General features: G+C 47.5%; 5 protein-coding genes and 1 non-coding gene across 8 annotated transcripts; 2 read left to right on the top strand and 4 right to left on the bottom strand.

Annotated features, from left to right (window-relative positions):
- Nucleotides 1-1,944: 1,944 nt before the first annotated feature.
- Nucleotides 1,945-15,822, bottom strand: RGR (retinal G protein coupled receptor). The gene is made up of 7 exons (XM_020893467.2): nt 15,712-15,822; nt 13,859-14,015; nt 12,736-12,857; nt 11,096-11,249; nt 9,401-9,518; nt 6,751-6,864; nt 1,945-6,279 (listed from the first exon to the last, which is right to left on the bottom strand). Exons 1-7 carry the CDS (start codon nt 15,788-15,790, stop codon nt 6,148-6,150), a joined length of 876 nt encoding a protein of 291 aa, XP_020749126.1. The 5' UTR covers nt 15,791-15,822; the 3' UTR covers nt 1,945-6,147.
- Nucleotides 15,823-19,488: 3,666 nt separating this feature from the next.
- Nucleotides 19,489-32,261, top strand: LRIT1 (leucine rich repeat, Ig-like and transmembrane domains 1). The gene is made up of 4 exons (XM_020893466.2): nt 19,489-19,610; nt 23,101-23,567; nt 26,753-27,058; nt 28,529-32,261. Exons 1-4 carry the CDS (start codon nt 19,489-19,491, stop codon nt 29,500-29,502), a joined length of 1,869 nt encoding a protein of 622 aa, XP_020749125.2. The 3' UTR covers nt 29,503-32,261.
- A 3,261-nt stretch (nt 32,262-35,522) lies between these two features.
- On the top strand, nt 35,523-39,718 carry LRIT2 (leucine rich repeat, Ig-like and transmembrane domains 2). The gene is made up of 3 exons (XM_020893453.2): nt 35,523-35,632; nt 35,930-36,711; nt 38,925-39,718. Exons 1-3 carry the CDS (start codon nt 35,523-35,525, stop codon nt 39,716-39,718), a joined length of 1,686 nt encoding a protein of 561 aa, XP_020749112.2.
- A 6,566-nt stretch (nt 39,719-46,284) lies between these two features.
- On the bottom strand, nt 46,285-69,522 carry CDHR1 (cadherin related family member 1). The gene is made up of 17 exons (XM_020893450.2): nt 69,292-69,522; nt 68,668-68,763; nt 67,737-67,882; nt 66,821-66,871; nt 65,584-65,673; nt 64,303-64,389; nt 62,640-62,756; nt 61,411-61,554; nt 59,635-59,713; nt 58,253-58,353; nt 55,236-55,439; nt 54,449-54,601; nt 52,601-52,765; nt 52,125-52,192; nt 51,362-51,590; nt 49,295-49,552; nt 46,285-48,699 (listed from the first exon to the last, which is right to left on the bottom strand). Exons 1-17 carry the CDS (start codon nt 69,344-69,346, stop codon nt 48,139-48,141), a joined length of 2,604 nt encoding a protein of 867 aa, XP_020749109.2. The 5' UTR covers nt 69,347-69,522; the 3' UTR covers nt 46,285-48,138.
- Nucleotides 69,523-77,570: 8,048 nt separating this feature from the next.
- On the bottom strand, nt 77,571-86,137 carry GPR15LG (G protein-coupled receptor 15 ligand). Its single transcript, XR_011488587.1, has 3 exons — nt 85,959-86,137; nt 84,094-84,183; nt 77,571-78,465 (listed from the first exon to the last, which is right to left on the bottom strand). It is a non-coding gene; the product is annotated as a G protein-coupled receptor 15 ligand (transcript).
- A 10,462-nt stretch (nt 86,138-96,599) lies between these two features.
- Nucleotides 96,600-109,182, bottom strand: GHITM (growth hormone inducible transmembrane protein). 3 transcript variants are annotated; one of them, XM_020905106.2, is made up of 9 exons: nt 109,096-109,182; nt 107,389-107,553; nt 106,297-106,396; nt 104,684-104,795; nt 104,124-104,265; nt 101,070-101,178; nt 99,384-99,572; nt 98,763-98,934; nt 96,600-96,883 (listed from the first exon to the last, which is right to left on the bottom strand). In XM_020905106.2, the coding sequence occupies exons 2-9, from the start codon at nt 107,515-107,517 to the stop codon at nt 96,799-96,801; spliced, it is 1,038 nt and encodes a 345-aa protein (XP_020760765.2). In that variant the 5' UTR covers nt 107,518-107,553; nt 109,096-109,182; the 3' UTR covers nt 96,600-96,798. The 3 variants fall into 3 exon arrangements, with proteins under 3 accessions (XP_020760765.2, XP_020760766.2, XP_020760767.2); XM_020905107.2 differs by having other exon boundaries at nt 109,073-109,172; XM_020905108.2 differs by lacking the exon at nt 109,096-109,182 and adding an exon at nt 108,950-109,056.
- Nucleotides 109,183-121,896: the final 12,714 nt, after the last annotated feature.

Here is a 121,896-nt window from a genome sequence, read left to right as displayed (position 1 = left end):
CCAGTACCACCCCACCACCATCAGCACCATTCCACATCAAGGCAAGAGTGCCTCCAGCCTGAACTACTGAAACAGCCCTATTTTAGTTTCCTACCCCCACCACCGGCCCCTCCATGGCAGCCTCTACACAGCAGTCAGCTTGATCAGTTAGAAATAGAAATCAGATCTTGTTATTTCCCTGATTAAAACCTTCCAAAGGCTTTCATTTGCCCTTAAAATAACCTCCCCTCCCCTTCTTCCCCATCCTGCAGCCCTGCTGAACATGGCCCCTGAAACTCCTCTTGCTTCTCCTGACTTCATCTGCTCCAGCATCATGAACTTTTATGTTCCTTGAACAGTCAAACCTATTCCCACTTGTTGTTCCCTCTGTCTGGACTGCTTTCCCCCGGCTCTCCACCTGGCTGCCTTATTCTCACCCTTTAAATCTCAGCTCAAATATCACCACCTCGGTGCTGTCTTTCCTCACCACCACTTCTAGTCACTTTCCTTCTTATCTCCTTGCTTAGCACAGTTCATAATGATCTATTTTATACACTTGTTTATTGTCTTAGAATGTAAACTGCTCATGAGGACCAGTCTTCTTTAAATGGTATCCTGATATAATTAGGCTAAATAAATATTTGCTGAACCAACAGGGAAGAGTTGCTCAACAACGTGAAATCCTGCAGGGAAGTGTTCCCAGAGAGTCACCCAGTGGTGGGCTGAGGTACAGAGATGTCCGTAGCCTGATGACACACACCTTGAAACTTTGGTGTGAACTGTCTGGCAGGCGAGGGAGGCTGAATGAACAGCCTGGTCAGCTACTGGCAAAGGAAAGCCAGGCATCGGGGCTAGGGATCATAGTGTGCTGCCCTGAGCAAACACACTACAGCTTCAACAGCATCGGCTTCACTCAGGAATTTGTTAGAAATGTAGAATTTTAGCCCCACCTCAGACTTACTGAATCAGAATGTGCACCTTATGGCTTGAGAAGTCCAGCTCTCTACCCAGCTGGCATCTGAACTGCCAGCTCTGATACCCCAGAATCTCTGGACTGGGACTCGGAAGCCAGGCTTCCCCACGTACTATATGGCCTTAATCAGTATGTTTAACCTCTTCATGACTGTCTCTCCATCGATTACAAGACCTGACCCTATTCTCTTGTAAATGATATCATGGTGATAAAACGAAAAGCCTTACTTAGGCTGAAACACTGCTGCTGGGTTCATGATCTTTGGGATTTGGGGAATTAATACAAGAAAGATGAGAGCAAGTCATAGGGTAAGATGGGCATGAGTAACAAAGAAATAAACTTCTAGAGAGAAAAGTATATGCATATGTGTGTGTGGAAATACATATATGTGTGTGTATACATATAACATATTCATATAAAACAGCAAAGAATGGCCTCAGAGCTGACTCAGAGTAAAGCTCAGCTAAATCACTCTTCATAAAGTGAGTGTCCATAACCCCCACCCCCACCTCTAATCAATGGTTCTTAATCCTGGCTGCACAAGAGAATCATCTGGGAGCTTTTAAAAGCCTCAAGCCCAGCCAGCCTTTCAGACCAATTACATCAGAGTCTCCACGGGAGGAAACCAGACATCACTGTCTGTAAAGCTCCACTGTGCTTCTCAAGCTTTAAGATGCACCCAGAGGTCCCGGGGGTTATCTCAAGCATATTTGGATTTGGGAGGTCTGGGGTGGGGCCTGGGAACCTGCATTTCTAACAAGCATTCAGATATTTCTGGTCCAGGGATCACTTTGAATGGCCAGGTCTCAAGATGGCTCAAATGTGCCAAGGAGTTTGAGGATATGATGGGGGAACTAAATAAAGTTGTGGAGGTGACACATGTTGCATATAACCATCACTCAATCATAATTCTCCTGTACACCTCTTTCTTTTCTCCGTATGCCCCCTTCTTGAGTAATAGTAAAACTCAGGGAGTCGTTGATAAGGTGGGACTCTAGTATTTATTGAATACTCACTATATACTATGTGCTTTAAAATATGCCACCCCAACAAGGTCATTTTGGTGGGAGCGGAACAAAGTCAGAGATAAGAAACTTGGTCAAACTCGGTCACACATTGAATAAAAGGCCCATCCTGGATTCACACCAGGTCTTTCTGATACCCACACCTAAGTGCTTTCTAAGCTGCCAGGCTGTCTCTCACCTAGACAGCTGCAAAAGGAAGGGCAGCTGGATGGAGGAGGCCTCGCAGGGACACAGTGGAGGCCACTGTGGCAGCAGCTGCAGGGAGCGGGGGAGGGAACAGGTGTGCGGTGTCCCGGCCAGTTCAGTTCAGTCGGTCAGTCGTGTCTGACTCTTTGTGACCCCATGGACTGCAGCACACCAGGCTTTCCTGTCCTTCGCCAGCTCCCAGAGCTTGCTCAAACTCATGTCCATCAAGTCGGTGATGCTATCCAACCATCTCATCCTCTGTCGTCCCCTTCTCCTCCCGCCTTCAATCTTTCCCAGCATCAGGGTCTTTTCCAATGAGTCTGTTCTTTGCATCAGGTGGCCAAAGTATTGGAGTTTCAGCTTCAGCATCAGTCCTTCCAGTGAATATTCAGGACTGATTTCCTTTAGACCCCCTCCAGGGAGCAGTACTAAGAGGGAAGCAGCAAGTTACCTCAACCAAGAGGACAGGGGAGACTTAAGGAGTGTGGTTTTGGCCTTCGCCCGGGGCTTTCCCAGAGCTCTTTCCTGTCACCCAACGCCGCTTATGGCACCTCGGCTGAGGCTCAAGCTGCTTCTGTGTACAGTCCTTGTAGTGACTGTAGTTTACAGCGTGTTTCCACAGGCAGTATCGGCATAAGGTGTATCACCTCCGCTTTCCAAGTAAGAAAAATTCAGGCACTGCCCCAGCTTCTCACAATTTAGAGGCAGAAGCCAGACCAGACCGCCTAACCTCATCCCATGCAAGGGAAGACCTGAGAGGCTGACATCCGGCTGCAGTGTCAACGACTGTGTAGGCAGAGAAAAGGGGAGCTGGCTAGGGCCCTCTGGAGTCCTGTGGACAGTGGGCGTGCAATTCTTTGCCCTTCAAGGAGAGATGTGGAATCATAACATTACTTGGAGGAGAAAGCAAGTAGACATCACGCTTCTATAACAAGAGCAGAAAAGAAAGCTTGCCGTATCCTGCAGAAATCTATGATTCACCCAAGAGGCCTTGTGAGACACCTCCCTGCTCTTCAAGAGACATCGCCTGGGCTGGAGGCCCAGGTGGAATTAATTGATCATTGAGTTAGCAGCGCCACCCTGTGGTAGCAACTAGGCACTTCATCATCCTTATCTTTGAGGTAAGGACTTCTGCCTATCACAGGGCACATGGCTCTCCCCCATCTTCACCACCACCTTCTCTCTTCATCTAAGCTTAGGACAGGGCAAATATTAATGATATTTACTGATGTGGGAAAAACAATTCAGGATACAGTGCGAGAGTGAGCTTGTATTTGAAATAATTGAACTAGGACAATCTCTAACAGGGAAAATGACAGAAATCCTTTCAATTTTGTGGCAAGGGGAAAGATGTAAATAAATGAGGCCAACTACCTAGCTGTTAAATTTTCCCATGTGGAAAATTTGCAAAAGCCCTTTAAGAGAAAATATAGACATAGTTTAGGCCATAAGTAATTTGTTTCTTTTTTTTTTTTTCTTTTGATAATCAATCAGGTATGAAGTCCTTCTCTCCCCAGGAAACTTGTTCCAATGGGGGATACTGGGGAGGAGGCCAGAGATCATACATTCTTTTAGCTCAGAAACAACTTGCTACTGTATTTGTAACTTTAATTCAAGTCCATCTTTCAATAGGCAGAGTCATCTTTCCCAGCAAGAAGATGGGGTGAGATGGGGGCATGTTATTCCACTGTATTTATATTTATTTAAAAAAAAATTTAGTGGAGTATAGTTGCTTTGCAATGCTGTATTCGTTTCTAACGCACAGCAAGGTGAATCAGCTATATGTACACGTATATTCCCTGTTTTTTAAAAAATTTCCTTCCCATTTCGATCACAGGAGAGCCCTGAGGAGAGGTCCCTTGACTATACAGGGGGTTCTCACTAGTTATCTGTTTTATGCCTAGTATCAATAGTGTTTATATGTCGATCCCATTCTCCTAATTTATATTTCTTTTAAAAAGAGCTTAAATAAACTCTGGAATCAATGGATCTTAGAGGGGTCACTGTTAGGACACAAATTTTGTGGCTTTTAAGTTGGGCTTTATATAATCCTAGGCATGGAACCTAAAGGTGACGAGGCTCCCTAAACCCAGCCCATGAGCGAGATGCAGGGGTGTGGGTGGGCTTGGGGCTTCTGAATTCATACTTTCAGGTGGGGCTCTGGTCGTTCCCCACCAGATGCTGACAGTCCCTCGCATCTCTGGCCAACCCAGCTCAGTGTGGAGATGCCCCAAGCCCACCATCCCAGCTCTGGACAGATACAACTTGGGGATACGGGCTCAAGGTAATGCCTTCCTTGGCCACGCCCATTTAGCCAGCCTCCCTGCCCTCCTCTCTGAGCACTGGCAGGGGTGCCATCTGCTTAGGGACATGGGGCACTCTTGCTGGAGCCTTCAGCCGCCCGTACCTTCCAGCCCTTCTCTCCTGGAGCCTGGGGCACATCTCCCCACTCTTCTCACTGTGCCCCCTCATCCTCCTTAGGGACTTAGTGCTTCTAAGGTCCATGGGCTGTGCGGGCAGGGTCAGCATCTCTGGGCCCCAGAACCCATTGCTTTCCTGCATTTTCAGTCTGTATGTGAGCCTGGCTCAAGCCCCAGGGTTTCCCCACCCTGGCCCCACTCCGGGGTGGGTGCTGGAGTGAGGCCAAGTGATATCTTGTCTCCACAGTGCCTGGAAACAGTGCTGTGAAAGACTTCGTCCTCTCCCCACCCCACAAGATTCTGCAAAATGACTGAACAAGCCTCTGTTTTGTGCAGACTTCTGGTCTGGTGTTTCTGTGGCCTGATTTTCTACATCTGCAAAACCAAGAGACAGATCCTGGTCTTTGAGGTCCTCAGATGCTGTTCTCATGACCTTCCCGCATGCCCACCCCAGCGACTTGGCAGCTCCTTCCCTCAGCTCCACGGGACTGGCTCTCAGACTTCCTGCCTAGGTGGTGCCTGGGGCAGCTGCCCCTCCATAGTCAGACCTTCTGCAGCGCCCTCAACCATCCTCCACCCATCTCCACGTCCCCCCAGAACCACGGGTGCCATCCAGGTCTGTGCACGTGCTATGCCCTGTCCCTGAGGGGCTGAGCCCATGGGAGATGCAGAGGTGCATCCAGGAGTAGGGACCCCAGCACGAGTGTCTCAGACTCAGATGCCGTGGGCTCCGAAGGGAACACACGAGCTGCAGCTGATGGGACAGCACATGCCCTGGGCAGTGGGCAGAGCCACTCTGCCTCAAACCGTCACCTTGGAGTCTCCTCCAGGCTGGTGGGGCCTCCCCTTCAGATGTCTGAAGTTCTAAACAAATTGTCCTGATTTTTTTTAATGTCGGCAACTAAGCAATGTGCAGCCAGCTGTCTTAACTGAAGGATGGTGATGGTGACTCTTGATGAACACTTCATATGTGCCTGGTAAGGTGTTGGGCCTTTCTGCATGGTCAAGTCACTATTCCTGTCATCATGCCTCACAAATTGGAAACACAAGCCCAGGAAGTGTAAGTCACCTGTATGAAATCATGATTTAATAAGAGGTGTTTGAATGCGGGCAGCCTGGGTTGAGCTCCCACAGACAAACCTGGACTTTCACCCCTTTCTATGTAAGTCTCTGAATCCTAAGAGCTGTACTAATGAGCAGCAGCATCTATGTGCATGTGAGTATACGCTATCACACTCAAGCTTCATGGCAGACCCAACGTCCATATTAACATCCTTCCGTTAGGGGCCAGGAAGCTGAGTTCAGAGAGTGTGACTTTTCCAAGGTCTTTCAGCTATGGCCAACACAGGTCCGTGTGGCTCCAAAGTCTGGGCTTGTTCCATGCAGTCTGGATTTTCTCTGAATCCCCTGTGTCCGGCCTTGGGCCAGGCTCAAAGGGCCATCAGGGATGAAGGGTGAGTGTCTGGAGCCTGGCTCCTGAGGCTGCTGGACAGGACTCCCCAGGCAGGGGCTCAGTCCAGGAAGGCCTGGGTGGGCCTGGGTCTGGGCAGCCCCCCAGCGAGGCTCACTGCTCCCGGTTGCGCTCTCTCCTCTGTGGCGAAAGGCACTGCCAGATCCCCCTGTGCACCATCTCGCTGCCCAGGGCATAGTTCACGGCGTTGACTGTGGGCATTGTCTTGGCAATGAGAGCGGGCACCTGTTGTGATGGAGAAATCCAGGAAAGAAGTCTCAGAGCCTCTGCTCCTCTCCCGGGTCCCAATGGGTGACCACCATCCCCCCTCCCCAGCCCATCCCGGCCCCCCACCCCGTCTCAGCTGCCAAGCATCTGCCCTTGGCTTGACTCTGCAGCCTCTAAGCCTTCTCGGACTAGTTGCCGGATGGTGCGTGGAACCTTGCTCCTCCCCAGACACCGCTCTCCGCCCCTGGTCCCAGAGTGCGTGCATCACCATCTGGCTGGCTGTCCCTGACATCTCACGTGAGGCCTGGGCAATGTCAAGCAGTGGCCCCATGTGACCAGGGGGACAAGCAAATACCCAGTGAGTTATGAGCTTTCAGAGGAAAAGAGGAAGAGCGAGTGATCATGGAAGCTATAAAGCCAGAGAGAGAGATGGGGAGAAATAGGCAAACAGATGGGGAGCAGGTACTGGAGTACTGGCGGCGTCTGTACCATCTGCAGCTTGGGGGAGAGGGAGGTTGCATCCGCGATGGTGGCGTACAGATACAGGAGCGCGTAGGGGCCCCAGCCGAGCAGCAGCATCCTGGCTGGCAGGACGGTGTTCACCTGGGGAGACACGGGTGAAGGAGGGAGGCATCACAGTTGGTGGGAATGTAAACTGATACAGCCACTGTGGAGGACAGGACGGAGAGTTCTTTAAAAACTAGGGCTAAAACTACCATGTGACCCAGCAATCCCACCACAGGGCATATACCCCAAGGAAACTACAATTCTGAGAGACACAGGTACCCCAGTGTTCGCTGAAGCACTGTTTACAATAGCCAGGGTGTGGAAGCAACCTAGATGCTCAATGACAGATGAATGGATAAAGAAGTTGTGGTGCGTATATACAATGAACTATTACTCAGCCATAAAAAGGAGCGGATTTGAGTCCGTTCCAGTGAAGTAGATGAACCTAAAGCCTGTTATGCAGAGTTAGGTAAGTCAGAAAATAAAAAGCAAATATCCTATATGAATGCATATATATGGAGTCTAGAAAAATAGTACTGATGAACCTGTCTGCAGGGCAGAGATAGAGACATAGACACAGGGAACAGACTTGTGGTCACGGCAGGGAAGGAAAGGGTGGGAAGAACTGAGAAAATAGCATTGAAACATACACAGTACCGTAGGTAAAACAGATAACTGGGGGAAGTTACTGTATAACACAGCTCAACCCGGAGCTCTGCGACAACTTAGAGGGGTGGGACGGGGTAGGGGGTGGGAGGGAAGTTCAAGAAGGTGGGAACATGTGTATACTTATGGCTGACTCACGTTGTTGTATGGCAGAAACCACACAACATCGTAAAGCAATTATTCTCTAATTTTTTTTTTTTTTTTTTTAAAGGAGGGAGGCATTGACTGGCTCAGGTGGCCGGCAGCCCCACGAGGTCCCAGGACCAGCTTGGCAGGGCTGTGGGAAGGTGCTGAGCCTGTGGAGGAAATTGGGACCAGTTGAATCTCTCTTCTGTTTAAGATGCTTGACCCGAGGCCTCGCATTCAAGCTTTCTTGACCTCAGTGACCTTGTCCATAAAGTGGCCTGATATGCCTGACTTGCCTGGAGGCAGCGACTGGGGTAGAGGATTCGCTTCCTTCTCGGTGTGTTCTCTGAGAAACCCGGGGCTGCGTGAGTGTGGCTGTGTGTATAAAGGTCCCCAGGCTGAGCTGCCCTCACAACTCTGTCCCAGAACTACATTGCAACCAGCTCCTGCATTCACTGGCGGCTCAACCTGTCCTGGGTTCAAAGCGGCCGCTTTCCTCCCTGCGAGATACTGAAACCACCAGGCGGCGGGCGACGTGGTACCACAAGTGGCCACAGGAGGGCGCACGATTTCCGTACTATTTTCAGAATGGAATTTGCGAAATTACGATTCTCCACATACACTCAGAGGTTAAAATTCTGACGCTAAAAATCAGTGCCTATTGTCTAACCGACCATGTCGCCCTTTAACAAAGACGGTGACTTAAGCTCGCATCTGAGGTCCCTGGGACAGTGCGTGGCGACCCCTGCTGATGCTAGTGAAACGGATGGTTTAAAGTCAACTGGGAAAAATGAGAAAATCCGTGTGGTAGCCTTGCCTGCTGGCCCATTGAACCTCCAATAAACGTGGCAACTTCGAGCACCCAGGCAGGGATACGGGCGGGCGCAACCTGGAGGCAGGCAACCGTGGGGCGGTGATGAACAGAACACCTGTACAGCCCTCGCCCTCCTTCTGTGACCAGGAAAACCTGGGTCCACAGCTACAATCAGCTGGTAAAGTGTTTTTCCAATTCACAAGGGGAAAAATGTGGCAGATGAAGTGTTTCAACAGAGAGTGCTTCTTTTATGCACTAGGATTGCCCACTTGAGTGATAGAGCCCCAGACCTGGGTTTGATCCAATGCTGCTACTACTAATGGCGCTGCTTTTGACCAGTTGCTTAGCTAATAGCCCTTTTCAGTCTCAATTTTCTAAACTGTGACATAGGGACAATAAAGCCTTCCTTCCTCAGAGCGTGGGTGCAAAATTGAAATGATATAATGCACATAAAGTTGCATTAGTACCTGAGGTTTTTTAAGCTTGTTTTTGTTTTTTGAATCTTTAGAGCTATGACTCATTTGTTAGAGACTGTTCAGGTAATTAAAAAACAATCTTGGCAAGAGGATATTAGTGCAGAAATTGAGCAATGGCCAGGAGGGCTTATTTTGAATCATTGTTTCTCTTGGACAAATGTGCTTGCAGGTGTGATTTTACTTTGTGGGTAACAGTCTGTGCCTGCGGTTAAATGAAACATCCTGAAGCCATTTAAAATGCATGAAATTTTGTGTCAATCTTCATATCCTTGGGAAGAAGCAAGGGTAACAGCAAGGATGATGTCCACTAGGACTCCCTGTCTCTCAGTATTATGGGGTCTGGGTAAATCTGAGCAGTTCTGCGTCTTCCTCCCTGGTCTTGGTGATCTCCAGCAATGGGAGGGGAGGGTGTGTTTCTGCCCTAACACCCCACACTCTACATACAAAGCTAGATTTCTCTCTTGATCATTGAAAACACAGAGAACCCCTGATTGCAGTCACATCGTTCACGTTCCCTGGTGTTTCTCCTCCTCGAGGAGCTGATCCTTACCGGGGGACGGCTGGTCTTCCCGAGTTTCTGCTCCATGAGCCGATAGGATACGACTGTGATGAAGAGGGGCAGGAGGAAGTTGAAAAAGGCCATGGTGAAGAGGAAGCTGGTGAAGTTTCTGCAGGCAGAGGGGACAGGGAAGTCAAGAATTGCCTCTCAGAGATGATCAGTTGCCCAAGAAGGCCCATCAGACTCGGGCTAGACAGTCAGATGCAGGGAACTCCTCCCATCAGGTGAGTATTCAGAGTGTGGGTGCTCCCGGGTCCCAGCTGAACTCTCCTGGGAACCAGGAGCTATGAGGTCCTCCTAGAACCTGCCTTTAGGCCAAGGAGCTGGGACAAAGGATAGTCCGGCTTCAGTTTGCTGCTGGGCAGTTCAGGGGCTCAGCCTTCTCTCTTATGTGCCCCAAACACGGAGACCGGGACAATTTGTTCGGGAAATGTGTTTAGCAAATGGAGATGTCAGTTGACCAGGAGGAAAGATCACTCAAGGAGCTTTCTGGCACGGGTTTGGAAGGTCCCTGTGGATGAGACTGGACACTGTATCACTGAAGAAATCATTGAAGGGACCAGGGAAGAACCAGGGGTCCCAGGTAGTGGTCATGGGGAGGCCCAAGGGCTGACCAGGAGCAGGTGGGAGTCACAGGGGGGCCGGCTGACGTTCTGTGCGGCGGAGACCACATCGCCTGACTGCCGTCCACTCAGGAGGGGTGGGAGGGAGTGCGGCCAGAAGAGCTGGGCACCAGCGGGGATACCTGCAGGGACTCCCTGGAGGACATCAGACCAGACCCTGCGTTCTCCAGTGGGTTTGACCTGAGAAGCCTGTCATAGGGCAGGTGCATTATGAATAAACACGAATAGGAACTTCCCTGGCAGTTCACTGGTTAAGAAGCCACCTTGTAATGCAGGGGATGTGGGTTCAATTCCTGGTCCAGGCACTAAGATCGCACATGCCACGGGGCAACTAAGCCTGTGTGCTACAATGAAAGATCCTGTTGCAACTAAAACATAACACAGCCAAATAGATAAATGAGTAAACATGAATAAACACGTCAAGCAGATGAATGCAGTGTGCCTCTAGCAGAAGCAAGATCGGGGCTGGAGCCCATGTGGTCCCTCCCCAAGGCAGCCCCTAGAGGGAGCCCTGGACTCCCCAGAGCCCAGTGGACCTGGCAGTACTAGATGAGCGCTCCTGATGCCATCATGCATTTACGGCTGTCTCTCCAGGGCCTGGCCCACAGCAAATGCTGAGAATCCAGAGAACTGTTCTCAATGCCAAAGAGGCCCCTCCCAATGCAAAAACCTTAACATTCTTTGACACTATAGAACCAAGGATATGGCTCCCTGTAGGAGTCAATAAATCAGAGCTGGGATCTGACTGTGCTGAAGGTGGCAAAGGGGTCACGGGGCTCAGCGACTGTTATAACCAACACAGCTCCCTGGACAGGACCCCTTCTGGGGCCCAACTCTGCACCCCAACTGGCACAACATTCCCATCCCTTGGCCAATCTTCAAAATAGGCTTTCCTTAGTCCCACTGTCACCTTATACATGGGGATCATGGCTAAGGAGCTGACACTGTCTGGCAGATGTTGGCACGTCCCCATTGGGATTTTCAGCTGACACCCTGTTGTCCTAGAGGCTCAAAGCCCAGATTCCCATGGAAAGAAGCCTCAGAGCTGCTGCCCACACCTCACCTGTCCCCCCTGGAGTAGTCCAGGGTGCAGCAGGTCCCCAGCGGCTCATAGTCATAGTGGCCCCAGCCCAGGAGGGGCAGCGCCGCCCAGAAGGCAGAGGACAGCCACACGAACAGCACCAGGGAGACGGTCGTGTTCCAGTCCAGTCGGCTGCCTGCGGGGACACCGGAGGAGGAGGATGGAGGGGAGGCGGTAGCTTGGCGGAGTGAAAAAATAATGGACTTGGTGGGCACGTGGACTGTCCTTAAATGCTGGCTCTGATGCTTAGCAGCACAGTGCTTCAGGCAAGTTAAGTTTCTCTGAGCCTCAGTTTTCTCCTTCATAAACTGCGAATGATAATCCTTGCCTCCGACGATTGTTATGAAGAATAAAAGAGACAATGGATGCGGAAGTCTCCTAGAGACACTCTGTACCATCTTCTTTAGAGAACAGAGAGAAAGAGGGAGATGGCAAAGAGACAGGTGTGCATGCACATGTGAGTGATGGTCTGCGGAAGGTTTGGGGACAGGGCTGGGATAGAAGCAGTGGAAGAGAAAAAAAAAAGAAAAAAAAGAAGTAGTGGAAGAGGAGCTCCAAGGTCAGATGAGGCAGATAGGAGTCAGCATTAGCAGAGAACAAAGGCTTTTGTGTTTTTGGCCCTGAAGAGAAGCATGTGACATTGTTGAGGGCAGTGAGCCGTGTGTCCATGCGGCAGATCTGCAATTCCAAAGGACTGATGCTCATGGCTCAAGGCCATGTTAGCTGTGAGCCCCAGAGTAACCTCTGTGCCAGGGAATTAGGACTCAGAGTCCAGGAGACAAAGGGGAAGCTCCCTCTGAGGCATCCAGGCCATGCACAATCCCAGCTTGGCTCCTGTAGCCGTGTGACTCAGGGCAAGCTACTTGACTTCTCTGAACCAGTGTTACCCAGTCTGCATGCTGGGGGTTTGCGTGAGGGGTGACTGAGCCACAGCCCCCAAAGAATGTTTATGTTTCTCCCATGGTGAGTGAGATTCTACATGGCTGAATGTGTTTCTTACCTTTATGTGTATTAAAATTATGACATTAACTTTGTGATTTCACAGATACTATTTAGAATGAGACTAAAGCAGTTGTTTCAATTTAAAAAAACGAGTCACTTAAGAAAAACATCAGGTAAATAATAAAGCAGGTGGTACACTTATCTGTCTAATTATGAAGAGGGAATTTGACAGTACAGCTTGGGAAATCTTGAACTAGACTCTTTTTCATGAAGCCTTCGCATGGCAGAATTTGCATGAAAGTGTGAGGTGCCAAGGCAGGTGCCCAGTCTCTCTCACACACACCACCTCTCTGCTGCCTCCCAACAGTGCCTGTCTTCAAGGGCATCTTCTGTATCCAGAATCTCATTGGATTTTCCAAATAAAACTGTGACGTTGGTTACAAAACTCACCCTTGCAGAGGAGGGGACCAAGGTTCACAGAGGACACCTGACTTGCCTGAGGCTGCAGTGAAGGCGCAGGGAACCTGCATCTCTCCTGCGCTCTCCCACCCTCCTCCCTTTCTTGGGGGCCCGCACCCCACACTCAGGCACACTTACACCCACCCACGCTTCCCTGGACTGGGAAATGCTGAGCAGACCTTCGCTCTGACCCCCCTCGGTATGCGGAACCAGAGACCTACGGGTGCAGTAGTGGTGATAGCGCCCCCAGGCGATGGCTGCGCAGCTGCAGATGCTGGCCAGTGCGGTGGCAAAGCCCTGGAAGCCGTGAGCCTGGCAGCCTTCTGAGCCATAGGGCCAGCGCCTGTGGGAGACACGGGGCACCAGTGACCCCTCCGCCTTGCCCCTGTCCTCCTCCCTCACCTGCTGGTCAGCAGCTTGGAGGGCACCTTTGGCTCCTTAGAAAAGGGCTTTAGTATCTGTTTTCCTATGAGGAAACTGAGGCCTTAGAGATTGAGCCACTGGGGTGAAGGGGCACCTGGGCTGGACCAAAGAGTCTCCCTGGTGATCAGGTGCCTGTATCACAGGATGCAACATGATGGGAGGAGTGCTCGTGCCTGAGGCTCAGAGAGGAAGAGGTACTGAGCCAATGTCACACAGCACATAAAGGCAAAGTCAGAGGGTAGACCCCAGGCCTCCCAACTTCTGACCCCACAGGTCAAGCAGGGCGGAAGCTTCAGTTGCCCATCCCCCACCCTGGGAAGGTGCGGGAGGACACAGGGCAGGGAATCCTCACTGATTCAGACCCTGCAGAGTCAGCCCTGAGACTCTGTACGCAGGGGTGGCTCTAGCTTCCACAGGAATGATCCATCTGCTTAAGAAAACAATCCTATAAACACCTTCTTAGACCACACTGGAAGACCCCGGTCACGTAAGGTCTTAGACACTTGTCAAAATCCTGTTTGCTTTCACAAATACTTGTTTAAGGCTTCCTAGGTGCCAAGCATTGCTTTAAATGATTTACAAATAATACCTCCAACAACCATACTAGTTAGCTAATAACACGTAATTTACAGAGAGATAGAAATAATGAAGTCAGGATTCCAACCCAGGCAGCCTGGTTGCAGGGCCCAGGCGCTTAGTCCCCACAGTCAGCCTGCTCTGATGGTCAGGTCCAAGGAACTCCTGTGTTTCAGAAATCAGCTGTGGTTCTGCAGGCATGGTCTGGAATTCAGATTTACCCTAGTTTGGTCTGCCCACCCTCTCCCCTATAGCTTTCTACAGGTAGGAAGCATGTCTCTGGCCTGCTGCCCAGGGCCCTGAGGTCAGGCCCCAGAGCCCAGGGACTAGGGTGGGGGCAGGTACCGGAGGAGGCTGGACGTGGCTGCAACGAGGGCGTTCAGGCTGATCCCAGTGTCGGCCAGCGCCAAGCTCAACACCAGCAGGTGGCTGGGGGTCCGCAGCTCTGGGGTCTTGCAGAAAGAGAGGATGGTCAGGATGTTTAGGCTGAGGCCAGAAAGAGCTGAAAAGAAGGGGAGAGCTGGCACTGGGGTTGCGAGGCCCTCCTGGGGTCAGAATGAGGGCCCATGGAATGGATGGGCCCTCTGCAACCCCCCATCCCCTCACACTCAGCACCCATCTCCTTGAAGCTCATCAAGTGCCCATGAGGCGGGCTGGCCCTCAGATACTGAAAGCCATGAAATGTACACCTTGCCCTCTACCAATGCACAGTCTGATAGAAAGATCGACGAGGAAGAAAATCAGCCAAGTGCAGCACAGTTTGTGCCAGCACAATCACTGTTATAGATAGCCACTGAGCACCTATCACGTGCCCGCCTGAGCACTTTGCATGGATCCTCCCAGTCAGTCTTCACCTGGACACTGTCCTCCCGACTTGCCATGGAGACGCCAAGGCTCAGAGATGTTGGCCTAAGTACACAGCTAGTAAGGGGCAGGGCTGGGACTTGAACTCAAATTTTTTCAAATTCCAAAATGCCCTTTCCAAGGACTCTGGAACAATGTTAGGGAGAACCTCAGAGAGGAGGAGGCAACATAGAACTGGGAGCTTCCCAGGACCCCAGGCAGTGAGGTGAGCTTCAAGCGGGTGGTGTCCAGTGGCAGACAGACCCAACCTTGAATTTCAGCTTTGTCACTCATTTGCTGCTCCTTTAGGCTCCCCGAACCTCAGCTTCTCCCATGTGAAGTGAGAAATGGGGTGGATCCTGCCTCCAAACTGTGAGCCTTCACAGGGAGGACAAGGACGAGGACAGGGTGTGGAAGAGCATTCTAGAAAGAGGGACCAGCACGTACAAAAACATAAAGCTGTAAACTTTTAAGGCACGTTTGAGGACCTAGAGGGATGCTAGATTGCAGGGTTCCCAGAGGAGGGGAAGGGGGTTGAGGCCACCAGACGATGGGGTCCGGGGTCCAGGGCTTCAGGGCCAGCCTGGTGGCTGCTGTTCCCTCTCTACTTTCAATTCTCAAATGTGTTGATTTTGTCTCTGAATCTGCTTTGAACAAAGGCTACATCCCCCACTGACCTAGACTTGGGCTCACCCAACTCTAGGGTCTATTGGTCCAGCCCTGGCCTCAGTGAGCATCTTAGGGATTTTGGGTTGAAGCTCACATCTCATGGACCCAGGTCGCCCCTAGGGTGGAAGTGCTTAGGGTTGAGGGCCAGAAGATGGTGAAAGTAATGTGGGGCTGGAAGGGAGTGAATGAACTTGAATACTTGGGTTTGTCTAGGCAAACTTAATACCTTGATCACATCTAACCTTCACCACCACCCATTTGGAATGTCAGGGTGCTGAGGCTCAGAGAGCTCAGGTGTCTTGGTTTCAGTTACTCAGACAGCAGGTGGCAGAGCTGACTGTCTTCACAGCCTACCAGGGGCTGATCTTATATGAGATTCTTAGCAGGATTTCCAGGGAGTGGATTCAACTTTCTCCTGACAGGAGGGACATGAAAAGGCCTGGCTCTTGGTCATGCCCTGGGCAGACATCGCCTTCTCAAAACCCCTCCCTCCCTGTCCCACGCCTGGCTCCTCTCTCCTGGCTCCCAGGCTGCAAGCTGCAGCCCGCGGGGGCAGCCATCCGAAGACCCTGTGGGTTTAAGCACAGAGGAGTATGGTTTGGGGACTTCTTGCCAGCTCTGCAGCTGTGCCCTGCATTCTGGGGGCCTGCTGAGCTCCACTCCACCCCAGCTCCTGCCTGGCTCACCTTCCACCAGCAGCACCGTCCCCACGGCCAGCACCTCCAGCTCCCCGAAGCCAGTGGGCAGGGTCCCGGACTCTGCCATTCTCTCTGCCTTTCTCCCAGCTGAGCCAGCTCTTCTCTGGCTCCCCCAACCCAGGCTCCTCTGTTATAAAGGGCCATTCCACGTGCTGGCACATGCAGGGTATTATGCTAGACATCGGGTTCCTTTTTTGCTGCCCCCTGGCCCTCCAAATCATCTTCTTGGCCTGGACAGAAGGAACCCATTCATCAGTTAGACAGTATAGCCTTTGTGAAGCCAGCACCGAGTCCGGCCTCATTCATTTCAGCTCCATCGGATTAAGGACCCAGAATCCAAATGGTGTATGGCCAAAAGCTGAATTAGAAAAGAGTTGCATAACAAGGGGTGGGATGGGGAGCAGAAGCGGGGATCTGAGCTGCAGCCAAGCCTGAGAGCGGGTCGGGAGCCAGGCCCTCCCATATTGCAGGCGCCGACAGGCTGAGCACCTGTGTGCACGTGTGTACACTTGTATGGTATCCACCGGGGCTCACGTGTATGCTCGCAAGCCATGGGGAAAGAGTGACAGTTGGAAGTCACTTGCTGTCATGCAGGAGCTCCAGCTGGGACTGGAGACTGCTTCTGGTTCTGAACTATCCATTAACTGCCTATGTCCCTGGGGCAGGCCCACTGGGGTCATCTCAGTTGTCTCTTTTGCAAAGTAAGCATCTCCCACCCCCCTCCCCACTCCTCTCCACCCACCCTGACCTGTGTAAGTCCTGATCAGAAGAATACATCATGGATATAGCCTTAGGCTTCATTTCCTGTGTCCCATAGAGCACTTAACCTATGCAAGCATAAACATCTCCCAAGGCACCGGCTTGAGACAGAGGAGCTGCTGCCCTAAGTGGCCCACGACCCACTAAGAACTTTGCCTTCTATAAATGAGGTCCTGGTACAAGTTACACACTGGCTTATAGTGACATTTACATTAAGAAACACTAACTCTGGGGAGTCCCTGGTGGTCCAGAGGTTAGGATTCTGTGCTTTCACTGCCAAGGCCCGGGTTCAATCCCCGGTTGAAAAACTAAGATCCTACAAGCTGTACAACACAGCCAAAAAAGAAAGAAAGAAAAAAACACTTATCCAGAACAACTGAACTCATTTTCATATAAAGAAACCAAGGCCCAGAGTGCTGCTATTAATATTACAAAGAATCCAACGCTGCGTTCACCCAATGCAGGAACCGAAACGTCAGAGTTTGGAGTAGGGAAAAGTTTAGTGTAGGGCCATGAAAGAAGAAGTGGCTCTTGCCCCAAACACCCCAAACTCCCCAAAGAGTTTCAGCAAAGCATTTTTAAAGACAAGGTAAAGAGGGGGTATGGTTGGTTGCTGCAAATTTCTTGGTGTCACAATTCTTTGTTCCTACAGCTGTTCCTTCAAAAGACAAATGTCAGTCTTTATACAACTTTTTATCTCTATACAAAAGGAAATGTGTTAAACCCTTAAAGGTCAGAGCCTTGAGAATGGGCTCCCCTGTGTATTTCAGGTTATAAGCAATAGTCTTTTTTTTTTTTTCCTGCACTGCATGGCTCAGCTCCCCCATCAGGGTTTGAACTGAGACTACAGCAGCGAAAGCCTGGAATCCTAACCACTAGGCTCCCAGGGATCCCCCTGTAGGCAACATTCTTAACTCAAAGCCAAAGCAAAAGAGTAACAAACGTTAAAGTAAAAGAAACAAAGAAATGGATCTATTACAAATAGGGAGTCAGGTTTGTTCTTCCCTATGACACTAGCAATATAGCTAATGTTTACTGAGTGCTCGCCAAGGGCCTGGTACTGTGCTAAATGATCTTATGATGATTCTTACATCTCCAAGAATTAGATACCATCATCCTTTTAGTTTCCCGTGAGGAAACTGAGGCTCAATGCAGTTAAGAATTAGCCTGAAGTCATACACCGATTCACAGATGCAGCTGGAACAGAAGCCCAATCTCCTACCCCTACAGCTCCCTGTCAAGCAGTTCATTTTATTCTGTAAGTGTTCATTCCCCATGTCCGTTCTCCTGTTGATCCTCACTTATATCCAAGCCTAACAACACTCAGGGCTGAGGTGACCCTCTACACCTTTCTGGAAGCCTTCCTTGATAACCCTGTTACCACAGAGTCCTCCCTGTCCTTCCTGATTTCTATCGTGCATTACTTTAACCAGAAACACAGATCAGATTTTTTTATTTTTCATGCTTGCAAGATCATAAAAGACTTCAGGGGAGAAGAGAAAGAAGGACAGGGCCAGGAATCAAGGGTACAGTTTGGGTAAGCAAAAGAGAGAAGGAAAGGTATCCCCAACAGAAGAAGGAAAAGCCAGAGACGTGGTAAAGGGCAGGGTTGGCTTTTTGGTTTGGGGAGGAGGAGTTACAGGTGGAAAGCACTGAGAAGATCATATTGGCTGAATTGGAAGAGAGGAAGGAATGGGAACCAATAGTTCCTGGAAGCCAATGTTGTCAAAACAGGCACAGACATTTTGTGTGTGTACTGGGGCCCCAGGTATCTGTCTTGGTCACACCTCACTGGTGGAGGTCTGTCTATGCCCAGGGGCAATGGGGCTGAGGAACCTTCTGGAAAAGCCATCAGATCCAGGTAGGGCATGCCTGGCCAGAGAGCAAAGCCTTGGAGTCAAATGTGAAGAATGGATGAGGGGAAGGCAGTGTTGATGGTGGGATGAGGTTGAGGGTAGGGCCAATCAGTAGAAATCGACAGTTTCTTCTCTAAAAGCTCTGGGGGGGGGGGGGGGGGTCCTGCTCTGGAGCCCTTCTCAGAGTGAGATAACTAGAGGTGAGGGGCGCTCGTTGCCCTCAGGCCAAGACACCTCGTGCCTTTGCCATTGGTGGTAATGCCCATAAGGCTCAGATGGCAGTGATCTGAGACTGTCTCCATGGGGTGTTCAGGGCAGTGGGCTGGGAGAATTCATGAGCCCATAGGAGACACCTCTGTGGTCACCCCCAAATATCTGAATCTACCCAGCTCGTCCTTGGACACACCAGTGGAGCAGGGTACTTACTACTTCCAAGAAGCCTCTGTTCCTGCAGGCTGTCAAGGTCTGAGAAACGTGGCTTGTTTAATTTTCGTAAGCACCCGGAGCAGAGTAACACTACTTCTCACGGATAGACGAGGACACAGAGGCCACGAGAGGCCATGTAACTTGTCTAAGATCACAGCCTGTGAACGGAAGAGCTGAGATTTGAACCTGGCTGACCTGGCCTGGAGCTTGGGCTCTTTCTAATGCCTTCACCGCCTTGTCTCATTGTCTTTTCACTATAAGATAGTGTCACTGAGAGAATTTCCAGGGGCCCTTTTTAGAGGCCGGGTTCTGTCTTCATTTCCTTTGAGCCCAGGCACCCTGCGGGGTCTGTGCAGTCATAGCTTGGCCGGCATGCAGTGGCTTTGCAGGTGGGCAGCCCTGCCAGTCAGCCCAGCAGCCACCTGCCCCTCTGGGTGACCGCCCACCTCTGGCCGTGCCCTGCATCTCTGGGCCTGTGGCTGCTGCCACGAGAGGGGATCCCCCACCCCCATCTTCAGGACTGGGTGATCCCAGGAAGCAATAAGCCGCTGAGTGCACGGCCAGGGCTCCCCTCCCTAATCCCCAGCCTGTCTGTGCTTATCCGATGGCTCCAAGTGGGGGTGTGGGCAGACGATGAGCAGTGGGCAGCTGCTGGGTTGGCTGGGCCGGCAGGACAGAGCAGTGAGGGACAGGCCCCTGCCTGGGCTAAGAGAAGCCAGGAGCCATGAGGCTGGCGGTGGGCGTGCTCTGGCTCCTGGCCCTCGGAGGGCCCCCACAGACCCAGGGTGCCTGCCCCTCTCAATGCAGCTGCAGCCTCCATGTCCTGAGCGATGGCAGCAAAGCCAGGTATGGCACCAGGTGCGGGGGGTGGGTTGCTCAGCCCCTGGGGCTCTCCCGGCTAGTCTGGGCTGGGAGGGGTTGCATGCAGGGTCCTAGGACCATGGCTGGGTGAACCCTCCATCTCCCTGGTCACCAAGATCCAAGGGTCTTACGGGCTGGTCTGTGCTGTATTTTCTTCCAGTCAGCAGGTGGTACCTCTACCCTGGGGATGGAGTGGGGATACTAGGTACCTATACACAGGGGACAGGGGTGGGGCACAGGGGTGCCAGCTCCAGGAAATCCTTCCTGAGTCTTCTGCCAGGATCCTGAGAGAGGAACCCTCCTTCAGGGCACAGGAAATCCCCCCGCCTTACTTGTTTCCTCTCCTTCCTTCCTGCCCCTGACTATCCCCTCGCTATCTCCCCAGCTCCTTCTTCCCCAGGACTCTTTCACTCTCTTTCCTCACTTCCTGGGGGTACCAAATCATATCCCAGGTATTTACCACCCCACCCATGATGGGACCACCTGCTTCCTCATGCTTTTCCCAATTAGGGTCCCCTCTGGTCCAGTCTCCAGGAATTTCAGCCTTGACCCCACTCTATGGGCTCTTGGAAAGGCCAGGAGTGCCCATTCCATTGCAAGCAAGGACCCTTCCACCCTCAGCCTCTTCTTTGACTTTCCCCGTCTTCCATCTGAGCCTGGAGAGCACTTCCATCCTCCCCTCCGCCCCCTCCTGGGATGTTCCCAAGGCCCCTGTGGTTTGTGGACCCTTGCTCTTCTCCCACGGCTCATTCCCTGTCTCTCTTCGGCAATCTTTAAACTAACTTTTCTCTGACCTCTTCAACACTCCATTAATGACTGCTGCATTTCCCAATTTGCTCAGAGATTTCATTCCTTGGCCTAGGGTCTTTCTTACCATCTTTCTAACCTGGAATTTCATCCTCCCTTTCCCCCTTGTCTTAGATGAGGGTTGGGGAGCCACTGATGGTTTCTGATCAGGGCAGCAATGTTATCAGTACAACTCTTTCAATGATCTTACCAGTGGGTGCCAGGTGATTGGGTGTGGTGGGAGGTAGAGAATGGAGAGGTACCCCCAAGAAAGGACACCCCATGTGGTCTGAAGAACAGGAAGAGCTCCATATTCAGCCCAAGTCTGTGATGCTCCAACTCAAATGGATCATCAGAGGTAAGGATCTTCTCCCCAAGGGAAGTCAGGGCTAAGCCCTGAGCAGGCCAAGAAATGCCCTATGGCCAAGGACAGGGGTTTCCCAGGTGGTGCTAGTGATAAAGAACCCACCTGCCAATGCAGGAGACATAAGAGATGCGGGTTCGATCTCTGGGTCAGGAAGATCCCCTGGAGGAGGGCATGGTAACCCACTCCAGTATTCTTGCCCAGAAAATCTCTAGGACAGAGGGGCCTGGCAGCTACAGTCCATGGGATTGCAAAGGGTCAGACATGACTGAAGCGACTTAGCACACAAGAACAGTGTGACCAGGGTGACAAAGAGCCTCCTTGCAGCCTAGAAAGCACAGGGCTGCAAGCAGCACAGCATCAGAGCTGGTCCTAGAACCCAGAGCTCCAGTTTTACTTCTAGAACTCTCCTTACTTGGTGATGCTGCCAGGGGCAGGGACCAAGGAAGACTTCTGATAGCAGGTTGGCTTTAGGATGGAAAATGAAATTCCAAGGGCAGTTCAGGGCCCCTAAAGTGAGCCAGTGGTCATCCTCCTCTAAAGCCAGAGCTCTCACCATCGACCCTTCCTGCCCAGAAGTCCCACATCTAATAGGCACCAAGGCCATCTGCATAGTGTCTTATGAGGGGACATGAGGCCACGGAAGGCCGCAGAGGATCCTGAGGCCCCCAGTGGCCACAGGCAGGGGGTACAGTCAGACCAAGCCTCCTCTGGCGTCTTGGATGCCTTCGGGCCTCTTGGAGGGCCCAGCTTTTACATCTGAGCCCCTGGCGGGCCTGCCTCTGCTCCATGCTCCCCAATCATGAAAAGCTTGTGTGCACTCATGGGTCCCTGTGGTTTCCTGTGGGGAGGGTGAGTCTGGGCACCTGGAAAGATGTGTCCCCACGTCCTTCATGCCTTTCTGCCCCACCAGGAGCCATGCTGTCGGCCTGTGTTGGGCTCTTACTGGTTTCTTTCATCCCTTCCTTACTGTTTTCTCCCCCTTCCAGCATGTGTTTTCCCATCAACTCCCTTCCTTCCACCTACATCCAGACCTACCTCCCTGCAACACCCAAGCTTCCATTATCCCTGAAGATATCATTGCCTCCAACGCTTTTTTTCTTTCTTTGCTAAATTATAAGCTGTACGGGGACAGGGGCTGTGAGGCTGATGTTCTTCTGAATTTCCACTATACTCATTGCTCAGAAGGAGTTCCATGGACATCTGAAGAATGAATATGAGTGGGTGGAAGTAACCAGGCCTTTTGTGGGCACACTAACAACTAGCCAAGCCCAACTGACTTTGAGGACTGTATGTGAGTTAAGCTGAAGGATGCTGGTGGAGCCTGTGTGTCTGTGTGGTGCCGGGAAGGCTGATGTGAGCAATGTGTTATGACATTACAAGAGTACAACCTCTCTTAGTAAAACTAACAATACCCCCCCCCCCCACCTCTTGCAGTGTGAGCAGAGACATCCTCCAGATGAAACAGAGGCTGCACAAGGGCTGAGTCCCTCAGACCCAGCCTCCAAGTTTTATTCTCTTAAGAATCTTTCCCTTTCACCATATGTGGGCATGCTGCTCTCACTGATAGTGTATAACAGAGTACTGAATTGGAGGCTCCTCCAGAGCAGGGACTGTGTCCTGCTATCTCTCTATCCTCTGCTTTTGTGTCAAACTTGATAGAATGAGGTTTAAGAAGTCACTGTCTCGGCAGAAGAAGCATGGCAAGGAGCTGGTAAGACTGACCTGATGGAATTGCAGTGCTAGATGCAGAAACTTACAACACTGGTCAATAGTAATTTGGTTTCTACAGGGGACAGATATTGCAGAGCTGGTACACATATGACCTCATTAAAACCCCCCAAACTACCCTCTGAGGAGTCTATTATTCTGGGGAAACTGAGGAAAAGAGAGGTTACATAACATACTCAGGGGCACACAGCCAGCAAGCAAAGAGCCCGGAGGTGAACCTACCCGTGTGACTGCAAAGTTCCAGCTTTTAAACACCTTGATCATCTCAAGGTCCCTCAGAGTCAGGAGGGGCTTGAGGCATCTCTTGTATGGCTTCCACAACTGATGCCATTGCTATATATATACATATATACACATATTTAATGAAAAGCCAATGCAAACTGAGCTATAATTTAACAAACCCTTTCAATTCATAGATGCAATGTGACAGTACACAAGACGGTCTCAGGATTTCTAAATACTATTCATTATTCGTGCGCTGCAGGAGGTATGGGCTGTAAGGGGACATAGCAATTCAAGCTTGATATCCTTCAGGCAGGGGACCGGGCCCACTCCACAGAACCTTTGCTCAAATACTCCCATTTCTGTGTCCAGGACAGTGGTGTGCAACGACCCTGACATGACTCTGCCCCCAGCATCTGTCCCTACGGACACCTCCAAACTGCGCCTGGAGCGGACGGCCATTCGCAGGGTGCCCGCGGAAGCCTTCAAGACGCTGGGCCGCCTGGAGCAGCTGTGGCTGCCCTACAACGCCCTCTGCGAGCTCAGCGCGCTGATGCTCAGGGGCCTGCGCCGCCTGCGCGAGCTGCGCATGCCCGGGAACCGCCTGGCCGTCTTCCCCTGGGCGGCGCTCAGGGACGCCCCCCAGCTGCGGCTGCTGGACCTACAGGCGAACCGCCTCTCCGCTGTGCCGCCGGAGGCCGCGCGCTTCCTGGGGAACCTCACTTTCCTGGACCTCTCCAGCAACCAGCTGCTGAGGCTCCCGCAGGAGCTGCTCGCCACGTGGGTTCACCTGCACACCGGGCCCTTCCGTCCCGGTCACCATGCCAGGTTGGTCCTAGGTAAGAAATGGCATCTCTTAAGAGGCACTCATTGATAGGTAGGGTTAGGAGCTCAAGCTCCCGGCCAGACTGTTTCAGTTCACACCCCAGCTCTGGACTTTCCCCTTGTCCCAGGAGGGTGGGGGAACCCTGGTGGAGTCTTGGAGAGTGGAGTGGTGGGGAGTGGATGAGGAGCATCATCAGAGAGACAGATGTCCCCTAAACATGCTTTGGCTTATGTGGGGTACAGCACTGGGGGCTGGAGCAATCTTAGAGTGGTTCAGAGCAGCTCTTGCCCTGGGGCAAGAGAATGTCTCTCAAACAGGGACAATTCAGACACCTCACTTCCCTGGAAGTGGGGCAGGGAACAGCAAACCCCATCCCAATGCTATGTACTTTACAGACTTTCTTACCTAGAAAAGAACACTGTATACGGTAGTACACGGAAAGACATTGTTTATTTGAAAATGAAATTTGAATGCCCTTTAAATATATAAAGAAAGCTGTGCACTGAAAAATTGATGCTTTTGAACTGTGGTGTTGGAGAAGACTCTTGAGAGTCCCGTGGACTGAAAGGAGATCCAACCAGTCCATTCTAAAGGAGATCAGTCCTGGGTGTTCACTGGAAGGACTGATGTTGAAGCTGAAACTCCAATACTTGGGCCACCTGATGTGAAGAGCTGACTCATCTGAAAAGACCCTGATGCTGGGAAAGATTGAGGGCAGGAGGAGAAGGGGACGATGGAGGATGAGATGGTTGGATGTCATCACCGACTCAATGGACATGAGTTTGCGTAGGCTCCGGGAATTGGTGATGGACAGGGAGGCCTGGCGTGCTGCAGTTCATGGGGTCTCAAAGAGTCAGACATGACTGAGCGACTGAACTGAACTGAACTAAATATATATGTGTGTGTGTATGTATATATGTGTGTGTGTGTGTGTGTATATGTAGTGCCCTCTTCTGATTATAATTCCTTCTCCCTCTCCTAAAAGGTAGACACTGTTTTGTTTATTTGCATGTTCCCTCTCTTCTACAATACATTTACATTCATGCATAAACATACATACATGCACATAGAAACTTTAGGAATATTTCATCATATTATACGTAAAAAACAGCACTTTTTCGCCCAGCAATAAGTCTTGGAGGTCTTTGTAAGTTACCACAAATGGATCAACTTCATTTTTTTAAAACTCTGGCATAATATTCCACACACAGTTATTACTGTTGTTGTTTAGTTGCTAGTTGTGTCCAACTCTCTGCAACCCCGTGGACTGTAGCCCGCCAGGCTCCTCTGTCCATGGAATTCTCCAGACAAGTTGCCATTTCCTTCTCCGGGGGATCTTCAACTCAGGGGTCAAACCCAAGGCTCCCGCTGAGTCTCCTGTATTGCAGGCGGATTCCTTACCACTGAGCCATGGAGGAAGCCCCATCAAACAGTTATACTACAGTTTATTTAGCCATTCCTCCTTTTATGGGCCTTTAGATTGTTTCCCTTATTTTGTTAACACCTGTGGTGCTGCAGAGAACATTCTTGACAATGCATCCTTATGCACGGAGGCAAATGTTTCTCTAGAATAGTTACAGAGAAGTGGAATTTCTGGGTCCATGGAGTGCACAAGTTAGATGTTTTAATATTAACCATGGTCTCTAAAGTGCCAGTTCTTACCTGCCCCACCCATGTGTGTGCTTACTCAGCAAGGTTATTTGAGTAACTCAGCCAGCCAATGTGTGGGCTCCATTCTAGGTGCTGAGGATACAGCAGTGAACAAGATGGATGAACATCTTTTCCTGCATGAGGCTAACAATCAAAGAGGACAGAATGTTTAACTTTTGCCAATCTGACTGGTGAAAGTTTCATTGTCCTTTCACTTTGCCATTTGTATTTATTCTTTGGGGATTCTGTTGTAACAAGTGAAGTCAGAGAGCTGACTACCAGATCTGGGCAGTGATGACTCTTGGGATGCAGATGTATCATAAAATGCATTTAACCAGTGACACAGGATAGCAGTCACCAGAATGGAATGGGGTTGGGGGGTGGGAAATAAACTAGTGGCTTCCATCCAGTGCTCTAAAGGACCCCAAAGTCATGGATATACAAGCAGGTCTGAATCCACTGTCCCCAACCCTTGACATTTTCCCCTCCAAATATATCAAATACATCTATGTAAATATATTATATGCTATTGATTAGACACTATCAAATTTAATAACAATCTTGGGAGGACAGAAGGATATCACATTATATGATTCATTTTGTATTTAAGAAATGTAAACATATGAAAAGGAATTGTGTTTTAGGATTGAGGACACATGATACCTCTCTATATATTGAGAGTTCTTTGATAGGGTGGGTGCAGTAACCTGCCTTCAGCGCTATAAAGATGTTAAATTTTAAAGTAAAGAGGGCTGAGGCTATAACATAGGATTTGATTTCCTGTCATCCTCACTCTTGTCTTTTTGAGCCTGTGTCAAAGAGAACATGGCTCAGAACATCCACCCTCTTTGCTGGAGTGATGCTGAAAGTACACTTATACTGGGGGGATAGGTGTCAAGGGTCGGGGTCATGAAGCATTTCTAGAAATAGATTTTGGCATATTTCAGGTTTTACAGAAATACCCACTGCCTGGCCAGTAGCCTGAGAGGATCAGTCCAACAGTGGCAGTGGTAACTGCCAATTTTGTCCATATGCTGTCCTGCTTATACATGCATGCTACGTCACTTCAGTTGTGTCTGACTCTTTGGGATGCTATGAACTGTAGCCGGCCGGGCTCCTGTGTCCATGCATGATGCTGTCCCACTCACCCAGTGCTTAATATGATTTACCGTTATTTATATTTATAGCTACGCAGAAAAGGGAGTAATGCTATCATTCTATTTTATTTATTTATTATAGAAAATTGTTGGCCACACCGTGTGGTATGTGGGACCTTAGTTCCCCGCCAGGGATTGAACCCATGTCCCCTGCATTGGAAGCATGGAGTCTTAACCACTGGACTGCCAGGGAATTCTCAATGCTGTCATTCTAGATGAAGAACCAGACTTAAGGTTGTATAGCTAGTGAAGCAAGGAGCTGGGCCTGGAGGCCAGTTCTGCTGACTCTGAGCTCATGACGTAGCTTGTCCTCCCTGGGGGGAAAGGGGCACTGGGCCTGGGGATCTGAATACCTTGGGCTTACCTCTCGCCTTCCTTCTCACCCCTGCAGGGCTGCAGGACAACCCCTGGGTGTGTGACTGCCGACTCTACGACCTGGTCCATTTCCTAGAAGGCTGGGCTCCAAACCTGGCTTTCATAGAGGCCAGGCTGAGGTGTGCCAGCCCACGTAGCCTGGCTGGAGTGGTCTTCAGCCAGCTGGAACTCAGGAAGTGCCAGAGTCCGGAGCTCCGTCCGGGGATGACCAGCATCAGGTCCCCTTTGGGCAGCACAGTATTGCTACGCTGTGGGGCCACTGGGGTCCCCGGGCCGGAGATGAGCTGGAGTAGGGCCAACGGGCACCCACTCAATGGCACAGGTGTGTGACCTCCAGGGACCACTGTGCTGAGATCCCAGACTAGGATGGGTGGGTCAACATCCCACACAGGTGGGGAGGGGGTCAGGTTTGCCAGGAGGAGGGCTAAGGAAGGCTCTTTACTCCCATCCTGTCTGAATGGAGTTGGAAGGCTCCAGCCAGAGGTGGGCATGGGGGCAGTGGCTTCAGTGATGATCGTGGCACTCAGACTGTTCTGTCATATCCCACCGGCCACAGACTGGTGGATTCTCGGGGCGCACCCGAGAGGAACGAAACACTAGCTTTGGGGTAGAAAGTGCTCTCTTAGTGTATTTAATATTTACAATAAGTTTCTAAGTGGTAAATATGAAACCAGTATCACTAGGAGTAATTAATGCTAGGAGTTACCATCTACTGAGTTCATCATGTGTGAAATGTATTATGTACATAATGTCACTGAACTTTAAAGAACAACCTGACTATCCTTCTGTTTTGTATATAAGTAAATTGAGGCCCTGAGGGGCTAAATGCTTGGTCTATACCACACAGCTCATAGCTCATAGGAGGAAGTGGGACTCCTTAGCCTGTGCCCTTTTGGCTGTGTAGACAGAGACAGTTCATCCCTGGCACTGAGTTGGGGGAGGGGGTTTGCAGGAGTCACAGCCCACCCACATGTAGAAAGAGGATGGAGGAGGCATCATTTTTTGGCCTCTGACCAGAACACCTCCCATCCCTCCCAGCTTTCTTCTCTGTTTCCCTCAACTAGGTTGGCAAGTGTTGCTCTAGGACTGTGGGTTTGAAATCAATGTACCAACAAAACTGCGGAGGAGTTCCACTCACCTAGAACAGAAAAGTTGGAGATGCATTGGTGGAAGTAGCAGTGGGCCCAGGCAGGGGTGTGCAGGGCACTTGCAGAGGTCCTCTGGCTCAGGTGCACCCAAACCCACATCCCCAAAGCATCAGCCCACTGCCTCGGAGGGGTCAGCTCTGCAGAACTCAGGCCCCTGAAAAACAGTCCTGGAACATCTCAGATCTAGATGGCTGATCATTCTCACACTCTGCCCCAGTCTGAAAAGTGAAAGTGAAGTCGCTCAGTCCTGTCCGACTCTTTGCGACCCATGGACTGTAGCCTATCAGGCTCCTCCGTCTGTCCATGGGATTTTCCAGGCAAGAGTACTGGAGTGGGGTGCCATTTCCTTCTCCAGGGGGATCTTCCCGACCCAGGGATCGAACCCGGGTCTCCTGCATTGTTGGCAGACGCTTTACCATCTGAGCCACCAGGGAAGTCCATGGCCCAGTCTGGGTGTCCCCAGATTTAATCCCAGCTGATCTCCATTCCCTTGGCCAATCTAAAAAAAGTTCAATAAAGCCCAGTCTTTTCTCGGGTGTTGGGCAGAATGTACACAATCCAGAGGCTGTGAACTTGGCTGGAAATAAGTTTGGGGCAGATGGGGCTGTTCATTCTCCCTCATCTGTCTCTTTTCCCCCTTGCAGTGCACCGGGAAGTCTCCAGTGACGGCACGAGCTGGACTCTACTGGGCCTGCCTGCCGTGTCCCACCTGGACTCAGGAGACTACATCTGTCAGGCGAAGAACTTCCTGGGAGCCTCTGAGACTCTTATCTCCCTGGTCGTCACGGAACCGCAGACATTCACGGAACGCAGTGGGGGCCCAGGGGCGCGGTGGGCAAGGACGGGCGAGGGGGCGGAAGCTGCCGCGTATAACAAGATGGTGGCCAGACACGTGCCCCACGTCCCTGAGCCTGCCGTCCCGGCCACCGGGCCCCCCGCGCCCAACACGAAGGAGCAGCTCTTCCTCCAGCACTTCCAGATGAGGGCCCCAGAAGAGCCCTCGGACGTGCCGGCCGGCCCCCAGGAGGCCCACACGGTGAGCTCCCTGAAGGTGGTGGGGGACACTTACCAGAGCGTGACCTTGGTGTGGAAGGCCCCCCAGGCTGGGAACACAACTGCCTTCAGCGTCCTCTACGCGGTCTTTGGGCAGCGCGACATGCGGCGTGTGGTGGTGCCGCCCGGGAAGACCAGCGTCACCATCCGTGGGCTGGTGCCCAAGGTCAAGTACGTGGCGTGCGTCTGCGTGCGGGGCTTCGTGCCCCGGAAGGAGCAGTGCGTCATCTTCTCCACCGACGAGGTGGTGGACGCCGAGGCCACTCAGCGACTCATCAACGTGGTGGTGATCAGCGTGGCCGCCGTCATCGCCCTGCCGCTCACGCTGCTCGTCTGCTGCGGTGCCGTCCGGAGGCGCTGGCACAAGTGCCGCGCCAGGGGCTCCGCCGAGGCCACAGGTGCCTACGTCAACCTGGAGAGGCTGGGCCACAGCGAGGACGGCTCAGAGGATCTGTCCCAGCACAGCCTCAGTGAGGCCGACAGACTCCTCTCTGCTCGCTCCAGCCTGGACTCTCAGGCCGTGGGCATCAGGGCCAGCAGACGGATCAACGAGTACTTCTGCTGAGGGCCGTGCGTCCCCCTCTCTGCACACAGCTGCCTACACACCTGCCCCCACTCTCCTTCTCCTCCTCCCACACGCTCACTCTGACACCTGAGTCCATGCTCATCCACTCTTACCTACCCGGGTACCTGCTTCCTCTTACATTTACACACAACTACAACAGTTAACACTTATAAAAGCACTTACTATGTGCCAGGAAGTGTTCTAAGTGCTTTATACATATTAACGCATTTAATTCTTATGACAGTCCTTTGCAGCAGGCACCGCCCTTCTCCTAGCTTACCTGGAGAAGGAACAGGGGGAGTAAGTAACTTGCCTGTATCACTTTTTGCTGCATAACAAACAAAGGCAAAATCGCAGTGGTACAAGGCAACAAGCGCTGATTTTCACACAGTCTACAGGCTGGTGGGTTGATTGGGGTGGCTCTGCTACATGTGTCCTACTTGGGGCCCAGGATGGAGAGTCAGTGGCTCCCTGGGGGAGGCTTCTTTCATGGAGATGTCAGATGATAGAGAAATGAGCAAAAACATACAATACCTCTTAAGCTCCTGAACACTGCCATTTCTGCCCATATTCTATCTGCCAAAATGAGTCTCATGGCCAAAACTAAGCTTTTAACAGGGCAGAAAGGGACAGTTCTCCCACAGAGGTAATGGTGGGGCAGGACAAACTTTGCTGAGCAGTGATCTAACCTATGTTGCTCACAAGCACACAGCTAGGAAGTGGCCGCTCTAGCATTCAGACCACACACTTGCTTCCAGAGTTGCTAGTCCTTACTACTTCCTATACTGCATCTTGATTACATTTATGCTAACTCGTAGGCACTCACATTTAATCTTTTTATCCATTTTCTACACTTGTACAGTCACACACATACACATACAGAGACAAACACCGTGCCCTCACTGTGGACACTCATGGATTCTAATCGTCTGATTTTTAGTAAATTCGAGAGGTTTGAATGATGCCCACGAGACTACTGCTCATGTACTTAGAATGTGAGACTGAAGGGATCTGAGAGATACTGAGGCGGGTGGCCTGGTACACCCAACACTGTTCGGGACACAGCTCGCTTCTGTCCCCGTGTAGCACTCTTTGTGATTCTAACTGAAACTTAACCTGAGTTCCTGAGGGTGTCTCAGAGCCTCCTGGGTCACTCCATAAGCCACCTCAAAGGAGGATTCTGGTTCAGTTTGCTTAAAGGTGGGAAACCTCTGAGATGTGGTCTCTGTGCACAGGAGAAGGCAGATGTTCCCAGCAGAAGGACCAGCATTCTGTGTTGTCTATAGGACTGTTTTCTAATGAAGAGAACATCCAAGGTGTTTGGTGCCAAGGCCTTTGGGTAACAACTGAGGAAAGCAAGTGATGGGACAGCTTTTTGAAACTGGAGACAGCAAGTGATGCAAGGAAGCTATTTTGTTAGTGTCATCTGAGACCCTGTATTGTCTTTAATATTTGCTGAATATAAAAACCAATGTGATGCAATCATTTCTAAACTACTTCCTGTGACATTTACAAAAGACCTTACGATGGATGACCTTACAACTTATTTTCTTGTTTTCTCTCATTTTGATCTTCAAAATGACCTGTTTTGAAGCCCGGGCTATTTGACTTAACAGACAAGAAAACTGAAGCCCTAAGAGCTGAATAATTTATAGCGGACAGTGATACATTTTTCTTGGAGGATCTGAATCTTTGATAATGTTCCAGCCAGGCTGAGAGCCTTTATTCAGTGTTGATCTCTGCAGTGTGACCCATAGCAGGTTTACTATGGAAGTGGGTTTTCTTCGAGTTAAGTGAAACCTGGGGTCAGAACCACCAGAGCACCAGTGCATATGAACATGGGATTTTCATATGTGTGTATTTCCTGCCCATCACCTGGAGGGTACAACTGACTATAATTTGAGAACCGTTGCTATTGGCTAGAGAAATTATTTGGTTATAACATGATGAAGCCACTGTCTATATCATAGGTCAGCAAACTTTTTTTTTCTGTAAAGAAAGCCAGATAAGAGATACTTTAAGCTCTGTTGCTGCTACTCATCTCTCGAGTGTGAAAGCAGTCTCAGACAATATGCAAGTTAATGAGCATGGATGAGTTCAAAGAAAATGTTATTTACAAAAACAGGTGGCAGGCTGAATTTGGCTCCCCATCAATCTAGATGTGTAAAGGCATTCTGCAATGCCTTATGAGACTCAAGACTCAACTCTAATTGTCTGATATATGAGACTGACAGGCACTCCCCAAATCAGAACAAATTTAAGTGTGGTAGATTAAAGCAGCCATCTGTTGAAATGATAAAGATGTTTTCTCTAAATGACTGACTGAGCCAATCAAGATTGAACAATTAGTGGCCCAACTAACATGTAGTCAGTTTTATTGAACCATGTTTGCAGAAAAATCAGGAACTTGAAAGCAAAAATGTGTTAGTATTTATCCAATATTATGTGTGTATTTGCCTGCACGCGTGCATGTGTGTGCATGCGCGCACGCGCATGTGTGTGTGTGTGTGTGAAAAAGAGCAAAAAAAGATTCGACTTCCCAATGATTCATGAAGACCTACCTTAGTGGTCTGAATGGAATGGCTCCCAAGGTGGTCAGCCTCCCAGTACCCCTTCTGTCAGTCTTTCTTTATGTGTTGTCTTCCTTGGTTTGCTCTTGTAGAGAAGAATCATCCTGGACTGTGCTCATGAATATTCAAGTCATTGGAAAAAACACATTCACATTGTAAAAAATAAAATGAGGTCCTGTTTATATATTAGTCTGTTGGTACATGAGTCTGCTTACTATAAGTCAGTCCCTGTAAACCTAATGTCTTCTTAGAGTCTTGGGAAAAGAATTTCTAATCTCCCAGATGTTGAAGACCAGCCTGTACTAACTATGGTGCTCCCACAGCATGTGGTCCTAGGAAGACTTGTTTGGAGCTTGGCGGAATCATGACATCTCTATGATGTCTTTTCTTTTTTTCTTTTTAATGCAACATGGTTATATTCCTGCTGATCTATATTCCTGCTGGTCACTTGATGTAGACTTGCAACCTTACAGGGTACCAAAGGGCAGGCAAGCGAAATTTAATCCTGGGAAGTGGATGTGGCTATTAAGCTATGCTATTAATCAAGAGACTCAGCAGTGTGTTTAGAAGACTAGAGTTGCAAACTTTCAACTGTCATATAATCCAAGAGAGACAGAAATCAGTTTACAAGCTTTGGAGCATATTTTATTTGATTATAAGGGCATTGTAGTCAGGATAGCTTAGGCTTATGCTGTGCTAACAGCTCCCAGATATCAGTGGCTTAACATAGAAACATTCCTGCTCTCATGGAGTCAACTTTGGTGAGTGGGAAATAAGGATGGAGAAAGGGTCCTACTCTCTTATTCACCCAGGGACACAAGCTGATGAAGGCTCCACCACCTGGAATGGCAACACTTGCTCCAACAAGAGAAAAGAGAACTTGGAGAATCATGGAGGGACTTTTGAAACATTATTTCCTCCAACATTTCATTAGTGTGAATATTGGTCATGTAGCCCACCCATTCCAAGAGGGCCTAGGGACACAGTCTTCTATGTGTCTATCACAGGCATGCCCCAGAACAAGGGGAGCCTAGAGGACCATCTCAGACATGGTTGGAGCAGGTGGAGGAATGAAGGAAAAACACCAGTTTGAGAAAACGGAAGGACAGCACATCTGCTCCCTAGTAGGTTGCCTAGTTCTCAGTCTGAGCTCTCCCAAAGTTCTGGTCATGAGACTTCCCTCGTGGTCCTGTGACTAAGACTTCATGTGCTCAATGAAGGGGGCCCAGGTTGGATCCCTGGTCAGGAAGCTAGATCCCATGTGCTGCAATTAAGAGTTCACATGCCAAAACTAAAGATTCTGCATGCCACAACTAAGATGCAGCACAGCCAAATAAATAAATAATAATAATAAAAGTTATGGTCATGGAGTGACATTTTTCCAGTTGAGTAGATAGGAAATCCGCTGCTGCCCAGAAGCCATTTTTATCTAATTATTTCACAAACATAGAGTAACTCCTCTCCCATGACTCTGTCTCTACTAAGAATCCTAAGAGCCAAGTTCCTAAGAGCATCCTGCCAGAGGGAGATGGAAGTGTAGTATCCTCAGATCCCTTCCCTTTGTCGTTCCGTCTCTTGAGTTTAGTCTTCTAGCCAACAGCACAGCTACTCCCTGTGACCAAACATCAGATAAGGAAACCAGAGGATGAGGGAGTCAGGAGAGAAGTAGCAGTGTAGAGGTGACCTGGCTGATTTCAGAGAGGACATGCCAGTGGGTGTTCTTCTCAAGCTTCCAGCAGACCACTGGAAGGCTGAGTTGAGCAGGATTCATTGAAGAAAGCCAGATGGGATAAACAGAGAAGAAATTGGAGGGGATGTAGGGCTCTTTTGGCATTTTTATTTTGGGATGAGAAAAGAACTCACTGGTCATTTGTGATACCCATAGATTGAATCACATTTTCCCACAAAGCAAGCCTGACAAAATCTTGGCCAGCCTGGTACGGAACTCTGGAATGAGAACCACCCATCGGAGTTGTCCCCCGTCATGCCAAATTGGCCAGGTCCTTGCGCCCTCACCACTGTCAGTCTCTGCATGGGGCTGCCTTGGGAAGGGCATGCAAGCACTGACTCATTCCTCAAAGGGTGTCTAGGCAGCACCTCTCCTTGTCGGCCACAGCTCTGTGCCCATGGCACTCTCCTTCCTTTCTAATTTTTTTTTTAACCTGGAGAGGAAGTCCAGATATCAAGCCATATTGTAGAGTTAGGTTGTCTGGAAACTCCAGCAAATATATTTGGCTTGGATGGAAAGCCTGGGGTGTAATCAGCTTAGTTGGTGACCCATTTCCCCATCACTGGTTAGCTACTAAGCGGATTTTCTTTCCTGAGGTCTTTTATAGGGTATAATGTATATCATGAATCTTAGGGGAACCCATGGAATTTCGATAGCCATCAGAAGTAATAGTACCCCAAGTAATAGAAAGTGACTGTCTTCAAGAGTCTGTTGGTGTGGGAGGTGAATTAGACTTTATTGGGTACCTACGATATGTTAGATACTTTATTTTGCATAATCTTAGTATTTCCTAGAAACACTAAAAAGTGTTCATTTTCTCACTTTGCACAGAGAAATTCACTTTTCAAAGATTTCAACATTAGGAAGCATAAGCTAGAAAGAAGGCCTCATGGGACCAGATTCATGGCAGTTTTGCTAGCCACAACATTCCTTGCATCTAGCAAGGGTGTGGTTTAGAGCAGATGACCAATTTATATTTGGTGAATGAATGAAGAATGGCAAAGTATCCACAGTCACATAGAATCTCACTTAAAAAAATTTAATATGTGAGATACACTGCATTCAGGATAAGTTATGTGATTCAGGATAAGAAATGTGCTTTGATTTAATCAGAAAGCACAGACCTGTGGTTTAACCTCTGTACCATGATGCTTCTCTGATTCTGGTCATTCAAGCAACAGGTGAAGCTGTCTTAACTCACAAGAAAAATGAATCCTCCACATGCTGGAGATACTTACTAATAAGAGTGGTTCTAAAATTACTTTGTCAACCATCACCTGCATTTGCATTTAAGAGACTGGTTGAAAGTTCTGGGTTTCAGGAGCCAATTGTGATTGATGAAGTATTAGATGGATTCTGGCCAAATTACCTGAACCATGGTGCTCAGAAAAGCATTACTTGCTTGTTTCTCTGATCTTTTCGTATGAGACTGAGGGGAGGCAGTATCAGGATTGAATTAGACATCTGCCTGACAGTTTGCTCTCTGGACTCAAGAGCCAGAAAAAGAGTGAATTTTTGATCTAGTTAGGAGAAATAGCTCCCTCTTCTGGGTTCTTACTGAGCGTGTGATCTGGGCCATAACAGACCTCAGGGCATCCAAGGGCTTTGCTGTTGCTGTGCTGACCTACATCATTATGGATTACCCATAATAGGATTTGCCACTTTGAGGCTTGGACTGTACTTATTTAAAAAACTCATAAAGTGGTTTCTTACAGAAGGCTATGGCTTCAGTTCCTCACTATTTCCTGCTAGTTCTGGTCCTTCTGGATTCACACGTGGCTCAGCCATCCTGTCTGCCAGGATGTGCCTGCTCAGAGGAGAGTTTTGGCAGGTGCGCTGGGCTAGCAAGATCCCAGAAGGGTGTAGGGGAGTGGGTTTTCTTTGGGGATGATGTGGCGTGCGAGCAGGCCAAGATTTGGCAGGAAATCGGCAAAATCTCTTTGACTCACTTTAGTTGGTTTGGTTGGTGCTAAAGTTTGATAAACTCTTCATTTTTACCAGAATGGGTCTAACTCAAGTGACTTGCATTTTTTTCCTTCTAATTCATACATCTGATACCAGGATGACCCTGATCCTACTTCCCAGTTTCTTGATGTTCATCTCAAAGCTGTTCTGTTTTTTTGTACAGGACTCTGAAGTGCATATCTATCTCTTTGGGAGAGATCCCAAGGAACCTTCCTGAAGAGTTCAAGCAAGTGAGAATTGAAAACTCACCCGTATTTGAACTGCCCCGAGGGTTTTTCATCAATATGAGCACTTTGGAGTACCTTTGGCTCAATTTTAACAATGTCACTGTGATCCACCTAGGAGCCCTGGAGCACCTATCAGAACTGAAAGAGCTGAGACTGGAGGGAAACAAACTCCGTTCAGTACCATGGACAGCGTTCCATGCCACCCCGCTCCTGAGGGTCTTGGACCTCAAACACAACAGGATTGATGCGCTCCCTGAACTGGCTCTTCAGTTCTTGGTCAACCTGACCTACCTTGACCTCTCTTCCAATAGACTGACAGTTGTATCCAATAATGTCTTCTTGAATTGGCCAGCCTACCAGAAACACCGGCAGTCTGGCCGTGAGGCTGAGCTTCTCTACAGCATGGTGCTGGCGCTTCACGACAACCCCTGGTTATGTGATTGTCGCCTAAGGGGACTTGTCCAGTTTATCAAGTCCATCAGCCTTCCAGTCATCCTGGTGAATCCCTATCTCATGTGCCGAGGTCCTCTCTTCAAGGCAGGGCAACTTTTCCACGAAATGGAGCTCAGTGTTTGCACGAAGCCTCAGATCTCAACCCCCAGTGCCAATGTCAGCGTCCAGGTGGGACAGAATGTGACACTGCGATGCTTGGCACAGGCTAGCCCCTCACCAACTATTTCCTGGACTTATCCTCTGAGCACATGGAGGGAATTTGATGGTAAGTACATGCACCCTCTCCATGTATCTGGGGGGCTGGGGAGTTCTGTAGCAACCCTGTACTCAGAAGAGAAGTTCTAAACTGGGTCAATCATGAAGGAGGGGTGCAAGTAAGATTGGGACAGGCCTGAATTATACTCACCACGACAGAAAACATGCCAAGATAGTGCCCCACTATTGGCGTTATTTTAAATGGTTGCATAGAGATCTCTATAGGACGTATGATGTAAATACTATATACTAATATGTTTATATATTTGTTGCAGTAGATCTATCAATATGATATTTATATTTGTTATACACAAGTGTATATAATAATTTATATATGTGTTGCATATAGAGATCTATAAATACATAGATCTATAAATTTATATAGATCTATAGATCTATAAATACATATGTATTTATTGCTTACATATATATGTTGCATACAGTATGTAAGACATAAATATATATTAGTTGACTTAACATACTGTATAAATATAATAGTATTGTATATGAACACATATATTCTTTGAAAGCCTTCTAGATGCAAAATAATACACTGAGTATTTTTAAATCATAGAATTTCTGACTAGAACTGAGTCTAGAGATAACTTTATTACTTAAACTTTTCTAAGCAAACTCACCTGAGGTCCTTGTTTAAAATAAAAATTTCAGACTTCTCCTTGGAGATTTGATTCAGTTAGACCAGGGGAGACCCTGAGAACATTTATTTTAACAAGTGTTTCCTCACTCTCCCATTCCCTAACCTCCAGCTAGCTCTTACCAGGCAAGGTTGGGAAGTCCTAGAAATTGAGTGAGTTTTACACGTCCTACCACTATGTTAATCAGAACTTATTGGTTTGAAGTTGCAATACTGGGACCCAGGGAGACACCTCCAGGGGTCCCATTGCTGGGATTCGAACCTATCTTTCATTTCCTGAAGTTTAGGCTCTGGTTTCATACCTCAGCAGAAATCATCTTTAATGTTGACCCTACAGGTTTGGAGCACATCACGAAGCCAGGGATGGCCTTTCTAGAAGCATCTTGACACTATCTAGAAGACAGCTGGGAATATCTAAGTAAAACCAGAGAAATACAGGCACTCAGATATTATACATGGTGGCAAAACTCTGGAAAAAATACCTAATTAACTGAAATTTTGACTTTGTCCTATCATTTTGATTACATCTTATTGGTTTGAGGTTAAATACCAGTGAAGGAGAAATACAGCATTTGTTGTTGTAGCTTCTTTGAGAATGGTGAGGTACATACAGATGTTGTCTTTGTGATGCTTTATTATCAGTCTCTTTGGTATCATGTTCAATCCATTCTCTCAATAATAGTAACAGCAAACACTTACTGAGCACTTACTGTCAAACTTATGGAGTGAGTACTATTATCATCCCATTTTATGGTGAGGAAATTGAAGCCAAGAGAATCTAAGCAACTCTGCTTACTTAGTACATGGATTTTACTAATTTACTAAGTAAATGCAAGACCATTTACTTAGTAAGGGATAGGTTCCAGGCATTTGGCTCCAGGCTCTGAGCCACTCTACCTCTGCATAGTAAAAAGGTAATTTCTGAAGCTCATGATATTGTACAATCACACTGTTGTTAGAGATCTCCTAGAAACCAGGGGATAGCTTGGCAAGGCTAAAGTCAGTTGGTAGGAGGAGCTAGTGAAGCTGAAAGAGTGTGTCTTCACAGACAGAAGAACAAGGTTCCAGATCAATCGATGACTCTGAACAATTCTAATTATGGACAAGTTGCTTAATCACTCTAGTCCTCAACTTCCCATGTGTAAAAATTGGATACTTACCTTACAGGGTTGCTGAGAGGCAAAAGAGTGAGTGAGTGAAAGTTGCTCAGTTGTGTCTGACTCTTTACGACCCCATGGACTACACAGTCCGTGGAATTCTCTAGGCTAGAATACTGGAGTGTATAACCTTTTCCTTCTCCAGGGGATCTTCCCAAAACAGGAGTTGAACCCAGGTCTCCTGCATTGCAGGCAGATTCTTTACCCGCTGAGCCACAAGGGAAGCCCAAGAGGCAAAAACCTGGCACCGAACACATGCTTAAAAAATGGTCACCACCACTTTAAAAACAACAACAAACACCCCCCTTCCCCCCAAAAAACCCACAAAAAACTAGCATTGCTGGACACTCTCCAGCTGACTGTTTAGCAGAGAAATGTCTACCGGAGTTGTTTTATTCTCTCTCCACCCAGTGTTGACCTCGTTTACTGGAGAAGATGCTACTCTGTCTGAGCTGGTCATACCTGCTGCCCACCTGGTGGACAGAGGCAATTATACCTGCCTGGCCTCCAACTCCCTTGGCATGAGTACCGTGGCCATCTCCCTCCACGTCCAGCCCGCCCAGGCCCTGCTCGCACCCCATTCTCTTTTCTCCGCTTCGGAGAGCAGTGCCTATGTTGACCTGCGGGTGGTCAAGCAGACCGTGCACGGGATCCTGCTGGAGTGGTTTGCGGCGGCGGACACTCCGCAGAAGTGGTTCACGCTCTATATTGCGTCGGACGAAGCTCTCAGGAAGGAGGTGGTCCACGTCGGCCCGGGAATCAACACGTACACCGTGGATGATCTCCTCCCTGGCACAAAATACGAGGTTTGCCTTAGCCTGGGGGGCCAGCCCCCACGCCAGGGCCGGTGTGTGGTCTTTGTGACCGGCCGAGACGACGGCGGGCTGGAGGGACGAGAGCGCCTGCTGCACACCTCGGTGGTCCTGTGCGCGGCGCTGCTGGCGGTGGCTGTGGGCGCCTACGCCTGGGCGGCCCAGGGCCCCTGCCGCTGCCGGGGGTGGGGCCGGCCCTGGTGTCTTCACCGCAGGAAAGCCCCCAGGGGCCCCCCGGCGGCCTCGGAGCACAGGGACGACTCCTCCAGAGACCACACCGCCGTCTGTGAGGACGGCCTGGGGCCCGGAGGTGCTGAGCGGGAGGGGGACGAGCAGAGACCCCGAGAGGGAGATGACTACCGGGGAGGACCGGTGTGGACCGCCAGCCCTTAAACTAATTCTCTGTGGCCGCTCAACTTGGCTCGACCCGTTTATTCAGCAAGTGTTTATTGAGCACCGACTCATTTCCAGGCTCTGAACTTCACACAACGGTCCTGGAGTCACAGTCTTTCTTACCTTCATGGAACTGATGCCAAAGGAGCTTCGTCCAATTAATCATTTTATCATCCATGGTGACTGGAGATTAACACATGTTATTTTCTTTGTAAATAACTGTATAACATTTATATGTTTACATGGAACATTAACATATAATGCATTTAACATATGTTATCCCACTGGAGAAAGGTAGGCTTCTACCCCTGATTACAGGTGAAAGAGCAGAAGTTCAGGAAGTTATAACCACCTGAGTCTGATGTTCTGAAAAAGCTGCCTTTTGGGGTGAAACGGGAGCTGGTGGGTGATGTAAGTCTCGTCCTGTGGGTGTCTGTGTCCTGCAGAGCAGTGCTTGGTGCTCCTGAGAGCCTGGCGTCGCCAGCAGGAAGGGACAGGGGACTGGCTGCAGCCCGGTGCTCATATCTAGTGATTGTTGGAAACCAGAGTTATAAGGCTTCCGGGAGCCATGTTCAGAAGGAAAAGAATCTCTATAAAATCATATGACTATTATTATTGTTGTTACTATTACACGATCCTGATTCCTACTTGTTTTCTTGAGACTGTGAGATTCAGGCTTATTTGTTCAGTCCTGTCTTCCTAGTATCTCAGTGCTGAGTATGACAAATGCTTTTCACATGAATAAGGATGTAATACCTACTCCTGTTTCAAGTTAATGTTTCAAGCCCTCCTATTAAACTCCTGAGAGGTGACTGTTTCCTCTTATCTACGCTCACATGGAGTGGGGGTCCCCATGAAACCTAGGGATGGCTCACTGTCCCTCCAGGCAGCCCTGTTGATGGAGGTCTTTCCCAGGGTTTAAACCCACATCTGTGTCTTCACAGTTTCTCCAACTTGCCACAGGAAAACCTTCTGAAGGTTCAAGGGTAAGCTGGCCTTCTTGTGACATCCCCAGAAATATTTTCTCCCTCCCTCCTTCCTACCTTTCTTCCCGGTTCCTTCCAGATCCATCTTAAGTATCATGTCCTTCCTCCAAGTAGCCTTCCTGGACTCTCCATGTCTATGGAAAAGAAATAAAGAATATAACAGGATGTGCTATGTTTTTGTTGCTTGCAAGCCCTTGGGGCAGAGACTGACCTTTCTTGCTGAAAATACTGGATTCATCCAACCCCTGGACTGTGTTGATAATCAATATTGGTTGTAATGAATTTTTAGAAATTGAAGACAACTCTCATATCAAATAAATTGTTCCATTAATTCTCATTGATCTTCTTCGAGCAAGAAGTTTTTTATGGAAAATTTCAGTCATACCAAAAGTAGAGACACTCTTGTTCCTCCCCTTCAGTCAACTTCAAAAAAATTTTTTTTTTAACATTTTCCAGTGTCCTCTAGTCCTTGCTCTCAACAGTTGTTGGTTTTTTTTTTTTTTTTTTGGATATGGACCATTTAAAAAATCTTTATTGAATTTGTTACAATATTGCTTCTGTTTTATGTTTTTGTTTTGTTTTTTTTTGGCCACAAAGCATGTGGGATTGTAGCTCCCTGACCAGGGATTGAACCCACACCCCTGCATTGGAAGGTAAAGTCTTAACCACTGGACCACCAGGGATACCCCTCAACAGTTTTTTTTTAACTGGAGTGTTTGTGGAAGATACAAAGCTTCATAGCTTACCTGTGAATATTTTAGTTTTATCTCTAACAGATAAAGAAGTTTCAAAAAGACACACTCACAATGCCATTATCACACCAAAGAACATCCATTTTTGAATGATACATATATAGTTTTATATAGATATATGTGTGTATATATATATATATGCACATATGTATACAGACAACACACATGTGTATGTTATATAACAGAGAATTTGTTTATGAGAAATTTCCCATGATAAAGTTGTTGGAGCAGGACAAGAATGTCCTGCTGGCCTCCAGGTACTTCATTCCGTAGGATCAAAGGCCATCCACAGTTCTTGGTGGGTGGGCATTGCAGCCTTCATGAAGGGGCCTGGGGCTAAAGTGAAGGCAGGAGTGGATGCTTGGCCTCCATTTCTGGCAATGAAAACTTCATGGTGGGTGTGGACAGAGGGGCAGGAGGAGGGAAAGGGGAGTAGAAGAGAAGTGTAGGAAGCAGGGAGAATCAGGAGCATGTCCTGAGCAGGGGTCACGTTCAGCTGAATCTGTGAACTTGGAAATTTAGGGCAAGGGAACACAATCCACAAAGGAATTCTGAGAATCTGTCCCTTAAACTTTCCCTTAAAAAATCCTAGAGTAAAGATGTGCATTACTCAGACTGATTAGGCAATATGGTTAGTCAATAGCATTGATGCTGCAGCCCAGTTACCTGGGCTTAAATTTTGGCTTTGCTTCTTACTGGCTTTGTGATTCTGTTTCTTTGTGCCTTAATTTCCTCAGCTGTAAAATGGAGATAATAATAGTAACTACTACATAGAGTTGTCCTGATGATTATATGAATTTTTACATGTGAAGTTCTCAGAACAATGTCTGGCACACAGTAAGCCATCAATAAATGTTATCACCATTTAAGGCATCCATGTCCATTTGTGTTTTCTTTGACTGACTTTGCAGACACTGGTCATTAGGAACATCAGCTCTTACTAGGTTTACATATGCATGTATATGTAAAAATACATATATAGATAGATATGTATATATACACACTATATATATTCAGTCCTGAATATTCATTGGAAGGACTGATGCTGAAGCTGAAACTCCAACACTTTGGCCACCTGATGCGAAGAACCAACTCTTTGGAAAAGACCCTGATGCTGGGAAAGATTGAAGGCGGGAGGAGAGGGGGATGGCAGAAGATGAGATGGTTGGATGGCATCACCAGCAATGATGGACATGAGTTTGAGTAGTCTCTGGGAGTTGGTGATGGACAGGGAAGCCTGGCGTGCTGCAGTCCATGGGGTCGCAAAGAGTCAAACATGACTGAGTGACTGAACTGAACTGACATACACACAATGACAGAATATCTATGCTAATATCCTTCACATTCTGTTGTTCAGTCGCTCAGTTATGAGTTCGACTATTTGCCACCCCATGGACTGCAGCACGCCGGGGTCCTCTGACCTCCAGTGTTTCACAAAATTTACTCAAATTCATGTCTATTGAGTTGGTGATGTTATCTAACCACCTCATCCTCTGTTGCCCCCTTCTCCTTTTGCCTTCCATCTTCCGCAACAACCAGGTGTTTTCCAAACAGTCAGCTCTTAGCATCAGCTAGCCAAAGTATTGGAGCTTCAGCTTCAGCAACAGTCTTCCCAATGAATATTCAGGACTGATTTCCCTTAGGATGGACTGGTTGGATCTCCTTGCAGTCCAAGGGACTCTCAAGAGTCTTCTCCAGCACCGCAATTCAAAAGCATCAATTCTTCAGCACTCAGCCTTCTTTATGGTCTAACTCTCACATCTGTACATGACTGCTGGAAAAACCATAACTTTGACAATATGGACCTCTGTTGGCAAAGTGACATCTATGCTTCTTAATATGCTGTCTAGGTTTGTCATAGCTTTCCTTCCAAGGAACAAGCATTTTTAATTTAATTCACATTCTGTTTAGTGAATGTTTAAGTAGTATTTTGTGTAAATAATGTTTCAAAGATGTAGTAGTTTTAGATTCAGTTGGCATGCTCTTGGGAATTTGTTTAGAGCTTAGACTGTCATTTTAAGGTAAGTGCCTTTGATTCAGGAGACATTTGTAAGCAGGTCTACTTGCTTTTAGAGTGAAGCCATTGCTAGTCTTAGGTATATGTAGTTAGCAACCTGATAGAAGTGTTTTGTCCTTTTCCTCTTTTATTTTTGCTTGTTAGAGCCTATATCTGTAACACCTAGAAGAGGGCCTGAGACAGGAATATGTATATTCAGACACTGTGTTACTAAAACAAGGATTCAGTAAATTATTGATTAATAAATGAATGACTGGACCTCACTAAGCCAAAGAGGTACATTTGTACAATTTTATAACATCACCAACATCACTAGACTATTGATATAAAGTAAGGTCACTTACTTTATTGTTCAAGTTATGGTTATTTAACCCATTGCCACTTCATTCTAGAAACTAAGACCTTCTGAGCACTGTTATTCTGTGAATAACAGTTATTTCTATGAATCTCCTAAGGGATCCTCCCTGTGTCGACATGGCAGTGATTAGCCTTAGTCTTCACATCCTCCCCGTCCTCCCTGTCCATCCTCCTGTGCTTGGGGCCTTTGAAGACTGTCGGGGAAGCATGACTGCCTGCCAACATCCATGCTGGGTGGGCTGACCTGGATTTTCTCAAAGCTTCTAGTCTTCATGGTGGGGGAGGGATAAATTGGGAAATTGGGATTGACATATACACAATACTATATATAAAGTGGGAGAAGGCAATGTCACCCCACTCCAGTACTCTTGCCTGGAAAATCCATGGATGGAGGAGCCTGGTAGGCTGCAACCATGCAGTCGCTGAGTCGGACACGACTGAGCAACTTCATTTGTCACTTTTTACTTTCATGCATTGGAGAAGGAAATGGCAACCCACTCCACTGTTCTTGCCTGGAGAATCCCAGGGACGGGGGAGCCTGATGGGTTGCCATCTATGGGGTCGCACAGAGTCGGACACGACTGAAGCGACTTAGCAGCAGCAGCAGCAGATATAAAGTAAGTAACTCATAAGGATCTCCCATATAGCATAAGGGAACTCTAATCAATACTCAGTAATGACCCATATGGGAAAAGAATCTTAAAAAACTTATACATATACATACATGCTTTTATATATATGTATAATTGATTCACTTGGTTGTATAGCAGAAGCTCACACAGAAGAATAAATCAAATATACTCCAATAAAACTTAATAATAATTTAAAAAAAGCTTCCAGTCCTCAGAGTAACAGAATTCCGACAGCCCCCAGGGAACTGGGAGACTGTAGCTCCTCCCCATACTTGACCAGCTGGACTCTGGGGGCAGCCATTGAGTACAGAGTCCCACAGGTCTTCTTAGGGGCATTCTCATCAATTCCTAACTCCCTGGGAAGGTAGATGCTCAAACGCAGGCTGCAGGGCTGAAAAGGTCACAGATGCTGTGGAGTCTGCCCCACCTTTCCCCACTTCCTACTGTCCACTCTCCTCTCTTCTCCTAGTACCCAGGAGAGGTTTCCAGGCCCATCAGAGGGTGGAAAACATCCTGGAAGTAAGGATGAGCAGAAGGAGCCCTCTCCTCCGGGTATGATGCTCCAGCATGGGGACCGTCAGCTGTCCTCAAATGCCCTTGTGTACAGCTAAGAATAGCACCTGCCTCCTGAGCTCGCATCAGCAGAAACAAAGCTGGTGGCAAGTGCTTTGCATAGATTAGCTCTTGTCATCCTCATAGCAGTGATTTTTTGGACCATGTATTGATGAGGAAAATGAGGTCCATGGAGGTTTTGGTGTCTGGCCCCAAGTCACACTTAGGTGGCAGAACCAGGATTCAGACTCAGGCCTTTCAGAGTGTAAAGCACAATGTTATTTCACATAATGAAAGTCTGAGCTCAACCACAGGAAAAAACACACACTGTTTTACAGACTCCTTGGAGACCCAGGAGTGGGACAGCCTGCCCCATCTGTCACCCCTGCCTCCCAGCTCTTTACCTTGAGGTGTAATGTTGTGCTTGTTGCAGGGTGACTGGTCAGGCGCTGCCTTGCCCCTGCCCCCACCCCATTCCCTGCAGTGGCACTTGGCCCACACTCACTCCCACTGGCCTGGGGTCTCCTCCAGTGCCTCTGCTGGTCCCTTAAGGGTCCACCGTATCTTCCTCCTCTTTCTCAACACGACTTGTGCTGGCAATGAGGCACTCTCCCCATACTTTCCAGCACAGGAGTTGCTCATGTGCCTAGTTTCCAAGATTGACTCTGCCTTGGTTCAAGTTCCTGGGCTTGTCCTGGAGCGCCAACTCTCCACCCTTGGGCCCTGATGCTCTCCTGAACTTCCAGCCCAGTGCTACTGTCCCAGAGACGACACTGATTCCATGTATGGGATTCTATGCCCATACCTGCCCTTTCTGGACTGGGCTGGGATAATTAGTTCTAGCTCCAGACCCTATTTCTCCCCAGGGAGCCCTGCTGCGGATTGTCCTGCTTGGGAGAAAAGCCCCATCCTGGCCATGATCTACTCAGGTAGACAAGCCCCACAAATGCGTTGTTGTTGGAGATGTACACATGGCAATTTGGGCAAACTTTTGCAGCCTCCCACAGTCGGATCTGGGGGTCGGGGGATGGACCCACTAAAAGATCCAGGCAGCAGGCCAGTCTTGGCTGTCAGGAAGATTGGCCTCTACAAGTCAGTTAACACTGATGTTGAGCAGGGATCCAGAGGGACTTCCCTGGTGGTCTAGTTTTTAAGACTCTGTGCTCTCATGCAGGGGCGCAGGTTTGATCTCTGGTTGGGAAACTAAGATCCTGCATGCTGCAGGAGTGGCAGAATTTTTCTTTTAAAAGGCAGGAAGCTGAAGGTCAGGTTGGCTTTTGGTTAACAGATTTTATTGATCGTTTACAAAAAAGGTTGACCACATGCAAGTTGTAAGGATGCTGCATTCCTTGTGAAGGACAAACATGATCCAACCTAGTCTTGAAACCCATACCCATTTGTTCAGCCTGGGCTCCTAGTTTGTTAGAGCCCAGCTGTTAATATACCGTGGGTTGTGGACTGCAGAAACCCCAGCAAGGAGCCTGCACATCAGCACATCTGAGTAACACCTCCAAACACCAACTCAGAAATCAAGAAAACTACATATGCATACAATCTGTGGTTAAATTCACAGACATATCCTAGAGGGGTTATTAGCTAGTGGGGTGAAATGCAAAGAACTGTTCCGTTTCTCTCTCTAGGCACATATCTGTATTTCCTCTTGGCAAGTGACCTTAAAGTCAGATGGAACTTCTTTGCATTAATAGAAGCTTGCACGTGATCTCTGCTGGGGGCGGTGGTCACAAGCAGAGGAGGTGTGGCCCAACTAGAGGGACACGCTAAGGAGCCCAGAGCCCTCAAATCGGGCTCCTGCCGCCAAACTTCTGTGACCTCTGGTGATCACCCTCCCTCTTGGGAACTCATTTTCATCATCTTGGCAAGATGGAGCTTCGGCTGGCTGTGTGGCCCAGCTCTGGTCCTTTCCGACAGTGGCTGGCCTGGGCTGCACGGGGAATGTAGTTGGGGGGAGGTGGGGGTGGGGAGGAGATGTGGAGGGGAAGCTATGCCATGGCCCAGCTCCAGCCGTCTTGGATCAGTGGCAGCACCCTACCCCTAGCACAGCGCCTCCTGGGGGTGCTTGGCAGAACAGCTGGGAGGCTCCTAATACTTTGTGGAAGAGCTGTACCCTGGAGAACTGGCCAGGGGAAAAATGCTTCCTATTCGTGCTGTTTTGCACTTGGTTAAAGCCCTCATCACTACTACTTGCTTTGATCCTCACCCCAGACCTGTGAATAAGGCTGATTCACTTTCTTCATTTTCCAGATGAGAAAGAGGATGAGCTTTCCCAAGGTTATCGCACGTGAGCAGAAGAGCTGGATAAAAACAGAAGTCTCCCCAGATCTCAGCCCTGCTCTGTCTCCTCAAGGACTTTGAGTGGGACAGCTCCTAAGGGTACCTGTTGCTCCTGAGGATGTCTCTGGGGCAACCAGCTTGGCTCCAGCCACCTCTGGGCCCAGGGCAGCCCTGGCTAGGGCAGCTGCCCTCACTCCCACAGAATCCCTCTCATACCTCCGTGTCCCTGGTCCCGAGTGGGCATAGCAGGGGCTCACAGTCTCTGCCCAGACCCCATCCTCCACCTGCCAATGGCTTTTAGGCACAGGCCCACAGTCGACAAGAGTTTTCAGTGCATCCTCACCCTCTCTAGCTGCATTTGGTTTCCTACAGCCTGCAAGGTTTGCTGACCCTCAGCCTTAGTCAGCCCCTGAAGCTTTTTCTGCTCCTGCTCTTAGCTGGAAGCTTGAGGATCCAGGCGCTAGTCAACCTTGTCACATGTGGCCAGGGCTCTGCTCCGGAACTAAGAAAGCTGGGGCCCCAGCAGGACCCAAGTGACACTGTGAGGTCTGGAGTTGGAGGGTAGAAGACATCAATCTGGCTCCTTGTTGCCGCCCAGTCTCTGTTGCGCAGAGTGTTGCACATGTGCCGAGGAGCTGTGTGATGGGGAAGTATTTTCCAATTGCAGTCGTAACCAGAGGAATAAATCCTTTGCCCAAGGCATTGTTCAGAGCCCTGGTTATGGGGGTTACACCATTGTACAAAACAGGGGTGACCGTAAGGAGCAGAGTTAAGGAGCGTGGCCCAGGCATCAGGGCAACTGGGGTGGGAGAGGGGGGCCACAGGACACAGTCTACAAGTAAGCTTTGCTCTGTACATTCTTCTTCTCGAACTTTTGCCTGAGCTCAGAGACCAGAGCTGACTGGACGGGGCTTCCCATGGCCTTGCGTTTTGCCACGGCCCTGGGTTTTGGTGATGGTTGTTGGGGTTGCTGAGGGGCGAGCGAGCCCGAGACGGTAGGCACCGTCCAGGGGGCCTGGCCCATGCTGGGGGCCGCGCTGGGCGGTGGAGGGGGAGCGGGGGCCTGGGGGGGCGGTGTGCTTCCGCGGCTGTTGTTGTTGCAGTTCTCGTTGGGAGGGGCCTCTTTGAGCACAAACTTGTCAGTGGCCTTGGTCCTTCGGAACTTAAGCCACTCGATGCGGATGCTGCGGGGTGCAGGGCTGGGCCGCTTGCGGAGAATTCGCCGCACCGGCTGGACCTTGTTGGACTTCTTGTTGCGCCAGAAGGTGGCAGTGGAGATGAGGACGGTTATAGCCACGATGACGGCCATGATGCCAGCCAGCACGCCCACGGCCTTCATGGGATTGTCTTTGGTCTGCATCAGGAAGGCGGCCATGGGGCTTCGGGACAGCATCTGGAAGAGAGGTGAGTTCAGCCGCTCCTGCCTGGTCCCCGGAGGACAGAGCAGGGGCCCTGAGCTCCCTTAGGCCAGATGGTTTTTAAGCTTTCTGGGCTCAGTCGTCCCCTAGAGAATCTGAGGAGAACTATGGGCTTCATTCCAGGAAAAGAAAAACGCAAAGAGAAAAAAATACAATGCAGGTTGGATTGGATAAAGAACTCCTGTTTTAAGTGGCATTACTTTCCTTTGATGGGGGAGGGGTCATATCTGCCCAAGTGTATCAGAAGCCTCTTAAGGGAGGACTTCCTGCCAGACCCTGAGCTGAGAACCACACATGATTTTACTTCTGCCTTTCAACTCGCAAGTGAAGGAGGCATCGTGAGTCCCATTTCACAAGAAGGGAAAGACTTGGCAAAGTCACACTGCTACAAAGTGTTGAAACTGGTATTTCGACCTGATGTCAAAGCCTGTGCGTTGGATGGCACTGGTAGTCTCTGTGAGCGGTGGGTGGGTGTCTTTGGAGGAAGGTGGTCTTTCTCTCTCTCTGGCCATGTTGCAGGGAGGCCTGAGCTGGCCTCTGATCAACCCCCGACATGGGCTTCATACTCACCTCAGTGTCTACGATGTCAATCTTGAGCAAGGCCGTGGTGCTGAAGGATGGGGAGCCACGGTCCTTGGCCTGCACCTCTAGGGACCACGTGCTGTCCCTGTTGGGAGTGATGTTGTGCAGGGCATCCAGGGATCGGATGGAGTTCTTGAGCCAGATCTCCCCTGTGTGTGCATTGATGTCGAAGACATTGGCCGGCTCCGCGTGGGTGATGGAATAGTCCACCAGGTTGTTGGGCTCCTCTGCGTCCTGGTCTGTGGCCTGTACTCAGGGAGGGATGGGCGGGGCTGGACTTTGAAGGTCACATTTGTGTCCCCTGGCTAAACCGACAGGTCATATGCAGTTTGCTGGGTTGATGGGAGATGGTCTTAATCCTATTTTGAGTGAATGGAGCTGGGAGACGAACTGAATGAGGCAGGGTCTGTGCTTGGCTATTTACGTGTACTGTCAATCTCAGAACAAGCCTAGTCAAGTCAGTACTGGTAAGAAACAAAAAGCCTGGAGGCTGAGTGTCTTGCCTAAGGATGGAGAGGTAGAAGGAGGGGAGCTGGGGTCCAGAGTCAAGCCTGTTGGGTTTCGGGGTTCATGCTCTCTCCATGTTGGGAAGGCAGAGCTGTGAAAGCAGGCAGACAGCTGTGTGAACTGAGGCCAACCCAACATGCAACCTGCCTGAGTCTCTATTTTTTAATCTGTAAAGTGGCAGTAATATCTTCTTTCTTAGAGTTTAATTCTGGGTGGAGGTGGGGATGGGGGTATATAGTGAAAGTGAAAAGTGAAAATGTTAGTCTCTAAGTCATGTCCAATTCTTCGTGACCCATATCCATTCTTTGCAGTCCCATGGACTGTAGCCTTCCAGGCTCCTCTGTCCATAGAATTCTCCAGGCAAGAATAGTGGAGTGGGGTGCCATTCCCTTCTCCAGGGGATCTTCTCAACCCAGGGATCAAACCCAGATCTCCTTCACTGCAAGCAAATTCTTTACTATCTGAGCCACTAGGAGTATATAAAAAGCACAAAGTTTAGTCGCTCAGTCGTGTCCGACTCTTTGCGACCCCATGGACTGTAGCCCACCAAGCTCCTCTGTCCATGGGATTTTCCAGGCAAGAATACTGGAGTGGGTTGCCATTTCCTCCTCCAGAGGATCTTCCCAAACCAGGGATTGAACCTGGGTCTCCCACATTGTAGGTAGACGCTTTACCGTCTGAGCCACCAGGGATGTTAGGGGTATATAAAGTACCTTAAAAACCATTGCCTATTTCAGGAGTCCAAGATATTTGAAAAGAAATTCTTAAGCCACAGCGCCACTTGCCACTGCAGGAACAAAGCTTTTTTTTTTTGTCTAAGAATGATGGACATTTAGACACGGGCGCCAGGCTCACACCTGGCCAGTGCCACACCGGGGGTGGGCAGAGCAAGGACAGAGAGGTAGGGAGTGGGCATTGCAGGGGCACAAGCCAGGCTGCTGGTGTGGGGGTTGCTGGTGGCTGCTGGGGGGAGCAGGGAGGAGTTAGCCACAGTGATTCCAGAAGTGCCAGATCCAGGACGGCCAGAGTCAGGGGCTCACGCAGAGCCTGGCATCGTCATGTGGCTGGTGCCCACAGAGGGATGAGGCCAGCCTTCACTCCGCAGTGAGAGGGTGGAGGGGCCCGGCAGGCAGCAGCATCTCCAGCCAGGTTCTGGGCCTCTGGCTAGCAGCTTCTGGATACAACAGCTGGATGCTGGGCCGCCTGCAGAGCTAAGTCATGGCTTCTAGCCTGTCGGATGCTCACATGGGGAAACGCCGTGAGACCCTGCTTCCCCAGGCCAGTCACTCCTGCAAAGCCTGAAGGCAGGGTCCCCAGGGGGCTCTAGCCAGAAGCACACACAAGCTGCCAGCACTGGGGCCACAGATCCTCTCAGACAGTACTGGACAGGTGGCTGGCTCCCGCAATGGGCCCGAGATACTAAGGCAGGAAGCTACTAAGCCCACTGGGGCAGGGCAGGAAGAGGACAGGCTCCGAGGGCCCTGGAGTTGGCCAAGTACACGGCCAAGTACAAGCCATGACGACAGCTCGGCTACCTTTGGAGCTCACCTCAATTTTCACCGGGGTCCCCAGCACCATTGTCTTCTCCTGGACGCTCTCTTCAAACTGGGGGTAGTGGTCATTGACATCCAACAGTGTGATGAACACCTCGGCCAGGCTGTACCTGCCCTCCATGTCCTCCGCCTTCACATAGAAGTTGTATCTGGCAGTGGCCTCAGCATCCAGGCTGGCCCAGGGCTGGGTGTAGATGATCCCAGAGGATGGGTGGATCAGGAAGCTGATGGGCACAGAGAGTGCAGGCAAGGGTGTGTAGAAGCACGCACATGTACACACATGTGCACACACGTGCCTTCAGCAAGGATCCGCCTCCAAGAAGGCGCCGCGATGCACTGGGCAGCTTCTCTGAGCATCTCGCCTGCTCCTCTCCACATCCTCACGGTTTGACGCAGGGAGGCAGGACCACTCATCTACTTAACTATCAATGCTGAACTTCACCCGAGTCACAGCCCTTCCCTCTCCCCGTGACCTTCTCTCCCTAGCCCAGCACTGCTTGCCTGGCCCCGGAGGCCAGAAGCCCCAGCTCCAGGTTGTGATGACCTTACTTCTCTCAGACTCACCTCATCAGGTGTGTCCCCACACCTCTGCCTTGGGCTCTCTACAGCTGCCCTTTATTCCCGGCCCCCAGGTTCACCTCCCCAGCCCAGGTCCTGTTCAGCCCAGGCTCCTCCTGCCTTCAGCACAGATCCTCCTCCACCCTCAGCCTCCCAAATCCCTTTCCCAAGGCCCTGACTGGGTTTCTGGATCTACTCACAGGTCTGCCCCAGATCCATAAATGGAGTATTTGACTTCACCCCAGGGACCTGTGTCTGGATCCACGGCCTGAAAGAGAGAAAGCTCCCAGTGGCCCCGGTCCCTTTGTCAGGGCACGTTGGCAGCTCTTGCTTTCAACAGCCACACAAGGGTTTGGGTGGGCTGGGAGGATTGTCCAGCTGGGGAGAACTGGAGGCCTGCTCTGGAGCCCTAGTTTCACCTCAGTTGGAGGAGCCAGATCTGGAAGGCCTTCTACTTCTCATTACATATCCTCATTATCATCCTGTGAGGTGCTGTTATGTCCATTGTACAGAAGGAAAAACTGAGGCTCAGAGAGGGCACATAGCTTGTCCAAGGACACAGCCAGTGAATGTGGGTTTATCGAACCAAACAAACAGGTTTGTCTGACTTCACAAGACCCTCCTTCAGTGGGGCTCCCAACCCCAACCCCAGTCCCTGGGGCAGCCCTCAACCCACTGTGACAGCCAACACATTGGAGCCCCCTGGGGCATTCTCGGGGATCCTGGCGACGTAGTAGTGGGAGGTGAACTTGGGGACGTTGTCATTGGTATCCAGGAGCTGGATAAGGACATCCGCCGTGGAGCTGAACTTCTCTGGGGTGTTCACTTCAATGGCCAGGAGCTGGGGAAGGAAGGAAAAGGAAGACTTGTCTGGATGGCAGTTGCTCTGCAGAGAACCTGTCACATCCTGTATCACCCCTGCACCCCCACCTGCCTTGTCTCCCAGTTTCTCTGCTGCCAGCCAGCTATTCCTGCCACTACCTGCAGGGGGCACCTCTAAGGCAAACATCATCCCCCCTGCAACTAACCCCAATGCCCGGTTCCTTATAGTGGCCATTTGCACTGGAACCAGTTTCTTTTGTTCCATTGGTTTGCATATTACTTTTTTTTTTTTTTTTGCTTCCAATTTAAAGCGACTTTGCTTCATAATATAATTTAATATCTGTTAGAGCAAATTCTTGCCTCATACTCTTTTTTTCCCCAAATTCCCTGACTATTCTTATCGGTTTGTTTCTCCAGATAAAAGCCAGTATAATTGTGTCAAGTCCCCTACGTCCTCCCCTAGGAAATTTTGGGTAAGACTTAATTGAAGTGGCATTGGATTCTTTATTAACCTGATGAGAATTTGCATTTTTGAACAGGATTTGTCTTTATATTTCTCGCCTTCTTTTATCTTTTTGTTAAATTTGTACATTTTTTTTGGTGTTATTTATATGCTCCAATCTTGTTATGTTAACTCTTAGGAATTTTATCCATTAGTTGTTCTTATAAAAGTGATCTATAATTCCATTATTCTCATTGCTATTTCTTTGGAATGCAGGAAAATTATTAGATTTTGTGTATTAATTTTATAACCCATCATGTTAACAATTTTGCAGTATCTAACAATGTTTTGGTTATTTCTTCTAGATTTTTCTAAGCAAGCAATCACATTATCTAAAAACAATGATAAGTTTATCTCTTCCTTTCTAATGATTGTACCTTTTATTTCCTTTCTTATTTAGGAATAACGTTTAATTCTAGGAACAGTGTTAAACAATATTGGTAAGAGCAGGTATCCACGTTTTGTTCATGACTTCAAAGAATGCTTTTAAAATTTCACTTTAATTGGTTGATTATTGAAGTATAGTTGATTAACAATGTTGTATAGAATTTCACTTTTAAGGATGATGCTAGCTGTCAGTATGTATGCATGTATAATTATAAATACTTATAACAATTTAAATTAATATCAGCAAAGTGCTTTTCCTTTTAATTACTATTGGGTTAATCAAAAGGTTTGTTTGCATTTTTCCACAACATCCAACATCTTATGGAAAATTCTCAATGAACTTTTGGGTCAACCCCCATATTTATTTACATATTTATGTAAATACACATTATTTTTATGTGTTTATTATTTTGAATAATTCCCAATACAAAGGAACTTTTCTCCTCCTTTGCTAAAGTTTTTAACAGAACAATTGACATGTCGAGTGCAAACAAGGAAACATGTCTCCTGATGATCAAACAGTTTTTTCTCTCAGTCTATTCATATGGCACATTACATGGGTGGTTTTTCTTTGAACCACCCTCCTCCTTGCATTCCTGGGGAGAGTTGTAGTTAGATGCTGGAGCTCAGTGAGGCTGTGGAATAGAGGAGAGCTCTCGTATCATACTCCTCCTCTCCTCGCTGCTCCCCAAGTCAGAAGGAGGAGCAGAGGAAAAGAGTGGGGCTAGGAGGGGTAGGGGTGACAAGAGACCTCTCAAGGATAAATCTAGGTACTATTGTGACACCCTTCCCCGCCGTTCAAGCATCACTTACCTTGAAGGTCAACACTTTGGACTTTTCAAAGTCAATGGCGGCGGAGTTCTCCACAATGATCGTGACTTGGGCTTCATTCAGGACTGTCTGCGGGACCACTCGGAAGATGCCCCCGGGTCCCACCAGCCTCAGGTTGAATTTGGCATTGGCTCCCTGGACAACCGTTTGGAGAGAAGAAACAGGGAAGATGAATGAGGATGAACCTCATTATAGAGTCGTGCTCTGCAAGGAGACTTTGCATGCCCTTGACCCTGGGAGGTAAGTATCTTAGTAAGTATTCTTAGGAGAGGTGATCAAGAATCAGAAAAGGTGAGTGAACTACAAGGACTAAGCGAGGACGCAGCCCAGAAAGCCCAGCCCTGCTTTGGGCACAGGAGGCAATGGGACACATTCACAGTGTCTGGAGGGTCAGACACAGAGGCGCTTTTCTTTTCCAGTTTTTAAGGCCTCATGCACAGCTTGCAGGATTTCATCACCCAGCCAGGGGTTGAACCCTGGGCGAGCACTGAAAGCCGGGAATCCTAACCACTAGGCTACCAGGAAACTTCCAAGAGGGGCTTTTCTTCCAACTGGCTTTTTCTTTTTAATTGATCATGGATGTCTTTAGGCCATGCAGCTAGTCTCTGATTGTCTCCCTCCTCTCCCTCTTGGTTACCCACTCTTGCCTCATTCATTTTGTGACCCTCCAGCTCCGGTGACATCAGCAGGAAAGGTTCAGGCAGACTCAGCTTTGGGCCTTGGTCCCCGGCGGTTTGTAGGAAGACAGGTGGAGGGCAGGACCACATACCTGGTCTGAGTCATTGACGGTGATCTTGAGGCCCCGAAGGATCTCCCCCTGGGGTGGGTGCTCATACATGGACAGCTCAAATCTGTTCTGGGGTCCACTCTCCCCATAGAAAGTCGGTGGATGGTTGTTGAGGTCCACGATCCGGATGGTGACAGGCACCATGGCCTGGGCATCTGGAGTCCCTGCGGAGCTGACCTCAGTCACCTGGGTGGGGACAGGGGGCTATGGCTGTGTGGCACGCTGACTCCAACATGGCCCCAGTGATCCCTGCTTCTTGGTATCTATGCCCTTATGTAATCTCCTCTTTTCTTAAAAAAAGAAAATTTATTTGGTGTACCAGGTCTTAGTCAAGGCATGTGGGATCTAGTTCCCTGACCAGCGATTGAACCCTGGGCCCCCTGCACTGGGAGCATGGAATCTTAGCCACTGGACTACCAGAGAAGTTCCTGTAATCTCCTCCTTTTGAGTGTGGCTTGGCCTAGGGACCTGCTTCAAACTGATAGAATATAGCAGAGGTGATGAAATGTCATTTTGTGATTAGATTAGACCATAACTTCTGTTTTCTAGCAAAGCAGACAGCTCTGTTGACAGTTTCTCTGATGTTTCAAGGAACTAATGGTGATCTCCAGTCAACAGCTGGAGAGGAACCATGGTTCTTACTTCCTCCCGAGAGGAAGTAAACATCACCAATAACCATGTGAGCCCAGAAGCTCATTCTTCCTTGCTGGGCCTTCAGATGAGGACTCGGTCTTGGCTGAATATCTGTTGGCAGCCATGTGAGAGACCTTGAAACTGAGGACCCAGCTAAGCTGACCCTAGACTCCTGCCCACAGCAACTGCGATGTTTAAATGTGTGTTGTTTTAAGACAATAAGTTTGTGGTAATACGTTACAACAGTCCTAGGAAACTAGTATAGTGCTATTACTAGTCCTGTTTTACAGATGAGGCGAGAGGGTTCAGGTGGTCGCTGGGGGAAGGAAGATGTGTCTGATTCTTTAGTCAGCGCTCTCTCCACTGCATCATAGAACAAGAACACCGCCCTGTTCTTGTAGCCAGACATAGGTTCAAACCCTAGCTTTGCCATATTCTGCCCTTGTGTTTGCTTGCCAGGGGGAGGCTGCAGGGAAGGCAGGTGTGGCGATGCAGCAGTGGATGACTGATACAGCCGGCAAGCCAGGGCTGAGTGTCCACAGGCACCTCACGGACATGTGGCAAATCTCACACGGAAGGGCTTCCTCCCCCTTTCCTATAAGCAAGCTCTGGTCTTCAAATTACTGTCCTCTACTTACCCTCCTGGACTCCACTCTGCCATACACCAGCTGCTTCATAACTCTTCTTTTTTATTTAGTGAAAATTTTATTTATTTATTTATTTTTGGCCACATCCCAAGGCATTCGGAACTTCCCTGACCAGGGATGGAACCCATGACCCCCACATGGGAAGGGTGGAGTCCCAACCACTGGACCACTAGGGAAGTCCCACTCTTCTTTTCTAGAACTTATATCCTCTGCTTCCTTTTCTTTCCTCCCACTCAATTGTCTCCCTGTCCCCAACTCAGATGCTTCACGCCGATCCCCACACTGCACGTGGCACGGCCACTCTCCCTCAGCCTCCAAAGTGCTCCATCCCCTCGGCTAATGTGGCTCCACATTGCAGGTTGGCCTTGACACCCTATCTCTCCTTCACCTGCTCCTCCCCCTTCCTCCCAGCTGGATGCTCCAGCAGCGGTGTTCCCAGCTAGTGGTTCCTCTCTCCCCCCAGCCCTCCTCTGAGTGGTCTCATTCCCTCCTAGCCTTTCACAGCTACCTGCATGTGGGTGTTGTCTCCCCTGAAGCTCAAACCTGTACACTCAGGTTTGGATTTTCAATTTGAATGTCCCCGAGGCACCAAAACGCAGCCTGCCTGTCCTGTTCAACTTGCCTCCCCCCGTGTGTTTCTGATGGTGTGGAACCACACTGGCTTCTTCCCCGCCTCTCCTCTCCCTGACCCCTCACAGCCACGTTCTGTGGCATCCGCCTCCTTCATAGTTGACAGCCTGTCCATTTTCCCCATCCCACCTCCCCTCACCCCCCGGGGCCCCCACCATCTATAACCTGGGCTGGTGGCTCTGCTGCCCTGCTCCTCATCTGATTCCCTTCAAACCCGAGTTGGAACCAGCGTTTTCAGATGCCAGGCTGGGTAGGACTAGTGCCAGAATCACCTGGGAGCTCGAAACATGCAGAGTCCTGGGTTTCCCCCAGACACGCTACATTCCTATCCCCCGTAGTGCGCCCTGGAAATCTTTGTTTGCCAAGCTCTCTGAATCTGAGAATCCCTCTAGTTTAGTCAGCAGTCAGAGTGAGCTTTTACAAGACTCCGATCCCGTTCAAAACCTTACCATGGCTCTTCACTGCTCTTGGGCAGGACTAGCTATATAATCTGCAGGCTCAGTGAAAAATGAAAATAGCTGGCCCCTTGTTAGAAAATTGCTAAGAATTTCAAGACAGCAAGAACAAAACATTAAGCCCAGCGCAGGATGCTTCTAACTGCGGTCCCTGAGTAATCACAGGTTGCATGGCCACAAAGCTGGCCCTTTGCAGGAAAAATCCATACCTCGTATTCAGAGCCTTTGCTCCTCTGTCCCCCACTTGGGGTCCAACTGTTTCTCCATTACAGGCTGATGTGGACCCTTGGCTAAAGTCCCACTTGTTCCTCATTGTGCCCCTGGTATATCCTGTGCTTTCACCCCCAGCCTTGGCTCACTAAGCTTCCCTCGCTTGCAATGCCTCCACCTGCCCCAACCAACCAATGTTCCCCACACCTCTCTGCTTCCCGGGCCCTGCCCACATTCAAGGCATTGCCGCTCCCATCCTACCTTCTCTGCCTTGTCTCAGCTCCCCACACCAGGTGCCACCTCTTGTAGGTGTTCCCTGAAACACTATCTAGATCCTCCCCCTGACTGCGGGCCCTGAAGGGTAAGGGGGGGCAGCCAGGATCTTATCACCTTTGGTGGAGAGGGCAAAGATCGAGGGAGGTACCTGAACATGCAGCTCATACACCTCTCTCCGGAGCTGGGAAGGGCTCTGCATCACGGAGATCGCTCCAGACGTCTCATTAATTTCAAAGGCTCCATCACTCCCTGTCACAGAGATGTGCCCTGCAGTTCTGAACAAGGCCACACGGTGGCACAGGGGAGTTGTGCCAGGCCTCACAGGGTATTTCATTCAAGTCTCCTGTATTATCATACGTGTCTTGCCAGTGAGGAAGCTGAGCTCAGAGGGGCTCAGTAACTTGTCTTAGGTTACACAGTGAGTGCAGAGCTAGGACTTCAAGTCACTACTTTCCGGCTCCCAGGTTCCCTAGTATTTTGCTTCTCTCATGCATGCATGCATGTGTGGTGTGTGGGTAGGTGTGATGGAAAGAGAAAGGAGAAATAGGTACAAAGGGAGGGAGATGAGAGACGGGGGAGGGAGGAAACAAAATAATGCAAAGAAGGAAGAAAAAGACTGGATGAGGAGAAGGAATAGCGGGAAGGGCAAGAAGATGGGAGAGGAGACGGGGTGGGCTGGGTGCTTGGGAGGTGTGTGAAGGCTTGCAGCTGTGGAGGGGAGGGAAGGCAGTCAGGGGTCTGCATGCCTGGCAGAGAAGCCTGTCTGTGACAGTGGGCACGTTTGCACGTGTGTGAGCTGCTGGAAGGGGAGTGTGCACCAGGCATGTCCCAGGGACAGGGTCAGAAGAAGTGATGGTGTCTGAGTGAGAGCATAGAGACGTGTACGTGTGTGTGGGACCAGGCGTGTGGGACCAGGCATCAGGTGTGGTGGCCCCTGGAGGGGACCAGCTGCTGAGGGCTGAAGAGCCCTCCCTGAGCTGGCTCCTCCTGCTCAGTTATAGCCCGATTGTGGAAGGAGGCAGCAGACTCAAACCCAGTGGGAACTTGGGGTGATTTAGCTTCTCTGGGCCTCAGTTTTCTCATCCATACACAGGGTGAGTATTCAGGATGCTCGGAATCATCACTGTATTTAACTCACTTAATTCAATAATATGCTCTAAGCCAAAACATTTAAAGGAATGAGGAAAAGCCATAGTAATTTAGAGTGTAAGAAAGCTCGCCACCCCTTCCTATCAACGAGCAGATGCCCATGAGCGTGTGGGAACATGAACTGGCCCCACCTGCGCTGCTCTCAGTAACACCACTGCCCCTGCCCACCCAGTGCGTCTCTCCCTGTTACTGGACATAACAACAAGCAGGGCCCAGAGCAGATGCCCAAAGAGACGTGCCGCCTCCTGGAGGGCCCCAGCCTCTCCTCTCCATGCACCTTGTACTTCTGGCCTATAGAACTGGGACCCAGAAAGACTGGGGATCTCACTCTGCTCACCCAGGGATTTGTACCTACAGCCCAGCAACGAGCCCCAGACTCACCATTCACCAGACTGTAGAGAACACGGTTGGGTTTGCCCCGATCTCCATCCATGGCAGCCACCGTCAAGACCTCTGAGCCCTGGGAGGAACAGGAGCAGCTGCCTGCAGCCAGTGTCGGGGTGGGGGGTGCTGGGGCTCTCGCTTCCCCAGATACTGCCCCCATCACAGAGGGAGGTGCCGCCCCACTCGAGAGTCAGGCCTCTGCGAGGCCCCATCCCTGCTCTACAGGGAGCTCATAGCCCCCGGCCTCCCAGGGCTGGAGGGACAGCCTGAGCCCCGCTGCCTGCCCCCCACGTGGGTTGGCACGCAGCTGCCCAGGGACACTCAGGGCTTCTGCCTGGGCCTCCTCCTCACACCTCTTACACGCCTCCTTCCCCACACACCACCCTCAAGCCTCGCCTCTCTCGGCCACCCTCCAGCCTCACACCTGCTGCCTCATCTGCCTTTGGCCTTCAGAGGCACCTGAAGGGAGAGGCGGAGAGGGGCCAGGCAGAGGGGGTCCAATGCAAAGTCCAGGAACTAGGATTTTGTCCTGTGGCTGCAGGAGCTGCTCACAGGGTTTGGGAAACTGCCCCAACTGGCAAGCCCTGTTCAAGCCCTGCCTGCCACCCTCTCCTGACCTCCCTACGCAGACCCTTCGCCCCAGAGGCCTCCCCATCCTCATGGCTGCTTCCTGACTGTCCTGTCCCCCCATTCCCGGCACCTCTCTCCCCTTAGCTCCGCAGCAGGACCGTCTGGGCCTCTCGCTGCTCTGCTCTACGGCCCCCACGAGGGAAGCCCTGCCTTTCTCTCTCCCTAACTCTGTGTCCCTCTCCACCACTCAACTGCCAACTTCCTGGAAAGGTGGTTTCTCTACTTGGGCCTAGCACATGAGTGGTGCTCAGCAACTGTTTTTATTGTTTTACGAAGTTGGTAATAATCAGAAATTGAGGAAGTGAGACTGGAGAATGCAATTCCATTTTTCCATTCCATGGAGAGTTCTGGAACTGCGGCCAACCATGTAAGGGTTGACTCCAGCCTGGCCCCTGCTGGCTGGGAGCTCATAGTCTGGTTGGGGGGTATTGTAACACATGGGTGCACCATCGAGGGGAAAGTGGCGCCTGGGCTGAGCTGAGAAAGACGAGGGGCACTATGCCCACGGGCACATGTCAGGCGAAGGGAAAAGGGTGGGGTAGGGAGATGGGCTGGGCTGAGTAAAGGATGGTGTCGGCTCCTGGGTGGAGGGTAGGCCGGCCCTCGGATGCGAGGCCCAGGACTGGGAATTGAGAGGCCAAAAGGGGCAGAGGCTGAAGATAGCCTTTGTGCTGGGCCCACATGTGATGTCTGACAAGGGTCAGGGTGATTCAGCAGCAAACTGTGGGAGAACTACTGGCCTGAGGGGCCTCAGGCTACAGGCCTGGAGGAAAGGAAGGAAAATTTTGGCACCTCACCTCTCATAAGGTGTAGGAAAGGTCCCCTCTAAACCAAACCGTCAGCTCTCCTCCCAGCTTCTCTTCTCAGCCCTTTGGAAGGGCTGACACTTGCAGCCAGGCTGGGGTAATGTGGATGAGTGAAGACACGCCTGGCACAGCCCTGGCACCCAATAGGTGCTCCACGCACGAGCAGCTGCTTCTTCCCCTTACACTTCCCAATGCAAGATGGCCTGTGTGTGGCCTGAGTCAGGCAAGCGAGCCTGGGCTGAGCCTAACCATCTCCACCAGGGGGACCCTCGGGCAGCGCAAAGGACAGGGCAGGAGGCATCTGGAGTGACATGGGTTGCGGGGTGCAGCTACCCACCGGAAGGGTGTCCTCATACACATAGCCATAGTAGGGCGTGCCCACGAAGACAGGGGCCATGTCCTGCACATCCTCCACATTGACCGTGACCATGGTGGTGGCCGAGAGCACCACGTCGGCCCCTCGCAGCTTTCCCCCGCCATCCTGTAGCAGGATCAGAGAGGGAAGAGAGGCTGGGCTCCAGAGTCGAGCAGACTTCCATGGAATCTGGCTCCTGCCACTGACTGGCCTCGAGGCCAGCTGCCCGCCCTGTTTCTGTTTGCTTCTATGCCACTTAGAGATAATTTTCCCCCTCCTACATGTGTTAGGAAAATTAAATGAGATAATGCATGAAGGTCTTCAGCCAGTGTGCAGTAGCTGCTCAAAAGCGTTCCTTTGGAAAGAGGGTTAGGTTTCTCTCCAGGGACATCATCTCTGAAGAGTAGCAGAGGAGGAGGGGGTCAGAGCCAAAATCTCTCCTCCCAGCCAGGAGCCCAGCCGCAAAGTCTCCTGAGAATCTTCAGAGAATGTGAGGTGGACCCATGCCTGAGGATACATCATGGAAGTGTGCGCCCAGCAAGCCAGCCCTCGTGGGGTAACTGGCAGGCAGAGTTGGCTCAGGCCTCCCGACACAGGCTGGGGCGGGGGTGGGGGGTGCCCTGTGGCCTATGTGACCAGCCTGGACTTTCCTGGAAAAGAAAACCTGGGGCTTAGAAAGAAGGCTGGGGTTTCCTGCCCTCGAGGGGATGAGCAGTCACATTTGAGCACTTGCTGAGTTGCAAACCCTACACCACACACTTTAGAAATATGAGGAATTTAGTCAAGTTTTGGGGTGGGCAGATGAGGAAATTGAGACTCAGAGTGGGTTACTGGTCATACAGAGAGGAAGAGGCGGGATGGGCAAGCCTGGATAAACGGACGTGCCCAGGGGCCAGGCTGTGTGGGATGTGAGGGTATGGACACTGAGCCTACAGAGGGGAGGCTGGCCTGTCAGTCCTGAGGGGGCAGACGCCCTCTCCCAGGAGGGAATATGCCCTCCCCGGCCCACAGACACCAGCATCCCTGAAGAATATGTCCGTGTCTGGCAGGGTCCGCTCAACACAGATCCCGAGCTGTGGCAGCTCCACTCGCGCCCCCATGGTACCGTCTGTACCCTCCATCATAGAACCTAACTGCTCCCATCTGAGGGCAGCTTCCCCCGACGGAGGCTGAGGACAGCCGGGATGCTCCCATTCCTCCCTCTCTGTTACCTTGGCAACCACAGTGATGAAGTGGGCCCGGGCCTTCTCGTAGTCCAGGGTGGCCCCGGCCTGGAGGCGCAGCACACCGCTGTGGCGGTCCACGGAGAACTTGGTGGAGTGCGGATTCTGTAAGAGTGAGCAGCAGGCTGGGCCTTGGGGTGGGACCCAGGCTGGCCCTAGGAACACCCGCTCTGCTTACTGAAAGGGAGTCTTCACCATCCTTTGTCACAGGAACTCCGACCTAGGGGCTGAGGTGCAACTTCAGGGCTCTCAGGCTTTCCTGTCTCCAGAGTCCCCCTTCCTGCAGCTCAGGGCTTCCTCTCCCCCGCCCTCAGTCCAACCAAGATGTTCCCTTCCAGCAGGGCCTCAGCTTTTCTCTAGGCCTCAGCTAGAAAACAACAGGGCCCAGCTCGGGACTAAACTCTGGCCCAGAGTTCCCAGGTGGAAACATCAGCAGCATGCTCTGACCTAGAGGAGGTGTGGACTGAAAGTCGTAGAGACAGACAGAACCTTCAGGATCGTCCAACCCCACCATTAAGTGACTGTGGGTCATCAGGCCGTATCTGGGTGGGGGTGGGGGAGGTCAGGTGGGGACAAGAGGTGATCTTTGATCTGAAGAGGGGTCACTGAAGGTCAAGAGCTGTTGCTGGAGCTTTTCATGGGTTTAATCCTCACAACAGGCTTCGCAGGTGGCACTAGTGCCAACAAATCCACCTGCCGATGCAGGAGATATGAGAGACACATGTTTGATCCCTGGCTCAGGCAGATGCCCTGGAGGATGGCGTGGCAACCCACTCCAGTATTCCTGTCTGGAGAATCCCATGGACAGAGGAGCCTGGCGGGCTACAGCCCACGGGGTTGCACAGAGTCAGACACGACTGAAGTGACTTAGCACGTACGCACACAATCCTCACAATCCAATGAGGATGTGGTTTCACCTTTCCCACTCACATGAGGAAAGGGAGCAGGCAAAGTCACATAACGCTTGAACCCCCGTGCAGGGGAAGTGGTGGGATCTCTCCAGAACCAGTGGAGCCCAGGATTGTTTCCAGGGTTTCTAACCACTGAGATATACTGCCTTGAAAATTGTGAAAGCAAGAGATTAAATGTGGAGAGAAGAGGAGGAGCTGTGGAAATAGCAGCTGTGGGAGGGAGGCAGTGGGTTCTGGAGGAGCTGGGGGAGAGGCGGGAGATACGGGGTGGGGTCTCTGCCTTTAACAGAGTGGATTGGATGGACAAGGGTGGGGAGGGGGTGTCACAGCTCTGCTCCTCCTGAGAGCTGCCTCCCCTTCCCTTTTTCCTCTTGACAATTCTAGGCCCAGACAGGTTTCTTTTACTCTGTGTGGGTACCAAGTGCCCGGGTCATCTTCTGGGGAAGGGGTTGACCGGTGGTGAGGTGAAGGTCCTGAAATCTGGGGAAAGGAAGGCAGGTCAACTTAGTGGGAGCCAGGATGTGCCAGTCAGGGGAAGAAGGCTTCTGCTCAGGCCAGTCTCGGGTCCCCACTTGTTGGTCCCACCTCTGAGTTTACTGAGACCTCGTTGGAATCGGACGCACCACCTGTGATAATCTTTGGGAATCGTTGAGGCACGGGCCTGACGGATGGAGGTGGAGGCCATCCAGGTGTCCCCACCAGCCCAGGCCTCTGGCTCTTTCCTGAGCGCCCCACCTTACCTTCAGGAAGTAGGTGACGCTCCCCGCAGAGCCTGTGTCCCTGTCCACTGCGCGGACCCTGGCAATACTGGTCCCAGAAGGTGTGTCCTGAGGGGTCACGGCCACAGAGGGTGAGCCCCAGGAGCAGAGACAGCTGCTCGGGGAGCTGGGGTGCGGGGGCGTGGAAAGGCGGGGTCAGGGGACTGAGGGCTAAAAAGAGGTGAAAGGCGGTCATTGACCCAGGGAGCATGAACAGGAGGAGGGGCCTCGATAGATGAGACACCGGAGTCAAAGTGGGGTCAGGAAAGGGGGAACAAACAGACGTCCTCCTTCTGAAAAGGAGGGAACGAGAAAGAAAAATCTAGGGCTCCCAATAGACAAAGGGCTTAAATATGAAATGACTGGAAACAGTTAATAAACAAGGGCATATTCAATATCACCAGGGATCACACACATGCAGCTTACAGCCAAAAAGAATAGCTTTCTCCTACGGAATTGGCAGACATTTAAAACTGCAAGAATCCCCAGTGTGGGTCAGGAACCAAGAGACATACCCTTTCCCACATTCCAGGGTAAAGGCAAATAGGTGCCATTCTGGAAAATCGATTTGACAACACCTCACAAGTACCCATGCTTCGACCTAGCAATTTCAAATCATTCCCATTAGAGAAAAGGAACTTTTAAGTTCAGAGTCTGATGTTTCTTACGATGGCAACAATTTAAAGCACCTTTAATATCCAGACATAAAGGAACAGTTCAGTAAATGCTGGAATGTGCTATTAAAGGAAAGCTATTAGAATGTTAGTTACCCCAACTTCACGATTACAACTTCACGCTTATGCTATAAATTCAGTGAAAAAGAGACTACAGAAAGCATATGTTTAGCAGTCACAACTATGTAAAACGAACAGAAAACAAGAACTATAATCACAGAACTGACGAGAAGGAAATCCCCTCAAATTTAACAACGCTGTCTCAAGCTGAAGGGATTAAGAGTGGTTTTTGAAACTCTTTCTTTTTCTAATTTTCTGTTTATTTCACACTTCCACAATAAGAGTACACTAAAATTCTAATGGAAAATGGTAAATAAACATCCCTTTGGAATAATAATGAATGTATAAGGGGATGGCAATGGGGGTGGGGGGACACAGAGGGGAGGTGTCTCCAGAGGTTAGTGAGTGATGGAGGGGGCTCGTCCCTCCAGAGCCCGGTTGCCCTTGGCCAGGCTACAGGTCAGCCCAGAGGACAGGTCACAGGTCTGGGTGGGCGTGCATCAACACTGCTTGGGGGCCCCTCGCTCACCTCAGGAACCTGGACAACATAGGGCTCCTGGATAAACCTGGGCGCCTCATCATTGGCATCAGTAACTAGGATCGTGACTTTTTCTGCCACCTGAAACGAGGCAAAAGGGACAGGAGTTGGGACAGTGAGACCTTCTGGGTGATGAAGCCTCTAACACCCCAGGTGTAGTCTCTGCCCCCTCTCCCCTTCCCTCCTCCCTTCCCCCCCCTTCTTCCTTCCCTCTTTTGATCATTCATGAAGCACATATTATTATTAAGCAACTACTTGATGCCACGCGCTGTGTTCTGTCTGACGGTGTGAAATTTGCAGGGTGGAGTGGTGGGCAAAGGTCAGCTTGTACAAGTGTGTTATCTTTCAGCCTGACAACAGCAACATGCTGGGCGCTGAGGGCAGGGGCCTGCACTGCACGACTCTGGGGGCACCGTGCACCCCAGCCTAGGTAAAGGCACTGGTCTAGGTGGCCACATCCAGAGGCTCGGAGAAGAGGCATCTGACCCAGCTAGTAGAGGACACCAGGAAGGCCTGGGAAGTAAGCCAGTCGTCGGGTGAGAGGGAGAAGCGGGTGGCAGGTATGTCAGGAAGAAGCAGCAGCATGGGCAAAGGCAAAGTGAAAGGCCTGGTGAGTTCAGAGAACAGAATGGAAGCAGATTTAGGGTTAATGTGTTAGGGTGAATGCGGGAGAGAAGGTGGTGAGGCTGAGGGTGTTCTGAATGCCAGTCTCTGAAACTAGGATTCCATCCTGAGTGTAGTGGGGAGCAGCTGGTAGCATCTTCTGAGCTGGGGGACTGTGGCCAGGCAGGACTCTTGCACAGTGGGGGCTCCAGACTGGGGTCTGGGAGCCTTGGAGGGAGGGGAGCCCCTGGGATTATCTGAGAAGCATTAAAGAGGGATTGGTGAAAGTGGAGGTTGTGTAGAAAGAGTTGAGGGAGGAGGGATGCCTGCCCAGGTATTCAGCTTGTGTGATGAGGATGGAGCCAAGTGCCAGATCGGAGGAGAGGGAGGGGAGGGCGGGATTGAGAAGATGCTGCTTGAGGAATGTGGGGGTGCTCCGTCAGAAGGGCAGAGGACAGGTCTTGTCTCTTTCCGCTCTCTCCCTTCCGTCCCCTCTCTCCTATGAGCTCACTGGGGCAGAACTTGTTGGACTTCAGCTGGGAGCCCCCATCCCCAGCCCCTGGGGGAGGGAATAGTGCTCAGACCCAGGGAGAGGCTGCAGGGGCTGGCTGCAGCATGCACTCACCAGGTTCAGCCCATCGGAAATGCTGATAATGGCTTCAATCTCATCTTCCCTCTGTGAAGCGCAAGCGCAGAGTGAGGGTCCAGGAGTCAGTTGGAGGTGCCCTGAGGACCCCTGGAGCTGGGCACATCAGAGGGGCCCTGGAGCAGTGCAGGGTGGCCAAAAGCTTCCTCCGCTACCTCTGGCCAGGCTCATGCTTGAGACCTGGTTTGGGGTTTAAGCCATCAGGAGTTCTCATAAACCCAGAGGGCTTGGGTGCAATCAGAATACGCACCCTCCTACTAGAATGAGGAGAGATGCTAACTGGTGTGCTGGGGGACGCAGGAAGGGGTGTTTCATCCTTTTAAAAAATTTCCTCTTTCTCCCCTCATCTCTGCTACACTGCTCTGTATTCTACGGTTCCTCAGAGATCCAGGTCTGTGGTGTCTCAAACCCTCCCCAGGACACGGTGGGACCTCAGTGAGGAGGGGTGTCAAGGTCCCCCTGTCCTCCCCTGGGTTGACAGGCAGGGGCAGCACAGTCATACCTCCTTTGCTGTGTCCCCAGAGCTGCATCTGAGACCCACCGTGTCCCTTCTCTGGGCTGGTGGGGTCTGCTGGCAGCACCCCACAGCTGGGGTCCAGGCAGCTGGTTCACCAGCCTGGTATGGGGTCTCACAAGGGAAACACAGCCTGTCACCCACAGGTTCAGAGTGCATAGAGGGATATAGTTTTATCCAAGTCAGACCTGCCCTTAAAACCAGTCCTTCCAAAAACAAAAACAAAAAACCAAAAACCAGTCTTTCCAGCCCTGATCTGCTGGCTGAATTTTCTGTGACTTATGAGACCTCTCCAAGGATGCTTTTGACGGAAGCTTCCAGCCCACCGAGGTCCGTCCGTCTGCACCCCTGGCAGGCAATGCTCCTCCCAGGTCCTCATACCTCCCTGTCCAGCTCTTCAATCAGGGTGATGTTTCCCAAGTTGGGGTCAACTGAAAAGACGCTTCTAGTGCTGGGGTTAAAGCTGATGTGGTAGGAGACAGGGTCTCCCTCGGGGTCCGTTCCGTTCAGGGTGTACACATGAGAGCCTGGAAGAAGACAGAGGGGCCATGCTGAGTACTGGCTGCTGACCTCACCTCCGCTGGCTGCTTCCTTCTCTTCCTCTTTATTCTTCCTGACTATCAGTTAGTGGTTAGTATCCCCTGCTTTACAGATTGTGATCTAGAATATAGGTTACAGAGGGCTTCAGGGCTACTGGGTTTAACTCTAGGGCCTCTGCCTGGAGCCAAGGCTGGAGATGGGGGAGGAGGGAAAAGGGAGGAGTCATTAAGGTGGAGCAGAGAGCCAAGGGCAGCACCGCTCTCCACGGACTAGTTCTTCAGAGAATTCTCAGCAGGTGCTCCTTTCACACGGCCCTCGCCCTTAATTCTGCCCATCCAGTGGAGGAGAGGAAGTGCGAATCCCCCTCCTCCTCCCCCATCTCTGCAGATCCCAGTGAATTCATTGTTCTTGGGCCCGTTTTAAAGCCTAGAGCCCTGGGACTCTGGGAGTAAGTGCTTTGTTCAAGGTCATAAATACAGAGGGTCAGGAGCCCCGGATCTGGGCACCTCCGCCTGCCTCTTGGGGCTGGTCATATCTCTGGGCTTGCGGCTGGATCTCTAGAACTGGAGATCTTTCCCAGATCTGCGTGGAGATCTTTCCCGCTACAGCCCTGGGGGATTCGGAGCGTAAACCGGGCGCCCCGGGAGCGCCTGCCGCCTGGCGCTCGGCCTCTCGATAGGTCCGGAGGCGTCACGGGTTCGGTCCCCGTGTCCAGGGGAACGTGGGTCCCTCCTCTGGGAGACTGTGCGGGGCGGGCGCCAGGGCTACTCACCCACCGGGGTGTCCTCCGGGAGGCTGAACAGGGCCATGTTTCCGTTGGTGCTGCCCGCCCCGTTGTCGAAGAAGTGGGGGGCGAAGTTGGCCTGAGCTAGGGAGAGAACACAGAACAGAGGACAGCCGGAAACGCGGGGGGACAGCTTCGCACCCGCGTGGTCGCGCTGTCTGGCCCCACAAGCGGGCAGGCTGGTACTCCCCTCCCCGACCCCAGGGCACCCACTAGGTCCCGCGGCGACCGCCTCCCGTGGGCTCGGACTGGGCTGGACTTGTCAGGGACGCGCACCATCTGGGCTGTTTGGGACCTAGGCAGCGGCCGATTTCAGCCTTATCGGTGGGCAGACTGGGAAACCGCGACCCCGAGAGGGACAGGTCCCTGGCCAAGGTCACACGGGGAGTGGGGACACCCTCCCACAGCCCCCATTGCAGCCGCCAAAGCTGCTCCTGAAGCAGTAAAGAGTCGCAGGGGTTCCCCGTACCCCCCGCCCAGTCTCTGTCCGCGTCCCCGTCCCCCGTCCCACTCGGGAAGCAAACGGTCTATCACTGTCCCTAGGTCACCCGGATGGAGCTGGCACCCATTTCTCCTCCCCATCGGGTCCCGCTGGACCCTGCGGCCACTCACCCAGGCTGAGGAACAGCATCCACACGGCCGGGACGGCCGGCGCGCCGCGCCCCATGTCTCTGCGGGCGGGTGGTGCGGCTCCCCGCAGCCGAGGCCGGGCTCCGGAGCGCGGAGCATGCCCTGGGCGCACGACCAGTGCGGAGTTGACGATGGGGGAGGCGGCGGCGGGAGGGGGCGCGGGCGGGGGTGCGAGGGCGCTAAGCGGATGACACAGCTCCGATCCGCGCCGCTGGAGCCGCCCGCCCGCCTCCTAATGAGACCAATTAGTGGGTGCAGAGCTGAGGGGAACCAGCTCCCAGCAGGGGGCGAGGGCAGGGGGGCGGGAGTGGGGGACGAGAGTGCCCCTGTCCCCAGGCCTGCTGCGCGGGAGCCGAGGGGACCACAGGACCGCAGGGCACTGGAAAACGGGGGCTTTTTGTGGGTCGCCAAGTCCTGGTAGGGCCGGGCTCCACTGGAGTTTTCCTTTTTAACGAACTTCCTCTGTGACTTTCAGGGAGTTTGTCATTTTCTTGGAGCCCGACTGTCAAACAATGGCAGGGAAATCGCCCATCCTCAGCATGGGAGGATGCTGCCTGCTAGACTCTAAAAGAAATGAGAGCAGGGGAGACCAAGGGGTGCATGGACTTTGGGAAGGGCATGGCCTTAAAAACCCAAATAGATTCCAAGGATGTGTCCCTGAAGGCTTGGGTGGGGAGGGGGAGGAGATTAAAAGACAAAGAGGAGGGTTGTGGTAGGAAAAGGGGGCAGATTGTGAGGGGTTATCAGGACCACCTCTCTGAGATCTCGACCCATTCCTATTCTGCCCACCAAGCCAGGCCAGCTCTCCCAGAGGGTCTGATTACTGGTCTGGTCACTAGCGGGGGTCCCCATGTGTGGTGGACAGCAAAGAGGGCCTTCAAATCTCTACTAAGCTGGGAGGTAGATATTGCCAGGCAACAGCCTAACCTCCCTCCCCATCCCCTGTGCCCAGTCGTAGCAGAAGCAGCAAAGCCACGAAAGCCTTGCAAGGAGGGGTGAACTATTTGAAGGCAGGTCGGAACCCCACTCTAGGACAGACTTGCTAACAGAGTTGGCCAACACAGGTGTGGACTGTCCCAGGAGGGGTGAGCTCTCTGTCCCTGGAAGATGTTTGGGCAAAGCAAGGCACTGCTGTGGGGGCCTTGGATGCTGACAACTGGGAGAAACACGCTCAGGAGCCTTCCTGGTTGCTGATAAGTTTCCCTGGGCTGGACCCTTTTTTCCTTGCTCTGACAGTATCCTCTGGTTGAAGAAGCAGCCTGTTTCCCTTACATTCACAGGGTATACAGGGTGGACACTTCAGTCCCAGGATTGGTCACTCTCCAGGATGCCCTTGGGAGGGTATATCCACAGACAGAAGAGACCTACTTTGTGTTCTCACTGGAGAGGCCTCCCTGACTGGGGTCCCAATAGTTCTTCCCTGAGGGTCTTGACAGGAGCAGACCACCCCTCCTCCATCCCCCTGTAGCAGCCCCCCTCCATCTACTGTTAGCAAGAGTCAGAGATTCAGGCCAAGGAGAAGGTTAATGAGCAGTCCTAGAACGTTGGGCAATTTTTAGGCCCCATTAACCAAAACCTTTCTTGTTCAATCCCCTCTGGCTTGGCCCTGTGGCTGGAAAGATGCATTTTATTTATTTATTTTTTGAAAAGTTATAACAGTAATTTTTATTTTATTGACATCGATGTGCAAAATTATATAAGGTATAGGTGTACTGATTACAAATAGGGAAAGGAGTACATCAAGGCTATATAATGTCACTCTGTTTATTTAACTTATATGCAGAGTACATCATGAGAAACACTGGGCTGGATGAAGCACAAGCTGGAATCAAGATTGCTGGGAGAAATACCAATAACCTCAGATATGAGATAATACCACCATTATGGCAGAAAGTGAAGAAGAACTAAAGAGCCTCTTGATGAAAGTGAAAGAGGAGAGTGAAAAAGTTGGCTTAAAACTCAACATTCAGAAAACTAAGATCATGGCATCTGGTCGCATCACTTCATGGCAAATAGATGGGGAAACTCTGGAAACAGTGAGAGACTATTTTTTTAGGCTCCAAAATCACTGCAGATGGTGACTGCAACCATGAAATTAAAAGATGCTTCCTCCTTGGAAGAAAAGTTATGACCAACCTAGATGGCATTTTAAAAAGCAGAGACATTACTTTGCCAACAAAGGTAGATCTAGTGAAAGCTATGGTTTTTCCAGTAGTCATGTATGGATGTAAGAGTTGGATTATAAAGAAAGCTGAGTGCTGAAGAATTGATGCTTTTGAACTGTGGTGTTGGAGAAGACTCTTGAGAGTCCCTTGGATTGCAAGGAGATCCAACCAGTCCATCCTAAAGAAAATTGGTCCTGAATATTCATTGGAAGGGTTGATGCTGAAGCTGAAACTCCAGTACTTTTGCCACCTGATGTGAAGAGCTGAATCATTTGAAGAGACCCTCTTGCTGGGAAAGATTGAGGGCAGGAGGACAAGGGGATGACAGAGGATGAGATGGTTGGATGGCATCACCGACTCAATGGACGTGAGTTTGAATAAACTCCGGGAGCTGGCAATGGACAGCGAAGCCTGGCGTGCTGCAGTTCATGGGGTTGCAAAGAGTCAGACAGGACTGAGTGACTGAACTGAACTGACAGGTGTACAATATAGTGAGTCACAATTTTTAAAGCTATTTATAGTTATTATAAGATATTGACTATATTCCTTGTGTTGTACAATATATCCTTGTAGCTTATTTTATATCTAATAGTTTGTACCTCTTAATTTCCTGCCGTTACATTGCCTACCCCCTCCTCTTTCCCCACTGGTAACTACTAGTTTATTCTGTATATCTGTGAGTCTGCTGAAAAGATGCACTTTAAATTGCGTAGACATTTCTGCAACTTTTGTTTTGCAAAATGATGGGACAATGCCAGTCAACAGACTTGTACTAGAGAGAGATAGAGGGATACTCCACACGCTGTGTGTGTGTGGTGTGAGTGTCCCTGCTTTCAAATGGAAGAAGTTAAGGCACAGGGAGGGTAAGTTACTTGTGCAGGCTCACACAGCCAGTGAGAGAGAGTGTGGATTCATGCCCGGTATAGCCTGGCTGCAAAAGTGTTGAACCTCTTTCCGTGGCAGAGGACAATCAGCATGAAGCTCCTGACGCTTCAGTTCTCGAGCCCCTTGCTCACACTTGGGCCTTCCATAGCCCAACTTTGTATTTGTAGTTTATATTCTTTTTCTCAAAAAGACTGTCCCCCTTCAGTTGTACCTGTTTAGATCTGCTAGAGTGACTAGCAGCCTGGTTTGCCTGGGACTGAAGGGATTTCCAGGGATATGGGATTTTCAGTGCTAGAACCAGTAAGATTTAAGGTTAACTGGAAGGAGTTGGTCACTCTGGGCTGGCCCCTGTCCTCAAACAAAGCGCCCGAGAACCAAGGAAAACAGCAGCTGTTGATGGAGATTCTCACCCTGGACTCTGATCTTGACCTGGTGGTTCCGAGGGTCTGGAAATGGCCTGGAGAGCTCAGTTTCTCATAGCTGGGAAGGAAGGTCCCACCTGCCCTGAGACAGGTGGCGTGGCCCTCACCCAAATACCCTGGGCAGTCTCAGCACTCCCATTGCCTTGTTCTTTACATGCCCATCACCCCTTGCAGGGTGGCATGCTCCCTCTCCTCTGGGTCTCCCCCCCCACCACCACGGCACCTGCTGTGAAATACCTCATCAGTCATCTCTAGGGCAGGTTCCAAGAGCTCTTCCTCAGGTAGATGTACAATAGCTGGTCCAACTCTTAGTTAGTGGGAATTTGAGTGCCAGCTGCCAGCCTGGGCATGCATATGTGTTCTAGCCCCATCTGCCAATATGCCAGGTTAGGCTCTTTTGACCTCTTTGCTCACATCTGATCTGAGTGCCTTCCCCAGTACTCACACACATTCACACAGCTGCCCCCAAACACATGTGAGTTCTAGTCCCTTTTGCGCACACATATGTGCATACCCACATGTGCACACCCATATACCAGTGTATTGCTCATGTCTCTTCATGTAAACATGCATGCCCAAGTTATATGTGCACACGTGCACCAGGAGATGTTAGGTAAAAAGTTCTCCCAGCTTCTGGTGTTGAGGCTGTGGTGAGAAGCAGATGCCTGCTTCCAGGCTCATCTTCCTAATGACCCTGCTCTAGAAGGGGGCAGGGTAGGTCTCCAGCACCCTGCTACTACCCCAGCTGTCTGGGATGAGACCATCTAGAGACAGACGTCTGCCCTTGGTACTCAGCATCCTGAGCTCTTCTTTCCAGTTGCTGAGTTCCAACAAAGTGACCGCTCATGACCGGGAAGCTATAGTCCAAAGTAGGATTTGGTCCTGAGGATGAAGATGTAGAATCGGGATGAACCCTCTTTGAACATGACTGTGAGGCTCCGCCTATCTCAGCTCAGGTGAGGTCCTGAGGACAGTCCTCCACAGGTCTGGACCAGGTGTACTCACCTGGCTGAACTGGGGAGTTGCTTCCCACAGCAGTGGGTTCTGCAGGGCTGGGGAGTTCTGGATATTATTTGCTGTGGCATGTGGCCACCCTCTGTCCCCTTGCTGTGTGCAGGCCAGGTATAGGGTGGCTGCCTCAGTTTCCTCTGACATGGAGACGGCATTCCTCCTCTTACCTGTCTAAAGCCTGACTTGTTCCCCTAACTGAGAGATTCTGCAGGAATCTGGAAAGAAAGTGAAAGTGAAAGTGAAGCCGCTCAGTCGTGTCCAGCTCTTTGTGACCCCATGGACTGTAGCCTGCACCAGGCTCCTCCATCCATGGGATTCTCCAGGCAAGAGTACTGGAGTGGGTTGCCATTTCCTTCTCTAGGGGGTGGGAATCTGGAGCTGCCCTCTATTTCCCTGGTCCCCATCTAGCTGGAACTAGTACCCACTGGCTGGGATCCTGTGTTGTAATGCTGGCTCTTGATCACTGTGGCATCCACACAGGTGGGCAGAAGCTCCAGCCCTGACGTCACCTATTTTCACCTTATAGCAGTCTCCGTTGTTCTTGCATCCTGCCACATGACTGAGCCTGGGTTAGGACACTCCCAAGAATGTCTTCTCCTCCAGGAAGCTTTTTTTTTCCCCTCTAGCATGCTTCTGCCCCCAGATAGAACTGGTCCCTCCTTAGGACCTTGACAAGGCCCTTAAAAGAATCCAGTGTGTAATCTGTTTGCTTAGATGTCTCCCCCAGGGTGCCATGAATCATTTAGGGGAGCGACCATGTTTCATGCATAGGTTGCTTTAGTATCCACACAGGACCTGTCCCTCAGTAGGTCCTCAGTGAGCAGTTGTTGACTGGGTGAATGATGACTGAGTACATGAATCAATGAACAGACACTTGAGGGTATTTTGAGTCTTGGATCCTGGTCCTAGTCAACAGCTGACACTCTGCAGGCCTTTGAAATGCTTTGCCTCCTCCATCCATCCATAAACTGGTAGAGTGGAGTAGCCAAAGGGGATACAATGAAATGCCTGCTGAGCCAGGCGGGACATGGAAAAGTGTGAAATAGTTGAGGGAAAGGCTGTAGGGGCCTGATGCACACATATAAGTGCCCATATCCAGAGCACATTTAAGCCCTGAGTTGAACAAGTGGAAGAGTTACATTTTAATGTGCGTAAGGAACTTTTCAGTTCTGACAGCTTGTAATTTGATAACTTCCATTCTCTGGCTCATACTTTGCAAATCTTGAGGGGTAGGGCAATTGGACAGATTAAACAGCAGATAAGCCAAGGATCTCATGTGGAGATGGCATTGTTGATAACAAGCCTGCCTCTGGAGCTCGCCACACATTACTAGAATGCTTGTAAACAGGCAAGGTCCAGCCACCACTTGGGAGACTAGACTATATACCTAGACACACCCAGATTCTAGAAGTTTTATGATGCTTGCATGACTGGGCAAGCGGCTGCACAGTCAGGGGAGTCACATGTGGGGTCCGGCGTGAACATTAACCAGCCGGGACTCCAGAAAGTGGTTCAGGCTGGACAGTCTGCCCAGAGATAAGCTCAGGTGAATCAGCAGAGTGAGTGGGCACACAGGGCTGTAAAGTGTGTGTGGTTTCCAACAGGAAGTTCTGCCATAGCTGGGGATGGAATTGCTCCCAGAGGACGTAGTCTTGAGCGGAGGTGGAGAGGTGGAGAGTCCTGGATGCGTTCAATTTAGTGGAAGAAAATGAGGCTACTATTTCAGAGCCAGACATTCTTTACTTCCTGATTTCCTCTCCCTTGTGGGCCTCTGTGATAGGCAGTCTTAGCCTCATTTCCAGATGGGAAACCTGAGACTCTGAGAGGTCGTCTGAACTTGCTGATGTCACATGACAGAGGACACACGACAGAGTCATCATTTGAACCCAAGTCTGTTTGAGAAACCTGTGCCTTGTCAGTTGCAGTGGGGCCCTACCCAGTCAGGGCAGCCCCTTCAGTTGCCATGGAGACTGCAGTCTTTCTCTAGTGACACTACTGTCACCTGCCAATATGTTAAGATTCTTCAAGGGGATCATTCAGGAGATGGAAGAATTCCAGTTCTGTAATGCAAAGTCACTTCCAGATGTCTGGTTTTCTTTGTATCCTCTTAGGTCCCCAACAGCCATTTTTCCCCCCACTTTTTTGGCCATGCCTGTGGCATGTGGGATCTTAGTTCCCTCTGGGAACTAAGGGATTGAACACACACCCTCTGCCTTAGAAGCACGGAATCTTAACCACTGGGCCACCAGGGAAGTCCCCCGAGAGCCTTGAATAGCGTTATTCATAAGACTCTCCCTGTCCACTCAATACCTCAAATCCCTCAGCTCTGTATCTCCCTCTGCCACCTGCCTTAGCTCTACCTCGTTCCATCTCCTAATGGTTCTTCCTGCCTGCGTTTTCTCCCACCCCATTGTCCTCAGGATAAGCTCTAAATACCTGATAACTTTTGGGTGCTCTTATGGTCCCAGACTGAAGCCTCCCCAGTGTTCCCCATTTTGCGGTCCAGTTGCTGGATTCCTCTCAAACACTCAACTCTTACCCCTGCTCACACACACACACACACACACACACACATTCTCTCAAACACTCAAGTCTTACCCCTGCTCACACACACACACACACACACACACACCCATTTCTTCTGCAGCTAGAATGCTCCCAGAACTCAGCGCGAGCATCAGCTCTTCCTCTTTGCATGTCCACTCCTGCTCCCAGTCCTCTGTTCTTACCTCACAACTGTGTGGAGCAGTGATAACTTCTCAGCCCGCAGGTACTGTATCTGCTCATCGCTGAGCCTTGGAACCAGCACATTCTGACCATTACCCACCCCAGGAATGTGTGACTGAGTGAATGAGTGGATGAGCTTGCAAATGAAGTTTCTGGGAGGAACAGAAAGGTCTGGCCTAGGACAAGGTGAGGACCTTGGGCTTTCCCTGGGACCACTGTCCCCATGGCTGGGTGCCAGGGAACCTCTGCTCATCAGCCTCACACCTGGTGGGTCTGGCCTTCTCAGACAGCTGTGGGATGGCGTAGGGAGGGGCTTCTCACCTTGCCGGGAGAAGCAGATTAGAAGGAAATTTATTGAGGGATAAGCCTCTTAGACATGGGCCATCTGTTCCCTCTGAGCCTCCTCTCCCCAGTTGTGTGTTCACTTGGACATAAACATTCCCTCCAGGATGGGGGCAGGGAAGGCAGGGGCTTTCCGGAACCAAGCGCCTCTGTTTGTGCCAGGCCCCTTGTGGGCACTTTACATCTGTCTACTTGTCGGGGCCTCATGTTAGCTTCTCTGAATAGGTCTTGGACTCTCCATTTTACAGAAACAGGAACTGACTTGACCAGATCACATGAAAATCCTGGGGAATGCTGGTGTGTCAGACCGAGACCCTTGCTCCCGTCACTGTTCCTCACTCCCCAGCCCCGTGCCCCCTTTGATGGTTAGATTGTGCTGTGATGAAGGTGTTGCCTGCAGGAGAGCCTCAGGGAGTGGGTTTCCTGTAGCAGACAGCTGTGTCTCAGGTCCCACCTTCTGTGCTGGTAGGAGGTCCGACTCTTTGTGACCCCATGGACAGTAGCCCGCCAGGCTCCTCTGTCCATGGAATTCTCCAGGCAAGAAGACTGGAGTGAGTTGCCATGCCCTCCTCCAGGGGATCTTCCCAAACCAGGGGTCGAACCCAAGTCTCCCACATTGCAGGCGGATTCTTTATCATCTGAGCTACCAGGGAAGCCCAAGGTCCTACCGAAGGTCCTACCTCCCGTTTTCTCAAACAACCATGTGCTATGTGTTTTGTTTATTTATTTACAATTTGTTTCATTGCATGCTCTTTACAGCAGACAAACATCAGAAAATCAGGCAGGGGTTCCTGCAGGGGCCGTGGGATGTTAGACAGCTAGGAGCTTAGGTGTGTCTCGGGTCAGCTGAGCCTCTGCATTGCTGGTTGGCCATTCTTGGGTCCCTGTTACCCTTCACCCTAGCAGGCTCAGAAGTCTTTGGATTTGTAGCTCTTCAGGTCACGATGGAGTCTTGACTATCCGTGCGCAAGGGGCCAGATGGAGACTGAGGCTGGGTGGGCTGAACCTGGCTCGCAATGACTCTGAAGGTTGGTAGCATGATTGATACCAGGATCTGGAGTTCTGGAACTATGCCGGGGCCTTTTCTACCTGAGATGAAGCCCTCCAGCACCCTGCCATGAGGCTTGAAAGGGGTAAGTGAAGCCCGTTGGTGCCTTCCTTGGATGTCTCCTTTCACTGGAGTTTGTATCTCTGAAGCCAGCCTGAGCCCAGAGGGACTAAGTTACTTGCTCAAGACCATACAGCAGGAAACAGGCATTCCAGAGCTTGGACTTCGGAATCCGTGTTGTGGTTTTCAGAAGATTCTGGTTCAGGCTTTTCTAAAAAAATTGTGAGCACAGTCCAACACAGTAGGCAAGAAATGTTGTGTCTTTAAGAAAGGAAGCTCAGGTTCATGGGCAGAGGCTTTGCCATCAGTTCCGACTTTGAGGGGAGCACCCTGGGGGAACCTAAGGCTTCTGGGTGCCTCAAGAATTGAGCATGAGGGTTTCAGTGGTATGGAGCCTGCTTGGGGGAGCACTACACCTGTGGGAGTGCCCCAGGCACCACCCAAAAGCGGGGCTTTGGCTTGAGTTTGCATGGTCTGCAGTTTCTCATATGGTGTCCTAGGAAGGAGCAGTGGGCAGACAAGAACAGACAAGATCAGACAAGAGGCAGAGAGGCAGACAGAGTCAAAATGGGGGAAAGGGAGAAATAAAATTAAGATTAATTTTTAGATATGAAGATATGTTTTAAAAAAATCAAAGCAAGTGTCAAATCTTACCCTCCTTCTGGGATGCCCAGAGGTGGCCTTTCATTGCAAACATGACCAGCCCAGGTTATTTCTATCCCATTGGGGAGAAATCTGATTGATTACCAGAAGATGGAGGGAAGGTAGTTTGTCTGTTCAACCGTCTCTGTCAAGAGCCGGGTCCACTAAAATTGAGGGGTCTGGAAGGTCTGTTTTTGATGGTGGTGGTGAGAGGGTTCACCCACACCTACTTGCAGACCCTTGAACCCTCAGCTGTCTCCTCTCTGTCTCAGGTAATATGTGTTTCAAAGCTTGGTTTGCATCTTTTGATGAACCAGTCCCATCTGTGGGAGGCATAATCCATAGGGAAAGAAAAACCTGCATGCATTAAGCTAGTCTTCATAGTTTTGTTTTTAGCAGCAGAAAAAAATTCTGGAAACAGTCTGAATATCCTGTGGTAGAGAAATGGTTAATTACTAAATGGTATGTTGTGATGAAAAAAATATTTAACAGTGATAAAGCCATGTGGCTATGAAGACTATACAGCACCTTGAAGAAAAATGCATACAAAGCAATGTTAATTTTTTAAAAATAAAAAAACAAGGTATAATAAAAATAAAGCTAGGTAAACATGTTTGCATGAAAAAAGGAAATATGAATGAGGATGGTTATTAAATTATGGTAATAAGGTTCTTTTTTCTGTTTTAGTTTCTGGATTATTAGTATATTCAACATGGAATCTGGAGCCAGATTACTTGGATTCACAGCCCAGCTCTACCCCTTACTTACTAGCTGGGTGACCTTCAACAGCTGACTAAACTTCTCTGTGCTTTGGTGCCTTGTCTGTAATAATAAGAATAGCAATAGTATCTAACTCTATGGATTATTGTGAGGGTTAAATGAGTTAGCAGATGTAAGTGCTGCATGGTAGTTGCTATATAATTACTAGCTATACAAAAAATAAATTTAATTATCATAATTCTTCCATAGCTTCATGTCTTAATCATAAATAAGTGCTAGTATTGGTGTAATTTTCTTTTTCTTCCTATCTGAAAGTGCTTTTGCCTTCCCATAGTGATAATCATAGTAATATACAGTGTTAACTACTCCTTTCTATTAATATCGTATTGTGAGAGTTTTCTACTAGCATTTCTGATGGAGAACCATGATTTCCTGACCACTGCTTCCCCTCTAGCCCCTGTCCCCACCCTCAGGCCCCAAGACTCTCTTCTCTGGTTCCTACAATAAATAATGTGGTTAACTGAGTGCAGATAAGGATAGAGTTCTCCACCCTTCCTTTGCAATGTGACTTTGCATCTTCTCCCATCACAACAAGGGGTCTATTTCGCTGCTCCTCGAATCTAATCTGGTGACTTGCTTTGGCCCAGAGAATGAAGTGGAAATGAAGGTGGACCAGTTCTGAGGCCTGAAGAGGCCTTAGGTACCTCTGCTCTGTCGGTGGAGCCCTGCAGGCCCCAGGTGAACAAGCCTGAGTTAGCCCGTCAGAGGATGGCTCTTGCACACCATGTGAAAGAGAGTTCAGTTGCTCAGCTGAGATCATCCTGGCTTCATCCCACTGACCCCCCAGACATGTGAGAGAGCCTGTCTAGGCTCAGCAGAAGTACCTATCCAAACCCTTGGAAAAATGAATGAGCCCATCCAAGACTGGAAGAATGGTTCAGCTGACCAGTAGACTCATAGCAAATGATAACTACGTATTGTTTTGGGCCACTGAGCTGGAGGTGTTTTATTATGCAGCCGTGGCTGACAGGTATAATTACAAGGAACGAAACCACTAATCTGAGCTCCTCTGATGGGTCCACTGGGCAGAATGGGTACCCTCTCCACCTCCTGCATCTGTGGCACTGAACACTGGTGTCCACCTTGCTACCTTCCAAAGTTGCCAAAACCCTCACGTCATCACACTCAAGGTCCTCAGTGGATACCCTTTGTCTCTGTAGTCTAGGCTCCTTTCTGAAGACAGGAGCAACCCCATGGTGGGGAGGAATATCTCTGTGTCCCTTTCAGCCCCTGTCTCCCACTATAGTTCAAGTCATTTTGTGGGGTTTCAAAGTGGAGAAGGTGGCATGGAGCTCTCAGGCCCTAGGAAAGCTGCAAGATGGACAGGCACTCTCTCAGACCCCAAGGACCCTCCCACACAAGGCCTCTCCAGCCCACCCCACCCCAGGAGTCCCGTCACTGACAGCCTCAGGACCCATGGAAGGAGGGCAGCCTGACAGAGGCTCAGTGTCACAGACTTTCCCAGCTGGTGAGGCCTAGACAGCTGTCTGTCTGACCACAGCCTAAACCTGAGACCCCTCAAGTCCCAACAGAACCAACAAATGGAACATTCCTTTAAAACAATGCTGCCATATAGATGGTTACCAACTTTTCAAATGCTTTAGAGAAAGCCTTTTTTTTTAGTAAATTGGTAAACAATTTACCAATTGTGTAAGTTCAGCAAACTGGCCACTCAACACGCTGATTTCTGATGATGGTTTGGTAGAATTAATCCAGAGTCCCATGCTTGCCACTTCATGTCACTGCCACGGGCCTAGCATAACACTTAGGCAAGGCCGTGCTCCGGAAAGACGTCTTAGATTGGACAGTAGGTGATATTGGCCTGTGTGTGTCACAGCTGGTGATGTCAGCTCAGGGGCATCCTCCAGGCAGCCCGAGGCCACTTTCTCTTTCAGCAGACAGTGCACAGGCCCTCCTGTGTCAGTGAACCAGGGTACAGAGGCCAAATTCCCAGAGCCTGGCACACCCGGCACCCCTGCTATTTATTCCACAGTGTGAGCTGCAGGGTCAGCCCCAGGAGACAGTGTAAGGGGGTGGAACCACTACACCTGGGCATGCTCAGACTTCCTCTGCAGTCACGGCAGAGCAAGTTGACCAGAGAGCTGGTGCCAGGCCAGTGCCTGGCTTTATAGTCACAACCTCACTGACTATGGGGTAATAGACTATGATCAGAGTCTATTGTTAAACCCATTCACAGGGGAGAAGACTGAGGCTTAGCAGAGCTGAAGGACCTGCTCAAGGATGCATATCTAGTCGGTGGTAGAGCTGAGATTCCAACCCATACAGAGCTTCCCTTCCAGGAAGTCTGCAATCTCCCTTGGGCACCTGTGTGTCTCCGTAAATGTGATGAGGAAACTCCTTTCTCTGCAGGAGGCAGTTGTTCCAATGGAAAGAGATGGACAGACCCAAGTTTCTGGCTCTGCCTCATAATCTTTCTGAGCCTCAGTTTCAAATCTGTAAAATGGACCGTGCTGCCCTGGGGTGGTTCCAAGGATTTAAATGAGACTGCATGATAGGGACCTAGTAAAAATGCTTGCTTTGCCCTTCTTATTCTAAGTTGCTTGCAGATCCCTGCAATGGAATTTAAAAGCTATGTACACTGACAGAAATCCAGACTCAGCATGGGAGTCACACACTTAGATTATTCTGAAGTATTGTGTGGCTTAAAAAAAAAAAAGAGCTGCTCTTGTATTGCGCACAAGGAGTTAACCCTGCTGTGTTTCCTATGAGTTGTGTGTGCGTGCGTGCACATGCATTTTCAACTTCTCTTTTCTTTGTTGTAATAAAAAACATTTTCACAGGGAATTCCCTGGTGGCTTAGTGGTTAGGATTTTGGGCTTTCAGTGTTGTGGGAAGTCATTCTGGCTTATACATGTGCTAACTTGAATTTTATGCTAAATAAAATAGTCTTTGTGTGCCTATCAAACATACATTGTACATCTGCTTTGAATATTTTTAAAAAAAGGGCACTCTGACCAGAAGTAAAGAATGTCCAAGTTTAAAGTGTAGATTAAATGCTCCCCTTCCTAGGACACCAATGCTAATCCTCTGATGATAAGACTCACTTCCCAGGTACCAAGGCCATATTGACTTGCTGTGTACAGGTTGGTCTGCTTTTTTTCCTCCTAAAAATATCCTTGAAGAAATGTGACCCTGACTTGTTTAATGGTCTTATTCTGACAAGATATGAAACTGGTGAAAACTCTGCTCCTCTTGGGCAGTTTCTCATGAGTCAACTGGGAAGCAGGCTTCTGGCTAGTGTTCAGTTTGGCCCAAGTACAACTCTTTTCTATTCTTACTCTTGATTGTTTATTGATTATTTTCATTGACAAGCGCTCCTCAGCAAGTCCATCCTGGGGAGGGCGTTGCAGGGTCTGAGCCCAGCTTGGCCTCCTCGTTGGGAGGGACTCAGGGAAAGAGCTCTCCTCTGCCAGGCTGGGGCCTCCAGGGAGAGTCGGGCTGCAGCCAGCCAGCCAGCCTGGGTGGAGGCCTTACACTTGGGTTCAGGGTGTGAGAACCGGTTATTTTTACCCAGCCCCAGTGGGATGTGATGCCACTCTGGAAACGGGGGCTGTCAGCTTCTCCAGAGAAGTGGCCCGAGGCTGAGCCGCGCAGCCTGCCCCCCCTCCCTCTGCTTCACACCCAGGCCTCCCCTTGGCACACAGAACTCTTGACATCCAGGAGCGGTGTGGAGGCTCCAGCTCTGGTCACAGGCTCCCTGAGCCATGGACCCAGAGGAGTCAGCAGAGCTGGGCCTTCTTAGACCCCTGAGATGGGGCCTTAGGCTGCAGAGACTAAGTGGGGGATGGGGTACAGGAACCCTGGGTTTGTGTCAGGCCTGGCTGGCTTTTCCCCGGGGGACTCTGACTGCCCTAGGCCCTAGAACCTTCTACCAAAGGCCAGCCAAGGTTCAGCCGTCCCAACCTTGCATCCTGGGGCAGGCATGCAACTCCCATGCATCAGCCTGCCCTGGCCTGGTGCCCCAGTACTGGGAGCTGGGTGCCTGTAGCCTCTGTTGGCCTGTCTCCCTCACCCCTCAATACCCCTGCCCACCCCCCCCCCCGCCCCCCCCCGCCAGGCCTTGTAGGAGAGGGCAGCCTTGCTCTTTGAGGCCCCACCCTGGCAGGGAGTCCAGCTCTGGACCCCTAGCCTGACGCCTGGGATGGGTGCTGCCTGCCTGCAGCTCGGGACTCCTTGGACCTGTGTGCCCCATCCCCTCTGGTCACCCCACCTCATGGGCCAACTCACTCATCAGGCCAGCCCTGCCTTGGTTCATAGCTTCTCTGAGCACCTCACGACTCCCCATCTGCTCTGTATTCATGCCTGCCATTTCCCCTCCTGCACTGTCCCTTCCACACTCCTCCTGCTAGTTCCTTGGTCTTCTTTCGGGTCTCACAAAGGTTGGCCTCTCTGATGCCTCTCACCCAGGGTAAGGACCTTCTCCATCCCATTTTCTAATTGCATCTTATTCTTTCTCTTGAGGGAATGTATTCAGTTCAAGGTGATTAATCTGTTGACTTTTTTTTGGGGGGTGGTGGGCAGGTCAGTTTCCCCCACTAGACTAGAAAGATTCACGAAGCCAAGATCACATCTGCTCATGGCTTCTCTACAAAAGGGCCTGATGCCAGGAATGGAGGGCGAGTGGGCAGGGGACGCCTCCCCAGGACCTTTGCTTACACCTGGGCAGTTGTGCGGTGCTTACCTTTCTGGGTCATCAGGTCAGGGCCCGGAATTCGGGGACAGCAGGGTTTGCCTTTTCCGGGCTTGGCATGATGTCTCGGGTGTCTTCTCCCTGAGAGGGGACATAGGAAAAGAGTCCCTCCCTTAGCACGCTTGGAGACACTGGGGACAGGGTCTGTGCAGGAGGGAACTTCAGCCCCCAAGGCCAAGGGCTTGGGAATATTTATTCAGGGAAACTCAGTGTGGGTCAGGCTACAGGAGGATCCAGGGAGAGTGGGCCTTGAGGCTCTTTCTTTTCCATATATAACGAAGTCAATGTGGGGAGATACTCTGCCCTCAGAATATGTCCTCCTCAACTTCCTGCCCAAGAAACAGTTCAGCACCATCACTCAGAAGTATCTATGCCCTTGGGACTTCCCTGGTGGTCCAGTGACTAAGATTCTGTGCTCCCAATGTAGGGGGCCCAGATTCCATCCCTGGTCAAAGAACGAGATCCCTCATGTTACAGCTAAGAGTTTGCAGGTGGCAACTAAGACTGGCGCAGCCAAACTAAACAAGTAAATGTTTTTTTTTAAGAAGAATTGTCTATGCCCTTTGACATAGTAATTCTTTCCCCTCGGCAATCTAGGAAAATTAGCCACAATATAGGAAATGTTTTATGTAGACCCATGTTTTTACTGTGTACTTAAAATAGCTCAAAGTTGTGAATCATTTAAATATCTAAACATGTAAATTCATCACAGTACATTCATGTAGTGGCATGAATTAGTTAAATAACACCATTTTGGGGAATCTGGTAGAGACACTCCTAGGATAGGAAACTTAATGAGGAAAGACATTGATCTTCACTGAATTGTCATTAAGGTAGCAGTGGTAATCTCTAACATGTCCAACAGAAGAGGTCTGATAAATCATGTTGCTATGGGCCGTGTTTATGAGGAACTCTAATCACTGTTTTCCATGTTGTATATGTGGCAATGTTCATTGCAGAAACTTTAGAAAGTGAATACTTTCTATAATCCTACCGCTCAGACAGAGATGGTTGCTGTTGACATTCTGGTATAAATGCTTCCAGGTTTCAATCGTAAACATTTTTGGTGACTGTAATAATACAGTGATAAAACAGACACAAGATCGAACATGCAGAGAGATATCCATTACAAAGATGCTTGTAAGCATACTGAAAAGAAATAAACAAAATGTTGAACATGGCCATTCCTGAGTAATGAAATTATGGGTGTTTTTCACCCTGGTATTTCTATATCCCCAAATTCAGATAAATGTTAAAATAACCATAACTGTTAAAAAAAAAACCCAGTTTTTAGAGGGTTAGGCAAGAGAAAAATTTCAAAATATTAGGCAATCTGAAGTGAGAAAGATAGGAGAGCTAAACACTTGTACCATAAAGGTGCAAGGGCCGTGTGCCCCAGTTCTAAATGAACATGCCTCCCCACCACGTTCTCATCCCATCTGCCACAGGTGTTGATTTGGGGGTGTTCAGACCCAGATGGTCTACTAATTAATGTATTCATTCATTCAACACAAATTGACTGCATAATGCATATCAGAGTGGCTCCAGAACTTCCAGCGAGGCAGGAATTAGGTGCAGTGCAAGCAGTGTGCTTACCACACAGACACAAAACCTTTTCCTTCTACTTATTGTGGGGGTGTTTGGGGAGCTGGGGCTGTGGACAGATTGTGGGGTGTAAGCCTCCTGAGTCTCCCTCTGGTGCTGCTACGGTGCATAGAGGTGCTATATGGGTTCAGGGGTGATGTCTTTCAGGGCCCAGGACTGCCTGCCCCCCATTTCCTGATTCCCACCACTCCAGACCACAGAATCCCTGCCCAGGGACCGGCGCCCTGGGCGGGGACAGGGGAGAGTCCTACCTTCTGCGGAGAAGACGGACAAGCAGAGAAGCAGGATGCAGAGCAGGCTGGTGAGGACTAGAAATCTCATGGTGGCGGGACAGGAACCTCACGGCCCGGGGAGGCTGCTGTGCTGCAGAAGTCTTCCCTTGGGGCCACCTGGGGACTTTATAGAGCAGCAGAGACAGAGGTGTTTCCCAGTGGGCAGGGCACCAGCAGCCTTGGAATTCTCATACAGGGTAGAGTCAGCCCCTCCCAAGAGGAAAAAACCCAAACCAGCTTTTCGAGAAGTTGAGAGCATTTCATGAACTGTAACACGCAAAGCTATAAATGCCCAGCCCCAGGAGGGAGCTCCCAGCCCTGGCTTCAGAAAGCTCCTGGGAGGGAAGAGTCATTTCCCAGGGTTGAACATTAACTTTTAGTGTCAGTAATCATTCTATCAAACACAGATTTTCCTGTTTCTTCCTTGGATGTGGCAGGGAGGATCATAAAATCCTTTGCAAAATCTCAGGGGAAAAGTCTTCAGCAGTGAGTGAAAAATAGGGAGCACAGGGCAAGGAATCAGACAGCCTGGGTTTGAGTCCTTGGTCTGCCATATATCCATGGTGTGTCCCTGAAGTGACAGTTGCTCAGTCGTGTCCGACTCTTTGGGACACCATGGGCTGTATAGTCCATGGAGTTCTCTAGGCCAGAATGCTGGAGTGGGTAGCCTTTCCCTTCTCCAGGGGATCTTCCCAACCCAGGGATAGAACCCAGGTCTCCCGCTTTGCAGGCGGATTCTTTACCAGCTGAGCCACCAGATCAGCCAAGGTGTGTCCTTGAACTTGCCATCAAATGTCTTTGAGTCTGCTTCATATCTGTGAAATGGGTACAGTGCTCTCTCTCCCACAAACCTGAACAAGGACATGTGTGAGGAGCCAGCTGAAACAGGGGAGATGCTTGTATAGCTGGAAAGGAGATGGATTGGTGGCTGCACCTTGACGGGTATTTAATACAGTAATGAAACAAAAGAACATGCAAATTAAGGAAAGACATGAAGAAAGAGCATCCTATGACAGCGAGCACGGGGGAAAGTTGGTCAATGGTACAGGTGGCTTGAGAGTCACCTGCTCATCTGATACACATCATGGGCTCGGCTTTGTACCTGGAGAGGGACAAGGAAGACACTGTGCCTGGTCTCTGGGAGCTTCTGTTGGAGGCAGTCATGCAGACACACAGAATTTGCATTTGCCCTTGTGATATCATGTCTATCTGTCCTTTGCCTTAATAAGTGTGCCCTTCTCACCAAAGAGCTGGCTCTGCTTCCCAGCATTGAAGGGCATGTGGAGAGATGGTAGTATCAGGTTCAACTCTGTAGGATTGCCTTGGTTTCAGGCAGTTAGTTCAGACAATACCCACGGCCTGGGACTGGCCCTCTTCTCTTGCTAGAGATTAGACATTCAATTTAGATCACATTCTCAGACAGCTTCTTGAGCAAATTGCCTGGCCAGGGGATTTCTGACAGTCAGCCTGTATACTTTGATGTGTTTTCAAAACCTTTAAAACCAGTTCACACAAGGAAACTAGTTGGAGCCACTGAGCTTAAGGACCAAATGTCATACTGTGTTCGTTACTTGCCTAGCCCCTGCCGGATTCCCTTTCCAGGCTGTGTTCTGAATCCTGCTGGCTGTGCTGAGTGGGCAGTGGCAGAGGGTGTGATCAGAAAGACCCAAGGGGTCTACCAAGGGTGGCTTCAGAGCTGGTGCCCAGGAGAGGCATTGTAGGAAGGAAAGGCTGAAAGAGGATGGGGCTGGTCTTGAGCCTGCATTTATCAGCCTGCACATTGTTCTTAGATTGCTTGTTATAGGTTCCTAAACTCAGCAAAATTTCCTGAAGATGCTTCCTAAGATTGAGATTACATCCATGACCCACATCAAGCACTTTACCACTATTTTATCTAATTTTTATCTGGGGTTACTTGGGGTGCCACCGAGTTCTCTGGGCAACAGCATACCGTTGGCTGCCACTCACCCGTTACCTGCTGAAACAGGCACTCTTTGCATTGGCATGGTTCCTTTTTCCTTTTGGCAAACCATCATCAGAGGTGAAAGGAACAAGCTACTTGTCAGAGGAAGTAGGGACTGGCCAAGCTGAACTCTCACTGCTTAGCAGTGGTGCAGAGGTTAGGAGAGAGTCAACCCTGAATAATCATTGGAAGGACTGATGCTGAAGCTGAAGCTCCAATACTTCGGAGCTCTTCCCTGATGGGAAGAGCCGACTCATTGGAAACAACCCTGATGTCGGGAAAGGTCGAAGGCAAAAGGAGAAGGGGGCAACAGAGGATGAGATGGTTGGATGGCATCACCAACTCAGTGGATATGAATCTGAGTCACTTTGGGAGATAGTGGAGGATAGGGAAGCCTAGCATGCTGCAATCCATGGGGTCGCAGAGAGTTAGACATGACTGAGAGACTGAACAACCACCACCCAGGCTAGGGAAGAGATTTGTTGAGATTCACACTCTAACTAAAGCCAGGACTTGGGTACTTTTCTCAGAACCCTCAGCCACTCAGCCAGAGAGTCAGAAATAGACATTAGGTTTTCAGGATGACTTTTTCGTCACCATAGGACAGAGCCATGGGGGCACTGAACAGTTAAGAGCAAGAAGAACTGGCAATCTCAGGAGACTGTTACTTACACACTCACACATACGAGTCACAGATTCTCAGGTGTTCCCAGGACCATATGTTTAAAGAGAAGAGCAGATTCAGATGTCAGAATTCCACCTCCTTTTTAAATGCTTCTAAAAAATTACTGAAGCAATCTCTGATGCATTCATTTGGATAACACAGGGTATTAAGTATAAATTCCATCTGAAATCCCACTCCCCAGAGACAATTCCTGTTCACAGATTTTTCACCTGCTTTTTTAACATTTCAAAGATAGCTGTCAACTTCTTTAAAAAAGGAAGAAACACCTCTGGCTCTTTAGAATATTTGAAATCTCATGTCGAACTGAGAGAGGTGAAAATGAGAAGCATTTTAGCAGGAACACCTGTTACTTTTTAAGCACATGAAGTTTGGGTACAAAAATAATCAAATTTGAGGCTTTGAATCCTTTCCAAAGATGAACTGGAACACTTGGCAGCCTTCCTGAGAAATAAATCTCCGGAGACACACCTAACACACAGGGGAATTTTCAAGGAAGAAAATATTTTCAAGTTAAGCCTGTGATTTCTGAGGTCAATTAGGAAAATGCCTGAAGCCCTTTATGGTAAGAACATTCTGGCTCGTGTCCCTCACTTCACTCTTGGTCATCACGCTTTTCTTCAAAGATGCTTTATGGACCCCATGATTGATCAGAAATGACTCTCCCTCTTTTATTTGCCCAGCAAATTACAGGTCAGTTTATAACACAGGGAGGGGGTCAGCATCTGGTGTGGTCCTTCAGATTTTTTCTAATTTAATTCTCCTCCCACCTTAGGGATGCAGGCATTTCATTTCCATCTTGCAACAAGGGAAAGGGAAGTTTTCTTTCACCTAAACATGTTATGGAACTTCTCACCTGGAACCACGTCTTGTGCCTCCAAACCTGAGGTTCTCTCCTGACTTGGTTCCACAAGCACTCGTTAGTTGGAAATAATCCACAATATTAATGTTAAGCTTGCATGCCATCCTCAAACCGCACCCAAACCTGATACTTTCTCTATTTTTTACAGCTAATCTGAACTTCCTTGTGAGCCTCCAACCCACTGGATCTTGCCTGCCTCTGGGCTGCACTGCGGCCAGGGTCGACTGGTGGATCCAGGGTCTGCGGCCTCCACCTTTGCCCTCACTGGTCCCCTCGTTCTCGATGATGCTGCGAATCCTCCCACTCCTCCTCTTGCCTCCCTCCCATTGCCTACCCACAGCCACGGCCGTGGGCTACCCTGTCTCACCATGGTGGCTGCTGGCAGACCCGTGGGCTCCTCCACGGGCACGTGCCAGAAAATGATCTCTTCTCCCACACCATGAAGCCACCTGAGGAGACTAGAAGGCAGTCTTTTCCATCCTGTGGCCACTCCGTGCGGGCGCTGTAGCCCCTGTGAAGACACCATCTCTGAGTCTCTAACGGGACTAGCCCCTTGGCTTTCTGCTTTCTCACTGGAGTTCCTGGCCTCTCGCCTCCACCCCTTTACATCCACATGGTTTTAGTCTGGAGTAGGGGACTCAGGACACTGGCCATCACTGTCTCCCTACCTTCCCCTACACTTGTGAAAAGCCCAGGCTCTAAGCAGAGCCCTGCCATAGTCTAAGCTGTGTGACTCTGGACAAGTTGCTCAACTCCTCTGTTCCTCAGTTTCTCTGCTCCTCTGTAATACAGTAGCTGGAGAACAAGAGATCCCTTTGATGAAAGTGGGATGGTAAAGCATCGTGTTATATGAAAAGGAGTTTTTGTTCCACTAGGCAGTCAGCTGCCAGCAGTGGAGTGCATAGCTTTCCCTTCCCTTTTCAATAGCAACCTGTCTCCAAGAAATACCAACCTCCCACTTGTGTTCAAGAATGTACTATGCTTCAACGTCAAACAATGACTGTCTTTTCTTGCCACGATTCAGGGCAAAGAAAAAATAAGCACACGGAAATTCAGGTCTAAATGACTGACAGCAGACCCACTGATGAATGAGGACCTTGACGGAGAAGGGTAAGAGGACCAGCGGAGCAGGTGCCATTAACTTGGGCGGTACGGAGGAGGAGGATGCTAAGATTTTCCACTTTTGCCAGCACTCAGAGCTGGAGAATTGCAGGTAGGATTGGGATGGATCCTGTTTGTCAGCATCTCTTCTGTGCTTAGCAAGTTTGGTAGCAGGCTTCCCAGAAGAGAGGTGTCACCTTCCCTTACTCTCGCCCCCACACCCAGCATCACCAGGACCAGGTGGATGCGTAAGGTGCGGCAAGAGCTCTGTGTCCTGGGCTAAACTTCAACCCTGACATCACTGCAGACACAGCACATCAGCACTTCAAGGGCCTTGAAGGCTCTGGGTTCAGTCCCACTCAGGCGAGATGGTGCCAAAGGCCACAGGGTGGAGAGAGGTTCTGCTCTCCCACTAAGTTTCTAAAATGGGAAAAGCTTCTTTTAAAGTGTTTCAATATATTTTCTCTCCCTATGGACTTTCTTTTCTAAAAACTACTTGTGTATCCGACTCTTGGTGACCCCATGGACTGTAGCCCTCCAGGCTCCTCTGTCCATGGGATTTCCCAGGCAAGAATACTGGAGTGGGTTGTCGCTTTCTTATCAAGGGGATCTTCCCGACCCAGGGATCAAACCCATGTCTCCTCCATTGGCGGCAGATTCTTTACCACTGAGCCACCAGAGAAGCTCCCCCCGCCCCCAAACTATTTATGGGCAGATATAATGTACCGAAAAAGATACTGAACACCCCATTTCCCTTCCAAATGCCCACTTTTCTGCCACTCAGAATTAACAAGTGAAAATCTCGTCATAATTTCTCCAACTTTTTTTTTGTCATGCCTCAGGGCACGCAGGATCTTAGTTTCCTAACCAGGATTGAACCCATGCCCCACACAGTGGAAGCTCAGGGTCCTAATCATTACACTGTCAGAGAAGACCCCAACTTCTTTTTTAAATGCTTCTACTTAAATGAGGTAGGTGATCACACTTCTGTCTTTTCTGAAGCACCCAGTACAATGGTGACATAACATGTGAGCATACAATTAGGCCGAGATGCATTTGGTTTGCAGGCAGAGGCTGGGTTCTCTGCAAAGTAGGTCAGGATACTTCCCATGATGCCTTCTGTGGAGGCCGCCTCAGACATGCCCCTTCCCATCAAAGCTGGGAGACCCCTCCAACTACCAACCCTCCTGCGGTACGCAGGACATCTGTGTTCCTGTGAGCACTTACCTAATTGCTCCTTCTCTGAACTCCTGGAGCCATTAGTCTGGATAATGCTTTTGTAGTTTCTGAATAATTACTTCACAATTACCTTGGTTTGTCTGTTGCCGTTTCTCCTATTTTAACAACTTGTTACCAAATACAGTGACTATCTCTTCACCTGACTTCTTAAAAAAGTGACGTGTAAAGATTAATGCTGTTGTGTGATAGCCCCGAAATTTCCCACCAATGGTAAAGGCTTGTCTCCAGCATTCCTTGCTCCAAAGGTCACCAGGGCCAGGGCCAGTGGCTGTCTCTCAGTTTGGGAGCTCTTCTGACCACCACCCATCACCTCTGCCCATCTGATGCTGTCTTCTAGCTGACAAGTTTCCAGCCAAGCTTTGACAGGAGGGCAAAAACGGGTCTCCTTCATTGTGGTTTATTTCCATAGTTGGTGCTAGTTCATTCCTTCAAGCAGTACCAAACTGAACCAACTTAATTCCCTACTCTCCTTATGAACATATCATACCAAAGCACAAAAGCTTTCTTTCTCAGCTACCACTGGCCTTTCTGTTCAGAAGTCATCCTGCATTGCTGGGAAATCAGTCCATTCAGCCTGTGTTAAGTACACGACTGGGTGGGGCCAGGTTGTTCATACTTTTCTTGTGGAAGATTCCCTCTGAATCATCAGATCCCTGTTCTTACAGGACAATGAACAATGAGAAATGCAAAACAGATCACTGAGAACTACCATTATTTCTTCAATTCTAAGATGCCACTGATTTAAAGATAAGCTATTTGGTTTTGTGGGGAAAAAAATTACAAAATCAAATACACGTTTCAGAAATGAAGTGTGAAAAATACTGCATCTGAGAACAGGCAGCATGACTAACACGCTAATATATCAGGATATGACACCCTTCCTAGGAGATCATCATTAGAACCTCAGGTTACCAAGCCCTGTGATGCTATGTAAAACTGCCCTGGGGTGCACAGGTGAGCAGACCACCTTTTCCAGGAACGTGGAAGGTTAGGCTGGAAGGATGGTCACCTGATACCACACTTACTGGTGATCAGGCAGATTTAAACAAGTCCTTAGCGGAAAGCATTTGTTTTAAATATTTAAAAACTGTCTGAATTTGCCCAGTTGTGCGATTGAATGTCACATTAGTCATGCCAGAAGAAAAACAATCCTGTATTTCTGGGTGTAGTCACAGAGACCCTCCCTTCCCTCACCCAAAGGCTTCCAACTGTAGCCAGTAAGGCTGCAACACAACTTCTCAGTTGAAGGCAGAGGGCTGAGAGGCCCCCTCGAGGGCTGATATTCCATTAGGTAAAGAAGCAACAAGCTGTGAGCAAAGTCGAGTGGAATGCTGAAGCTGAAGGGAACACACTCTGCTGGTCCTGCCATGGTGCTAACTGGGAGCAGCCCTGTGTAGTATCAGCTAAGAGTATAAACCTCCTTCTTCCATCAGACTTTTCACTTATTTCATCTTTGCTATAGACACAAAATGCTCCTTTTGCTATTTTCAAGTGTTAGTAATACTGAGAGAACGTCCTCCATCTTCCTGAACTATTTCAAAAAATACAAAGTCCTCAAGATCATAACTTTCATCTTTTCCTGAAAATGGCTTCCATTTTGAGTGCTAGCTAAACTGAGTTCATTTAAGGAGGATTTCATCTTACTGATTACATCAACCTTAACTAAATGGCTCGCTTTGAAGCTTCAAGTGGACTGGGCAATACAAAAGTGTTTCTGGTCCTCTATATAATAGGATCTAGGAAGTAAAACATCAATTACCATCCATTTACCCTTCAATGATATTAATGCCTTTTGAAAACACTAAAATTCTAACGTTCTAGGTATAAGTCTTTTCAGCTAAACCTCAACCTATTTAACTAGTACAGTTTTTGATTATCAAATAGGACTTCAGCTTTACGGCATTCATCACAAACTTACCAGTATAACTAGTTAACTCTACCACTTTATCTTTCCCAGCTATGACCTTGTGTTGTGCAAAGACTGAACCTGTGGGCTTTGGTTTACTCCTCTGCAAAATGGGGGAAGCAGTGCTCGGCTCGAAGGAATGTTATGATCATACAAAGTATAGCATACAACATGGAAAAATTTCAATTCAGTCATTAGCTATTAACAACATACCTGGATCCTCCTACCCTTTTTGAATGATACAGATCTTGGGTGTACTCAATTTCAGGGACTTTAATTGGGACACATCCTACACAGATGAACAATTTTAAGAAAAACATGTCTTTCTTCCCAGATCCTAACAATTAAAATGCACATAAAATACTCAAAAGTTCAGGGCTCTAGGCCCAGCAGACACCACCAGCTGGGAGCAGGAAATCGGGCTTCACATCTTGCCATCTTCCCCCCTGTCTCTGCCCTGACTTCATTGTATTGCTGCTGTGTAAAATGCCCTACCTTTTTTATGTGCTGTTAACTATGTTTACCCTTGAAGACTTCCTCCTTGGACATCTTAGAAACACTTTGTTCACTTCTCTTATGACACTCATCACAATAGACTGGTTGTGTTTACATGAGGTTGCTGTGTTTTAGAAGGCAATTTCTACTCATTATTGTCTCCCCTGGGTCCTGTTAGCATGGTGTCTGCTATACTCACACCTTCTGAATGTTCATTAGATACCATTCTAAGCAAACCAAACAGGCCTTTATTATTTTGTGTGATTTTTTGAAATCACATATCTCAGTTATCCTTTAACACTTCAGGTGTTTTAGAAAATGAGAAACAGATTTTTGCCCCCCTAAAGCCTATCAATCAGTAGGTCTCCACTCTTCCCTATGAGTCATATAAAGGGGAAAAAAACAAAAACCCAGTGGTATGTTAACAGGAACCAGGAACTAGAGATTTTCTGCTATTATCATTTTAGACGTACTATAATATTTTAATTTGTAAGTATTCATTATATTGAAAAGTCTTCATTGTCTTATCTATCAATAAAATAACCCCTCCACCCCCGATTTTCTAGATAAGCCTTTGCCTGATACCCAGTGTTGAGATTACATCATTTTGCACTGTGTATGATACCATGCAAACATAAGGATATAAACTGTGAATTCTAAAACATGACTGACAACAGGACCTGTAAGATTACACTTTAAGACCAAAACTAAGGTAGACAAGGGAAAACAAATAGATGTTTCACAGTTCTTAAAAAAAAGAAAAAAAAACCCTTCAAAACCAGCCAGCAACAGCAAGTAAAGCTTAGACAGTGTTTACCAAGTGCCTGTACATTTCACCTTAACCCTATGAGGTAGTTCTGTTGTCATCTTCATTTTACAGACGAGGAAATGAGGGAGAGGTGATATAATCTGCCTGCAGTCACAAAAGGAATAGAAGAGTTAGGGTTCAAATAAATGCAGTCAAGCTGGAAGTACCATGGTTATACTCATGACATACTGTAGCTCAGTGGTCAACAATCTGGCTGCCAATGTAGGAAGACGTGGGTTCAACACCTGGGTGAGGAAGATCCCTTGGAGAAGGGAATGGCAACCCACTCCAGTATTGTTGCCTGAATATCCCATGGACAGCTGAGCCTGGTGTCCTACAGTCCATCAGTTCACAAAGAGTTGGACACGATTTAGCGACTAAACAACAACTACTACTCTATATACTACGTCAGTAAGAGAGCCAGTTGCTTTCTTGAACAAAACCCCTATTCAATGGTATGCATATGGGTCAGCTAGAAAAATTATAGACCAATCACCATCTGACTAGAACCTTTATTATTTCAGAAATAAACATCCTGAAGTGAGGTGGTAAGAACAGTTTTTTCTGGATTACTGTAATAAATATTTGTTGAAACACCATCTCAATAATCATACACTTATTTCAATCCTAATAACTTCCAAAAATAACTCTTCTGTATCAAAAACCTTACAAACGGCACAAGATAACAGTCTATGGAGAAGGAAAATTCTGGCGGGGGAGAACTCTAATGAAGTCTTTTCTCCATTACATTTTTGATTGATACAGTTCATGAAAAAAGCCTCACTTTGCCTTCCTTTTTGAATGCAAGGAATCAAATCAAAGGGAAAAACTTTCATAATCTCAAGTATAAATCACAGACAGGTTTTTCTGATAGTTTTAAAGGTTGAATAAATAAGAACGGCAAGCACGCATTCCTTTAAGCATCTCAATAAATTTGCAAAAATTTCCAGCAATTATGCACATACTGTTTGTATACTTAAAATGCAATAACATTGATGCTTTGAGTATTTTTTTCCTGAGTGTTTTAAGGATATTTTGTTCCAGGTGATTCAAAAGTAAGACTTCAACATACATGTTATAATAGGAATTCTCCATGTGGTTAGCATTTTGAACTCTCCTAACAGTGTGAGACAACAGGAAGTCAAACATGATTCCGACTGTATTATAAGGAGAGCCTGGAGAATCATCTATGTCTTTGTTATCTGCTCAATGCGTCTGGTAGGTTCAGCAGAGATACAGTCATGACTTGTTTCCAAATGTCCAGACTCCCTCACTTACCTACCACCATTACCTAAGTGCTGAGTATTCAAAGAAAAACTGCAGGTGACCCTTTACTTCTCTCTGGTCCCTTTACCAAATCCTTTCATCACTTATGACATTACTTGTTAATAATCCACATTCCAAAAAGAAAACTGCAGGTACACAAGTTTGTGAACTTTCACTAAACCAAAAAAATTTTAAAATAGATAAAACACTCAAATTCCTGTGAAACAAACTTTGGTTTTCACAATCAGAACATTTTAGAATTACTCAAGACACGAGAATTGAAAATGCATATGCTATCTGGAAGAGAACTAATGAATTTATTCTCCAGGAGAAAAGCAACCTGAAGCATCACATTACTGGAACGTTTGAAACACGATGACAAGTTCTTATCTTCTAAACTTCAACGAAAGCTGCTTGTACAAACTATTTAATGAGTATCTGCCCCTATTAAACAAGCCAGATATCTGATGTATTAAGAAGTCAGAAGCTGAGTCACTTCACTTCTTCCTGTTGCCTCCAGTTGCTAGAATAGTGGCAACACGCATAAATATGTTTAATGTATCCATGTAGATTCCCAGCATCCTAGAAAAGAAATTATATCCATTAAATATGATGTAGTTCTTATAACAATGACAAAAACTATTCCTTAATGAAGTAGAAAAAAAGCAATACTGATTATATGTCCTAGATATATGAGATGGAAATTAAAAAAAAAGATGTCAACTAAGGAAGTCCTGGGATTTCCTGGTGGCTCAACGGTAAAGAATCTGTCTGCTAATTCAGGAGATGTGGGTTCGATCCTTGGGTCTGGAAGATTCCCTAGAGAAGGAAACGGCAACCCACTCCAGTATTCTTGCCTGGAGTATTCCAGGGAGAGAGGAGCCTGGCAGGCTATAGTTGGTGGGGCTGCAAAAGTGTCGGGACACTTAGCCACTGAACAACAAAAAAGGAAGTCTTAGACTAGAAAACTGTTAAGATTTTCTTTTGACAGGTTAACCTTTGTTGAAGGGCAGTTTAAAAAAAAAAATCTTTATATTCTCTGGTACTCTGAGTACAGTTATTTTGTTAAAAAAAAAGAAAAGAAAGGGTGATAGACAATGAACTAATCAAAACAAGACCAAAGAAACACCTTTACAAAAATGTGTTAGACATAAGTCTGGCATTTTAAAATATATTTCCTCATTGCCTCCCTGCATCACCTCCAAAGAAAATTGCTACAAATCTGTAAGCACTATAGGAACACTTAAAAAAAACCCATTAAGTTTTAAATAAAGAAAAATAAGTTACTTTTAGAAATGTCATAGACACTATGAGACTCACGGAAAATACTTACATAAAATAACTTACTTTGGTGGAGACACCAAGGAAAGGAAACACAATCATTATACAACACTTAATATCAGCTACACAGTTGAATATTTCCAAAATGGAATTTTCAATTTTTAATAAAAAATTGAAGTGTTCTTAATTTTTAATAGGTTTTTCTATCAAAAATTTAAGTCAATTATGTACACTTTCCAAAAACACTTGACTAAATTCATGGGGTTGCAAAGAGTCGGACACAACTGAGTGACTGAACTGAACTGAATACATCTTTTCTTCACTTTTAAAGTCTGTTAAATATAAACTACAAAAATAATTTACTGACAAGAGTTTTATAAGGCTAATTAACAAAAATAAGTACAATACTCTGAATCAACTGAATACACACCTAATTATCACACTTAGTTGCAATATAATCAAACGTTCCGTGTACATATAGCTTACTAAGGAGAGGGACCAGACCAAAAAATTAATAGCAATAAAATACTAAAATTCAACATGGTTGCAGGCTGAACTCAAAAGATATGTCAAGTCCTAATCTGTGTTATCTGTGAATGTGACCTTATTTTTGGGTCTTTCTGAATGTAATTAAGATGTGAATTAAGAAGAGGTAACACTGGAGAAGGGTGAACCTTAGTCCAATAAATATGGCATCATTATGAGAGACATAATATGCTGGGAAAGATTGAAGGCAGAAAGAGAAGGGGACGACAGAGGATGAGATGACTGGATGGCATCACCGACTCATGTTGCCGTCCATGGGGTTGCAAAGAGTTGGACACAACAGAGTGACTGAGCTGAACGGATGAGAGACAGAGACACAGGGAGCACATCATATGAACACAGGAGCAGAGGTCAGAGTGACGAACGCTAAGAACGCCAAGGATGACTGGTCACGACAAGAAGCTAGGAGAGAGGCATGGGCCAGATGCTCCCCTGGAACCCTCAGAAGGTACCAGCCCTGAGGATACCCTGATGTCACACTTCTGGACTCTCGAACAGAATAAACTGTTGTGAATCACCCAGTTTATATAATTTGTTACAGCAGCCCTTGGAAACTAACAGTCATAAAACAAAATAGGCCAAACCAACACAAACATCCTTATGCAACAAAGAAAAGACATTAAAGGCTACTTACGAATTGATGGGATCATATTTCTGAACTCCATACACTGGTACTACTTCTGCACGCTTGATTACTTTCTGTGTATCATACAGAAGAAACATGCTGAAAAGAGCTAATCCACCATAAACTGCCACTGAGTACAGAGTGGCACCAGCCACAGTGGTAGGTGGAAGAAACATCGATCCTGAAATCAAAATGGGAAAAAAATTCTTTTGAAAGGATTTTTCTGTAACTAGGATTTATAATCAACATTACTCACAGAACTTTTTCTTTGGTATACTGCACAGGTAAGGAAACATTTGAGTAAGTGCACTTGTCCAATTTTAAATACATTTAGTTCAAAACCCATTATACTCATTCCTGCATTGGGTCATTTGCCCACATAATAGGAAGGTTCCTGCATCAGAGAAATTTTCATGTTCTCCAGACCAACTTTCTCATTTAAGGTGTATTTGGTAAAACCAGTAATAATGGTTTGCCATTATGCCAAATGAGTAAATCCAGTCAAACTGGCATATATCTTTTAATCAACTTTAAAAAATGACACTTACTACATTCTCTCCATCAGAATACCAGGGTATGTTAGATGATTTTGGGACATGAAGAACCAAGTGTCAAAGCACAGTGGCTTACCTAGTGAGGACACAAGGACGACACCGAGGCCCACGCCCAGGGGCGCCCCCATGTTCAGAAACTTCTCACTGGGTGCACACATGGCCACAGTGGAGAGGCCTCCCACAACGCCAGCCGTGTACCATGCAGCTCTGACGAGAAGAGGCCCCCCTAGCATTGTCAGCGGAGCCACCACAGCACCCATCACACCTGGAGGAAGAGCACGTGGGCACTGAAGCATTTACTACGTAACAACCAAGAGGAAAATGCTTCTAACTAACCTGCCTTTTAACATATTAGAGCTTACTGTTCAACAACAGGACTGCAGAGTCTTCTCCTCATTTAGCTAACAGTAGCCCCAAAGCTCCTAAGCTAAAACTTATACCTATCCAAATTCTAAATCACAGAGGTAAGACCACTTCTAGCCAAAGAGTCAATACTCACAAGTATAAATACCAGTCTAGATTTTTAGTAACTTTGTCAAAGTCAATGTAGCTCATTATTTGGATCTGAGTCTACCAAGTTTTTATAATAACATCCACATTTAGAAGAAATGAGATGAAGAAAAGGCTTAAAATAACTTTTTAAAAAAGCAGCAAATGCATACTATGTTATAAATAATTTTCTTCTTAAAAGCAGGATACTGGTATTAAAAGAAAATACTGGGATCTCTGCCTTCCCATTCACTAAAGTTCTGTCCTGTAAAGCTCCATGGAAAATACCTATGGTTGAATTACCTAAGACCTACTGGGAGACAGACTTGAAAGCCAAGGTTGGGAAGTCATGCTGTCTCATATTCACCCAAACAAAGACAGCACATGAATATAAATGATGTATTTCACATTGGAAATTCATCATATTGGGTGCCCCAAACCTAATTTCCATGTACTAACCCATGTTAAAAACATTTCAGTCTCTTTCCCTGGAAGTTTCATGGTAATGCTTATAGAATCTGTCTTATTTTGTGGTAGGGAACATGCATCCAAGAAGCATTTTTGTTCTGCACCTGGCTGGCTCTTTAACTCAACCCAGAGGCAGATACTTGTCATGGAAAATACTTTATGTAAACAAGCATGTGCTGTTCCATAATTAAGGAGACTATTACAAATACCTCAAAGAATAATAAAACTGTTACAAAATACCAGGGTTGGACAGCCTCTGCCTTGCTGACAGTAACTTTGGGTCAAGAACTATCTAAATAAATATCGATCCAGCTAATGGTGTCACATGAGCTGTACAGAAGTACAGCTAATTAGAAGTACATTTCCAAAGATCTTTTTGATTGCTTTCTTCCCTATATTCCACTGCAAAAACCTCTGCTCTTATTTTTACCTCCTCTTTCCCTGGTGGAGACCTTCAGTTTTTTATTTTCTGAAAGATACACAATAAGAGCAATTTTTAAGTGATGTGTACCAGATCTGAAATCCTCCTGATATTAGACAAAATACATAAAAAGAAACCTCTGCCTATCTAGGCTATTACCTGAGAACTGTGTAACACCGGGGCTTTCCATGGTCTTAATATCAGAAATACTAACTTGCCAGAATGGAGCTCTGGCAATAATACAACCAGAAATAAGAGCAGGAAACTAAGTGTTTAGTAGACATGAGGCTTAATTCAATTGTGTGTGTATCATTTATGACCGTGAAGAGCCACCGAAAGAGGCAGTATTTGAGACTGTTTAGTAACAACTCTAAAACAACATACCAGAATGGAGTAACCAAGCAAGGTGCTTTGGGCCTGGGCTCTGCTCATATGATATTGACTGTACCAGCACTCCAGCTCCAATCATGGCTGCAAAGGTTGCACCAATGGTCTGAAAGACATGTATTACTAAGCAAAACTGATCCTTACACAACAACAAAGCAGAACCCACAAGTTCCAAGTTCAGTTAGTCCTTCCAATAGACTGTGCTTAAAAAGATGAAGAATAATAAACAGAATCCTTTATTTTTCTAGCACATTAAAAGGCCTTATGCTTACTTCAGTTTGATCAAATTAGCAAGAGCACCCCCTACTGTCATACATAAAGTTTTGCAGACAACTTCAAGTAAATGAATTTTTATTCTGGGCTTCCCTGGTGGTCCAGTGGTTAGGAATCCACCCTGCAATGCTAGGGGACACCTATTTGATCCCTGGTCCGGGAGTATCCCACATGCCACGAAGTAACTAGGCCTGTGCACCACAACTGCTGGGCCTGTGTTCTAGAGCCCAGGAGCCACAGCTACCGAGCCTACATGCCTAGAGCCTGAGCTTCACAACAAGAGAAGCCACAGCAGTGGGTGGTCACGCACCACAACTAGAGTGGGCCCTCGCATGCGGCAACTAGAAAGCCCCTGTGAAGCAACAAGGGCCCACCACAGTCAAATAAGTAAACACGTAAAAATAAATCTTTAAATAATCTTATTCCTGTTAGACAGAGGTGTAACAAAACCACTTTAAAAATCCCAGAACAATTATTTTAGATTACATTTATTTTGGCATAGCACCAACATTAAAATCAATGTCATGATATACCAATTAGAACATATATGGTACACTGCCTTAAACTCTATTCTCTAAATGAAAACTTGAAAAATAGGAGCACATAAAAAAGATGAGAAATAAAGAGTCTTCGTTTCTATCCTCCCAGTTTTTTGGCTCAACTGGCCCTCATCCCTCTTCTTTGCCTGTGTTAGATTTCCACTGTAATACATTTATATATTCTGTGTGCACAAGAAAGAAATGTTTGTAAAGCAAGAAAGATGATAATCTTCAGGAAATTTAAGGCAGAAATTGCATACTTGCAGCCCTTTGGCAAGATTTAGGTAGTAGACATTTTGTTTGGCCAACTATTCAAACAAACAAACAAAAGTGAATTCATTTAGTTGGGAAGGCTTTCTCTAGATGCCAATAATCCTGTGTAGCATACCAGGCCTGCCTCACTCATCTGCCTCATCTGTCTGAACCAAGGACATCTGAATGGTCAACCCCTGTGGTAAAGTACAGGTAAATGTAACAGCTATTTTTGCTGAGAATGGGAAAGCCTTCACTCATAATACAGAATAGCACACTGGATTCTACTCCAACATCTTCCAACGGAGAAACAATTCCTAAAAGCTACTTCATGGATCTCTGCATTTTCAGGGTATTTAACACAATTGTGTATTTTTCTTTTAAAATCCTTCATGACACACGTCCATTTTTTGCCTTTTACCTTCCCATACTCTACACTTCAGCCACAGTGAACTGATATACTGCAAACACATCCCAGTTTCATGCCTCTTTAATTCTGCTTATTGTGCCAAAAAATACCTCTCTTTCTATCTGGCTGACATATTCAAGGATTACTTCCTTGAGAAAGTTTTCTTAGTAGGTACCATGGCTGTTATAAGCAGCGTCAGATGTCTCTACTCTTTCAAAAGCACAAACTTTGTGTTTGGTACTTTGACATCATGCGTATGCCTGTCACCTTCCAAAGGCTTCTTCATCTCTGTAGCACCTGTCTGGCTTTCTAAACTATTTTACTTAAGCAGCCCTAACAGCAGGTGAGACTCATCTTATGCCTACAGGCACCTGAGAATATGGTTCAAGCACAAAACTTCCTTGAAGTCTTATTTTAGGGGTTAAACTCTTTTGTATATTTTAATCTTTCATGTTTGCTTTATTATAAAAGCACTGCTTTAAACTGTTTACCTCATTAAAAATGACATACCTGATAGAATGCAACAAGCTGATTCTGTGCCTCCAATAACCTTGAGGCTAGGAGATCCTTATACCCATCTGAGAAGCAAGACCCTAATACTCAAGCATCCAAATGGCTATATAACTGCAAATGGTTCTCCTTTTGGAAAGTACAGTATAGTGGAAATATTACAGATTTGGAAGTCATGGGGATCTGGATTGCCAAGAGAAGAATGGAAAGAATCAGTGGGAATTTGCCATGAGAAGTCTCTAAGTATATTAGATAACTTTCCCATCTCACCTTCCTTTCCAGTCTCTCACTACTGCTTTAGTTTGGGTCTTATCCCTCGTTTCAGACCTTGAAGAGACACAGCTGGTACACTTGCTTCTCGTCTCTTCCACATTAGCTCTTAAAGCTCAAATACACTTCATACTTTTGCTGTTCCAGTATCTGCAACGGCCTCTGTTAGGCACTCTCCTCAGCCTGGCAATCAAACACATCCTTTCTAATTGTGTCTTCTTTACGCTCCAGATCTCAAATGCTCAAACTTCACTTGAATGGGATTATAAAGTCACTTGTAGTGACTACCTTCTCTCCTCTTTCCAAACTGTTACAAAACTGGACTACTCTGTCCTCTGAAATGAAACTCTCATTGAATATAAAGCCTTACATAGGTTCAAGGAGAATTCAGAATAACAGTAGCAGTATTATTCTACTCTTAGAGTAGCTTGGGTTTTTGTGACAGCTATTTTCCTTGATCTCTAAGATGGGATTTTCATCTGCCTTATTTTTTAGTGAACTCCTATAAAATAGAGCTGTTTTAAATCTCCTACTAGATATGTAGGATGTTTCCTCTAAGTTTAAGTTCCAACACCTTTACTGATACTAAAATACATATTCAACATGGAATAATACCTGACTTGGCTACGAATGTATATCCCACTTTGTTTCAGCTGCACCAACAATTCATATATTACCTGAGCAAAAACATATTTAATATAGTAAGGTATTCTTTCCACTTAATACCCCTGCTCCAATAGTTTTCATCTAATCTTTTGATATTTAGTGGGAAAGGAAAACAAAAACAAGCTGACTTACTATCCAAGAGCCTCTCATCATGAAGTTCATGAGAGCAGGTGTTCTGCTCACTGCCACGGCAGACAAAGCTGTTAAGCCAATACTCCCTGCTAAGTACATGTAAGTGGAATGAATTCTATCCTTCACATACTGAGGCCAGATTCTGTAAAAAACACAACATGGTTAATTTACAGGATTATGAATGTGAATCTTGGTTGAATCATTTACTGGCTGGGAGACCTGGATAATTTACAGCATTTTATTGCTGCAAATTTTATTCCATTATCTAGGAAATAGTTATGTGTATGTTGGAGTTATGATAAAAAGTAACAAAATATATAGAAGCACTTGGCATATATACAAGACAACACATTTTTCCTTACTTAAACACATATAACTGTAGTAAAGATTTCTATTTACTTTCAATAAACAGATGCCAAGAAAATAGATTGTTTTTATTCATGTGTATATTCACACAGTTGGAACACTGGACATAAAAGATTCCAAAAGTGGCAAAAAATAAAGATGAGAAGAAAACTGGAAGCTTTAAGGCTAGAATTGTTTGGGAACAATTTACTTACACAGCTTTTTCAATAGCTCCGATCTCATTAGACATTCCCAATCCATAGTAGCACAAAGCTCCAAGACCAACTGCAGCCCCTCCAGCAATAAACCATCTTCCCATCTGATCAACTGCAGAACACAGGAGGAGATGCACATTAATAGTGTTGTTCTTGACTAACATGATCAGACTTAATTAACCTGTAATTTCACTCTAACAAAATATGAGGATGCACTGTTATCTGCAGATGCAGGGGTACTTCTGTGATACACACTATTTTATTCATAAGAGATGTATATTCTCATGGTACTCTTAGAAATTAAAGATAACATTTTCAGTCAAATGTTATACAGTGCTATTAACAAAGATGATCAAGAAAAAAAGAACCAAAGAAAAATGTAAATTAGTGTTTATGCAGCTAAATCAAGGGAGAGGGTGCTTTTGTTTTCAAGAGTACTGAGAAAGAAATAACTCATCAACTCTTAACTGTATGGAGATATTAACAAAGAGCCTCTTACTCCCTTTAGTGAAAGTCTATTCACTAAGAATGTTACTATGTGCTGAGATGACTCATATAATTTGATTTCTAGGGCCAACTGACCAATAGAAATGCCCTGAGGAATGCCAAGTAGGGCTCTCTCCCATATGCATACAGACGGTACCCAACTGAAGATTTTTCAACTTTACAAAGACGCAAAAACAATATGCATTCAAGTAAAAACTGCACTTTAAATTTTTAATTTTGATCTTTTCCTGGGTTACTGATAGGCAATATAATAGTTTCCTATGATGCAGGGCAGAGACAGTAAGCCACAGTGCCCAGTCAGCCAGTTGATTGTGCGGGTAGACAATCCATACACTTATAACCATTCTGTACTCACCCAACAAGTCTGTTTTTCACCTTCAGGATTCAACAAATCACAGGAAGGAGTCAACACTGTATAAAATAGTTTTGCCCAATTTTAGGCAAATGTTATGTATTCTCAACACATTTAAGGTAGGCTAGGCTAAGCTATGATATTTGGAAGGTTAGGTATATTAAGTGTATCCTGCACTTCAGAGCATCTTTAACTTATGATGGGTTTATCAAGATGTAACCCCATTTTAAGTCAGGGAAGATAGGTAGTAACCTTTTGCAAGGGTGTTAAGTAGTGTTCTTTGACTTTGGGTAGATGATCAGTCAAGATTCTGAGGTTGCAAAGCTGAAAGCCAAGCTGTGGACTAAGCTGATTTCATTAAGGTATTGCTTCCTGAAGAGCCCTAAATGGGCCCTTCTTTTTTTTTTTATTAACACCTATGTTTTGGTGATTTACTCCTGGCCTGAAATATATACAAATATTATGTCTGAGTAAGAGTCTACACAACTTCAAATGACTTCATTAACAGATTATAACTTTCAGATTATAGCATAATAACTAATAACCCTTTAAAAAAAATGGTGAAAGAAATTTTTTTCTGGGAGAAATCTGACTGGGAACCACTGAGCCCACAGCCAAGTAGCAATCTTTGCAGGGTCATCAGATCCCTGAGGATGACTGCCCTTCTCACGAGATGCACATATATACAAGTTTGCATACATTTTAAGGTTGTTCATGGGCCTCTTAAAAGAGTTTACTAAAGGTTGCCACCTACTTTTAAATATTTTTTCCACTGATGGTTCCAAAGCTGCCTCCTTGAGTTCTTGGGTTGTTTTTCCACGTCGAAACCCAATTCTTGTCCTGGTGGCATATTCCTGACATAAATGAAAACAAAGATACATACCACCCACATAAAAGAATGTTAACAATAAAACAGAGGATCTTGACACTCTAGATAACTCTGTAAAAAGTAACTTGATACTTTCTATGTGTGTAACTTCACTATGAATGAAGCTTAGCTAATCTTTAAAAAATTAAATGTAGATCCTACCTGTACTCTAGGCTTTGAAGTGATTCACTAATTCATTACAATCTAACTTCTGAGTTCAAGTCTCAGAATTACTTATTTCATGAACTATGAATTTTATTTATACTTCTAGACTTACCATTTTAAACACTAACTTTTAAAAGATATGCATTCAGTAAGTGTTAAAACTACATTTCTCTTCTGGGAAATGGGCTCAATTCTTCCCTCAACACAAAGTCAAAGGGAGAGAGGACTTCTACCTGTATTTCAGCTTTTTCAACAGTGAAACAGTTAATTTAAGAAGAAAAAAGTTGTTTCTCTTAGGTTCTGTACATTTCCATCTACCTCACATTTTAAAATTTATACTCCTAATCTGAATGCTAGAGCAGAAATCTAGTATGAAAGGAAATGGGTTTCTCTCTAACCTGACAGATTTTATTTTACCACTCTCTAAGCAAGAGCTGAAATGACATGGTTAGCAACTGGCCAGCTGGTAATATTCCCAGGGTCTTAAGCTTTTGACAACAGGATCCACCATTTCTTTGTTGAACCATATAGCTCTCAATCCTTCACAAATTACTCTAAATTCTCTGAATGAGAAACTCCAAGAGCTGTAAGTAAAGGAGAAGTCACAGGGGTTCTTTTTCATGTGTGATGAGGACGGAACAGAATGGTAAGAAACCTACAGGGAGAGAGTGCTGATTTGGGGCTTTTTCAGGGTTGTTTCAGTTAATCACTAATGATAAAGTAGGGAGCTTCATGCTTTGTCAAAAAAAAAAAAAAAAAAAAAGGTCCTAGGAGCATATAGACAGACAGACAATATAAAAATATTATCTTTACCCTGCTGGGTGTTAAAAGCCATTGATTCTTGGTGATGGAATTCTTCACAACAGGGGAGGCCTTGGTGAAAGCTGGGTGGAAAACCCTGGAAGGTAGTGCTCGGAGACACACAAGTCTTGCGGCCAGCATGGTGGTGTACCAGGTTTACCAAGCAGATCTGAAATGCTAGAGACAGACAAAAATAACCCATTAACCAACTGAAGGAAGGACGTAGAAGAGATTAAAGCCAGTCATTTCCTAGTGGAAAAGATCAAGTAAAGAGACATTTTAAAGCAATAATAATAAATACTCTGCTTGTTTCTTGTTAGTTCAAGAAATTCATCCCACAAAAAGTTTGAGATAGATCACCAAAATGGGCTTAAATCTCAACAGGAACAGTAACAAGAGAAATAACTTGTTTGAGTTACATGGCTAATAGAGAATTAAAAGGGTGTGTGATGGATTTTATAAACGTGGTTTTGGCTGAAGATTTATACCAGTATTCAGCGGGAAATTATAAAAGAGGGCTAATAATAACTTTGAGCAGAGGAAAAAATGCCATCCAATAAATGATTAACTCTTCAAGGTCATATTACTTTTCAAGGCTATAAAAAACATCAGTGGAAACCAAACATGCCAAATGTTGTTGTTTAATTAAGTCCAAGGGGCTCTTCTCAACCCCATGGACTGCAGCATGCCAGGCTCCTCTGTCCTGGATTTCCCAGGCAAGAATACTGGAGTAGGCTGCCATATCCTTCTCCAGAGGATCTTCCCCACCCAGAGACTGACCCTGAGGTTCCTGCATTGGTAGGCAGATATTTCATCACTGAGCCACCTGGGAAGCCCATGCTAAGTATTACTTCCCTTCGAAATAAAATATAAAAATATTCAAGGTACTGAAACCACCTGGGATATATCTTAAAAATGTAGATTTCTATGTCTTACTCCTGTTCTAATGATTTAACCCCTAGAAGAAAGACACAAGTTATATGTATCTCAAAAGCTAAGAATTCTTGCTTTTAAATATCTGAGTATATTTCCAGATCTGTCACGGGATCTGCGAGGTGCACAACACTGATAAATATCCTTCGGTAAAATACCATGTCATTCTAGCACTTTCACGCCATTACATCATCTCAGCCTAAAGCTGCTGTGCCTCTCAGTCCTCAACACACCTACAAAGGAACGCCAGTTCAGTGGCCTCTAAGGTGGCAATTCTGCTTCTACCGTAAGAAAAAAGTGGCCTCGTGCACAGGTTTGTTCTCTTAAACTCAGGGGCCTTAGCTACAGAATGCGTAATGTTACCGAGTCCTTACGCTTCCGTGCACATTCATGAGCTCAGGCGCTTGGTCCTCAGAGAAAGTTCACCCTCATCACAAGACTCGGATGAGAGCCGGGCAGCAAAACTCGCACCACTCTACAACACACCAGACTCGGGATCCCCTTATCTACTAGGGCGGCGGCTGGGCCGCCCGGCCGCGGAGATGAATCAGCACCTCGCTGCCCAAGAAGAGGACAGAGAGGACAAGCCCCTGCCCGCCTACCCCAGGTCCCGCAGCCGCAACCCCCTCCACAGGGTCACCTGCAGAAAACTGACGGGCCGCCAGGCAGTGACGCAGTCTGCAGCGCCGCAGCCTCCGACCTTCCCACACGTCGGCAGCGGCCCCAGAGGGCCGACAGTCAGTAGTATAGAGTATCGCGGTACCTTTCGGCCCGGGGGAGTCGTACCTCAGTCCCTGGACACCTCAAGCACGCAGTTCCCCCTCCGGGCCGGTGAAACTCAAGCACCCAAACCTCCCGCTCCCTCCGCCCCCCTCTTACTGACTGTGCGCGCAGTCTCCTTAGCTCACTGCGTGACGCAACATCCGGAGAAGCCGCAAACACTACGACGGACAGCCAATCATGAGCGGAGCCCTAACGGAAGGGTGGGCATAGTAGGAAGAGGGGTTCCGGGTTAGGGGGCGGGGCCAGCGGAGCCCCGGTTGAGAGCGTCACAGTCAACGTCCGTTGTGGGTGTGAGCAGAGAAGGCGTTTCAGCAGTCTTTGCTGAGGACAGTGGGACGTTCTTTCGTTCTGGTGTCAACGGCAGGAATTACAAAAATTATTTTAAAACTGAAAGAGGATAGTATGAGAACTAAAAATTATTCTTTCGCCGCGTTTCTTTCCACTTGTTGCCTTTTTACGCCTTCTCAAGAACTTATTGCGAGATAGTATGCCAAATTGGGAGTTTCAGACCGGAACCAACCGGTTTTCTGGGTACGATGTGAACTCTACAAAAGGGTGTGAGTCACACAAGGTCGGAGAGCGAACAGGCAGATTTTTAGAAGTTTATTTCATTGTTTTGTGACTTACCCACGACATAAGTTAAAGGTTCAGCGAATACTTGAATAATGGGTTAGTACAACAGGTTCTGCCTCTTATCCAGGGTTCTGAGAACTGCTCCTATTCAGATAATTTGTAAATTGAAAAACCTTTTTTTGGTACTCGAGGAAGACTTTTTTTCTCCGGTCTTATTTACTCATTAAATATTTACTGAGGCTAACTTTGTACCAAGCTCTGTACTAGGGACACGTACAAATAAAAGATAACATTGTACCGTTGTTTTGGCAAAACAAAGGTACTACGGCGTTTATTCTGGTGGAGACGAAAAATTGACAAAATATTTGTTAGTGATAAGTACTAAGAAGAAAAATAAAGCTGCGTGAAACACTAGATGGGCGGTATTTCGATAAAGGTCATTAACAACATGTAAAATTCATGAACCTTATCTAAGCTATTGTTAATTGTGATTTATGATACTCCTCTAACCATGTAAATCTTGACACAAAGATTTGTGTTTTATGTGGGTAATAAAACTGACAGCTCACACACAGTTGTTTCTTTACCCTGAAAATGGCAGGAAAATACTGTAGAGAAATCTGTCACTTGAGATTGTGAACAGATCATGAATAATCTTTAGGCTGGTATTGTTTCCACAGTTGTTAAGTGTTTTTCGGAAGGCGAGTTACCTAGTCACATCACTGGGAAGATATGCTTAGTGTCGGAGAGGTTTCATTGACTTAGAAACCAGTTAGGAATCTATTGCAATTGTTTAAGCAAAAAGTGACCAAAGTTGGAATTAAGGCAGTGGAGGGACAGAGAGGGGGTTTATGACAGAGGTAAAAGAGTGAGGAGGAATTTGCAGGTTTTAATGACTGATTGAATGTAGCTGATAAGGATGAGGGAGGTACTCAACATAATCCCTCTACTGAATGGAGTGAGATTGGCTGGATAACTGCACCATTAATTTCGAGGTAGGATACAGGAAGAGCTACAACTGTGGGGGAAGTAGATAAAACTCAGTATGAAGTATTCCATTGTAAGTTCTCTGATTCTAAGACCTTGGTGCTGTAGGACAGATAACAGAAAAAGTCATTAATCACTATTCCTAATGTAGGTACACTGTGCTCAGCGTGTCCTACTCTTTGCAGCCCCATGGACTGTAGCCTGCTAGGCTCTTCTGTCCATGGAATTTTCCAGGCAAGAATATTGGAGGGGATTGCTGTTCATCTGTTGATAGAGGCGTCCATACTTTGGCAGTTGTAAGTAATGCTACTATGAACACTGGGGTGTATGTGTCTTTTCAAATTAGTATTTCTGTTCCCTTCCCCACCCCCCAATATCTCCCAGGGAGTGGAAGCTCTGGGTCATATAGTAGTCATTTGTTCAGTTGTTTTGAGAAACCTCCATTCTTTTTTTTTTCCATTTATTTTTTATTAGTTGGAGGCTAATTACTTTATAGTATTGTAGTGGTTTTTGCCATACATTGACATGAATCAGTCACGGGTGTACATGTGGTCCCCATCCTGAACCTCCCTCCCACCTCCCTCCTCATCCGATACCTCTGGGTCATCCCAGTGCACCAGCCCCGAGCACTCGTCTCATGCATCCAACCTGAACTGGCGATCTGTTTCACACTTGATAATATACATGTTTCGATGCTGTTCTCTCAGATCATCCCACCCTTGCCTTCTCCCATAGAGTCCAAAAGTCTGTTCTATACATCTGTGTGTCTTTTTCTGTCTTGCACATAAGGTTATCGTTACCATCTTTCTAAATTCCATATATATGCATTAGTATACTGTATTGGTCTTTATCTTTCTGGCTTACTTCACTCTGTATAATGGGCTCCAGTTTCATCCATCTCATTAGAACTGATTCAAATGTATTCTTTTTAATGGCTGAGTAATATTCCATTGTGCATATGTACCACAGCTTTCTTATCCATTCATCTGCTGATGGGCATCTAGGTTGCTTCCATGTCCTGGCTATTATAAACAGTGCTGCGATGAACATTGGGGTACACGTGTCTCTGAAAGAGACACGTGTGTTTCCTCATTGTGTATGCTCAGGAGTGGGATTACTGAGTCATATGGCAGTTCTACTTCCAGTTTTTTAAGGAATCTCCACACTGTTCTCCATAGTGGCTGTACTAGTTTGCATTCCCACCAACAGTGTAAGAGGGCTCCCTTTTCTCCACACCCTCTCCAGCATTTATTGCTTGTAGGCTTTTGGATAGCAGCCATCCTGACTGGCGTGTAATGGTACCTCACTGAGGTTTTAATTTGCATTTCTCTGATAATGAGTGACATTGAGCATTTTTTCATGTGTTTGTTAGCCATCTGTATGTCTTCTTTGGAGAAATGCCTGTTTAGATCTTTGGCCCATTTTTTGATTGGGTCATTTATTTTTCTGGAATTGAGCTGCAGGTGTTGCTTGTATATTTTTGAGATTAATCCTTTGTTTCTTCATTTGCTGCTATTTTCTCCCATTCTGAAGGCTGTCTTTTCACCTTGCTTATAGTTTCCTTTGTTGTGCAAAAGGTTTTAAGTTTCATTAGGTCCCATTTGTTTATTTTTGCTTTTATTTCCAATATTTTGGGAGGTGGGTCATAGAGGATCTTGCTGTGATTTATGTTGGAGAGTGTTTTGTCTATGTTCTCCTCTAGGAGTTTTATAGTTTCTGGTCTTACATTTAGGTCTTTAATCCATTTTGAGTTTATTTTTGTGTATGGTGTTAGAACGTGTTCTAGTTTCATTCTTTTACAAGTGGTTTACCAGTTTTCCCAGCACCACTTGTTAAAGAGGTTGTCTTTTCCATTGTATATTCTTGCCTCCTTTGTTGAAGATAAAGTGTCCATAGGTTTGTGAATTTATCTCTGGGTTTTCTATTCTGTTCTATTGATCTATATTTCTGTCTTTGTTCCAGTACCATACTGTCTTGATGACTGTGGCTTTGTAGTAGAATCTGAAGTCAGGCAGGTTGACTCCTCCAGTTCCATTTTTCTGAGAAACCTCCATTCTGTTTTCCACAGTGGCTACACTAATTTCCATTCCCACCAACAGTATGAGAGTTCACTTTTTTCCCACATCCTTGCCAACATCTGTTGTTTGTGTTCTTTTTAATGATAGACAGTCTGATGGATGGGAGGTGACATCTCATTGTAGTTTTGATTTTGCATTTCTCTGATGATTAGCAATATTGAGCATCTCTTCAGGTGCCTATTGGCCATCTGCAGTTCCTCTGGAAAAATGGAAGAACTGGGCAGCTACATGTGAAAGAATGAAATCAGAACATTCTCTAACACCATACACAAAAATGAACTCAAAATGGATTAAAGACCTAAATAGAAGACTACTAGATACTAGAGTCATACTAGACTACAAGATGTCAAAGGCAGAACATCCTTTGACATAAATCACAGTAATATTTTTCGGATCCGTCTCCTAAAGTAAAAGGAACAAAGCAAAAATATTAAAGTGGGACCTAACTAAATTTAAAAGCTTTTGCATAGTAAAGGAAACTATGGACAAAACAGGTAACTTACTTAATGTATGTGTGTTGCGTGTTATTCGCTCAGTAGTGTCCAGCTCTTTATGACCCATGGACTGTAGCCACCAGGCCCTTCCTTTGTCAGTGGAATTCTCCAGGCAAGAATACTGGAGTGGATTGCCACTCGGGATCTTCCCGACCCAGGGATTGAACCTGGGTCTCCTGCATTGCAGGCAAATTCTTCACTGTCTGAGCCACCAGGGAAACCCTAACTTACTCAGTGGGAAAAAATATTTGTAAATGACATAAGGGGTTAATACTCAACATATATAAAGAGCTCATACAACTCAACATCAAAAACAAAACAAAAACGGAAACCCAATTAAAAAATGGGCAGAAGAACTGAATAATGTGGCTGTTCTAATCCATATGGGACCCAGGAGAGGAGAAAATGGTTTGAACTCCAAGATTGGTGTTGGGTTCTAAATCTGGGCTGGCAAATTATCAGACTGTCCTGAGCTTCCCAGAATGGAATAAACTAAGCTATCTGCTTTAGACTGACTGAGGACTCGAAAGCAACATTGATGCCAGATTAAGGGAAAGTGTAGCTCATTTTCATTCTCATTTTACTGGCAACTTTTCAGTGTCTACCTCACACAGAGATGCAACCAAATACTGTATATGGGTCAAAGGGGAAGACCATTAATGGAATAGTATCCATGGAGGTGCAGAACATTGGAGAAATCCTAAGAATTGTCTCATACTTCCTGATCAGATTGTAAGGAGTAAACTAAGATCCAGAGATGATCGTAAGCTTAAGAAAACCTAACAAGATAATGGTGGATCTGAGTCTAGAATGTACATTCCCAAATGAATGTAAAGACTGTTCACAAGGGGTGAAAAAAATCTTCATACACAGACAGACTTTAGAGGTATTGTGGGTTTGATTGTGGGCTACAACATTAAGTGACTGTCTCATTAAAGCAAGTTACACAAATATTTTTATTTCCCAGCACATGTAAAAGTTATGTTTACACTATGCTGTACTCTATTAAGTGTGCAATAATAGGATTATGTCTGAAAGAACAATGTACATATCTTAATTTAAAAATGTTTTATTGCTAAAAAATACAAACCATCATCTGAGCCTTCAGTCATACTAGAAACATCAAAGATCACTGATCACAGATAACCATAACAAATACAATAATACTGAAAAAATCGAAAATGTTCTGAGAATTACCAAAATGTGTCCTAAAGACACAAAGTAAACAAATGCCATATGAAAAATGGCACTGATAGACTTGCTCACTGCAAGGTTGCCACAGACCTTCAATTTGTAAAAGATGTAGTATATCTTCAAAGTGCAATAAAGTGCAATAAATGAGATATGCCTGGATATGTATAAAGAATCTGGTAAAGAATCTGCCTGCAATGTAGGAGATGCAGGAGATGCAGATTTGATCCCTGGGTTGGGAAGATCCCCTAGAGGAGGAAATGGTAACGCACTCCAGTATTTTTGTCTGGAGAATTCCATGGACAGAGGAGCTTGGTGGGCTACAGTCCATGGGGTCTAAAAGAGTCAGACATAACTGAAGGAACTGAGCATGCATGCACATGCGTGCTCACACACACACACACACATCACAGCTATACATTATATACAATACATGTGCCAGTTTATCTGTGACATTAAAATTTCATGGAGGAGGGCAATTAGGAAAAAAATGCCTGAAAAGACTCCTTAAAGAAGAAATCATGAAAAATTGGCTGAGGAAACTTTAGTATAGAATCTTGGATTCCTCTGACATGGTGGGCTGCTCTGGTGGCAGGCCTGCTCAGCAGAAAAGTTTTAGTTTTCCATCTAAGAGTCTATCAATGAGATGTTGTTTGAGGTAGTTTTATGATCTCTTGGTAAAAATTCCATAAATGTGTTCTCTGTTATTCCAGTATCTTATTTCTAGCTGCTTTAGGACATCTCTAACATGTCTAAAACCAAGTTATACTAAGAGGTGGTCCAGCAGATTGCATGTAAGAGGTGTACTCCAATATTCCTTTCTCCCTGAGCCTTCAAATTCTTTTATAGTAGTGCTCTTCAAGTGTAGGTCTTCCCTTGTGGCTCGGCTGGTAGAGGACCCACCTGCAATACGGGAGAGCTGGGTTTGATTGCTGGGTTGGGAAGATCCCCTGGAGAAGGGAAAGGCTACCCGCTCCAATATTCTGGCCTGGAGAATTCCATGGACTGTATAGTCTGTGGGGTTGACAAGAGTTGGACAGGATTGAGAGACTTTCACTTTCACTCCAAGTGTAAGGATTAATAGGTTCTAGGTCCATGTGCCAGACGCAGTGGCATTACCCCTGAGCTTGTTAGATATGAAAATTCAAGGTCCCCCTCAACCTACTAGATCAGAATTTCTGGCTCTAGGGCCCAGGAAACTGTTTAACCAAATCTCCAGGTGGTATTTCTGCATGTTAAAAATTAACAATCACTTTTTGACAGTATATGAGAGAAATTTTGGCATCTCATATACCCTCACATAGGGTGCTGTTTAATCCAAGCTTCAGTTGTGGTGTGCTCAGTCACTCAGTGTATCCAGCTCTTTGTGACCCACGTGTCCGACACTTTGGACTGTAGCCTATCAGGCTCCTCTGTCCATGGGGATTCTCCAGCGAAGACTACTGGAGGGGATTGCCATGCCATCCTCCAGGGATCCCAACCCAGGGATCCAACCCAGGTCTCCCGCATTGCAGGTGGATTCTTTACTGTCTGAGCCACCAGGGAAGACCTCACAAGCTCATAGTAACACAATTTAAATCCTGAATTCCAGGGAAGTAACATCTATATTAATAATCAAACTATATATTTAATTTTCCTTAATACCCTTACATTCTACATCCTTACGTGCTAGCCAGACTACTGATGATTCTAATTGGTGAGATCCTATAACTCCTTGGTATGTTAAAAAAAAAAAAGCCTCAAGAAACAGCCATCTCCATCTGGGCTATGTTGAAATCTGACTCTTATCTTGGACCTGGAGCCAGTAAGTGTTGGCATAGGTGATAAGATTCTGCATCTCTTATGAGTAAAGTGGTTTAGATGTAATGTTGAATTTTAGTTTTTTAAATGGAGCAAAGGCAAGGTTTCCTCGTCTGGGGAGGGGCAGGCATTTGTGTGTGTGTGTGTGTGTGTGTGTGTGTGTGTGAGAGAGAGAGAGAGAGAGAGAGAGAGAGAGAGAGAGAGACTACTGCTGCCAGGAAAGAATACTAAGGGACACTTGGGGGTTCAAAATTCTCAACCTCATTAGGATCTGCCCAAGTGTTGCCACACTATTCTCTCTGCACCGATGCCCTCATCTTAGTGTGAGAGATTTGGCAGATTTTCCTAGATAACTCATGCTGAAACTTTATAATCCTTCCAATCAGGCCCCAAGTTTGATTCTCAACTACATCTGTTCTGTGATCACAGGAGATAAGAGATTGTTGTCATAGTGGTGTTTTTTTAAATATTAAATTTTTAAAAAATTAATTATTTTTTGGCCACACTGTGCAGCTTTCTCATACTCATACTGTTCATGGGGTTCTCAAGACAAGAATACTGAAGTGGTTTGCCATTCCCTTCTCCAGTGGACCACATTGTGTCAGACCTCTCCACCATGACCCGACTGTCTTCGGTGGCCCCACACGGCATGGCTTAGTTTCATTGAGTTAGACAAGATTGTGGTCCTGTGATCAAGTTGGCTAGTTTTCTGTGATTATGGTTTTAGTGTGTCTGCCCTCTAATGCCCTCTTGCAACACCTACCATCTTACTTGGGTTTCTCTTACCTTGGACGTATCAAGGGAACATTTCATGCAAAAATGGGCTCAATAAAGGACAGAAATGGTATGGACCTAAGAGAAGCGAAGATATTAAGAAGAGGTGGCAAGAATACACAGAAGAACTGTACAGAAAGGATCTTCATGACCCAGATAATCACAATGGTGTGATCACTCACCTAGAGCCAGACATCCTGGAATGTGAAGTCAAGTGGGCCTTAGAAAGCATCACTATGAACAAAGCTAGTGGATGTGATGGAATTCCAGTTGAGCTATTGCAAATCCTGAAAGATGATGCTGTGAAAGTGCTGCACTCAATATGCCAGCAAATTTGGAAAACTCAGCAGTGGCCACAGGACTGGAAAAGGTCCGTTTTCATTCCAATCCCTAAGAAAGGCAATCCCAAAGAATGCTCAAACTACCACACAGTTGCTCTCATCTCACACGCTAGTAAAGTAATGCTCAAAATTCTCCACGCCAGGCTTCAGCAATACGTGAACCGAGAACTTCCAGATGTTTAAGCTAGTTTTAGAAAAGGCAGAGGAACCAGAGATCAAATTGCCAATATCTGCTGGATCATTGAAAAAGCAAGAGAATTCCAGTAAAATATCTATTTCTGCTTTATTGACTACGCCAAAGCCTTCGGCTGTGTGAATCACAATAAACTGGAAAATTCGGAAGAGATGGGAATACCAGACCACCTGACCTGCCTCTTGAGAAACCTGTATGCAGGTCAGGAAGAAACAGTTAGAACTGGACATGGAACAACAGACTGGTTCCAAATAGGAAAAGGAGTACGTCAAGGCTGTATATTGTCACCCTGCTTATTTAACTTATATGCAGAGTACATCATGGGAAATGCTGGGCTGGAAGAAGCACAAGCTGGAATTAAGATTGCTGGGAGAAATATCAATAACCTCAGATATGCAGATGACACCACCCTTATGGCAGAAAGTGAAGAGGAACTAAAGAGCCTCTTGATGAAAGTGAAAGAGGAGAGTTAAAAAGTTGGCTTAAAGCTCAACATTCAGAAAACAGATAATGGCATCTGGTCCCAACACCTCATGGGAAATAGATGGGAAGACAGTGGAAACAGTGTCAGACTTTATTTTTTTGGGCTCCAAAATCACTGCAGATGGTGAATGCAGCCATGAAATTAAGACGCTTACTCCTTAGAAGGAAAGTTATGACCAACCTAGATAGCATATTAAAAAGCAGAGACATTACTTTGCCAACAAAGGTCCGTCTGGTCAAGGCTATGATTTTTCCAGTGGTCATGTATGGATGTGAGAGTTGGACTGTGAAGAAAGCTGAGCACTGAAAAATTGATGCTTTTGAACTGGTGTTGGAGAAGACTCTTGAGAGTCCCTTGGATGGCAAGGAGATCCAACCAGTCCATCCTGAAGGAGATCAGTCCTGGGTGTTCATTGGAAGGACTGATGCTGAAGCTGAAACTCCAATACTTTGGCCACCTCATGAGAAGAGTTGACTCATTGGAAAAGACCCTGATGCTTGAAGGGATTGAGGGCAGGAGGAGAAGGGGATGGCAGAGGATGAGATGGCTGGATGGCATCACCAACTCGATGGGCATGAGTTTGAGTAAACTCCTGGAGTTAGTGATGGACAGGGAGGCTTGGCGTGCTGCGATTCATGGGGTCGCAGAGTTGGACACGACTGGGCGACTGAACTGAACTGAACTGCACAGCTTTCAGGATCTTAGTTCTGTGGCCAGGGTTAGAACCCATGTGCCCTGCAGTGGAAGCCCAGAGTTCCAACCACTCGATGGCCAGGGAAGTCCCACAGTGATGTTTTGATTTATACCCATTATTTGAGTTTGGGTTTCAAAGTTTCAGTGGCGTCTTCCCTGCACAGGACAGTCAGAAACAGCCAGCTGGCCCCACATGTTTATAATGACCTCTGTTCCCTTAACAAATAAGGGCCATGTTTTTGTCTTAGCAACTAAATGCTACAACTCTCAACTCCCTTCCCTGGATCCATGCTGCACCCCTTTCTATACCAGTAATAATCTGAGTCATTGTGATGCCACCACATGTCTGGGAAAAAGGTTATCTGTGCTCTCATCAAATATGTGAGCCATTTCAGTATCCTATTTTGAGAGCCTATATCTCAAAAGGATTATCTCCTGGGTACCACTGATTGTATTAGCTTCTCATAGAAAACAGATGGTACATTAAAAGGAGACAATTGAAGAGTCTAATGAAGTCACTATTTGCAAATGTGTGTGCTATGATAACACACACATGGGAATAGTAGAGCATCTTAGAATTAGCAGCAGTGAGAAGCTGTTACCACCTTGGGCCCAGAGGGACAAGGGAGGAAACAGTGGATCCTGGCAAGAGTTTCAGGTGTAGGAAAGAGATCATCAAACAGGAGCCAGGCATGACCATCATTAAACCTATGGCATGGCAGGATGGGAGCCATGGGGATAAATATCCCAACCTCCCACCCTCTAACCTTCTGCTGGTGTCTCCCAGTTACTGAACTCAACTCAAGCCAGAGGGAGCTGCAACAATGCATCCCTGAGGTCAATCTTCCAGAGCCCATGGCAGTGTGGATGAGTGCTGAGAGTGGACTCAAGTTCCTCATGTTATAGGCAGAATTATGGTTCCCTTCTCCCCCAATCATAAGCTGAAGCTCTAACCATCAGTGTAACTGTGTTTGGAGATGGGCTTTTAAGGAGGTGAAGTTAGTGCTCGCTTAGGCAGCACATATACTAAAATAAGGAGGTGAAATTAAATGAGGTGGTAAGTATAGGGCCTTAATCTGATAGGACTAATGTCCTTGTTAGAAGAGGAATAGACACCAGATAATCTCTTGTACTCTCTCCCTCACTCTCATCTGAGACACAGTGAGAAGTCAGCTGTCTGGAAACTGGGAAGGGAGGTCTCACCAGGTGCCAACCCTGATGGCACTTTGTTCTTGGACTTTGAGCTTCCAGAACTGTGGGAAAATAAATTTCTGTTGATTAAGCCATCTGATCTGTGGCATTTTGTTGTGGCAGTCCAAGCAGTCTAAGACATCATTTATAAGATGAAGATTGGAATACACGGCCCATGGGATTCCTAGAAGGAATAAATGATGTAGCATGTATGAGGTTTCTGAGCCGAGTAAATGCACAATAATTAATAACCCACTTTAAAATATTTTATTGCTTTATTTTGGTCACAATGCTTGGTATGTGGGATCTTAGTTTCCTGACCAGATGTCAAATCCACACACCCTGCCTTGGAAGCCTGATGTCTTAACCACTTGACTGCCTGGAAAGTTCAATAATTCTTTATTATGTTTATTATTGGTATTAAGAGTTAAGTAGTGAGTCTCATGATTTTTTTTTTTAAGAAGCCATTTTTTTTTTTTTAGCTTCAGTTCTCTTTCTTGAGGTGAACCGAACAGGCTTTCATACATTATATATAACTATGTGGTTTGGGATACAATTTTTAATGTATAATTAATCTGTTTTTGTTAGTATCTCACTCCCCTCCCCCACCTCTGTAGCCCTTTGGATTAGTATCTTCTTTAGAAGTTTATAATGTCTTCTTTACTGGTTTATAACAGATGGTTCTGAGCTCATTACTATATAAATACAGATTATATTATTTTTTTCCTGAGTGGATTACTTTTATCAGTCTCTGATGAAGTTCACCTGCCACATTTCAAAATGTTCTTGTCAAATAGCAAGCCCAACACTATTTTCATTTTTATCTCCTATATTTTACATCATGCCTTGCTTGTCTTTTTAATACATAAATGCTTATGGGAAGAAAGCACTCATTTTATATCATTTTATATGTCAGTTTCAATCATCAAACACACTGATAGTTTTGGGAAATATAATGAAAATCTTTTCAGGAAGAAAAATTCATATCTTAGAACTTGATTTATTTAGATTTATAGGAATGGAAGGTGTACTTGTAATAAAGCATGATCATCCAGATATTTTAGGACAGGACTAGGCCACATGATCAAAAACCTGAAAGTGAGGGGCCCACATGGATCTTTAAAGAAAAGATAACAATAGTGCAATAGTTTGTTAGCTATTAGGATTATACTGTTTTAAAAATAATACAGAAAGTAGGCCAAAAGAATAGTTTAATAATAGATAAAACTTATTGAATTCTACCATGGGCAGGCATTGCGAGTTGTTGGTCATTTTATATTTATTATATTGCTTTATTGACTATGCCAAAGCCTTTGACTGTGTGGCCCACAACAAACTCTGGAAAATTCTTAAAGAGATGGAAATACAAGACCACCTGGCCTGCCTCTTGAGAAATCTGTATGCAGGTCAGGAAGCAACAGTTAGAACTGGACATGGAACAACAGACTGGTTCCAAATAGGAAAAGGAGTATGTCAAGGCTGTATATGGTCACCCTGCTTATTTAACTTATATGCAGAGTACATCCTGAGAAATGCTGGGCTAGATGAAGCACAAGGTGGAATCAAGATTGCCGGGAGAAATATCAATAACCTCAGATATGCAGATGACACTGCCTTCATGGCAGAAATCAAAGAACTAAAGAGCCTCTTGATGAAAGTGAAAGAGGAGAGTGAAAAATTTGGCTTAAAACTCAACATTCAGAAAACTAAGATCATGGCACTTGGTCCCATCACTTCATGGGCAAGTAAGTGGGGAAACAGTGACAGACTTTATTTTTTTGGGCTCCAAAATCACTGCAGATGGTGACTTCAGCCATGAAATTAAAAGATTCTTGCTCCTTGAAAGAATAGCTATGACCAACCTAGACAGCATATTAAAAAGCAGAGACATTAGTTTGCCATCAACGGTCTGTCTAGTTAAAGCTATGGTTTTTCCAGTAGTCAGTATGGATGTGATAGTTGGACTATAAAGAAAGCTGAGCACCGAAGAATTGATGCTTTTGAA

Source organism: Odocoileus virginianus, chromosome 7 (assembly GCF_023699985.2).
Source record: "Odocoileus virginianus isolate 20LAN1187 ecotype Illinois chromosome 7, Ovbor_1.2, whole genome shotgun sequence".
Taxonomy (NCBI): domain Eukaryota; kingdom Metazoa; phylum Chordata; class Mammalia; order Artiodactyla; family Cervidae; genus Odocoileus; species Odocoileus virginianus.
Note: the sequence above shows the minus strand (reverse complement) of the source record. Positions and strands in the feature narration are given on the sequence as shown.

Coding starts and splice junctions, on each gene's coding strand:
- GHITM (XM_020905106.2), bottom strand. CDS start 107,517: ATGCTGGCCGCAAGACTTGTGTGTCTCCGAGCACTACCTTCCAGGGTT. Junction 106,397..107,388: donor GGCTTTTAACACCCAGCAGG/GTAAAGATAATA, acceptor CATTTATGTCAG/GAATATGCCACCAGGACAAG. Junction 98,935..99,383: donor CGTCCTTGTGTCCTCACTAG/GTAAGCCACTGT, acceptor TTTTGATTTCAG/GATCGATGTTTCTTCCACCT.
- LRIT1 (XM_020893466.2), top strand. CDS start 19,489: ATGAGGCTGGCGGTGGGCGTGCTCTGGCTCCTGGCCCTCGGAGGGCCC. Junction 19,611..23,100: donor AGCGATGGCAGCAAAGCCAG/GTATGGCACCAG, acceptor TTCTGTGTCCAG/GACAGTGGTGTGCAACGACC. Junction 27,059..28,528: donor GCACCCACTCAATGGCACAG/GTGTGTGACCTC, acceptor TCCCCCTTGCAG/TGCACCGGGAAGTCTCCAGT.
- CDHR1 (XM_020893450.2), bottom strand. CDS start 69,346: ATGGGGCGCGGCGCGCCGGCCGTCCCGGCCGTGTGGATGCTGTTCCTC. Junction 62,757..64,302: donor GCGTCACCTACTTCCTGAAG/GTAAGGTGGGGC, acceptor TCACTCTTACAG/AATCCGCACTCCACCAAGTT. Junction 58,354..59,634: donor TCTCTACAGTCTGGTGAATG/GTGAGTCTGGGG, acceptor TCTCTGTGACAG/GGAGTGATGGAGCCTTTGAA.
- LRIT2 (XM_020893453.2), top strand. CDS start 35,523: ATGGCTTCAGTTCCTCACTATTTCCTGCTAGTTCTGGTCCTTCTGGAT. Junction 35,633..35,929: donor TCAGAGGAGAGTTTTGGCAG/GTGCGCTGGGCT, acceptor TTTTTTGTACAG/GACTCTGAAGTGCATATCTA. Junction 36,712..38,924: donor CACATGGAGGGAATTTGATG/GTAAGTACATGC, acceptor CTCTCCACCCAG/TGTTGACCTCGTTTACTGGA.
- RGR (XM_020893467.2), bottom strand. CDS start 15,790: ATGGCAGAGTCCGGGACCCTGCCCACTGGCTTCGGGGAGCTGGAGGTG. Junction 14,016..15,711: donor GACGGTGCTGCTGGTGGAAG/GTGAGCCAGGCA, acceptor CCTTCTTTTCAG/CTCTTTCTGGCCTCAGCCTA. Junction 6,280..6,750: donor TCTCCCCCAAGCTGCAGATG/GTACAGACGCCG, acceptor CCATCACAACAG/GTGCCCGCTCTCATTGCCAA.